Genomic DNA, 121896 nt, shown 5'->3' on the forward strand with positions numbered 1-121896 from the left:
TATTCCCTTGGTAAGAATTCACCTTATTTGTGCTTTAATATTGACTAATGAGATGACAATGGAGATTTCAGAGATTCCAAAGAATTGTGGGATTTGAGTAAGGAATGTTGATGCTTATCATGGTTAAGTATAAGAAGTAAGTTTTTGAGTCAAGTAAATGAAGAGTGCGAATAAGAATCATCATGCAGTTGAGTGAGTTCCCTGTTTTCAAACCTCTTTCATAGGTCTAACCTTATGTTTTGCTTGAGGACAAGCAAAGGCTAAGTCTAGGGAGTTGTTATATCATGGTTTTTGTGGTTTTTAACCATGATATAAGAAGTCTTTTAGAGTCTTTTGATATGTTTTTAGGTGGTTTGAGAGTCTTTACAGGTTTTATAGGATTTTGGCATGAAAAGAGCAAAATGGAGCAATTAGAGGGATTTTGGAGCAATTCAGCTAAGGAAGAGAACTTGGAGCCGATCAGAAGAGATGGTGTCAATCGACACCACACTTGGTGTCGGTCGACACCCCATTTAGCCGACTCAAGACCCAAGTTTTGGAAGATTTACAAAAGTTGCCCGAAGTTTTCCATAGTTGCATCATTAGTCCCTGGACGTGTTTTAGGACATATATATATAGTATTTTTAGGTTTGAGAAACTCTTAAGTTTTATTCTAGCAGTTTTTATTGTTTGAGAAATTTTGAGAGCTTTGGGAGAGAGAGATCTGAACTCCTTTGTAGAGAGAAGAATTTCTAAACTCTCTTTTTACTCTTTTAATATCTATTGCTTATTATTCAGAAAAGATGTTTTGTTCTTCATTGAATATGTCTGAGTAGTTTGCTTGTTAGGTTCAGGGTTTTTCACAGAGATTTTATGATTTATTAGATCTGTTTATGTAGGATTCATTATCTTTCTAGATCTTCATCATAGGTTGTTCCTCTTATTAATCCTTGATTGGCCATCTAGAATTAATAACCTAGGAAAATAAATTGATATGAAAATATAATTGATTTTCCTGATAAATCCTTTTGATGAGCAAAATTACTTCTTGCAAAGAGATTTGATTTAGTAATTTTGTGAACAATCTAAACTTGTTTTCAAAGCTGATTTTTAACCTAGAATTTTACAAAGAGATTTGGATTTTCTGGTTTTAAATTTAGATAATATTTGCAGTGAAAACTGATTTATTTTACACAAGAGTTTAGAGTTCTAGATATGATCTTAATTGCTTGAATCCTATTTAATTATTGATTTAATATTTTGTAATTTCCTGAGAAATTTCCTAGACCTAGCTTTTTGATCTTCTGAATTTACAACACTTTTATTTAATATTTTGCATTGCTTTTCTTAATTTAAATTAATTTGTTTAGCTTAATTATAAAACTCTATAATTTATTGTGTAGACTTGAGTCCTTGTGGAATTCGACCCCTAAGTACTGCAGTGATCTCTTAAATTGAGAGAGTAGCTCTAGGGTTTAATTTGAGCATATCAGTCTCAATTCTTCCCTCACAAACAAACGTTGTGATACAGACTTAGAGCCTGACACATCCTTGAGATCCAGCTCTTTTGATCTTTCTATACTCGCGACTTCCTCAAACCTTATCTTGTCTCGCTATGCTCGTTCCTCTTACCTTCATCCTCGATTCGCTTCATCTTAACTGCCGGATCTGACTCTTCTTCTTTGGTGAGCGATGGAAACGGTTATTGTTCCACCAGCACATCCTTTAACACCAACATCCTCAGATGTGCGAACATCGTTGTCTTCCAAAGAGAAAACTCTCCATATCCATCGAATTGTTCCACCTTTAGCTTTGTATTTGACACTTTCAAATCAAGTTGATTCAAACTAACAATCTTTGCTCTGCTACCACTTTTGTCAGATCTACGCCTTAGATTTAACTAAATCAACTCACAAATCACTCACTATCTCACTTGTTCATGTGTATGCGAGAACTTGAACGATATCAAATGAAACTAAAGCAAAAAGGACACGCGAGACTTTAACCAGTTCAGCTCCAAATCAGAGCTTATGTCTGGCAGGAGATTTACTCCATAATTCCCTAGATTGTGGTGGTTTCTTGATCGGACCTTATCGAGCTTCCAGATTATGTTACAATTACAAACTGAATTGAAAATATTACAAAGATAGAGAAGATATCAACGCTCTTATAGCTTCTTCTAAATTTCTTCTTTCTTCGCACATGACATCAACTTCACACGTGCGCGAGTCAATGACATAAGAGTCAAACCCTCTGTATCTCTCTGCGTATTCTCCACACTTAGTATAATCACATTATGGACAATTGGTCTTCACTAAAGCGTAAAGGAGATAAACTACGTCGTAGGTTCGCTGCTCCCATAGTAGGTGGACTACCAGTCAAAGCCAAGCAGTACCATTTTAAGATAGGTTAATTTATCAGAAAGTGATTTTTAGTACTGTGTGAATGAGGAAAAACCACAGATATACTAAGTGGTGATTTGTTAAGCCGTAAATGTTAGAATTGTAATTTTACTAATTACAAAATTGCAAGTATATAGTGAAACGACCCGATCCATTTTTTAATAATAATAATTAAATTAAATACTCCATAATATTTAATTACAATCCAAATAATAAGCCAATGTAACATCCGCGAACCTACTATGTGGTTTTGGGATGGGTCTCGCTGGACACCATCAATTGCTCGGTTTGGCTGGTTTGGTTTTAAATCATCGAATCAAAGTGTTTGGGTTTTGGGAAGCCTTAAACCGTGTTATTTAAGTGAAAAGTTGACGTGAGGGTTCAACAGCCACTCATTTGTCGTTTATAGAGAGAGAGAAACAGAGAAAAGTTTCCATGTGAGTTCCTGTGAGTTTTTAGAGAGTTTTGTGTCTTTTCTTGGGAGATCTTTCCTGAGGAGTGGTGATCTGAGGCTAGGAACGAGGGAGGGACTTGTTGTGGTATTGGATTGGTCGTTTTTTGTCAGAATCTTCCTTTGAAAGAGGTGAGTGCATGACCATGACTTATCTAAGCTTGAGATTCTCTGATTTGGTGTTCTATGAATTGCTTAATTAATTCCCTTGAATGTTTGTGTGCTTTTCATGTCTTCTATAGCTTGTTATCACTCTTGGGAATGCCTTGGAATCGTGTGAGATGTTTAGAGGCGGAAATCAGAGCTGGAGATCGAAGGAGATTGATGCTCAGCATCAGTGTCAGTCGACACCAATGCAAGGATGGCGCTGAAACCCTAAAAAGTGTCAGTCAACACTATGTGAAGGTGTTGGTCGACACAAACTAGGGTTTTCCGGAGATGTCGAGCAGGTGTCAATCGACACCAGTTGGATGTCGGTTGACACCAAGTGGCAAGTTTCGGTTGACACCTTCTAGTGTCGATCGACACCATCCTCAGCAGGCGGCTGATGCTTTGGCTCTGTTGTGTATTGCCTGGTTGTTGTTCGTTTGTTGATTGTGGCATGCGAAGATCTCATTGCTTGTGTGTATAGCCCAGTAAGTGGAAAGATTGCCTTACTAAGTATTTGTCATAATACTCATGCATCTCAATTGTTGTTTGCAGTGCTGGTAAAGGAAAAATGTGATCATGGAATCACGGCGATGAAGAGGATGATGTTCTAGTGGCTCGTTGATGTGTTGTATGGCTTCTACTAGGTTGCTAGAGTGGGTCATTAGAATGATATTAGTTTGCTGGTTTATTGGTTCTTGAAATTATTGGATTCATGGCTGTTGGTATTGGTTTATTCGTTTATTGATTTATTGATTTATTGGTTGTTGGATATTTTCTGGTTTAATATTGGTTATTTCCGCTGTTTGAATTGAATGTGGTTAGGTTGTTAGTGAGTATGAGATCACTAGTTAATTATTTTATTAAAAACAAAAAAATGGGTCGGATAGTTTCACCCAATAACAAATCAACATGCACAGCGGAAGACAAACCAAACCAATTCTAATTTAATATAAATATCATATCAATTATAACTAATAAAAACCATCAATCTAACATGCTTCAAACTAGGTTCCAACAAAAATAACATAACCAATAATAAAACTGAGACTCTAGATCATCCTTCTCTCTATCTCCATGATTCTACGCTACACATTACTTGCACCACAACCAAAATGAGATGCGTGAGTATTATTAGAAATACCCAATAAGGTGATCCTCCCATCTATGAGCTATACACAGAAGCAAATCAAGAGTACAACCACAAATAAAATATAGCAAACCAGCCATTAAAGAGAACACCCAATAACACATTCACCATACCTACACATCATCACACAAAACAAATCATACAAGCCAGTCGCTGAGATAAGCTCATGGTCACGCACTCACCTTAACAAAAGAGATTCTCAAAAATAACCAGAACTAGAAGAGAGGCTCTCCAATTGCCAGGAACAACCAAACTCGCTCCTGCAACCAATCACAACAACAAACTAACCATGAAACCAAACTGCCAAGAAAAACAGAAAACTACATTCTCAAAGAGAAAACCCTAAAACGAAAACCAACAGTTAAATATGTATTCCTCTGGTGGAAAGCTACCCCTAGACGTAACAAATCTCCCCAGAAAATCTCGTGCCAATCAGGTAACCGTTACAACCCCCGATGATGCCAGTTCGTGTATGAGAAAACATGTCCCACAAAACTGCCAATAACTCACGGATTTTAAACCCAAATTCACTTCTATAAAAAAAAAATTTACAAAAAAGGCTTAGATACAACTGCACCAAAAATCATTAACGTAGGAAACGATTTGAGTAGTCAAACCCTCCTTCTCCCAAACCGTGAAAGTTTTGTTTCCTTTCCTTCTCTCTAAAACAAAGCTTTATTGATCTCCTTCACACCAAATCGACCAGAGTTCTCTCTTTCTCTCTTTTTCTCAAAGAAAAACCAACGACAACAGCAACACCAAAGCAAAAGGAGAAGGAAACGTCACTTGATAAAGAATAGTGGTAAAGACTAGGTCTGATTTTATGATTTTTAACCTAGAATTTTACAAAGAGATTTGGATTTTTTAGTTTTAAATTTAGATATTATTTGCAGTGAGAACTGAATTATTTTACAAAAGTGTTTAGAGTTCTAGATCTGTTCTTAATTGCTTGAATCCTAATTAATTGATTGATTTAATATTTCATAATTTCCTAAGAAATTCCCTAGGCCTAGCTTTATGATCCCTTGAATTTACAACAGTTTTATTTTAATATTTTGCATTGCTTTTATTTTAATTCAAATTAATCTGTTTAGCTTAATTATAAAACTCTATAATTTATTGTGTAGTCTTGAGTCCTTGTGGAATTTGACCCCTAAGTACTGCAGTGATCTCTTAATTTGAGAGAGTAGCTCTAGGGATTAATTTGAGCATATCAAATTTTGGCGCCGTTGCCGGGGATCGAACCCGGGTCACCCGCGTGACAGGCGGGAATACTTACCACTATACTCCAAAATGATCCAAATTGCTCCATTTTGCTCCTTTCATGCCAAAATCCTAGAAAACCTGTAAAGACTCAAAAACATTCTAGAAAACAAATCAAAAGACACAAAAAGACTCTTTATATCATGGTTAAAAACCACAAAAACCATGATATATCAATTCCCCCAGACTTAGCCTGTAAAAGATGTTTGAAAACTGGAAACTCACTCAACTGCATGATGATTCTTATTCGCAGTCTTCATTTACCTGACTCAAGAACTTACTACTTATACTTAACCATGATAAGCATCAACATTCCTTACTCAAATCCCACAATCCTTTGGAATCTCTGAAATCTCCTTTGTCATCTCATTATATAAATTTAAGCAAATTTAGGCGAGTTCTTACCTTGGGTGTATTGATCAGTGGCATATGGACTCTTTTCAGGCCAAGACATTCTTCTTACATCTCCTTTCCTCTCCCTTTTCTCACTTCCAAAATTTTTAATCAAAGGTGTAAGCGAATACCAGGGTCATCGGTAATTTACCTATCCCTCGCTTCCAAGCTTTGTGTGATCATTTGACTCAAGAGTAGAATAATGAGGTCACATGTAATTTACCTACCTCTCTAAACTGATCAAAATCATCTCATCTTTTATCCCTTTTTTTCTGATCTTTCTCTTTTTTTTTAAAGCACTGAAGGGAAGAGAGAGGGGAGACATACTTTGAAAAATTGCACTGTCTCGTATGGCCCGAAAAAGAAGTCTAGTCCACTGATTTCCAACCCAAAAATAAGAGATTAAGTCCGGTTAAAATCCTGATAAAAGTTGAGACAACGTTAGATCAATCAGATATCCATTGAATAAGGGCTTTCAGGATTGTTGATACAGCTCATAGTCTTTCTAAGCTTCAGTTCTGAGATCAAGCATAAATAAATAATCATTAGAGTGTTAGCCAAATAAGAGAAATCATTAGTCAAGATCATAATTCCCAAAGACAAAAAGAAAAATTTTGAAAAATTTGAGTCAAACTTTATGGTTTTGACTGACACAACTGAAACTCAAAAATAAAAACATAGTTAGTAGATAACCTCCCCCAGACTTAAACAACACTGTCCCCAGTGCTATCAAGCCTAATATTGGGAAAAGAAAAAAAAAATATATGAATGAGTATTGAAAGTATGAACAAAAATAGGATTTACTCATCTGTGATGGTGGTGTCGACCGACACCACTAGTAGCATCGATCGACACTCTTTGCGTCTGCAGAGAGTCTGCCTAGAAATCCATAGTTAGTTGCTGTTAAATTTGGGTCCCTCTCAATCCTTGGATGTTAGCACTGCTAATAATCACTCAAACACAAGATTAAACGCTACAAAATAGATAGAAGTTCATAATTCAAGACTAATTCAAACTGACTCAAAGCAAGAATAAAAATGACTCAAGATGGAAAAGAAAAACCTATGAGTGGGTTGCCTCACACTAAGCGCTTGTTTTCAGCCATTAGCTTGACTTTGCTGAAGCTCAGGCATCCGGTGGATCAGAACGTGGCATTGAACGCTTCTGAGAGGAATGTCTCATCATCCAAGGTGGTGTATAAGCAGTAGATGAATGAGGTCTGCCAAGGATGTGAGGAACAGGACCAGGGCGGGAAATTGGGATAGGTTTGCTTCTTTTATGTCCTGCAAAATCATCAACAGAAGAAACAAGCGCTCTCCGATAATCTCGTTGTTTGGTTAACTGTAAAACAGTCTTTGTACCTTTGAAATTCTTATTGATGATAGGAGAAGGCTTGGGTGAAGAAGATACATACCTTGGCCTTACCTGAGAACTCTGAAGTGTGGAGGGAGAAGTCTTCTGTTTTGGAACAGGTTTATGACTTGCAGCATCAACTTTGGACAAGTGTTGTCTCGGTCGTGGAGGGGTGTCGATCGACACTGATGGAGTGTCGATCGACATTGAGTCTGATGCTCGTGATGCAGCAACTTCCTCAACAGAAAAAGTTTGTCCATCAATGGTAGGAGCTCTCCTCAGCTTATCCATCTCAAAATTCATACTCAATCCTTCCACATTTAGTGTTATATGTCCCTTCTGCACAGCAATGAAGGCACCAGCTGTAGCCAAGAAAGATCTTCCTAAGATGAGAGGATCTTTAGGCTCTGTATCATACTTCAGCACCACAAAGTCAGTGGGAATCATGAAGTTTCCAACCTTAACTGGAATGTCCTCTAAAACACCTTCAGGAATTCTTCCGGAGCGATCAACTAAGATAAGGGAAATCTGAGTTAGCTTGAATTATGTTATCCCAAGTCTGACAGCAACAGAATGTGGCATCAAGTTGATACTAGAGCCAAGATCACATAGTGAGTGAGCAAACCTTCCTGTAGAGATAGAGCAATCAAGTACAAAACTTCCAGGATCTGGTAACTTCTTAGCAGTCCTACACTAAATTGCTGCACTCAATTTCTCAGAGACTACCACTTCTTGCTTCCTCTCTTTCCTCCTTTGAACAGGCTGGTTCAACAGAATTGCACTAACATCTTTTGTAAGAAGTGCTCCTTCTTCAGGGCTCAAACCATTGGATACCATTCTCTTCACATACCGCTTAAAAGGTGGTGAAAGCTTTACTGCATCAATCAAAGGCATCTCAATCATTACCTTATCCATCATAGCCTTGCATCTAGCTTCCTCAAGCTCTTGCTTTAACCTCCTAGGCTTAAGAAAAGGAACCTTAGGTTTGTAAACCCTCTCAACTGCTGGAACATGAGATTTTGTAGTTTCAGCATCTGTCTGAGATGAGTGTCGACCGACACCCAGGTTGTGTCGATCGACACCATCATCTGAAACCGAGAGATTTGCCGATTTTTCTTCTTTTTCTGCAGAAGCAATTTCAACAGCATTTTCATCTCTAACAGATATGGCATTGCAAGCATGCTTGGGGTTTGACTCAGTTCTTGCTGGAAGATAACCCTCTTGCCTTTTAACAGACCAGCAGTCTTTGCAACTTGAATCTCCAGCTTCTTAATATGAACATTCAATGCATCAATCTTTCCATTCAGGTCAGTGTAGACATTGCCAATCTTCCCACTAAATGTCACTGTCAATTGCTCATGTCCTTGCAAAAGCTGCTCAAGCATGGCCTTCATTCTACTCTCAGAAGAATTCTTAGGAGGGGGAGACTGATAAGATAAGTTCCCATAGGTTCTTGTATAGCCATTGTTCTGTTGCTGCTTCTGGTCACCATTGTAAGGTCTGTTACCTTGCTGATTACCGAATCTTTGTCCCTGATACCCAGCTCCATACACATAGTTGACATTCTCCTCTGTATTCTCTGGCTCTGGCTCAAATGTCTCAACTTCAGCAGCAAATTGGACTGACTTCTTACCCATAAAAAGATTTTGTATTGAATCCAGCTTAGCATTAACAGAAGCTAGCAGGTTTGAATCAAACTCTCCATGCAGTCTCTTTCTTTCAGCATCAGCTATTTTAGTGATATTGCTAGAAGCCAAATTCTCAATCAAAACTTCAACATCTTCTGGAAATCTTGTCTTAAAGTTCCCATGACTTGTAGCATCCAAAGCTAACTGATACTTCCAGTCACACCCTCTAAAGAAGATACTCAACAGTTGTACCCTTGAAAAACCATGGTGTGGATAGTCCCTTTGATAAGCTTTGAATCTCACCCAAGCTGCCTTGAAAGCTTCATCATGTCCTTGCTTGAATGAAGAGATCTTGACTCTCAGCTCATCTGACATTGCATCATCATAGAAATGGTTGAGGAAAGCCACCTTGATATCATGCCAATTCGTCAAAGATCCAGCTGGCAACTGCTTCAACCACCGAGATGCCTCTCCTGCAAGTGAGTATAAGAAAAGCTTGCAGAATATGAAATCCTCAGTCACTCCATTAGCCTTGATACTGGTCACAAGATCCTCAAAGTTTTCAATGTGGTCCAAAGGCTTCTCATGGGGCAGGTTTGAGAAAGGTCTCTGCCCAACCAGTTGAAAGTAAGTAGGCTTCAGCTCAAAATCATTCCTCTGGAATGGTGGAGGAACAATAGCAGACCGGTTCTCATACACAAGATCAGTCCAGTTGTAGTCAGCAATGGTCCTGATAAAGTCCCGGTTTTGATCATGTCTTCGAACTGGGTTATGGACGTGGTTGGCAGCTCCACGTCCGTCTGCAGGAAGGGGGTGTCGATCGACACCCAGTTGGTGTCGATTGACACCGTCGACACCATCAGCTGGCTCGTCGACAACAGCAATTTCAGCAATCACATTGCCCTCAGCATCAATCTCTTGGCCCTGCTCATTGCGCAAGTGGCCCTCTTGATCCCTCAAAGCACCATCCTCATCTCGCATCAGAATGATTGAGTTAACCATCTTCAAAGATTTGGCTGCTTTTTGGTTCTCACGCTCAAGTTTTCCCAACTCTTGGTTTGAAAGATTCACAGTAGGATCAGTCTTGTCGCTCCTTGTGTGAGGTCTAGGAGGCATGCACCTGAAACACCAAAGAGAAGAAAAACAAAAACAAAAACGTGTAAGTAGAAAATAAAAATAAAAATTTAGACAAAATTAAAAACTCAAATCTAATGGTAGAACAAAGAGTCCCCGGCAACGGCGCCAAAATTTGATATGCTCAAATTAATCCCTAGAGCTACTCTCTCAAATTAAGAGATCACTGCAGTACTTAGGGGTCGAATTCCACAAGGACTCAAGACTACACAATAAATTATAGAGTTTTATAATTAAGCTAAACAGATTAATTTGAATTAAAATAAAAGCAATGCAAAATATTAAAATAAAACTGTTGTAAATTCAGGGGATCAAAAAGCTAGGCCTAGGAAACTTCTCAGGAAATTATGAAATATTAAATCAATCAATTAATTAGGATTCAAGCAATTAAAAACAGATCTAGAATTCTAAAAACTTTTGTAAAATAAATCAGTTCTCACTGCAAATATTATCTAAATTTAAAACCAGAAAATCCAAATCTCTTTGTAAAATTCTAGGTTAAAAATCAGCAATAAAATCAGTTTTAGATTGTTCACAAAATTATTAAATCAAATCTCTTTGCAAGAAATAATTTTGCTCATCAAAATGTTTTATCAGGAAAATCAATTATATTCTCATATCAACTTATTTTTCTATAGTATTAATTCTAGGTGATCAATCAAGAATTAATATGAAGAACAACCTAAGATGAAGATCTAGATAGATAATGAATCCTAAATAAACAGATCTAATAATTCATAAAAACCCTATAAAAAACCTTGAACCTAACAAGCTTACTACTCAGACATGTTTAATGAAGAACAAGACATGATTCTGAATAATAAGCAACTGAAATTAAAAGAATAAAGGGAGTTCAAGAAATTCTTCTCTACAAAGCAGATCTCTCTCTCCAAAGCCCTCAAAATCTCACAGGGTTGCAGAAAAATAAATCTTGCTAGAATAGAACTTAATGGTTGGGAAAACCTAAAAATACTATTTATATGTCCTAAAACACGTCAGAGACTTGTGTTGCAAATATGGAAACTTCGGGCAACTTTGTAAAACTTCCAAATTTGTGATTCTTCATCGGCTGAACATGGTGTCGATCGATGCTAAGGCAGTGTCGATCGACACTCCCTATCCGTTCTGACTCCAAGTTCGTTTCTTCTGAATTGATCCTCCAAAATGATCCAAATTGCTCCATTTTGCTCCTTTCATGCCAAAATCCTAGAAAACCTGTAAAAACTCAAAAACATCCTAGAAAACAAATCAAAAGACACTAAAAGACTCTTTATATCATGGTTAAAAACCACAAAAAAAAACATAATATATCATCTCTAAAACAAAGCTTTATTGATCTCCTTCACACCAAATCGACCAGAGTTCTCTCTTTCTCTTTTTTTCTCAAAGAAAAACCAACGACAACAGTAACACCAAAGCAAAAGGAGAAGGAAACGTCACTTGATAAAGAATAGGGTACTTAGTTTAATTAAATTAGCTAAACCATCCTTTTGATTTAATCAATAAATCGATCTGGTTAATAAACCAACAGTGATTAAACCAAATCTACTCTAATTCCTGATATAAAATTTAATATTTTATTATTTACTGGAATACGGGCGTTAAATATAATGACAACTGCAATAGTATTTTTGGAAGGGAATAAACCCACAAGAATCAATCAAATATACTATAAATAATGATGCTTCAAATATAGCTAGAATGCAAAAAGAGAATAGAATAAAAGATTGTAAATCAATAAGTGAAAGACATTAGATATAGAAAACCATCAGGGTTCATGACATTAAATGAACCAAATATATAGGTTGCATTAGAAACCGTTCTTGAACTCAAAACATGAATATTAAGGGCATCTCCAACCCACCTCTATATTTGCTTTTTAACTCTATTTTAGAGTAAAATCTACTCCAACCCATCTCTATTTCTACCTCTATAATAGAGATCTCTATTTTTTCTTCTATATATAGAGTTGAACTTTTTTATTTATAAAATGGTCCTTGAACTTTTAACACTTTTATATTTTTGATCAAAATAAATAAATTATATATTTAATGGTCCTTAAACTTTTAACATTTTTATTATTTTATATAAAGCAATGTATTTCTTTTAATAAATGTGATATTTAAATAATATTTATGAATGTTAAAAATTTAAATAATATCATAATTTTATGAAAATTTCACAAATACTAAAATAAATGGGGTACTTTTCAATTTTTATAAGTAAAAGGTATTAATAATAAAATAAAAAAAGAATCTCTACGGAATATTCTTTTTTAGAGGAAGAAATAGAGGTATCTATTGGAGCAAAAGTCACCTCTATTATAGAGTTCCTCTATTTTAGAGGTAAAAATAGGGAAAACCTTGGAGATGGTCTAAACCAACATACACATAATTGATTATCGAAGCACTGAATTGCCTAGAAACTAACCATTCGTTTGAATTTAAGAAAACAAGCAAGCATTAATGTTAAATTTGAAACTAACCATTCGTTTGAATTTAAGAAAACAAGCAAGCATTAATGTTAAATTTGGTTTTTTCACATAGTGTCTTAACTTCAGCTTTTGTTGGTCAAGGAGTTTTATAAAGCAATTCAACAACACTTTTAATGTATCAATATATTAAATCTAAGATCATAATCTTGGTGACCTATTTAGATTGAAAGAAAAGAATGTTATAAATGAGGAACCAAACTAATCAATCCAAATACTCCCTCTGTCTCACAAAGATTGAAGTTTAGGATTTTACACACATATTAAGACAGAGAGAATATATGATTTATTTTTCTAATACTTTTTCACTTTCCCACCTTCCCACTTTTACACTCCATACACTCTACAGCATCAGTAATCATTAAAACAAAAATTTATTAAAAATATTCAAAACATCAATCTTGTTGGGACAAAGAAATTTCTTTAAAACTTCAATCTTTGTGAGACAGAGGGAGTATAACCTAACAATCAATCAATTATGAAAAGTTCAACCCAATTGGAAGACTACTCCTCTTATCTGAAATGCATTAACAAGAAGCATTAAGTTGAGTTAAGAGGAGCAAAAAATATTGTTTTTGGTGTTTGCAAGAGCATCTCCGGTTCAAAAGGATATTGAACCCGGAGCACAAGGGAACCAGTGCCCGTGGACTATTATTATATATTACAAAAAAAATTATAAGTCTAGAATAGGATTTGTGGATTGAAATTCTTTTTATTTATTTTGTAATTTTTATTTAAACCAGCATATGTATGATTGTTTTAGTTGTTTTAAAAGTTTTTTTTTCTAATGAAATATTATGCTATGAAATCATGTGCTGAATATGATTTATGGAAATAACATCTATTTTGTAAGATTTATATGGTTATTATGAGTAATACACATAAAATCTATACTATCCCTAATTACCAAAAATCAAACAAATCTGTAAATTATTATACATCTAAATTGTGAATGTCATAATTTTACAACAAAAAATCAAATGTATATCTATTATATAGTCTACAGAAAAAAGTCACTTACTTCCGAAATAATATAGTAGGAAATTAGGGATTATTTTTCTGTTTTAAAAAATAACCAAAAATGTATTAGGTTATTAAAAAAATCTGTGTTTATTTTTTAAAGAAATTCTTATTAACATTACCAAATTACAGAAAATATAGAAATAATATAAATAAAAATGTATAAATACTAAAGAATAAAAAAAGAAATATTAAGCAAATGGTTATTGTGACATTTCAACCTCCAATGTTTTAATATATAAGACACGGCTTTTGAAATCATTTGGTCACTCTATGACAATTTAGCTATTATTTGATGGAGGTCTCTCTCTTCCTTCGCCTTAGTTATAACTTATAAATCATTATTGCTGTGATTGTTCATTATAAGTATTTTAAATCAATCGAGTAACTCGTGGTTTTTAGCTTATATATATATATATATATATATATACACTGTGGAAAAGCTATGGAATCTTGAAGTCGCGCGTTGGGCAATTTTAAAGTAAAAATGGTCGCTTTCTTCTGTCCAAATGAAAGTTAAATAATTTTATTTTATCGTATGATTCATCATCTATTTAACGCACAAAGGTATACTTGAAGGGTACGAGTTCATAGTTTCAAGGGTGCAACAAGATGAGTGATCTGTTGTGGATTACAGGACTGTGTGTTATAGCCTTAGTGGTTGTGAGGATTAGCCATTGGTGGTACCGATGGTCAAACCCTAAGTTCAACGGCAAGTTACCTCCGGGATCAATGGGTTTCCCGATCATCGGAGAGACATTCCACTTCTACAAGCCTCATGGATTCTACGAGATCTCACCTTTTTTCAAGAAGAGGATGTCAAAGTCAGATTTCAATCCCTCTCTCTCTCTCTCTCTCTCTCTCTCTCGGTCTCTATCTATATATATGTGTGATCTTGTATGTTTATATCCTTATTCATACGTTTGTGTGTTGCGTGAGTGTTTCAGGTACGGGCCTTTGTTTCGAACGAACATTCTAGGATTCAAAACCGTGGTTTCGACAGATAAAGATGTGAACATGGAGATTTTGCGGCAAGAGAACAAGTCTTTCAATTTAAGTTATCCGGATGGTTTAGTGAAGTCACTGGGAAAAGAGAGCATATTTTTCAAGACCGGGAACATTCACAAGCACATCAAACTAATAAGTATGCAGCTTGTGGGTTCGGAGAATTTGAAGCGGAATATATTAAAAGATATGGACCGCGTGACCCGCGAGCATCTCAGTTTGAAGGCTAGCCAAGGAAGATTCGATGTTAGGGATGCAGTTTTCAGTGTATATTATCTATCCTTTTTTTTTGTGTGTCTGACAAATTTCACTGACAATACAGTTAATGAAATTCTCACTAGCTCTTTAATCTGTTTTTAATCTTTGTAGATGATAACAGCTCACTTGACACCAAAAATGATAAGTAACCTCAAACCAGAGACTCAAGCAAAGCTTATGGATAATTTCAAGGCCTTCAGTTTCGATTGGTTTCGGCCATCTTTTACTCTAGAGGCCTTGAAGGGAATCTACAAAACTCTTCGGGTGAGACTTATTTTTTTTCTTATATTTACTGGGGACCTATCACAACACTAAACCCATGATTTCTATGATATTAATTATATACAGGCATGCCGAGATGGGATGAAGCTGTTAAACGAAGTTTACTCGAAGAGGAATGCGTCAACAGAAAAGCACGATGACTTCCTTAACACGGTGATGGAAGAGCTTGAGAAAGAAGGAAGCTTAGTGACCCAAGATGCGATTGTAAGTCTCATCTTTGTTCTTTCATGTGTCACTCAGGAGCTCACCGTTAAGACCATTTGTTTCGCTGTCAAATTCCTATCGGAAAACCCAAAAGTTCTCGCTGAACTGAAGGTAAATGTTTAGAGAAGCTAACCATGTGATGGTATTCTAGCAAATATGTATTTTTTATTTGCTAGACACAAACAAACAAGCTTATTTGTATGTATGTTGATATATAATATATATATATAATTGTAATTTGGCAGAGAGAGCACGAGGCGATCCTTGAAAGCAGAGAAGATAAAGAAGGTGGAGTTACTTGGGAAGAATACAGACACAAGATGACTTTCACCAACATGGTAACTAATTACTTGATCTTCTTTCGTCTAAGGCTTGTATAATATATTGTAAGGTTCACATGCTTCACCTTTTATTTACACTACTCTCTCTAGGTTATCAATGAGACGCTTCGATTAGCAAACATGGCTCCGGTTGTGTTTAGAAAGGCGGTAGAGGATGTGGAAATCAATGGTAAGTACTAGTACTGATCATGTGATATATCGTATACTACTATAATATTTATTTTTTTAAGTTGACTTTTTTTACGAATTTTTGTAACTACAGGATACACTATTCCAGCTGGTTGGGTAGTGTTGGTTGCAACTTCAGTGGTTCATTTTGATTCTGAAGTCTATGAAAACCCTTTCGAGTTTAATCCATGGAGATGGGAGGTATTGTATATTTTACTCGAAACGCCAAAATATTTAGTAGATGAACGAAGTTACTCTGGTTTATTATATTTTTATACGTGCATGATAAATTAAAAAAAAAAAAAAAAAAAACATATTATTGCTTTTACGTTTTATCATTCAACATAAATTTTGTTATAGTATGCATTCGGCGGAATAACATTTTCAAAACATAAAAACAAAAAAAAACTGCGTACGTATTTTTAGCTAATCTATTAATTGGATTTTGATGATGGTTATGGTGTGCAGGGGAAAGAGGTGCGGTCTGGGTCGAAAACATTCATGGTGTTTGGAGGAGGAGTTAGACAGTGCGTTGGTGCAGAATTTGCGAGACTTCAGATTTCAATTTTCCTCCACCATCTTATCACAACTTACGATTTCTCGTTGTTCAAAGGCTCTGAGGTGATTCGAGCGCCAGCTGTTTTCTTCCCCGAGGGCATTTCAATAAACATCTCCAAATGTTCCACATGACCTTATCGCAGACATCCTCTTACTATATAAATCTCCTTCGTTTCGTCTTTGTTTTTCCTAAACATTATAATATAATGCTCGCGATTTCAATATCTTCTACAAGCAAACTCTACAAATTAAATAACTTATATGAACTTTTAGTCCCGTGAGAATAATAATATCTTCTACAACTCTACAGCTTTTACCTTCTATGATATATTGATATTTACTGCGGTAATAATAATATAATCATACAATTTTTGTTTTCTATTTCTTTCAGCAAATCATAGCAGGAATTTTATCTTCTCCAACGATGTTTATATATATTACTGATCATGTTCATCTACTAGAAAAAAAAACTTAAGAAAGGATAAGTAAAGTTAATGAACAATACATTTTTAGAGAGTTTTTTCTCCTCTTAAAATGTTCACCTAAGAAACAAAAACATTTGTACAATATTGTGAATTGAAAATGGTCCATTAAATTATCTCTATTTATAAGTATTACATTTATACCAATAACTAATAGAAATTTAGATTAATTAAACAGCACAAAATAAGCAAAATTGAATATTGAAAATACTAAATGTTTGTGCCGAGCTATGTGGACAAAAAATACCTCTTATTTCATTGAGTGGCGTACCCAAAATGCTTTCCGTAATGCAGTTTGAAGCTTATAAATATTGGAGTTTGGGCTGCTCTTACTAATTAATCCGATGAGATTATAGCTGAGGCGTCCATACATTTTGGAGATTTCCTCGAAAAAGAAGAGGATGATTTTGTGAAAGTAACTCATGAATACTTAGTAGATATGTTGGGTTATAGTGTTTTCCTGCACAATGCTCGGAGCTGCCGAGCTGGTATGACCAGTTTCTAATGGTGAAATAAAGCATCATCGTCGTCTAAGAAACGTGTGTGGACCGGAGTGATACACAAACTTTCTACTGTATGTGGCTGTCTTTAGTATGAGTCAGTATGATTTTGTAGTTGCTATATATGCAATATTTTTTCCTATTTAACCAAATGTCTTGACTCGTAAAATCTACTCTCTTGGCTCTTATCCCAAAGAATCCGAAAGTTGCATATGCCACAATAAAGGAATATAGACCAATTGATTGATAAAATATGTTATACAAGGTGGTTTTAAAAATACTAACAACCCGGTTAAAGGTTATACTTATGGATTTGTGCAGGGAAGATTTGATACAAGCCTCGGAATCCACCAAAACAAGGCTCACGGACTCAAAGACTTAGAAGCTTAGACGGAAGCGATTTGGTGGAGAGTAACCGGTTTGATGTTGATTCCACAACACCAAGGGCTAGAGGATATGATCCAAGGGCTATTCCTCTGCAAGGATCATAAACTCTACACGAAACCTAAGTTGTTTGATTCCACAAACTACCTAGAACTCGCAAGAACAATGATTTGATTCAAAACACAAAGTGTTGAAGCAAACTAAAATTTCTTATTAATCAAAAGCGTGTGTTGAAAAGTAAAACGTGATAGAGCTTATATAGAGACTCAAGTACAACATCTATATGCTAAAATAAAGAAAGAAATCTCAACAATTAATGATAATTATGGTCTTTGAGAATTGAATCTCAATTGGTGGCAACTTGTCCTGTGGGAAGGTTGTTAAAGGGTGAGGGACCAGGGTTCGAGGAACGCCTGGCGCACCAATAACCTACTGGTGGATTTGGATATCCACAGTGATGGGTTAGGATCGATGCCCTGCAGGGCCAGCTTGGGGTCTGTTGGGCCAGCTAGCAGTGGGCTAGTAGGGTCCACAGACGGTCCGTTGGGGCAGCTAGCGGTGGGCTAGTGGGGTCCGCGGGACGGGTTGTCATATAAAAATCGATTTTTATTGTAACAACCCGTCCCGTGGACCCCACTAGCCCCCCGCTAGCTGCCCCAACGGACCGTCCGTGGACCCTGCTAGCCCCCCGCTAGCCGTCCCAACAGACCCCAAGCTGGCCCTGCAGGGCATCGATCCTAACCCATCACCGTGGAATGGAACTATTCATCCAAATCCACAGTAGGTTATTGGTGCGCCAGGCGTTCCTCGAACCCTGGTCCTCACCCTTTAACAACCTTCCCACAGGACAAGTTGCCACCAATTGATTATATCAGCCAAATCTGGAAAGTTGTGATGCACCTTGAGTCTTGATAACTTGGGGCCGAAGTTGTGGTTTCTTGGGACGTCTAGATACATTCTACGAAGCTTCTGGATGGTCTTGAGAATCTCACAAAGGCGCAACATTGAATAAGGAAAAAGCCGTTGTGTCATAAAGACAAACAGATCCAAATAAGGAAAGTTACACTTTAACTTGATCCGCCTAATCAAGTGAGGTGGGGTGCATCCTAAGATGTGTGGTGAAGTCTCCAAGTGATATTGAAGCTCTCCAGGACGCCAAGGGATGCTTTGGTTTGAGCCATTTATGGAAAGATACATTTTGAGTGATAATTGATTTGTAGAAAGGTTCCCTGAACAATGTCTTGAACTAGCACGAAACAAGGGTGGCTTTCTAGGAAGATATGTGGAAGGATGTTGTCTCATTAAAAACATTTCTAGGTAAACCCATTGGGAAAAACCCTAGATAAGGGAAAAAGAGTGCAACGGTCCTACTCCAACGATGTGATCTTCTGGCTCGTTGAATGTCCGCATCACTTCTAGTTCCAGCGGTCAGCTCCAAATTATGTTTGTTACTGATTCTTCCACATTTTGGAAGGATATGATAATTCTCCTTGACTGGTACAAGCTGGTTCTTTCCAAAAAGTACTTCAGGCAGTCTATCAGGACGTTCGTCAGGCTGTTCATCAAGCAGTCAGTCAAGTAGTACTTCAGCCACTGCTTCAGCCGGTGATTCAGCTCCCATCCTTACATCAAGATTGCTCTTGGAAAATGTCTTTTTGGCAACAAAACTTGTGAAAGATTATATATATCACAATGATTTCATAGCTCCTAGGAGTGCCATCAAGTTTGGCATATCGAAAGCTTCTGATACATGTTAATGGTCCTTTATCATCTCCATATTCAAGGCATTGGGATTTCCAGACTTAGGTGATATATTGCATATCCACTGCATTCTTCTCATTGGTAATTAATGGTGAGTTAAAAGGGGTTTTTGCAAGTAACAGAGGGATTCGACAAAGACTGCTCCATGTTCCCTTACTTGTTTGTTGTGGTACAAAATGTTTTATCTCGATTACTAAACCGTCCAGTTTAAATACTTTGCTGATGACATTTTAGTTTTCTCAGATAGTTTCTCTTCATCACTACGAGAAACAATTTATATTTTTGAAGAGCTATCTCTGATATCTTGCCTACACATCAATGCAAATAAATTAGAGTTGTATGTGGGAGGTCGAGATAACCAGCAGGAACTCATGGAAGCTGTGATTGCTCATGGCACTCCATTAGATAGTCACCAATATATCCCCAATTTGGGGCTACCATTTACTACAAAATCAATGGCGTCGCAAGATTACCCACCCCGCCCAAATTCATTTATAAGATATATATGTTCTCGTTATTTGCTCTCATGAACAAGTAAGTATTCATCTTATGGGGAGCGCTTGCACTTTATCTCCTGTGTCATACTGTTAGTGTAAAATATCCCACATCGAAAAGATGTGAAAGGGTTTAAGTAATATATAAAAGGTTAGAGCCTCCCCACTCATTGCCAATTGGTTTTGAGTTGGAAGCCCACAGTAAAGCCCAAATTTAATATGGTATCAGAGCAGGTTGATTGTTGGGCCATCCCGTGCATGTTGTTCCCACATATGCCCATGTTTCAGATGGTCATGCCTGAGCGTGAAGGGGGTGTTAGTGTAAAATATCCCACATCGGAAAGATGTGAGGGGATTTAAGTAATATATAAAAGTTTAGGGTCTCTCCACTCATTACCAATTGGTTTTAAGTTGGAAGCCCACAGTAAAGCCCAAATTTAATTTGGTATCAGAGCCTATACACGCTGGCCCGTTAACTATTTTGGCCCGGACAGAGGCCAGATCACCCCATTAATTGATGGCCCAAAGGAAGACCCAATTCCATCGAGATAGCTAAAAAAAAGAGAGCATTATCTCGAGTTGGAAGCCCACAGTAAAGACCGAATTATCCCACATCAGAAGAATTAATATTCTTTGGGCAATATATATAGTGTGAGGCAAACCTCCTCCCTTGAGCTAGCCTTTGGAAGTGAGTTAGGCAGCGATCTAATATGGTATCAGAGCCCGCTTCGCACATGCTCAACCCAATGCACAATCGGCCCAACCCAATAATTGGCCTGCCGATTCATGCCCGAATATACCGATATTAATGCCTAAAAGAACCATCATCTCGAGGGGGCGTATTAGGGATGCAATATCCCATATTGAAAGTTGAGTAGGATCTTAAGTGGTATATATAAGATATGGGCCTCTGTACTCATTTCCAATTGGTTTTTAGTTGGAATCCCATAGTAAAGCCCAAATTTAATACATACCAAGCATTTCAAAATTCTTTTATTCATTGTTTTGATTACCTACTAGATGTTTTGACAATATTGAAATTCGAGAGGTTATGTTGGACTTTTCCATGGCCGGACAACCCAAATACTCTAGTAGGAGATAAGGTAGTTTGGAATGGCATATGTAAACCAAAAGGAGAGGGGGGCCTTGGATTGAGACGGCTTTGTGATGTATCACGACTGTGCTGATCAACTAGTTTGGAGGGATTTTTCACGACACTCTTCTTAAACTTTTCTTTGTAATTATTTTTTTGTATATTGTAAAAAAAAAGTAAATTTCTTTTTTTGGTAATAGAATTTTTTTTGTAACATTTTTTTTTTTTGAATATTCACTTTTCTAAATAATTGGTAGTTCATTTTTTACAACCCCAACCATTTTAAAATATTATTTTTGTTACCTGCAATAATTATCCATATTAGAAGATATGTAATTAACCATATTCAACCAAATTTTAAGTTAGTTCAATCGGCAATTAAATCTTAAAATGATCTTAAATGATGTAAATACTATTTGTTTAAAAATTCTATTTATTTATCATATTTTAGCAAAGCATGGTTGTACATCTAGTATTTTTTACTTTGAACAATTTATTCCTTCTACGTGGCTAACAAGCTATTTGTATAATGACTTTCACAATTCATTAATATAAATCATTTTAGCTGAAGAAATATATATATATATATATATATATATATATTGTTAGATTATTAAGAGTTTAATTACGTTTAAAAATATTTAGTGGTTGTATTTATTTTTATAATATGTTTAAAGACAGTTCAAAAATCAGAGTGGACTATTGTGTTTGGTTTTATAATAATACAATTCAGAAATGAAATTTGACTATTTTCCTGCCATTTAGAGCATCTCCGTCAACACAATGTATTCAAACAAACAGTTCAATTTCACATTCCCAAACAGCTATCATCTGTCATCATAAAAATCTAATTTTGTTAACATTAATTCCAATTCGTAGAACCCTAACTTTTTTTCACATCCATAAAACTCTAATGTATGTCGATCTAGAACTGAAATTTTAAAAAAAAAATTACCAAAATTTTTCAATTGTTTCACCTCTCAGTTCTACGCTTGTTCTTCTCTGAAGCTTTTGTCATCGATCAATGGAGAGAGACGAGAGAGAATAACAAAACAAATAAATTAATTTAAAAAAAGTTTCTCCAAACCAATCAAAAATTGGCACACATAGGTTTCTAAATGAATCTAAAACATCTAAATTTAACTTATATTATATTTATTTTGTTTTATTATTAGCAAACTCCATCAAAGATATCATGTTAGGTGTACCATCAATATGATGTCTATATCTAATGTAGTGTAAAATGTTTTTTTTTAACGATTATTGAATAATTATGCATGTTAGGTGTACCATTATTTTAGGAAAATCCAAGATATCATATTCAATTCCCGATCTAGTCCAAGATTCCAAGTCAACTTGACGTCTTTAATTAATCATTCATATATGTACAATTATTTTTGGCAAATTTAATATTATCATATCTGACTCAATTTTAAGGAGATAAAGTAATCCATGCAATGAAACGGTAAATCTTACGCTAACAAAACATTATAAATACTATTTCTAATAAAATAATAGATCTCTAAAAAACCTCCACTTGCTATGGTGCACGTTGTTAATTCTCAAAATGTCATTTGAATACCTAATATTTAGTAAATATCATGATTAAATGGTTAATTTATGTTCACTATGTCATTTGAGGCTTGATGTTTAACCAAGAGACGATGTATGTTTATGGCCCATAAATACACTTCTAAAATTAGGGGTGATGATCGATTAGTTTAGATGGCGATTCTAGGGTTTGTCAGATTCTTATATAAGTTTGGAACTATACTTTCATTTTTAAGTTCTTTCTTAATGCATGTAGTTAGCTTCATGATCTAACTCTGATCACAAGTAATGTATGTTTCGCTACCCGCTTGCATATGTACTTGAACCTAGCTTAAGGGTGGGTCGTGTCATAAGAAGCATGTACCACTTACTTATAGAATCCTATGGACAAACTATTTCATAGTTGTATGCGTAAGGTGAGTGTTCTTTTGTGTTTTGTACGTAGTCCGAAACTTAGTACTAGTAAAAAAATTAACTGTAGGATCTCCTGAATAGATAGATCAGCAAACCTCTGTGATCTCCTTGAAATAGAACCTTTGTGAGTCCAAGTAATCAATCCTCTGTGATCCCCCTTTTCAACTTATTGTTGGTGAACAAAAAAACAAAAAAAAGTTTGAATTTATAGAGCAACTTTATTTACATAACCTTAGCATTTAAATGTTGCCTGAAATGCAAAACTATTTATATATTTGAAGGATTTTAACAGAATATATGTGTTGAATAAACTGTTTATAATAATGACACCCATTATACATTCCATGTATTCATCATTAATTTGCTACATTCACAAAGTTAAAAGTTAAAACCAATAAATTAATTTATATTTGCTGAAAACTGAGAAGATTCAATTTTCATATGATGTACTAGTAATCTGAATTTAGCTTGCAATGGGGATACTAAATTTTATTTACACGCTCTTACTTCCTCCAAGTTCTTGAAAAGGCAAAGGTACAGACTTGAAGGCTCTGTATTTCCCCACATTGTTCAGATGTTCATTCTCCAACCTGATTGCAAAAACAAAGATCACAAAAACATTATCTTCTGTTTCTTTTTTTATTCTTGGATCAAAGATATCTGAAATCAGGCTTTAATGCTAAAACCGAACCTAAAGAAGTTCCAAATACCGCGACGAACAATCTCTAAACATGCAACAACAGCAACCAAAGCTCTTTTATGCAAAAATGGTGCTTCTTTAATCCCAAGAACCGTCTGCATCCATGCCAGCCTCAGCACTACATTCACCGCCTTCATTTCAAATCCCAATCAAGCTGTTAGAAATCCCGCGAAAACGCTATAATTCAAACCTCAAAATAAGCATTTTATTTCTATTTGTTTTTTGGTTTACCATGACAATGAAGTATATGCTTTTGTAAGGAACTAAGAGTTTGTCACGAAGCCACGGGTTCTTGGAGTTGCGGTTCATGAGACCCCAATCCTTGAAAATGTCCCAATAAGTATTGAACAATGTGGCAATGGTCGACGTTGTTACAGCCACCGTTAGCCAGTATGTCCCTCTCTTCATCTCAAAAATTGTCCTAGCTGCGACTGCTAATATAGTCGACAGATACTTCAGCGCGTTAAGGCCGTGCGTTTTATCTTTCTCCTCCACCAACCTCCTTATAGACTACAAGAGAAAAACAAACAAAGTTTTACACATTTTGAAAGGGTCAAGCTTTGCAGGTAATTAACATTTCGAAGCAGCAGGATTCGCGGGTATAATGTTAAAATACGGATTTATAACGTTTTGGAACAGCAAGAGATGTGGGTTCGATGCTACATAAATTTAATTTTTTGAAATAGTATGTGAATCACAGAGTTGATGTAACGTAAAGATTCTTAACGTTTTGAAACAAAAAAGAGTTGCGGGTTTATAATTTAAAGTATGGATTTTTCTTCTAATCAGTACCTGAGCGAAGCGGAACCAGTAAGGAATGATGGCAACGACAAGGTAGAGTTCTTTGTAAATATCACTGTCATAGCATGTGTGTGTTCGTTTCTTGAAATCTCCACCCCATCCATAGTAGCAAACATAAAACAATAAGCTTCTGAATGTTTGGACCTGTGAAGAAACCAAAACCAAATTAATGTTCTTCTATAAAGGAAGCAAACAGATAGATCAACCAGATGCTAAAACTTACTATTCATTATAAAGCTAAAAAGATGAATAGAGTACCGAGGAAGTATGTGGTTCTGTGTTTCTCCCTCTTAGTTTTAGGCCTTAAACATTTCATTCCCTCTCTGTGATTTCCATTGGCGAAATGCTTAATAAACGTCGCTTCTACTCTCGACATGAGCCTCGAGACCTGAAAATGTAAACGATATTATATATAAGTCTGGTTTACAACATTAAAGGAAAAGAAGAGGTATGTATTATAACCTCATCGCAGCTACCCAAATACGAGTGATCCACTGTATTTAGATAAGGCTTTGATGCATTCCTTGAAGTAGTCTGCATAAACAATACACATATATCCCAAGTAAGAAGATATACATTAAAAAAAAAAAACAAGATTCTTAGTTAAAACTTTAAAAGATTACAAACCTTGTCATACTTCTTCAGTATCTTTGCAAACGCCAATTGATTCAAGAAGCTGCAAAGAAAGAAAAGATAAGAAAACAGAGTTTTCAAGAAACGTAAGGATCTTTAGATATTTTGTTTCTTACCAATAACTTTTTAAAAACCTAAGTTTCTGATAGAACTCAACAAAAGCACGGCTCATAAGCTCCTCTGCTCTCTTAAGCTCAGGTTTGCTAAAGGTTTGCTCACTAGGGAGGCCAAGGATCATCAATTTAAGAGTTGACAATGGAGTCTCAGGCTCGATCTTGAGCTTTATATGATCCAACATCTCTACTGGAGCAGGTTTAAACACTTTCTTATCCTCTGTCTCTTCCATTTCTTTTATCACATCCATTGGTGAAGTTGCTAAAATATCAAAAAACATTCACATTAACTATATCAGACAGCACCTTAAACGTTAGTTATTAACCATTCTTAAAACAAACCTGGAGTCCTCATTGTTGCATGAGGAGAAGAAGGAGCACTAGAGACGCTATTAATGTCAGGAGGGAGATGAACATTAGGATTCTCAACCTTAATCCTAAGAGCTATCAAAACATTTAACTGCCTACTAAGCTCATCAGCTTCCTCCATAACATTCTCAACTTTTTGCTTATAAAACCTCAAGACCTTGTTGAATTCACCGTCGAGCCGCCTGAAAAACTGAACCTCCATCTCTCCTCCTTCCTCAGCCGAGCTAAGAAACGTCGTGGTGTAGCTCGCTGACTCGTCTTCGTTGATCAAAATGACTTGTTCCTCGTCGTCGTCGAAGAGATGATAATGGTGATGGTTATGTCGTTTACTACTCAAAGGATTGTGAGGCTTGTGTGATTTTCTCGGAGAGCGAGAAGCTCGGTTCGTTAGACCGCTAAATGCGCGGTAAAGAGAGATTCTTCTCGATAACCCCGCGGAGCCTGTACCGCCTTCTTGGCCTTCGGCTTGGAGCGGTGCGGTTTCTCCCGAGGGTGGAGGTGGAGGAGGAGGATGAGGAGGACGTTTTTGTAAGCGAAAACGAAGGATCTGTTTGACGATTGATTTGAGAGAACGGTAATCCATGTAGGCTTCTCGCCATTCTTGGATCATCTGCGTCTCGAATTCTCTTCCAAACTTCATCTTTCTTGATCTGGCTGTTGTTGTTTTTTTCCCGGAAAGATTATTATTTTTGTTTTCCGGGAAAATCTAGCAAGAACGGGAAGAAAAAAAATCCTCTGTTTCTCTAATCTTTTTCATTTTTGGTTATGGATTTTTGTGTGTAAGAGCTGGATTCAAGTTTCTTTTTTTAAATCTGGTAATCAAAGACTATATACGTGTGTGTAGAAATAAGATTATAACGAGAAATGGGAGGAAAAAACAGAGTTATTGTTCCTTCCAAATACAAAACATCTCATGCAAATCCCTACTATTAATCGTAAAACATTGCCTGAAAAAAATCTTAGTTTTGTAAGAATTTACAATACAATGCCATTGCAATTATGACCAAATAATTTATTTGCGATAAGGATAAAAACGTCATTATATTGGCTCTGAAATCGGATAAACACGCGGATCCTTTTTACCCATTTATATGACCCGGTTTTAGCTTTTAATCTCAGCCGTTTCATTTTATTTTGAACATAACATATTAGCCGTCCATGTACAGAGAGTCTGAGACATGAAACCTAATTTTTTTTTTCCGCCTCTGCTCTCGATCTTAGTTTCCAGTACTAAAATTGAAAGAGTGATTCAAGAATTCCATAGAACTCTGGGAATTTGATTTGATGGTGCAAAGCAATCGTAAATCTAAGAACAGATTTGAAGCAGTTGGCGTATAAAAGATCTATCGGCTACAACAAGGTAATTCGGTTTCAACCTAAAACCAAATAAATTGTTCTCTATCTCTAATGCTTAAAACCAAATTTAATTGGAATTTTGTTTTTGAATCTTGATGTGTTTTGATTTTGGGTTCCTCTCTGGTCATCATCATGATTTTAAGATGATAAACTCATGCTCATAAATCATCATCTCTCCTGTCACGTAGTGTCCTCATCAACGTAGTGTCCTCATCAACGAGAGATTCAAAATTGATGCTCTCATGATTATTTTGCATCTTCTTTTATGTATGTACCCCAGAGATTCACAAAATGAATCTGGTAAGACCAAAGGCTTAGGAGATGACTCTCCTTGATGAGCAGCGGAAGCAGTGCGAGGCAAAAGTTTTCCCAGGTAATGCAAGATAAATATCTATCACATAGATAGATAGCCATTACCTCTTTTTTTTAATGGCGCTATCCATGCAGTTGAATGCAGAGATTGGAGAATTTGATGAAACCGTTGAAAGGGATTTATCACCGTTTTGTCCAAGAGCTAGAAGCGAACATTGAAGAACTCAATCAGAAAATATTAGGACTGAAGAATAAGCAGATGTCACTGCGAGCTACCTTTCAAAAAGAGTACACAGATGGATAACGAGGTAAGAAACAGCAGGATCTTGAGTTGAGAGCTCCTTCCTTAAACTTATTTGGGTTTTGTGATTTAGTTTATTTTTTTGAATTACCCATTTGTCAATCAGGCGATTTGCATATGCTTCAATCTGATAGGTGAAATCTGCTCCTGAGTCCTGACATGTGTATTTCTCTGTACAGATTTCCAAAGCAGAGCTTGATCTTTTGCAAACTGTCCAAGAAAATGCACACCTCCACTCACAAATTGTTCAATCTCCAGACAAATTTTGCAGGTATCTTAATGTTCTTACTAGCACTAGGACATACAGTAATTAGCTTTAGAGGTTCCTCCTCTCTTTCAAATCTTCCTAGCGGCTTTAAGATATTGGTATTCTTGGTGCCCTGCCGAGAGTATCAGTAAAGTTTTTAAGTACTGCAGAGGAAGTTTTGTTTATGAATTTACCCTTTTTCTTGGTACCTTTGCAAGATATTTTCACTCTGGGCCGTCAGTGACAGAAGCTATGGGGGATTGAGCTTCTCATCTCAAGATGTTGGCCCAGTTTTAGCTATATCAGGTGCATGTTATATTTACCTATGGATGGTCTGGTGGGTTTGGTCCAGAAAATTGTGAATGTTTGTTTGGAATTTTTCCAAAAATATTCTCCTTATTACATTATCTATTAAACCTTTTCAGGATCTCACTTTTTTCATGCATGGTTGGTATTGTTTTCGTGTATATAGTTCGTCAACTCTGTTTCTTTAGTTTGTTCTTCTCTCTATCCATATCCCCCTTGAATGTAACTCATGATTTGAGTTACTAACCTTTCAGGACTTGGGCTTCTGGTGTTCCAACTTTTGGTATACCCACCGTTAGCTAAGGCCCTCACACTCCTTGTGATTATACGTCTTTCTGCGGTAAATCTGGGGTTGAAGTTTCTCGATTTTTGAATGTTGCTCTTTGGTTTCTTATATCGAATCTCTAAGAGTAGGCTTGCTGGGCGGATGGCGTTTTAGATTTCAGCACCAAAACCAGACCCGTGGCGAAGATAAAGGCGATAAGGAAGGGGCTTTGGTACTACAACTCTTCACTCACTTTTGTTCAGATTTTCAGAAGCTGAATTTATGATCTGACTTAAAGCTGTTACTTTCTGTTGTTTTCTTTAGCTAAGGTGAGTTAGTTTACCATTGCACTGTTTTATTAGGAGATCGCAGAGATGTTTCTTTCAAAAGTTTTGAGTTTTTCTCTCATTTTTATTTCCTTGGGAGACTTCAAGAACCTTGGTCTCTTTTTGTTCTGAAATCTGAATTGATCAAGTATTATATAATACAGATTCATCAAAAGTGTTTGCATCGTATTTTAGTATCTAAAGTAAAATTCATTCCACTAACGGTACCTCTGTAACACACGATTAAAATGGAAGTCTGTATAAAAGTGGGAAAATCTCAAAATTTGTCGAATATAAACGTTAGGGGTTAAAAGTGGGATATGTCAAAAATGAAGGGGTCTATCTGTAATATTTAGTTACTTTCCCCAAAACATCAAAAACCTCTAAAACCCTCGAAGCCTCTCTCTTTAATCATAAGATTATATATAATTTTTTAAAATAAACTCTTAATATCATTGAAAATATAATAGAAAACATTGTATTTAAACGATTTTTAAAAAAGGTTTCGACTATGTGACATGTAAATGGAGAATGCATTTATTTTTTCTAAATTTTTTAGCCAAAATTTATTAATAACATTATTATATAGGTAATTATTTAAAAGAAAATAGTAATATGACATTAAATTTTATAACGGGATGAATTGAGAGGAGACAAAATGAGAAGGGAATGGACTGGACGAGATTAACAGCCCATAACAAAATTACTTTAACGTTTTCAACAAACACGGGCTGTGCTTAATTATTATTGATAGATTGCCTAAATGTTTCTATTTTCGAGTCGATGAAGATGATAATCATGTTTATTTTCGGTACGGATTGAAGTATTCTGCATATACACCAAAATATTGACAAAACACTGTAAAAGAGTGACCAACTAATTTTTATAAAAAATTATAATATTACACAATTAAAATTTTACGACCTAAAATAGTTTATTATTTGACTGAATATATGTTTTACCAATGTTTTTAAGTAATTTAATTTAGTATTTCCAAAAATCACTAAACAATTTCAATTGAAATCGAATCGGAATGAAAATCTTTAATCATAAGAAATTTTTTTATATATAAATAAACTCTTAACATCATTGGAAATATATTAATGTTGATGCACATAATTGTTTTTCATATCTGAACATGTAAATTAAATTATGATTAAAACTTCAGTCTATTTATGGTCCTACGATGAGAAATATTGGACGTAACACAGTTATGGGTAATTTCTATAATAGAAAATAGTGTACTTAAACGATTAAATAAAGCTTTAGTATATGACATGTAAAGAACTACTTTGAGATGGATAATTTGAGAATTTTGAGTATTTTTGAAAATATTTTGAGTGTTAAAAAAAATTCTAATGTATATTAACTATATAAATTAAACATACAAAGGAAGAATAAATGTATTTTATCTAATTTTTTTTAGCCAAAATTTATGAATTAAATTATTATATGGGTAATTATTTAAAAGAGAATAGGTTATGGGACATAAAATTTCTAACAGGATGGATTGGGACGGGTCGGGATGAGATTAGACTGGACGAGATTTAACACCTGTAACAAAGTTACTTTAACATTTTCAACTAACACGGGCTGTACTTGATTAGTATGGATGAACTGCAAAAAAAATGTATATTTTCTAGGTGTTGAAGATGATGTTCATGTTTATTTTTGGTACCGGTTATGGTATTCTACGTATACACCAAAATATTGACAACACCCTAAAAGAGTGGTAAAAAACAAGAAATTGGATCACACTTTCATTCTAATAGTCATTTGTTTGGAGAACATCTATCATTTGGATTTTATTTTAAATAACTCTTTTTATTAACCAAAGATCCAAAAAATATTAAATAATTTTAACTGAAATTGAATCAAAAGACGGAATGAAAATCTTTAGTCATAAGTTTTTTTTTTAAATAGACTCCTAATATCATCCGAAAGATATTATTGTTTATGCACATAATTTCATATCAGAACCTTTAAATTAAATTATGATTAAAATTTCAGTCTATTTATGGTATTACGATGAGAAATACTGGATGTGAGACAGAAATGGGTAATTTGTATAATAAAAAACAGTGTACTTAAACGATTTAAAAAAAAAAAAATAGTATGTGACATGTAAAGAACTACTTTGAGAATTTTAGGTATTTTAAAAAATATTTTGAGAGTCTTTAAAAATTATAATTTATAATAACTATATAAATTAAACATTCAAATGGAGAAGAAATGTATTTTGTCTAAATTTCTTAGCTAAAAATTATAATAACATTATTATATAGGTAATAAATTAAAATAGAATGGTTATAGGACATAAAATTTCTAATGGGATGGATTGGGACGGGACGGGACGGGATGAGATGGGACTGGACGAGATTTAACATCCCGTAACAAAATTACTTTAACATTTTCAACAAACATGGGCTGTGCTTGATTAGTATGGATGAACTGCAAAAAAAATGTATATTTTCCAGGTATTGAAGATGTTGATCATGTTTATTTTTGGTATTGTTTGTGGTATTCTACATATACACTAAAATATTGACAACACCGTAAAAGAATGGCCAACTAATTTTTATGGAAAATACTAATATTATATTTATGGTAGTAAGACAAGAAATAATATATATAAACTGAAACGGGTAAGTCGAATAATGAAAAGCAATAAAATGAACATTTTTTAGAAAGGAACATAAATTTTAGATAAAAGTACAAAATAGAAAAATATAGGTAGATAAATTTAAGTGTCAAGCTTTCACTAATTTGGATAAGGATTGACTATGCAACATGTAATTAACCACTTTGGAAGGAGTACTTAGAAAATTTTGGTATATTTGAAAACAAATATACAGTTTTTGAAATTATATTTTCAACTAACTAAAAAAATAATTAATGGAGAACTCTGGTATTCCGTCTAAATTTTTTACTCAATCTCTTTAAATAAATATTGTCTAACGAGTAATTACTTAACAGAAAAAAAAAACATAAGACAAAAAAATTATGATGGAAAACAGGATGAGACGAGACAGGATGAAACGAGATAAAACGGGACACCAGGGATAGGTTGAGACGGGACGTGTATCCTGTTCCAAACTAAATACGTCTAAGTTTAAATTTTATTAATTTACATGAAAATAGTGCACATGTGCTATAACGCCCAAGTTAATATAATTCTTAGTCATTTTACAAATTTAAAATTTATATTAAAATGTTTTTTCCGGTGCATTAGCACAGGTTACTAGAGAAATAGTGGATGTGCAATGGAAATGGGTAATTCGTATAATAGAAAAATTGCACTTATTTTCTTAAAAAAATTCACTATGTGACATATAAAGAACTAATACGAGATGGATATTTTGAAATTTTGGATATTTTTGAAAATATTCAAATGGACTTTATATATTTCGTGAAGTAATTCTCCACTTTGGAACGGGTAACTTCAAAATTTTAGAATTTTTTAAAATAGTTAGATAGTTTGTTATAATTGTAATTTTTTTGATAGTAAAAACTAACTAAATAAAAAAATTAAATATTCAAGAAGAATATGGGTATCCCATCTAAATTTCTTACCCAATTTCTATTAAAAATATTGCCTACCACGTAATTATGTAAAAGAGAACGATCATAATTATGACATCCCGGTTTGCGGAGAGGTTTAAAAAATTGATTTGGTCACCTATGTCACCAAAGTGCAGTTTTCTTTTCGGTCAAAGGTCATGAGAGAACTTTAGAATTAAGCATGTTTAAGCTGGAATAGTTTCCAGATGGGTGACTATCTGGAAAGTGATTGTCAGAACTGTGCGAGTGGAGACAAAACACATGGAAAGATCATGTGGTGATTTGTAGGGATGGTAAACAAATCTTTAAAGCCTCCTGGACGTAACAAATCGGTCGTCGGATATGGATGGGTCCACCGGCCGAGAATGGATGTGGGCCCACTAAGTGAGGTGGGCCTATGGATCGGGAATGGACATGGGTGGGTCCGCTAAGGTGATGATCAGAGCGTTACAGTAAGACAAAAAATTATGATGGATATGGAAGAGAGGAGATGGAACGAGACATGATAAAACGGGACAGAGACATGTTCCCCGTTCCTCTAGGTTATATAGTATATACGTGTAATAATCCAAAGTAAAACCAAACTTAAATTAGATATTTAAAATACTACAATTATATAAAAATATTTTGCCCGTGCTATAGCATGGGTTACTACCTAGTAATAGAAGAAAAGAAAAACATAACAGATGAAATAAAATCACTGCATGCTAAGGAAAAATATGAAAGGAATGTGCATGCTAAGGAAACAAATTAAAGTTCTTATTTAGGGCGTTATATACTAAAAGCCTTGTTGATGCATGTTATGGAGAAATATGAAAATGATAGATAAATTATATATTTTAGGCTTTTTAGCCTTACACAAAGCATTTTCAAAATATCCAAAATATCTGGAAGTTCTTAGTTATATTATATGTGTCAAAATTTAATCAAATTTAACTATTTTTAAATCAATATTGCGAATATCTTGAACCGTGCCAAAACTATCAGCAACAGTACCAAATCTAAACCAAAATTTTCAAATTTTCGAATGGATATTAGTCTCATCTACCCGAAATACTCGAAACTGAACGGATTTACTCGGAACTAAACGGAATACCCAAACTCCCATGTCTACCCCCAATATATTTTTAAAGTAAAATTTTTAAAAATCCAAATTGCAAAATTACGTTTCATTTTAACTTTTCGAATATCAGTAACTTTTTTATTCATTTATTGAGTGGTTCCTTAAATTTCATTACAGTATGTTGGGGTATATGGGTCGAACTAATTTTATTAACATATCTAAATTCACAAACAAAAATGTGAAATATTTTTGCATTACTAGTCTATTACACAAAATTCGTGGACGAGGTTTTTTTGTAACCATAAGTGTAAGTGGTAGTCCCTTTGACCTTTTTTAGCAAACTAAACTTAAACTTATCAGTTCCTTGTTACACGGAAGAAATTTAAGAAAATTTTGACAAAAACCAAAACAAGACTTCATAATATTTTATATTTTTTTCTAACAAATCCCAAATTTTCATTGTTGTTAAAAACTGGAAGATGGATTTGCTACCATCAAGATGTAAGATTCACATGACAACGACGTTAAAATGGATCATTACAATGATGACGTTGACGACGATGATGATGCGAAAAGGAGAATCAACGAGATTGGATATGGAATCAGGTATCCACAAATGTATCTCCGATGATATCAAATTTAATTACATGACGGTTGGAACTTATTCCATCGTCAATCCAAACGAAGGTCACCATCTTCCGCCTTCTCACAAACTCTTTGTCACTGTAAGCACTAACTATGAATCGAGAGGATTATAATCTATGATTCATTTGATGGAGAATCACGTTTGATGTATATAAAATATATGTATATCTAGGTGACGTCCCCAAAAGGGAAAACCCATCATCACGCAGAGAATGTAGAGTCCGGGAAGTTCGTGTTCACGGCAGATGAAACCGGGGATTACATGACATGTTTTGTTGCTCCAGGGTATAGACCTGTAGCAAAATTCGCGGTTGATTTCGAGTGGAAAAGTGGCGTAGAGGCTAAAGATTGGACCACCATTGCCAAAAGAGGCCAAATCAACGTAACATAACAATATACATGTGTTTAAAACATAACTATAGTTTCTTTGTGTATAACTTATTGTTGTTAAGTTTATAATATGTTAATCTCCAGATGCTGGAGGTTGAGGTGAGGAAGTTACTTGACGTGACAGAAACTATACATGAAGAAATGTTTCAGCTCCGAGAGAGGTACATAGACAAGTCTATAAATGACTAGTTTTTATTTTATTCCAATATATATGTAACATACCACTCAAACTGTTGCAAACTGGGTTGTGAGCTTGCATTTCGTTTGATGTAGACAATAGACTAGTGAGATTGTTGAGAATTTGGATTAACATGATGTAGTGATCATAAAAATGATAAATCAGTTTGTTGTGGTTTATAATGGGTAATGTGAAACTGTGACAGGGAGCGTGAAATGCAAGAGTTGAACCGATCAACGAATTCAAGAATGGCGGCACTAAGTATATTGTCGTTGGCGGTTACGTTGTCCGTCGCCGGTTTACAACTATGGCACCTCAAGTCATTCTTGGAAAGGAAAAAGCTCCTATGATCAAAACATGTTGTTGCTTCTGTTTTAAGTTTAAAAGATTTTGGTGATTTCGGTTTGGTTTCTTTTACTTACTAAACCAATTAATTTTTTTAATCTTGAATATTAAGAAACTGAAAAATTTTGCATTTTGTTTTGTTAGACTAGAGTCCACCAATCTTGAGGTCTTTTTTTCTGTTTGTTACATAATAGGCATGTGAAATTGATTTATTACAGTGTCTTTTAGTGTTAAAAAATTTAGGAGGATATAAAATAAATACAAACCTAGCAGAACAGATTTTCTGATGCAGTTTAAGATTTAATTCAATAAATGGTCATTCATCGTTTGAATGAAGAGATCTATAACCAAATAATGTTGAGATAAAACTTAAAAGATCCTATAAAGGATTCCGGTTTTTTCTGGCAGGTGGCGTCTGGTAGTCTTCCTGTAAAGGAACGGATTGCTCATCGCGGTGTACGGTGTGATGTTACGTGTCAACGGTGCGGCTCTACGGTGGAGTCTATTAATCACGCTCTTTTTGAGTGAGTACGCTCGCGTTTGGTTTGGGAGTTATCGCCGGTTCATTTTCCTTCGACTGGCTTTCCTTATCAATCAGTGTATTCAAATTTAGATTTCTTATATTCTAAGGCCTTATCAAGCTCCGGGGGTTCGGGTATTGGATATATGCTGCCTTGGATATTGTGAACAATTTGGAAAGATAGGAATAAAAAGGTTTTTCAAGGATTTGAGGTAGAGCCAATTGATATTATAAATCAGGCGTCAAACGATAAACTTCTGTGGGAGGAGGCCAAGTCCTTCTCTGTGAACTTCTTGACTCCCCAATCATCTCCGGAGGAAAGTGTTGTTTCTGATCGTTGTCAGGTTGATGGTTCATAGAAAGGTTCCGACCCTTTGGAGGGCTTAGGATGGTGGTATGGTAATCATGATGATAGGACGCTACTTATGGGAGCTTGCAGTCTTCGTTGTAGTCCCTCTTCCCTTCATTCGGAGTTTCACGCTTTGCTATGGGCTATGGAGTCTCTTCGGGCGGCGGAGATTGATTGTCAGAATTTTGAGTCAGATAGTGCCGAATTGGTGGCGATGGTGCAGGCTCCGGACGATTGGCCAGCTTTCTTGTATTTATTGGAAGATTTACATTCCCTCAGATCATCTTACTCCTCCTTCACCCTGACCCAGATTCCGAGGACGTCAAACGTCCGAGCAGACTGTCTTGCTCGCTGTTCTAGATCTTTAGCTTCTGAATTTTCCTTTGGAAACTCTTTTGTTCCAAATTGGGCTACCAACCTTGGAGTCACCTTTTAATTTATTTAAATGTTTGGTTGGAAAAAAAAAAAAAAAAAAAAAAAAAAAAAAAAAAAAAAAAAAAAAAAAAAAACTTAAAAGATCCAACTTTCTCCATTAATGCTGAAAAATTCCCCATGCAATCAAAACCGTTAAATGAATTTAAGCATAGCTCAGTAGGTGTTTTAGCTGACCACCCAAAATAAACTTGCACAAAAAGATATAAATACCGCGGGTCGGGCCTATTTATGCTCTGAATCATTGGTGTTGATGTCAGTCTCTTAGCAATTTTAAACACCATGGACAGATAAGGGCTGTTCCGGTAGATAACTTAACCCTAGACAGCCGAGTAAACTCGTTACTTTGCAGGTTAAAGGATCCTCTAGTAGGCCATATACGGGTCAGAAAGTGTACTAGGGGGATTCGTTAAACCAAACGACATCACTAGAAAAAAACACACTAAACATATTTCATATGACTTGTTGAGGACTTATCGACGTTAGCACAAATGCGAAGCAAAAGCAAAACAAGAATTAACATAAACGTAAAGAGAAGTGTGCTTAGGTTACTTATTTAGTCATAAGAATGCAATCCAAATTCAAGAATTCCTTTTAGTCATCGTATTCACGATGGCCGTGGTGCTTATCCTTCTTCTTCTTCTTGTCATCATCATAGTCCTTATGGTCCTTCTTCTTCTTCTTGTCATCATCATAATCATAGTGCTTCTTCTTCTTCTTATCATCATCATCATAAGAATGATCCTTCTTCTTCTTCTTCTCATCATCATCATGATAGTGCTTCTTCTTCTTCTTCTCATCATCATCATCATGATAGTTCTTCTTCTTCTTCTTCTCATCATCCTCATCACCACCATAGTCTTTCTTCTTCTTCTTCTTCTCATCATAATCATCATCATGATGGTCCTTCTTGTAATGCTCCTTCTCCTTCTTCTTCTTGAACTCATCATCCTCAGAGATATGACCATCTTTCTTCTTATCCTTCTTCTTCTCCTTCTCCTTCTTGCTCTTCTCATCATCATAATCCTTCCCACTCTGCACCAACATTTCAATAAACCATTTGTTTCAAACTCATCCAAACAAACCATTTTCACATACAATGAGATCTAGATGCAGAGTATAAATTCCAATTTCAATTTCACAAACTTACATGTTTTTTGTGACCTTCATCATCACCATCCTTGTGACCGCCGTGGCTAGGATTCATGTAACCGCTCTCAATCCTCCCACCATAGCCAGATCCATGCTCCGATTCAGTTTTCCGGCCATACTCAACCTCCGTTCTTCCTCCATATCCGGAATCAGGTTTCCGGCCATACTCAACCTCCGTTCTTCCGCCGTATCCAGAATTAGGTTTCCGGCCAAAATCAGATCCACCGGGTCCGGGTCGGGAGTAGCTACTGTACTCGGTCTTAAGAGCTTGGTCTTCATAAGCAGGAGGATCGTGGTTTAAGGAAAAATTAGGCCGCTGATACTCGAACGCGTCGCCGGCGCGAGACGAGAGAGGGTAACAAGTCTCGTCGGACGGCGGAATCGAACGGCCGTACGTTACGGTGATGTCGTAGCCTCCACTATACGGTGTCGGATCGTAATCTGCGAAATCGTCGACGTCATCGTCGTCGTTGGTGTAATACGGCATCGTTTTTTTGTAGAGTTCGTACTCACTCCTTCTCTTTGATTTTTTTTTTTTTTTTTTTTTTTTGATCTCTGAAACGAAGGTTATGAGTTTTTTTGGTTTCCTCTGTTTACATGGCGACTACTACGTAGGAAGAGTCAATGGATGCCACGTGGATATATCTTTATTTGTCTTAAGTAAAGTATCTTTTTTTATTGTCCTAAAAACACTGGTGCGATTGTGGTTAACAAACATTACATTATAGTTAAAATAAGATAATGGATGATTGGATGAAAAAGGGAAGCAATTAAATAAATGATAACTAGAATAATAAAAGAGAGAAAATGAAAAGGTTTTTATTGTTTGTAGTTGATAAAAATATTAATTGAGAGGATTTTAATATAAGGGTGTATATAACTTGTACTCAACTATTAATCAATTCAATTTTTTTTTTCTTTTGACAGTAAATTTTTGCTTGTTTTAATGAGCACAACTAGATTTTAGGTACACCACGTGCATATAATTTTTATTATTATTTATATTTTATATTGTATTTTTTTTTGTTAAATATTTGATGTTTTACAAATAGAGTAATAACTATATTTTTCAACCGTTTGTGTAGCTAAATGTTTATATTCATTGTTGAGAATATACTTCAAGACTATTTGTTTGTTATATTTAGTTTGTTTTGTTTAGTGTTTAAAATTTTATTTTGATTTGTAATTATTATAACAAAAAAAATAAGGGATCAAATACATAATAAATCATTTATACGCTATGATTAAGTCACATTTTTACTAATGATTTAACAATCTTAGTTAAATCAACTTAATTTTATATGTCAAATATTCTTATATTAATAGTGTTGACAAATAATAAAATGAAGATTTAACCTGTGTTATCACAAATTTAATGATAGTTTATTAATTCCAACATGTCGTCTTTATAACTCATCTATTATATAGTATTTTGAACTTTTTTAATTTTACATATACGTAATATTTTAAAATTTTATTAAGTTTCTATTTATTAATTATATTATTTAAATAAATGTGAATCAAAATTCTCCTTACATTAAGAATCAAAACTCACAGGTTTTTTAAAACAAAATAGGAATCAAATTGTTGTTTTCTTGGTTTGCAAAAGATTCATAGATAGAATATTTTCAATACACAATAGAAGTTGTAGTTAAATATATCATATTTTGTGTTTCCATATTGATTTTGCTGTAATTTTTTAGTTGGAATAGAATGTAAAATATTTAGGAAATAAAATATGAAGTAATGTTATTTTTGAAAACTTTTAAAGGGTTAATGTTGTAATTAAAATTTTAAATAATCAAAACTAAAAGGGCATAACACAAAATTTACTTAAAAAATGTTAATATAGATATTAAGTTATAGTCTACTAAATAACGTTGAGATCCATGTTGATTTACCGAACACAGTTGTTTAGTAATTATGATGTTCCACTATAAAATATTTTATTATAAAAATTTTGGCTTCTTAAGAATGGATAGAAGTAGAACTGAGTCAAATAATTTAGAGAAGAATTTTAATTTTTCAAATAATAGTTTTTAAGATACAAAGATTGTACATTAAGAAATTTTAAATTATGAATCGTAAGTTATTATTGTTTTTTTTGTAAGAGTTATTTTGATGTGTAGTTGTGCTTTTATGTTCTGATTTGGATTAGTTTTGAATTTCGTTCCATACATTCCAGTGAGCATCGGAAAAAAAAACAAAACCGATTATAATAAATTTTAACAATATAACGACTAACTAGATATTTACTCATGGTACACCGCGGTGCTATTTTTTTAATAAAAAATATAATTTTTTTTATAGATTAACTATATATAACTAATGCTTAATTTGTATTTTTTAAAGTGTACAACCTTATACATATAGATATATTAATTAGTATAAAAATTAGAAAGTATTTTGTTTGAGGTTTATTGTTTTATATTATAGTATAACATACAATTAGATAGTAGTGATTTATAGAAGGAATACACTGTGTATTTTTTTTTTGATTTACAGATAGTAGTAGTTTTATTATTTTAAATTTTTAAAATATATATACAGGATAATTTTGTATTATAGTTTTATATGTTTTATATATAAAGAATCAGTTAACTTTAGTATATATAGTTTTGTTGTGAAATGCAAATAAAAGTTGTTAACAGTTATTTGTTTGACATAAATTCTATATTGTTTTTATTTTAATAAACTTTGGTTATTAAAATGGATCCAAGATGTGTGTATATAATTTTGTTAGAAATGGAAAAATAGCTATTTGAACAAAGAAAAACTAATTCAGTATACTAATTACTTACAGACATATATTACGTAATTGACTTTTGTATTAAAGTAAACTAATATTGGTTTTTTTTCTGTTTTGTCTAGATCGACACAATTGTTTTTATCTAACAAAACAAATCTATCATCTTCTTCGGTTTTATTTCATCCTGTCCATTGCGACATATCCGCCCATCTTGATTTTTAGTCAATCGATTTTATCATCCTTATTTGTCATCTATACGAAAGAGTGTTTAAGTTTTCTGATGAAAAAATAATAGACATCATTATTAAGTATCGATTTTTGGCATATCTAGAATACGAAAGAGTGTTTTAAGTTTTCTGGTAAGTTTTGTGTAATTGTGATTGGTGATGTATAATCAGGGTTTAGGTGTACAGTATTTATATACTGATAATTTAGGTCGAGTAAACCTGTGCACTCAAAAAATATTCAATTAAGCAACTTAATGAGGAGAAATGAGGTGTAATCTGTTTTATTTTTGGAATATTCTTGGGATATAATATATTTAGCATTTAAATTTTATTTGTTTTGAACATATATATTAGGGAAAAATAATTGGATATTAATGCGTTGAGATCGAAAATCTTGGCCACGGATCCTCCTCCAAGATTGAAAATTAATTAATTTATTGATTAGACCGATTGTTTAGAAAATGACTGTATGAAGAAAATATTGTTTTGTAAAATAGGAAAGTTAATATTAATTTAATTAATTATAAACTTAATACTTAATGTTTAAGGGAGTGGTTCCGATTGTTTTGGAAATTTTATTAGGATAGAAAATCTTGTTTCCAATTCAAAACTCAAAATTAACTAATTAAATGAAAAATAAATTACTAATTAATGTCAATGGCATGTCCTGTAAATAAATATAAATTTTAGGATTTATTTCATAAATGTCTCCAAAAATGTATATATAGATAATATTGTGACAATAAATAAAAAATAAAGCATGTGTTCTTAGAAGTTAGTTTTTTCAGTGATACCAGCGGCATCATATATCTACAAAAGTTATAGTGAAAAAAAAAAAAAAAATCAGTGATCAAAACAGAGGAAAAGTCAATCATGTAAATAATGGTCGTTGAAAAGTATTGCGAGATACTCAAAAGAACATAACCGATGTAAATAGTTCAAAATTTGTACCTAATTTTCATGAAGTTGTTTTCTCAATGTAAACGCTTTTTTTGAGTCTTGGTTTACTCAGCCAAAGCCAATTGTTAACTCTATCATCAATTTTCTTAATTTGTTTATGAGCATTAGTACATGTTGGCTAATTAATTTTGTCATAAGAGCACCTTGAACGCAACCCCGACCCTCCTCCAAAGTTAACGCAAGATGCTTAGCGGTCATCCCCGACTTGTTAAGCTTATCAATGTTACCTGGACTGATAGTGTTGGACCAGGCAAAAACAGTGACTGAATGGAGACCTAAATAACTCATGGCTTTAACTGCGGTGTCAAGATTATCATAGATTTCTGTTAGTTGTATAGTATTTTCTGGAACAGAACAACTCCTTATATCCCAGAAGACCTAAAATAAAGATTATCAAAATGATGACAATAAAGAACTAATAAAATGGGAAGAAAAAAAGTAACTTGAGGAGAGAACAGACCAAAACTCCACTAACCAAAGACCAAAACTCCACTTGAAAATGGAATTTCACATCATCAATATTAATAAGCTTTAGTCATATCACTTTGTCAGTTGTGTTTTGCAAAACCAAAGAAATGAAAATTTAAATCTTATCTTTTTTTTTGATCAACTGGATTATATTAGATATATGGTCTGAAACACCAAGTGATTACAGACAAGCCATAACAGACTCCTTCACAAAAAACCTTCCCCCTAAAAACTATATGCTGAACTAGACTGGACTACACCATTTATATGAACATGGTTTGTCAAATTAGCATTTAATTACTATACCAAAAAATTCCTTCTAAGATAAACTAGACAGAGGATACAAATCTCTCATCTTCAAAAACATGATGCAGCCAATTAGGATACCCAGAAGCTACATAAGATTGAAACCTACTGATGTGACTGAAGGTCGCGGATGCAGGACGGTCGGAGGAAACGTCTTCGGACAGAACATGGCACACGAAACTTTCCTCGGACAAGCTTTGAGGTTTCGAATCTAGAGAAGATTCAAACGAGAGAAACGGAGAATAGCGAGATTCCAACGAGCCGTTTGTGAGAACGGTCGTGTAGCCTCTATCGGGTCGAACGGATGCGGTATGGACGGACGGATGCGGAAGCGACTAAGAGTGGTTGCGGTAAGATGCGATGGAGATTGCGAGATGGATCGAAGCGATGCAAGAGGAACTGGATTGATTGACGACACAAGAGGTTTGGCTCTCCTCTTGATACAGTCGCTAACAACGGCAAACCCGGTTTGAGGTTGTTAGGGTTCTTCCTTAGTACAATTCCGGATTGAACTAGAGAAAGGATGAGAGAAGATCAAAGAATCTCTCTTTGATAAATAGGTTTTTATTTCATTCAAGTCTAAGGAGAACAAAAAGCTAAGAGAGGGTTTAAATACTTAGGTTAAGAGAGGGCATAGGGACACGCGGATTCGTATTGATCCGCACATTTGTCCTTAGACGTGTTCTCCTTGTAAATGGAACATGTCGCCTCTTGTGACTTTCAACATAACACTCTCAACGGTCCAAAAGGAATATTCCCAAAGTTCGAAATTAAACCAAAAGATAAAAGGAAGAAGGATAACCGCCTTGGCCTTGACGCGGGAAGCGACTTAGCCTTAGGGCGTTGTGCACCAAGCTCAATGCCTTGTTAAAACCTTCTCAGGTAAACCCATTGGGAAAAACCCAAAGTAATGAAAAAGAGTACAAATCCTTGCTTAAGTGACTTTGTTGTCTTCACTCTTGGGTAAGAGTGAAGACCAAACGAACTGAACCTTCGAGGTCTTCATCGGTCGGTTAATGCTGGACGAATGATCGAACGAAGAGGTTGATCTGCTGCTCGGCCACCTTTGCGGAGCTCCTTGATCGAGTCGTGGCTCCGAGGAGGATTGCTGGTGCCTTGGCCGCGTTCGAGGTAGGCGTCTTGGCCGCGTCCGGTGCGTCTTGGTCAGGCGTCTCGGTCGCATCCAGCGTGTCTTGGTCGAGCTCTTGTCCTGCGATCACATCATTCCCTCCCTCTTGAAAAGGTTTTGTCCCCAAAACATCTCCGTCTTCACCTACATCAAACAGAACGAGGTCAGTGAAATTGAAAGAAGTTGATGTGGTATACTCACCTGGAAGTTCGAGTCGGTAGGCATTATCGTTGATCTTTTCAACGATTCTGAATGGTCTGTCTCCTCGGGGGCTGAGTTTATCCTTGCGCTTCTGCTGGAACCGTTCCGGCCTTAAGTGAAGCCACACCCAGTCGCCAGGCTTGAACAGCATCGGTTTGCGTCCACGTTACAAGAAGCGTGCGTACTGCTTATTTCTTCGCTCGAACCTCCTCGTGCAGCGTCTTGACTAGCTCTGCTCTTGTGGCTCCGTCTTGGTTCTCGGTCTCGTCCGGTGGTAGAGGAAGAAGGTCCAATGGCGTAAGTGGCTTGAAGCCATATGCGACTTTGAAAGGAGACTTCTTCGTAGACGAGTGCACCGCCTGATTGTATGCGAACTCGATAATGGGGATGCATTCGAGCCAGGAGCCCTTGTTACTTGCGATTGCTGTACGGAGTAAGGCGCCTATCGAACGGTTGACAACCTCCGTTTGGCTGTCGATCTGCGGGTGAGCAGCGGTGGAGTAGAGGAGCTTTGTTCCGAGTTTCCACCAAATGGTGCGCCAGAAGTGACCAAGGAACTTTGGGTCTCGGTCGGAGATGATAGTGCGCGGAACGCCATGGAGCCTGATCACTTGACTGAAGAACAAGTTCACCAGTTGCATGGCGTCATTGTTCTTGTTGCACGGTATGAAGTGTGCCATCTTGGAGAACCTGTCCACAACAACCATGATGCTATCTTTATACGCCAAGAGAGGTAGGCCGAGGATGAAATCCATTGACAAATCGATCCAGGGCGCTGAGGACACTGGCAAAGGCATGTAGAGGCCGTGAGGATGTGTTGTCGACTTGGAGGTGCAACACACGATGCAACGACCGCAATGCTTCTCCACCATACTACGCATTTTTGGCTAGTAGAAGTGCTCTCGAAGCACGGCCAATGTCTTAGTGATGCCGAAATGACCTGATAAGCCTCCGCTGTGGGCTTCTCGAACAAGCAACTCTCGGATAGAACCATTCGGTATACAGAGCCGTCGCCCTCTGAACAGAAACCCTTCATGAAGATAGAATTTGGTGTAAATTCCCTTCCCATGGTTCTGGAAACAGTCACCAAACTCAGCGTCTCCAGCGTATGCATCCTTGATGCTTTCAAAACCCAACACACGAGCGTCCATGGTGGTGATGAGAGCGTGCCTCCTTGACAAAGCATCGGCCACCATGTTTTCTTTCCCCTTCTTGTACTTGATGACGTAAGGGAATGACTCTACGAACTCCAACCACTTCGCGTGTCTCCTCTTCAAGTTGCTTTGGCCGCGAATATGCTTCAACATTTCGTGATCGGTGTGAATCACGAACTCTCTCGCCAACAAGTAATGTTGTCAAACCTCCATTGTGCGGACGAGGGCGTATAGTTCCTTGTCATAAGTCGGGTAGTTGAGCGCTGCACCACTCAGTTTCTCACTGAAATACGCCACGGGCTTGCCTCCTTGGGTAAGAACTGCTCCGATCCCAACTCCCGAAGCATCGCACTCGACCTCAAATGTTTTGTTGAAGTCAGGCAAGGTGAGCAAAGGGGCTTGCTTGAGGCATTTCTTGAGCTTGGTGAACACTCGGTCTTGCTCTTCTCCCCCACTTAAACTCTTGATTCTTCTTGATCACGGCGGTGAGGGGCGCGGAGATCGTACTGAAGTCCTTCACGAACCTCCGGTAAAAACTTGCGAGACCGTGGAACGATCAGACTTGCGTGATGCTTGTTGGCGTGGGCCACTCCTCTATCGTGCGTATCTTCTCTCCATCAACCTTAAGGCCCTGCGAACTTACAACAAAACCTAGAAATACTAGTTCATCAGCAGCAAAGACGCACTTTTTCAAGTTGGCGTAAAGTTTCAATTCGTGGAGAGTAAACAAGACAACTTCTAAGTGTTTGACATGATCGGACAGACTAGAACTATACACGAGGATGTCATCAAAGTAAAACACTACAAACTTATTGATGAATGCTGTTAAAACGTGGTTCATGAGACGCATAAATGTAGAAGGGGCGTTAGAAAGACCGAATGGCATTACCAACCATTCGTAAAAATCCTGTTTTGTTTTGAAGGCTGTCTTCCATTCATCGCCCTCCTTCATGCGAACTTGATTGGTAGCCACTCTTCAAGTCGATCTTTGAGAAGACGCTGGCGCCACTTAGTTCATCGACCATATCATCAAGCCTCGGGATGGGATGTTGGTACTTGATGGTGATGTTGTTGACGGCTCGACAGTCAACACACATGCGCCACGATCCATCCTTCTTAGGCACGAGCAAGACTGGTACGACACATGGGCTCAAACTCTCCCGGACGTATCCTTGTGACATAAGCTCCGCTACTTGGCACTCGAGCTCCTTCGCCTCCTCGGGGTTGACTCGGTAGGCTGGCCGGTTAGGAAGCTGTGCTCCCAGAACAAGATTGATCTGGTGTTCAATGCCTCTGATTGGTGGTAGACCTTCGGGGAGTTCATCAGGAAACACGTTGGCGAAGCGCCTAAGGACGTCGCGTATCACCTCCGGTAGGTCGTCTATCGATCCTTCAAGGCCTGTAAGCAACAAATCTCGAAAGACCATCAATAACACTTGGCCAGAGTCCCTAATGGACTTCCTAACATCACCATATTGAACTAAAAAGTTATTTTTATCATCTGAGTCCTTAGACAACTTTGCTTGCATTTCGTGCACTTGATTAGGGTTCAATGGCTTCAAACAAATGTGTTTATTGTCATGGACGAAGAAGTATTGGTTTGTGTGGCCGCAATGCGTGGTTCGCTTATCAAACTGCCATGGTCTCCCAAATAAGAGGTGGCTAGCGTGCATAGGCACCACGTCGCATAGGACTTGGTCCTTATACAGACCGACACTAAATGAGACCATGACCTATTCTTTGACGTGGATCACAGTCTTGTCATTTAACCATTTCAAACGATAAGGGCGAGGGTGGTTTGTGGTCTCAAGAGATAATTTCTTGACAAGACTAGAACTTGCAACATTTGTGCAAGATCCACCGTCTATAATCAAGCCGCTGATTTTACCACTTACAGTGCACCTAGTGTGGAAGATGTTATCGCGCTGGTTGGCGTCATCAACGGCTGCTACATTGGTGCTTAGGATGCGAAGAATCATCAGAAGCTCTTCGACGTCGGGCTCAGCTACGGCTTCTTCAAGTTCAGCCTCTCCTCGAACGTTCTCCTCGGTCGCCTCATCGTCGAACTCGATCTCGCCAGCTTCGGTAAGAATCATTGTGCATGCGTTCAGACACTCGCGGGCGTAGTGGCCTCTCCCTTGACACTTGAAGCAGACAATGTTGTGGCTCTGGACGTTGGTGGTGTTGCGTCTCGGATCTTGGCGTTCATTGTTGGTGGGTTCTCGTGGTTTGAACCTTGTATCAGCATTGGTCGCCTTCGGTTTCTCTTGGGACCGGTTTGATGGCGACGCGTTGGGAGACCAAGTCGAAGCTCCTTGAGTTCTGGTGCGAGTCACGGTGGCGTTCTTCTTCTTGATTTGATTCTCAATTTGCACCGAGAGATGCAACAACTCTTCAAAAGTTTGATAGGGCTGGCGTCCGACCTTGCGCGCAATGCGCTCTTGTAACCCGTCCAAGAACTGAGCCATGAGTGACTCTTCGAAGTCGTCGACTTGCAATCGGTTGCGCAAGTGCTCAAACTCCTCGAAGTACTCTTCTATGGGCGTGCGCTTTGAGTTAGCCTCCGGAACTTCCTCTAGAGCTCACGGTGGTAGAATGGAGGCACGTAGCGCCGTCGCATCTCGACCTTGAGGACTTCCCAAACGGTGATAGGTCGTTCTCAGTTGCGGTGCTGCTTAGATTCGAGGCGATCCCACCAGGTGAGGGCGTGATCGGTGAACTGAGCTACAGCGTATTGAACCTTGCTCAGCTCCGGGTAGGCGTGACACGAGTATAGATGCTCCATGCGGCTTTCCCATTCGAGGTAAGCTTTCGGGTCGGATTTACCAGTGAACGTCGGTGCGATCATCTTATGAGCTGGTTCATGGTGCCTTGGAGCTTCTTCGTATGGATCATCATGTCGGTGACGTCGTCTAGGCCGCGGTTCAAAGTCCTCATCGGACTGGTCGCTCGCCGGCTCTTTTTGTGGTCGCCTTGCGGGCAAAGGATCTTCACGGGGAGGGTTTAACAGTTTGATCCTTGTTAAACGCTTTGCGAGCTGTTCTATGCTGGTTCATAACGCGGCGAGGGTGACTCCTATCTCGGGTGGTGCTGGAGGTGGTTCTTTGGCCATCGTCCGTACGGTCTATGGTGACGTGTAGCTTCTCTATGCGTCTTGGGTTGAATTTAAACCTCGCAAGACAAAAGCAAAAATAACACAAACGCGTGAGAACCACACAATAGATTTTTATTTCGTCACCAAAAGATTGAGGACAGCTCACACAATTTAAACCTATGACCAAAACAAAAAGCAAAATCAAAAGTACTACACGACAAGAAATGCTTTATGGTCAAGAACAACAACGCGGAAACAAAATGAAATCCTAACTTTATCGATCTAAAAGTAACCACAAAAGAACACGGATGAACACTAAGACGAACAAGATGAACAATACGAATTAACAACACCAAACATGCACCAAATTAAACCAAATGACAAATCGGAACATGCGAGACAACATGATGCATACTAGACTATGAAACAACCTAAAGAACGAAACTTTAAACAAAAGAAAAGAGTTTTAGAACGAAACAACCTTGTAGGAGCTTTTGAAGCTCTGATACCAAGCTGATGTGACCGAAGGTCGCGGATGTGGGACGGTCGGAGGAAACGTCTTCGGACAGAACTTGGCACGCGAAACTTTCCTCGGACAACCTTTGAGGTTTTGAATCTAGAGAAGATTCAAACGAGAGAAATGGAGAATGGTAAAATTCCAACGAGCCGTTTGCGAGAACGGTCGTGTAGCCTCTGTCGGGTCGAACGGATGCGGTATGGACGGACAGATGCGGAAGCGACTAAGAGTGGTTGCGGTAAGATGCGATGGAGATTTCGAGATGGATCGAAGCGATGAAAGAGGAAGTGGATTGATTGACGACACAAGAGGTTTGGCTCTCCTCTTGATATGGTCGCTAACAACGGCAAACCCGGTTTAAGGTTGTTAGGGTTCTTCCTTAGAACAATCCTAGATTGAACTAGAGAAAGGATGAGACAAGATCAAAGAATCTCTCTTAGAGAAATAGTTTTTTATTTCATTCAAGTCTAAGGAGAACAAAGAGCTAAGAGAGGGTTTAAATACTTAGGTCAAGAGAGGGCTTAGGGACACGCAGATTCGTATTGATCCGCACATTTGTCCTTAGACGTGTTCTCCTTGTAAATGGAACACGTCGCGCTTGTGACTTTCAACATATAACACTCTCAATGGTCCAAAAGGAATATTCCCAAAGTTTGAAATTAAACCAAAAGATAAAAAGGAATAAGGATAACCGCTTTGGCCTTGACGCGGAAAGCGACTTAGCCTTAGGGCGTTGTGCACCAAGCTCAATGCCTCGTTAAAACCTTCTCCGGTAAACCCATTGGGAAAAACTCGAAGTAAGGAAAAAGAGTACAAATCCTTGCTTAAGTGACTTTGTTGTCTTCACTCTTGGGTAAGAGTGAAGACCAAACAAACTGAACCTGCAAGGTCGTCATCGGTCGATTGATGTTGGACGAATGATCGAACAAAGAGGTTGATCCGCTGCTTGGCCGCCTTTGCGGAGCTCCTTGATCAAGTCGTGGCTCCTGGGAGGATCGTTGGTGCCTTGGCCGCGTTCGAGGTAGGCGTCTTGGCCGCGTCCGGTGCGTCTTGGTCAGGCGTCTCGGTCGCGTCCAGCGTGTCTTGATCGAGCTCTTGTCCTGCGATCACATCACCTACAGTCACTTGTGACATTGCAAACGATGAGATGAGCTCCTCTATTAGTTTTAGCAGATTCTAATTTCAAACCCCATTCCACAAAACATTCCAACAAACCTTGAATTTCACCTGATTCATAAAGGACTGATGGCCAAGCTTTCGGTCTAAGTACACACTTTACAATAGTAATGTCCTCAAGAGTGTGGTGTCACAGTGATGAAGCGTCCATAATCAACTGCACAAAATAAATTCTTTTTTTTGAATAAAATGTTAAATTATATTCAAAATAAAAATAGCTTTTTTACATCCACTGTTTTGGTAGACATAAATAACTTAGAACAGTTGCAACAGAGTAGATAATATTCGAAAAAGAAGAAAATAGAATGTTGTGAGGAGAGTTTTAGCCACGAGTTGCCAGCCAAGCCTGGAGGCCATTCTCGTAGCTACCTTCTCCCTCTAACTGAATTGCCAAGAGTTTGTTGCGAATTTGTCTATCTATCCACCGGGTGAGGTTGATGGCTGATGCTGAGGGTCACCATGTCTCCGAGAATTCCGTTCCCTCCAAATAGAATGGATATAAATCTGGAAGACATATTTGGTTAAAAAACTGTGGAGATGGTCACGATGAGGTTCCGAAAGATAATCCATGAGCAGTGGCCATACTGTTGAAAACCGGGACTGGAATAGATCCTTGGCGAGAGACGTCCAGACCTCAGAAGCATAATTGCAGGTAAAAAACAGGTGGTCACGCGTCTCGTTTGGGCAAGAGCAAAACACACATGTCACTGGAGAGCCATTATTCCAGACCTGCACTCGATCCCCAGTTGCTAAACGATTTTGAACAGCTAGCCAAACACAAAAAATGTATTTCAGAGTTGCATTAGCAAACCAAACTCCCTTGTACCAAGCAACCTGGTTTGAAGTCTTCCTAATGTGGTTCCAAGTGTCTTTAGTAGAGAATGACGGTTTGAAAGTATCACCCTTGTTCTTCCAGAGGACAACATCGGCCTGTGTGGGTAATCGAGCCCGATATTGTGCTGCCAAAGTGTCTTCAATATTGTTAAGGACATCCACTCTATGACGTCTTTGTTTTCTTGTTCGCCAAGCGTCCCCGAGAGACATTGTTCTGCCAATTCCCATATCAATGACTCCGCGAGGTCCAGTCATATCCATCAAGGAGCCCTGTCCTGACCAGTTATCATACCAAAAGGACGTTGACTCCCCATTTCCCACCTCTGTTTTGCAGAAACTCTTTACCCGATCTCTATATTTAAGTAGTTTGCGCCAAATCCAAGAACCCAAATTTGTTCTTGTCGAGACCGACCAGTAAGTCTCCTGCTTCAGGAGGTTCATCCATGACCACTTAACCCACAAAGAATCACCATTCGATACAATCCTCTAGATAAAATTCAGACTGCAAACATCATTCATCACTTTTAAGGAACGCAAACCCAGTCCACCCTCCTCCTTTGGTTTACACACCGCTTCCCAAGAGACCTTTGCCTTATTGGATTTGAGAGCTGGTCCTGACCATAGAAATGCGGAACAAAGTTTTTCAATTTCTCTAAGACACGCTCGAGGCAAACGAAAGGCACTCATCCAAAAATTTGATAAACTCCAAAGAACAAGCCAATCAGATTTAGTCGACCAACAAAAGAGAGAAAACGTGTTGTCCAAGTTTCAATTCGGCGACGAATGTGGTCGAGGAGCGGTGCATAGTCCCCTGAAGTTAGCTGCTGTGTCACCAGATGAAGACCAAGATATCGCACGGGGAGGTGGCCCAATCCGAACTGATACCTCCCTAACACTTCCTGGCGAGTTTGTTCGGATACTCCAGCAGGAAATAGAATCGTTTTCTCCATACTGATTTGCAAGCTGGACCGCTGTGCAAAGCGATTCATAATGCGAACAATACTATCAACCAAGCGGATTTGACCATCTGTTAGGAGAGATCATCAGCAAAGCAGAGATGGGTTAAGCGTAAATTTTGCAGTGTGGGTGATAGCCAAATTACCTCATGCATGCAGCTTTGTCTAGCATCTTAGATAAAACATCATACAGATAATAAAGAGATAGGGAGACAAAGAACAGCCTTGCTGCAGTCCTCTAGCACTCCTAAAATACCCTGCCAGCTCCCCATTAACCTGAAAAGAGAAAGAGGCTATGGTGATACATAGCGATATCCAGTGAATGAATTATCTTGGGAAGTTCATAGCTGATAGAACATTTACAAGAAAAGACCATTGGACTGAATCAAAAGCCTTGGAGATATCAATCTTTATAGCACATCTGGTAGAGATAGTATCCTTGTGGTAATCCTTCACTAACTCCGTTGCCAATAAGACATTCTCAATAAGTAATATGTCCTTAACAAAGGCAGATTGATTTCCAGCAATAAACTTCGGTAGAATACGCTTCAACCTATTCGCAAGAATCTTAGATATCACTTTGTAAAGCACATTGCAACAAGAAATGGGTCTATAATCTTTCATCTCCTTAGCATCCAACTTCTTTGGAATCAGATCAAGGATAGTGGAATTAATGCCTTTAGGGAGAAAACCCTTGGCAAAAAAAGATTGAATGGCTGTGGTGAACTCTCTCCCAACAATATGCCAAGTGGCCTTATAAAACTCCGAAGTATAACCGTCCGGTCCCGGAGACTTATCCTTGGGCATAGCAAATAAGATCTTCTTTATCTCCTCCCTTGTGACCACCTTAGTAATAGTCTTTGCATCCTTCTCAGAGCAGCGAAAAGGTAAGAGCTCTTCTAGACTCTCTACCGACATCCCATCATAACTCTCCGGAATGTGTTGTAGGAAGTCTCTAAAAAAATTCTCTGATTCAAGTTTAATCTCATCTCTGTGTGACACTATTCTCCCATCAGTACAAGTAATCTCCTTTATTGAGTTCTTAGCCTTGCGCTTAGTAATTGCCCTATGAAAGACTTTGTTGTTTTTATCCCCCACTTTCAACCAATGAAGTTTGGATCGCTGCTTCAAAAACTTCTCCTCAATAGAAGCAACATGATCCCATCGGAGATAAGCCTCAATCTCCGCAGCCATGACCAGAGACAATGGAGCTTGTAAATTCGCTTCTTGCTTCCGACACAAATCCTCATAAGCCTCTTTCGCCCTCTTACACAGATCCCCCATCCTTTCCTTCGCAAGATTGCGAATATAAGGCTTTAACTGTTTTAGTTTTTTTGATAAACGAAAGAGAGACGAGGTGGGGAGAAAGTTAGCCTCTGTTTCAACCCAGTAATCACGAACCATTGGCTTAAAAGCCTCCAGATCAGCAAGAGCATTTACAAACTTAAAAGACCAGCGAGAATTCGTTGCTCCATCTGTAAACAACTGTAGCCGATTTCTTAAGTGATCAGAACACCCTCCAGCTTCAAATACATTGTAAGAGTGCGGAAAGGTATGAAGCCAATTATCATTGACCAGTACTCGGTCAAGCTTCTTCATAATCAGATCATCATGTCGCTTATTACACCAGGTGTATAAAGGACCATGAGAATCTAGGTCTGTGAGAGAGCAGTAATTCACCAATCCTCTAAAGTCCCGCATTCCTGAAGTCAGTGAAGGTGTATTCTCAACTCTAGAATGTTCTTCCAAGTCCAGCGTATCATTGAAATCACCCATTATTATCCAAGGTTTGTTTTTAAACAGTGGAGCATCATTATGATTCCTTCTGTCTTCCATTCGATTGGAGGCATAGATGAAAGAACAGAAAAATTCCTCCTGATCCTCCAATTTAATCGAGCATGTGATTAGTTGATTACTCTTGTACACTGGAGTGAGACAAACCGTGTCTCTCCAAATCATTCAAATTCTACCCAAACGATTGTGTTCATAATTTGTCAGCAGTGACCAATCATTGAATAACTTTTGACTAAGCCGTGTAACCTTTCCTTCTTTAACTCGTGTTTCAAGAAAACTCCCAAAGTGGAAGTTTCCTCCTTCAATCCACTTCTTTATTACGGAATGTTTGGATGACTTATTCAGACCTCGCACATTCCAAAAGAAGCCCGACATATTAATTATTCTTGAGAGGTTTTCTTCTGCTAAAGGTACTAGGAGGTTTATCCTTCGTAACCTGGACAAAAGACTCCGAACTTTGCTTGTTAAGACCTTTGACAGCACGTGGTGGAAGCTGGCGAAGCGAGGATTCCTCCTTGTTCAACCTCTGGTCCACCAAAAGAGTATCCTGCTCTATCTCGCCTTCCTCTGTTTCAGTATTGTCATATGGGATTCCCACTTTAGCTAAAGTGGACAAACTGGCTTCAGTACCAGAAGCCTCTGATGACTGCACTTCATTATCAGTTTCCGTTGTGTCTGCCAACGCAGCAAACCGAGATGGCGACACTACCAGGTCTTGAGATGGAGACGACCCCCGTGACCTTGGTTTCCGAGTCGGAGAAACAGTTTGCCAAGTACCCTCCTCAATCGTGTCTCTTGTTAGAGATTTCAAGCCACTAGTATCAACATCTTCCCCCACCAAGACCGGAGCGGACAGTGTAGGAGGAACTGACTTTTCGACTATAGCTCTCTCTACCTCGAGAACCGGCGTTACTACCTTGTCACGAGAAGGAAAACCCTCCTTGTGCTTACAATCTGTGTCCAGATGACCCCACTTGTTGCAGGCGCCACATTTGGAAGGTAAACAAGGGTAAGAGAATTCAATCTCTGCATCCACACCCAATCTAAATTTGAAATGATGCACCAGAGGGAGCTCCTTCATCATATCAACTTCGACAAAAACTTTTGCCTCTTCAAACTTTGAGCAGAGTTCTATGTTAGAATGTGAACGGACTGGTTTCCCCACCAAACTAGCAATAAAGTACAATCCTTCACGTGAATACATTTTATGCGGAATATTTTTGAGGGTAATCCATATTGGGATAACTTTGACCTCCTCTTCATTCTCCTCAACAATTGGAGGTCAACTGATGCATAATCAACTCTACACAAGAGATTCAACCAATGCGTAATCAACTCTACACAAGAGATTCAACCAATGCATGGTAAAACAAAATGTGTATTAACTTAAACAAAGCAACAATTAATATAGCTTAAACAACAACTAGCTCGTACATGGATCATAATGGTTTTCTAGAGAATCCAAGACTTTAGGTTTGCTGTTAATAAAAGTACTACGTCTTTCATCAGTGTCGAAATAATATTCATATATATTCTTTCATTGATAAATATATTTCTAAGGCAAACTTTGCTGTGCAAAAATTATTAATAAGATTTAATATGCATATATTCTTTCTTCTAAAACCGATTTTAGGAATCTTATAAAACACATAGAGACATAAATAAATAGAAAGATGTAAGACATAATACCTCTCTTTTTATTAATTCTCTTTGTTAAACTCTTTTTCTTATTGTTTTTTTCTCTTCTCTTTGTTTTTGTTTTTTTTTTCTATATATTGCTAATTTCTATTGTTCCACTTTTCCTTCTTAATTTGCATTTCTTTGTGATTCCTTTTTTTGCTTAATTTCTTTTGTAACTTGATATTTGTAAGTTAATATTTTTTTCTTTAGGTTTGTGTACTTGCACAGAAAATAAATCTATTCCAAGTTCCATAGAATTAATATTCAAGAAATATATTAAGATTAATATTCTTTTAAAGAAAGACACTCATAAAAGGAACAACAATTGTTCAAAAAGCCATATTTTAACATAAGAAATATAACATGAGATGGATGATAAGGATGATGATGATGATGATGATGATGATGATGATGATGATGATGATGATGATGATGATGATGATGATCAAACTATAGAAATTAGAGGTTTGTTAAGAACACAAGATTAAAAGTATATTTCACTTTATTAGCTTAAGAAAATCTCTCAAAACTTAAGCTCTCAATCTCTCTTTCTCTCAAACCTAATAAATTGTGTCACAACTCAACACATCCTTATATACTACTTTGCTAATCCTAATCCTAGTAGGAAGCACTCATATTTAGATATCTCCTAAATATACTTGATCATTATCTCTTGTAAATACAACTCTCCTAGGATTAGGACTAACTTCCAACTCAAGCTTCCTTCAAGCTTATCCCAACAATCTCCTCCTTAAGCTTGAAAGCTATTTCTGTCAAATCCTAAACTCCCATGAGTCTTCTCATTTCTCTGAACTTATTATTGTCTAAAGCTTTGGTGAGTATGTCTGCTCTTTGCTCAGTTCCTGGAACATGTTCCACTTCAATTTGGCCACTCTCAACCCTTTCTCTAATGAAGTGATAACGCCTATGTATATGTTTGCTCCTCCCATGGAAAACAGGGTTCTTGGTGAGAGCAATTGCCGATTGATTATCGATCCGGATAGTAACTTTCTCTTCTGCAGCTCCGGTGATCTCTACCATCAAATCCTGCAACCAAACAGCTTGCTTTGCTGCTTCAGTCCCAGCCATGAACTCTGCTTCACAGGAGGATAGAGTCACTACGTCCTATTTCTGCAAACACCAAGTGATAGGACCCTCTCCAAGATAAAATATATGTCCCGAGGTGCTCCTACCATCATCTGCATCAATGTTATGGCTACTGTCACTGTACCCTATTAGTCAAGGCACCTTCATTCTCCCATAGGATAATCCAAGAGTAGTAGTTCCACTTAGATATCTTAAAAACTGTTTCATAGCTGCTCCATGCGACTCCCTTGGACTCTGCATATATCGACTAAGAATTTCAACACAATAGGAAAAATCTGGTCTGGTATGCAACAAATATCGTAAACAACCAACATTCTTCCTATAATTAGTTGCATTGATTTCCTTCTCATTCTCTGCTTTCGACAATTTCAGCTCTGGTTCCATCGGTATAAGCACCGAATTGCATTTTGACATTCCTGTTTCCTCTAATATCCTCTGAGCGTAACGAGCTTGGCTTAATGTGATACCACCTTGATGTTGATCCACTTGCATACCAAGTTAGTAAGTCAGTCTTCCAAGGTCACTCATTTCAAATTTAGAAGACATCTCCTCCTTAAATTTGTTAATAACTACCAAGCTTGTTCATGAAATAAAAAGATCATCAACATAAACATCAATAATTAGAAGATCAGTGCCAATGTTTTTTCGATAGACAGAGGGCTCCTTCGAGCACTTAATGAACCGCAGCTCCTGAAGAATGTGATTCAACTTGTTATTTCAAGCTCTAGGCGCTTGTCTCAAACCATACAAAGCTTTGTTGAGCTTATACACCTTCCCTTCATTTCCTTTTTGATCAAATCCCCCAGGTTGAGAAACATACACAGTCTCCTTAATCTCACCGTGTAGAAAGACAGTTTTGACATCAAGATGGTGAATCTCCCAACCATTAGATGCCGCAAGATTTATGAGTAGCCTTATGGTTTCTATCCTAGCAACCGGAGCAAAGACTTCTTCAAAATCAACACCATATTTCTGAACATAACCTTTAGCAACTAGTCGAGCTTTATATTTATTGATACTGCCATCAGAATTTCTCTTCAACTTAAACACCCACTTTAGGCCAATTGGTTTTGCTCCTATAGGTAAGTCAACAAGATCCCATGTCCTGAGCTTCTCGATCGAGCCTATTTGCTCCTCACATGCCCGTGTCCACTCCTTAGACACTCTTGCTTCATCAAAATTTCTAGGCTCATTGTTGAGACTAAGCAAGAAAAATTCCCCTTCTTCTTCTGCAAGCAAGATATAGTCTTCTAGGTACTTAAGCTTAACACTCTGTCGTGTTGATCTCTGTAGCTCTGGAGCTGGTGATCCCGCAGAAGAATTTCCAATTTCTGCAGCAGTTTCGTGTGACTTGTGCTTTATATCTTCCTTCTGAGTTGCTTCAACCATGATCTCTGGATGTTCATCACCTGCAATCTCGCTTAAAGACTCTTCATCAATATCCTGATCTGCACTAGTATTTTCATCATATTCCCGAAGACCGTGCTTCCCGAAGACATTGAAACTAATCTTAAAACTCTCATTACCATTCTCTGTTTCGATATTTTTCAACCAATTCCATCCTTTTGATTCATCGAACACAACAGCACGGCTCACTATGATTCTGTTTGACAGAGGATCCAACAGTCGATATGCCTTAGAACTCGGTTCTGTTCTTAGATGAACAAGTACCCGTGTTCTGTCATCTAGCTTTTTCAGGTTTGGTTTCTCCATCTTGGCATAACCGATGCACCCAAAAATCTTAATGTGCTCAACAGTAGGTCTCTTCTCCCGGAAAAACTCATATGGTGTCACATCTTTCAAGGCTCTTGTTACTACTCTGTTTAGTAAGTAGGTAGAATGTCTTAGAGCTTCTCCCCAAAGATAGTTAGGCATATTCATATGTTTCAAGATACTTCTACTCATTTCCATCAGGGTCCTGTTGTGTCTCTCCACTACTCCATTCTGTTGTGTAGTGTATGGTGTAGTCAAGTGTCTCTTTATGCCAGCATTGTCACAGAAGGAATTAAACTCATTTGATACAAACTCTCCTACTCTGTCTATTTTGAAAGTTTGTATTTCTTCAGCAATTTATTTTTCAATCATAACCTTAAACTTCTGGAACTTATGAAACGCTTCTCCCTTCTCTTTTAGTAGCATAGTCCACATGTAGCGAGAGAAGTCATGAATGATCACAAAGACATATCTATTCCCAGCAGGTGTACTTGGTGTAATAGGACCACAAAGATCTCCATGTAGGAGCTCTAGCCTCTTCTTAGCTCTAAAACTGGTTGCTTGAGGAAACACACGTCTTCTTTGCTTGCCAAGCAGACACGAACTGCAAATTTATTTTACATGAGCAAGTTTTGGAGCTCCTAGAACCAATCCTTTTCCCAGCATTGATGTTAACTTGGCATAGTTGATATATCCCAGCCTCGCATGCCACCTACTTCACTAGCTTATCTCTGCAAGATTTAGACAAGTATTGTCCTACAACCCCATATGGACCTTGTACAACCAGTTTCTAGACTTCTCTGTCTTCACAAGTAAGTTCCCTTCTTCATCCTTCATAGTTAGATAATTTCCTCTAAACCGTATGTCAAGACCTGCTTCAGTGGCCTGACCAAGACTTATGATATTGCTTTTCAGGTCAGGAATGTAGTAAACGTCGGTCATTATTCTCAGTTTTCTGTTCTGATCAATAAAGGCGATGGTTCCCTTTCCTTTGATATCAATTCGCGAGTTGTCTCCAATGCGTGCTTTTCCGGTTACAGAACCATCAAGCTTGCTAAAATACCGCTTATCCCCAGTCATATGGTTACTCGCACCATTGTCGAGATACCATATGTTATCTCTAGTTGTACTTGTTTCAAACATACTTGGTACAACCAATTTCTCATTCAAGTAAACCAGTTCATGCAACAAGAGCTCGTCTGCATCCTCTGTATCTTTATTATTATTACTTTATTCTGTTTCTACAGCTTCAACAATAGATCTGGACATTGTGAAGCAAAGTGACCGGTTTGGTCACAACGAAAACATGTGATCTGTGAGAGGTTTCTATCTCTGTAGCGACCTCTGTAGAATGATCTACCTCTGCGGCCTCTTTCTCTGTAACTTCCAGTTTCACCATTGTAGTCTCGGTAATATTGATTTGTTTGTGACTTTGCATTAGCATACATCAATTTACGCTGGTCGTCTTGAGTATCCTCTTCCTCAAGGATACGCTCATCATAAGCTTTCAAACGTCCAACGATATCTTCAAAACTGATGGTATTCAAGTCTAAAACTTGTTCTAGAGAAGCGACTATGTGAATAAATTTCCTTCGAGGAAGACTGTTAAGAAACTTTTTAATAATCTTTGATTCCTCTATATTAACTCCTAAAGCGGCTGACTTAGATGAGATCGTAGCTAGTTTACCAGAAAAATCATAAAACAACCAGCCCCGTTTTTTTTAAAAATAAGTACAATACATAATTAAGCATCTCATACTACTTAATTAAACCACCCAAACCACAATTCCTCATTAAACCGATAACAACCAATATGCACAGCGAAAACATACCAACATACAGAACCAACACATCATCAATGCAATAACATTCCTAAGCATTCTATCCATCAACCTAGCATAACTCTATCCAAGGTTCCAACATAAACAATATAACCAAGTCCAACAACACACAACCGAGACCCTAGATCATCCTCCTCCTCATCGCCATGATTCCACACTACACAATACCTGCACCACAAACACAATGAGATGCGTGAGTATTACCAGAAATACCCAGTGAGACGATCCTCCCATCTACGAGCTATACACACAAGCAAATCAAGAGTACAACCACAAATAAAACATAACAAACCAGACATTGAACAGAACATCCAATAACACATTCATCACACCTACACAACTTCACACAAAACAAGTTATACAACCCAATCGCTTAGATAAGCTCATGGTCACGCACTCACCTTATCAAACTGATTATAACAATGAATATAACCAGTTGAGACTCTCCTAACGTCTGAAACAGCCCAGCAATTCCCTACAACAAGCCACACAACCAAAAACGACTTATAGCGAAACTGGACAGAAACATTAGAAAAGAACGGTCTTAAAGACGAAACCCTAAAATAAAAACCAACCGTTAACTATCAAATCCCTCCGGTGAAAAGCTAGTCCGAGACGTCACGAAGCATCCCACAAAATCTCGTGCCGATCAGAAACCAGACGAGACCACGATCTCAGTTATAATCCCCGATAGTTCCAACTCGCGTCTGAGAAAACGTGTCTCCCTAAACTGCACATAACTCATCGAGTTTAAATCCAAATCCACTTCTGTAAAAAGGAGAACGACGATGAAAGGCTTGAGAATAAAACTACCAAATTTCGTTACCTTTGACAACGATTTGATATATCGAAACTGTTTCTTCCCAAACCCTAACGATTCTGCTCCTTCTCCTTTAATCTCCTTCACACCACAATAGGCTCTCTCCTCTCTCTATATCTCTTTCTTCCTCTCAACACAAGTATTGAATAGCAGCCACGACCAAATAGAGAGAAAAGGCGTTCATATAATTATAAATACATCACTTAGGGTTTCCCAAAATTGGCTCTAAACCGGGTGAACTTAAACCAAACCGTGCAATTTCATGATTTCACATAAATTGATCGGTTCTTCCACTTTTCTTTGGGACACGGATGTTACAATTCTCCCCCTCTAACAAAAGATTCGTCCTCGAATCTGAGAACATTGTCCCTCCACCAAGGACCTCCGTGCAACCATCACTACGGCCCGCACATTCCCCGACCGGACTGAATACCGTCAGTAAAGGTTTTCCGTGCAACTGTCGCAACAGCCCGCACATCCATATGACCCAACGGTCCACATAACCCTGGCCCCACTAGTCAAGACAACCCAAAACACGAGATCAATCCCGACCTCCGAGGTCTACATCCAGTCACTACGCTCATAACCACGTTCTAGACATTGTTTGCTCTCTCACTCATACATTCTTAGGTCGCAACCTTCGAACTGCACCGCCTGCACTCTCAGACCGTCGTCCTCGAGCCATACCGTCTCACTCTCGGATCGTCACCCTCAAGATCTCGGTACTAGGGGAACTACTCATCCCCTCCGGGGAACTAATCATCCCCTATGAGAACTAATCATCTCCTCTGCCGCCCTCAGGGTCGCAACCCGTCAAGCCCGCGGTGCACCAGGGGAACTAATCATCCCCTCAGGAGAACTAATCATCTCCACAGGAGAACTAATCATCTCCTCTGGAGAACTAATCATCTCCACGTGAGCAAACAAGTCCTAACGTCAATAAGCATCTCCCGACGGGAACTACCTCATGTGATTCACGTAAAACATCGCAATGCTCTACCAATCACCATATTCTCTCACCAGAATATCACCACCACCATGACCACTCTTCAGGCCAACTCAAAACATCTCAACCATTTGGGTGTTTGCACACGCCCTTTCCATAAATAGACAAGTTCTAACTATTCATAGAACTTTCTATTTATTTGCAATCGCACTTTCCGTAAATAGGCAAGCTTTAACTATTCATAAAACTTCTCATTTTTAGAACCCGCACATTTCGTAGCACCCTGACATCACCAATCAAAAATCCATGAGAACTGATCATCTTATCTGTGACCACTCTTCAGGTCAACCTCTAAACATTCCCGCCACTCAAGGCATTCCACATCCCCTTTCCAAAAATAGTCAAGTCCTATCTATTCATAGAACTTTCTATTTATGGAAACTTCCCTTTTCTGGAACTTTTTATTTTTCCTTTGCAACGACACTTTCCATAAACAGCAAAGCTCTATCTCCCTAAACACTTTCCATATTTAGAAACTTTCTATTTATGGAAACTTCCCACTCCTAGAATCACATAATCCCTTAACCCATCCCTCGTCAAAATTTCATAAGAACTAATCATCTTATTAAATCTGCAATAAGGTCATCTCGGTCTGAGCAAAACCTGTTACCACACTCACAGAACCTGCTGGACCTCCAACAACACCAGTAAGCACATCGGCCACACAATGTCTCAGAAGACCGCCACAAACGGGCACACACTAACTCAAAATTCCGCCACAAAGGCCACACAAGCCCCTCCAAGGCACACACCGCTAAAAATTGACAAATTCTAACTTCCATAAAACTTTCCATTTTAAAACTTCCCTCTTTTGGAACTTTCCACTTATAGTAAATTCTATTTCGGGAAACTTCTCTCAACACCACCGCTTCACGAAAATTTCGGACTCCTAACACCACCTCATGTCCTCATCTTGTTAAATAGTGGCACTCCAGCCACTCTAGGCAAAGTAAGTCTCCAACTTAACTTCTTGGAAATCCCTTTCCAACACATCCACTTTCACAAATCACCGCCAACGGTATTTTCCGATACCGGCGTGATCCACCAATTTCCAACAACTTGTCAATAGCCAACTGCACCTCCCGTACAGAAGCTAAAAACACTACACAACTAACAACACATAAACAACTTACAGTGGAATCTCATTGAAGGCTCGAAGAGGATGATACTAGGACTCCATACCACATACAAATTGACTAACTACTCATAATCAATTCCATCACACATCATCATACATCAAACAATAGGAAGATAATTCAACCAATTAAATTCCTAAACCGCTCTAAACCATCCATTTAACCATCCTAAAACCATAAGGGCTCTGATACCAAAATAAAACAACCAGCCCCGTTTTTTTTTAAAATAAGTACAATACATAATTAAGCATCTCATACTATTTAATTAAACCACCCAAACCACAATTCCTCATTAAACTGATAACAACCAATATGCACAGCGAAAACATACCAACATACAAAACCAACACATCATCAATGCAATAACATTCCTAAGCATTCTATCCATCAACCTAGCATAACTCTATCCAAGGTTCCAACATAAACAATATAACCAAGTCCAACAACACACAACCGAGACCCTAGATCATCCTCCTCCTCATCGCCATGATTCCACACTACACAATATCTGCACCACAAACACAATGAGATGCGTGAGTATTACCAGAAATACCCAGTGAGACGATCCTCCCATCTACGAGCTATACACACAAGCAAATCAATAGTACAACCACAAATAAAACATAACAAACCAGACATTGAACAGAACATCCAATAACACATTCATCACACCTACACAACTTCACACAAAACAAGTTATACAACCCAATCGCTTAGATAAGCTCATGGTCACGCACTCACCTTATCAAACTGATTATAACAACGAATATAACCAGTTGAGACTCTCCTAACGTCTGAAACAGCCCAGCAATTCCCTACAACAAGCCACACAACCAAAAACGACTTATAGCGAAACTGGACAGAAACATTAGAAAAGAACAGTCTTAAATACGAAACCCTAAAATAAAAACCAACCGTTAACTATCAAATCCCTCTGGTGAAAAGCTAGTCCGAGACGTCACGAAGCATCCCACAAAATCTCGTGCCGATCAGAAACCAGACGAGACCACGATCTCAGTTATAATCCCCGATGGTTCCAACTCGCGGCTGAGAAAACGTGTCTCACGAAACTGCACATAACTCATCGAGTTTAAATCCAAATCCACTTCTGTAAAAAGGAAAACGACTAGGAAAGGCTTGAGAATAAAACTACCAAATTTCGTTACCTTTGACAACGATTTGATATATCGAAACTGTTTCTTCCCAAACCCTAACGATTCTGCTCCTTCTCCTTTAATCTCCTTCACACCACAATAGGCTCTCTCCTCTCTCTATATCTCTTTCTTCCTCTCAACACAAGTATTGAATAGCAGCCACGACCAAATAGAGAGAAAAGGCGTCCATATAATTATAAATACATCACTTAGGGTTTCCCAAAACTGGCTCTAAACCGGGTGAACTTAAACCAAACCGTGCAATTTCATGATTTCACATAAATTGATCGGTTCTTCCACTTTTCTTTGGGACACGGGTGTTACAAATCATCAATATTCCTTGATTCCTTCATCCTCAAACGCTCAAATTCCGCCATTAGGGTTTGAAGTCTGGCTTCTCGAACTCTCTCTGCTCCAACATGTCTTGAACGTATTGCTTCCCATACCTTCCTTGCTGTATCAAGTTCTCCAACTTGCAGTGTTAGACTTTCAGGTATTGACTGGAACAATAAGGCCATAGCTATATGGTTCTGTTCTGAATCAATTTTACCGGTTTCTGCTTCAATGGCGTCCCAAACTTTGTGTACTCTGAGGGCTATCCGCATCTTCATCGCCCAAACAGTGTAATTGGTTGATGTTAACATCGGACACACAATAGAGGGAGATCCTCCTCTTCCTTCTTTTAGTCGAGGTGTAGCTACGGTGATTTCAGACATGATTCCTTGACGAAGATTTAGGCTCTGATACCAAATATAGAATTTAGAGGTTTGTTAAGAACACAAGATTAAAAGTATATCTCACTTTATTAGTTTAAGAAAATCTCTCAAAACTTAAGCTCTCAATCTCTCTTCCTCTCAAACCTAATAAGTTGTGTCACAACTCAACACGTCCTTATATACTAATTTGCTAATCCTAATCCTAGTAGGAAACATTCATATTTAGATATCTCATAAATATACTTGATCATTATCTCTTGTAAACACAACTCTCCTAGGATTAGGACTAACTTCCAACTCAAGCTTCCTTCAAGCGTATCCCAACACAAACAAGTTGCATCGTGAGAGTGGATGAGGCTCTCGGAAGCTTCAACAAGTGCTCAAAGTGGTTGACATGCTAGATCGTCATCAAACACGAACTTCAACACCTGGACGAACTGCAAAAACAAATATAAAAGGACGTGACTATTGAGTTGAAGGGTCAATTAGGTTAGTATTCTTGCTTTATTATTTAAGAAAAAACATGTGCCTTTTGTAAGGACTAAATTAAGAACTTTACAGCTTAAAAAAGCACAAACTATTATCTATCTATATATACATTTTTCCCATCTTTTACCTATTAAATTGAAAGTTATTTGCATTTACATTGGGAGCTATAATCCTAATTTTGTATTCAAGAGCGACGCCTTCAAAATTTGTTGTTGTTCTTGAGTAGAAGAAATTGAGTAGTAGAAGCCAACAGGTATATCCTCCAACTCAGGATATAAGTTACAAACATTACAATTAAATTTGGCTAAGTTGTGTGACCCAATGCAGTACAATTTCTCTTCAGTCAAAAGTTACATTCGAAGACATGTACGGTAACCCAATCCTGTCTAATACGCTTTACAATCTTTTTGCTACGGTTGGACCGGTTTAAAACTACTTCCACGAACTGTGAGGTGAATTTACAAATAAGCAAAAATAAAGGGACGTATTACAAATAAAGAAAAATGATCGCTAGAAAAAAGACAGAACAGTACAGATGGGTGTGATCGAACAATACCGTCATTCATACCGACAACATATTAAACAAACCTCTGTTTAAGCATCTCCAATCTAAATTTTGTGCTTCAAATCGACGCAACTCTCTTCATCACCCACTGTTTCGAATTTTCCAGTTACTAAGGGGTTTTTATCAGTATGGCTACGACTCGAATGGTGAGGGTTGCGCAAGATGGTTCTGGCGATTACTGCTCTGTTCAAGACGCAATCGACTCGGTGCCTTTAGGTAACACTTGTAGGACTGTGATTCGTCTCTCACCCGGGATTTATCGGCAACCGGTTTACGTGCCCAAGAGGAAAAACTTCATTACCTTTGCCGGAATCTCACCGGAGATCACGGTTTTGACTTGGAACAATACGGCTACGAAGATCGAACATCACCAGGTACTCGTTGCTATATATCTGTACATATCTTGGTGTTTTGATACGGCTCTGATTTGGTTTGATTGTGTTGTTTTTTGGGCAGGCGTCTAGAGTCATTGGGACTGGTACGTTTGGGTGTGGGAGTGTTATTGTTGAAGGTGAAGACTTTATTGCTGAGAACATTACTTTTGAGAACTCTGCTCCTGAGGTATTCAAAATAAAGTCTCTTCCTTTTTACATTTTCAGATTAGAATCAACAGTTGGAGTATGGTTTAATGTTACAACTGATTAGGCTTTAAAAAATGATTACTTTTCTTATGCCGTTACACTTTAATTCGGCTTTAATCATTTCTTATGAAATGTTGTTTGTGTTAAAATTTTATACTAGTAATGGTTTATGAATATAGGGATCAGGACAAGCTGTGGCAATACGAGTCACTGCAGACCGCTGCGCCTTTTATAACTGTCGGTTTCTCGGCTGGCAGGTTTGTTCAGCTGTGTTTTTATTATATAGATTACATCAAATTGTTTGTGTAAGTGTATTGTGGCACTTTTGTCCGATATTGTCTTGCAAATAAAATACTGGAATCTATGTACTTGTGTAGTTTAGATGTGGCTTATAGCTGAATGCAAACTGGGAACTGCAGGATACGTTGTATTTACATCATGGGAAACAGTATTTGAAAGACTGCTACATCGAGGGAAGCGTGGATTTCATATTTGGAAACAGCACCGCACTTTTGGAACACTGCCATATCAACTGCAAATCGCAGGGTTTCATAACAGCACAAAGCCGGAAAACATCTCAGGAATCTACTGGTTATGTATTTTTAAGGTCTGGCTTCACAATGATTTTTACTCACCATCTCGTACAGCTTCTACATTTTTCCAAGGAAACTCAGCTTGTACAAACTTTTTGTTGGCAGATGTGTGATCACTGGAAATGGTCAGAACGGGTATGTGTATCTCGGAAGGCCATGGGGACCATTTGGGAGAGTGATCTTTGCATACACTTACATGGATGCCTGTGTGAGAAATGTAGGTTGGCATAACTGGGGAAACGCAGAGAATGAGAGAAGTGCTTGCTTTTATGAGTACAGGTACATTTCCTGACATCTCTTGACTGTAACAAGTTTTGCCGTAAATAAACAGTTTGTGATGATACTCTTTTGGATATAAAAACCTTAGGTGTTTTGGCCCCGGTAGCTGTTCATCTGGACGTGTTCAGTGGTCGAGAGAACTGATGGATGATGAAGCTGGACACTTTGTGCATCATAGTTTTGTTGATCCAGATCAGGACCGGCCTTGGTTATGCCTGAGAATGGGAGTGAAATTACCTTATTCGGCATAGAGTACTGAATAAATGTTGTAACTACTTCGGCGAGGCGTAGAATAACGAAGGATCATGTACAACCTACTGTGTACCAAGTACCAAAAACTTGGGATTACCTTTTGTCCAACTGAATAAGTTGCACTTAAAAATTAGATCTTCCATAGAATGTAAGATTTGATTCTACTCTTCAGTCTTCATGATTTCTTCTTGGCAAACATGTAATAGGCAACTAAACTAGGTATAGGTTTTGATTATTTTTTTGTGAAGTTATGAATGTGTCAAAATGGGCATTTGGTCTAGTGGTATGATTCTCGCTTAGGGTGCGAGAGGTCCCGAGTTCAATTATCGGAATGCCCCCTATTTTTACCAATTTCTATTTTTCACCACACTACGAACTGACAGTTTTTTCCCGATGAATCAACTTACCGGGTGGGGAATTTCAAATGTTAATAACTATCTCTTGATTTGATTTCAAAAATTTGTATGGGTTTGGTGAAGAACATAAAGCGAAAGATTACCGGAGCTTCCTCACCAGACAATTACATCATGTTCAATCAAATAACACAGAAGTAGACTCGAGTTCTAATTTCAATATTAGATTCTCGGAATCACCATCCACGAAATCGCAATCATAGTCAGAGTAACTCGAGAGAGAGAGAAAAACACTCTAGAGAAGGAAAAGAGACACGAGAACACAACACAGGTTGTTCAGTAAATAGATTTTGGCTGAGCTGGTGAAGAGAGAGAGGCTTCACCTGGTGAGTTTGAAGTATAAGATCAAGATAATGGCGAGGACAAGGACTGTGATAATCGCCCCGATAGTCCATTTGTTCCTATTCATCCTCCTCGTCATCGCTGTCAATATTTTCTTGCTCTTTCCCACGTTATCATCAACTGCATGAAGCGTTTCATGGGCTCGTAGGAGAGACTGTCTCTGGCCGTGCAAATCCTGAAGGATTGAAACACCAATCTCTTCAGTCTCCAACATTGTTCTCCTACTGTCTTTGACTCTGTCTGTGGATCGGCCTAAACGCTCTGTTGACATCATCAATCTTGATCTTTGATCAGCTGAAGCCTAACCCATTTGTTAATCAGTCAGAGAAATCAAAATATGTGTTAAAGAACACGATCAAGATTTGATGTATTGAAGAAATCTCTACGTACCGTCAATGTGTCAGCCCTACCAGCTTCTAGTAACTCATCTCGAGCAGTAGCGTTTAAGTTTCCAGATGTGATTCTCTTCACTTCAGTCTTGAAATTGTTAAGATCGGATTTGTATTCCCTTAATTTGACAAGAAGGCTGGATTTAACATTGGGTGGAAGGCTTCTTGCCTCAAGGTCCATTTTCTTAACCTGAAAATAACAAAGCGACCATCAATCACATTACGGGACTATGGTAAAAGTTTTATATCCCATTAGAGCTATGCAGATCACATACCAATGCTTCTGCTTCCTCAAGCCCAGATTTTATTTCAGATAGCTTCTGCTTCTTTTGTTCTGCAAATTAGTAAGTTGGTGAACAGAAGAGGCGTATAGAACAAAAGCAAACACCGTATTTTTACTTTACAATGCATGAAAGAAACAGAGAGTTGTACTTTGCATCTATTTACTGAAACCTATAGAGAAAAAATTCTGCAGTCTCACTAAAAGCATTTTCATAAGCTATATAACTTGGTTAAGAGAAGACTTATGATATATTCCGTATCCGTACTAATAACAAGTTTCTATTGGTGATCAAATAAACCACAACCTATGAAACTAAAGCAAGCACCATATTCTTTCCTTCCAATTCAAGACGGAAACAGAAACTTGTACAAGTTGGGAATCTAAAAGAAACTTCTACTTATTCATCGTCGTCGCATTCACAAGCTATATAGCGTGGTCATCTGAATATCCTCCTTTAAATTATTTTACCATAGTAAGGAATGAATTTGAAAAGATGTGAATATACACCTCCATATAGAAAAAGCTTGTGCACTCTCTCAAAAGCTAGATAACTAGGTTATCTGAGAGTCCAATCATTATTTAAATACACTCAGTTAAATTCGTTGTTTTTGGGGAAAACTATTGAGATAAATAAGAAAGTGAGGAAGGAGGAGACACTGTACTAGTTGAAGATCTAAAAGAAGCTTTGTATTCTTGATTCAAAGTCACATTCAGAAGCTACATAACTAGAATAAGATAAAATTGAATATACCTCCATCATCAAGGGCATTGGCTGAAGTACACTTCCTAGAGAGATTTGCAGAAATCTCACAGTATTGCCTCTCATATCTTTCGAACACTTGACTCATCGTTCCCAGGAAACACACTACTTGCTAAAAAAAAAAAAAAAACTCTGCAGAAAAATGCAACAAAAAGGTCCTAATGTAATTAAGGCGAAGATCTTCAAAAAACCAATACACCAGAAATTAATATCTCTAAAAACAACCTAATAGACCACCACCATGATATCTATCAATCTACATTTGAGCTAAAATCGTTACAAGTAACATCGAAATTGAAGCGATCACGAGAGAACATGGCCGGAGCAAAAGCGGATGGGTAAACAACACGAAATTGGGGGAATTAGATATATGGAGACTCCACAGGTTGAAGATAATTAGAAGAAAGAGGGAAGGAAAAAAACTAACGAACCTGAATCGATCTGCAGAGAAGAAGATGACGCCGGCGACAACGGAAGAACGTGGATGACGCGGAGATCCCACGAAGACAGACACAATTCTAGACAAAGGCTCTGGAAAAGGGATATCCTTTTTTTTTTTAAACACGAAAAAAGAAATATATTTAAAGGGATCTATTGGAATTGGATTATGAATTTTAGAAGAGTTTAGGTATTTTTTTTTTTTTTTTTAATTATTCAGTTAAAATTTTCCAAATTTCAGTTATTGAAAATGACATTTATATATTATTATTCAAAACAGTTTGTAAAAAATATGTGAAATCTACTGTTTTATTCAAAATATAACAAATTTTTAGAAAAATATTTTAAGAGATTTCAAATATATTTTTAATTGAATTAGAAAACTGTATGGGTAGAGCTAGAATTTGGAGAAATTTCATTCAAAATATGAAATAAGACTAGATTTGTACTTTAGACGGAAACATATGAAATAAGACGCAGAGTCTCTTATTGCATTTATAATCGATCAATCTAACCAATCTATCAATGTACAAGATTCTTTATCACTTTAGTATGACGAATGTGGAAAGCAAGAAATACTTTAGTCTTTTGATGGTGTTCGTGAAGTGGCTACAACAACAGTATTAAAAGCACTCTCGGAAACAAAAGAATTGATAAATACTTTCCTACCTATAGAAACATCTAGCGGCACAGTTCTAAATTCTGAAACTCCTTCATGGTCTCCACCTACTTTTCATATGTTTAAATGCAATTTTGATGCAGCTTATGATTTCAAACAGTCTTCAAACAACTGGAAGGTGGATAATCCGAAACAATTGTGGAGAAGCTATAGTCTGGGGAGCAGCAAAACTATCTCATTCAGAATCAACATTGGAAGAAGAGGCAAATGCCTTATTATCAGCTTTACAGTTAACTTGGATCTGAGGATATAGTTTGATAGTCTTTGAAGGCGACTGTGAGAATCTGATTAAATTAGTCAATGGTCGTAACCAAAAGCTTCACTCACTAATCTACTCCGAGACATACAGTTATGGTTTACAAAATTTCAATATGCTTCTTGTATTTTCACTAAGAAGAACTGTAATGCAGCTGTTGATTCTCTTGCAAAACTAGCTTGTCAAAATGTTGATTTCTATGTTGAGTCTGTATCAAAGCCACCCTCGCTTGTGGAAGTAATAACTCTGCTTAAATATATATAAATATCTTTGCGTAAAAAAGAGAGTAGATTTATACTCTTGCTAAGCACATATTAAACTTTATTTTACACATTATTTTGTGTGTTTTATTAGGTATCCATGCTTAGCACGAGATGAGTAGTTTTTCTTAAGTAAGGCCAAAATTCAAAAAAGTAACGATTGTGTTATATTTAAATGATTTGAATTATGTTAAATATTTGAAACCTTGTTAAATTTTAAATATTTTGTACATTCGGTAAAATTATTGGTTCAACTAAAAGCTAGAATAAATGGAAGAAAACTTTAAAATTTAAACACCTAATAAGTCAAGCTTTTTTCATTCAGATCTCGAATTACTTTGGTGATTTTTATAATAGACACTCAACCATTGCTCAAATCTTTTAACCTATATAGGATGTTGAACATTCTCTGTTTTTTTCATCGGTTGAGTAATATATTTCTGATTTTATTCTTTGTGTTCTTACTCTACTACTGCTTCTTTTCTGGTGGTTTTCTCCAGTGGTGATTGCATTGAAGAAGTTTCTGGAATCTGAAGTATTGTTGTGTCAGAATCATTCGCTAACCCAGAAAAGATGTCTTAAGTTACTAGTACGAGATATTTCTAAGATAACGTTGATGTTTATTTTTTTTTTCTAAAAATTGCAGCGAAGAACTAGATGATGGCGTATATACGAAGGGAGTTCCGAATCAGAGAGTGAGAATGAGAGTGTTGAGTAAAGTGACATATCCAACAGTGATGAGGATCTTAACAACTTAAAATGCTATGATGATGCATTGTACAATGATGTAATGAAGGAGGAACCACATTCTTCGTCAAGGTGCTTCTATGGCTCAGTAATTGTTGTGAGGATGTTGACACCAATGCTACAGAGTCATTCAAATCCACCATCACCAAAGCAAGTGTAACATCCACGAACCGGAATCCCGGTTTGGGAGGTGCATCGGTTTTCGCAAGACGACTCAAGTTAAACGTTCGTTTTGCTGTGTTTTGGTCTGGAAGAAGCCATTAGGTCGAGTATTTAAAGGGAACTCGACGTGTTTGGCCGCTTTTTGGTCGTTTTCCAAGAGAGAAAAGAAAAGAAAGAACCGTTCTTGAGAGAGTTTGGGATTTCATGCTTATTCCTGAGAGATCTTGCCTGTGGAGTGGAGATCTGTATTTGGGTTCGTGTTAGGAGCTTGATAGGGGTGTTATTCGTTGGTTTTAGGGTCAAAATCTTCTTTGGCAAAGGTGAGTGCATGAGCATGGCTTATCTAACCTTGAGATTTCTCTGATTTTCGTGTTTATGCGTTATGTGTTTGATTCCTTGGCTTGTTAGAATGTTTTTAGGGCACATGGAGCTTTGTGAGGCTTCCTTGTGGCATTGGATCGAGTTTGATGTGTTTAGGAACGAAGATCTGGCGAGAAGCTTCAGGGAAGACGATGCTTGGCATGTGCATCGATCAATGCACTAGGTGCGTCGGTCGATGCAGTGCGAGGATGGCGCGTTAAGACCTAGGAGCATCTGTCGATGCCATGTGCAGGTGTCGATCGATGAAATTAGGGATTTCGCAAAATGTCGAGCATGCATCAGTCGATGCAGTGTTGGTGTCGTTCGATGCAGTCGACTCTTGCATCGATCGATACAGGTGTTGTATCGGTCGATGCAAACCCAGTCAGTATCGGTCGATGCAGTGGTTTGGTGTCGGTCGATGCAGCTTCCTAGTTTGTTTGTTGATTGTTGTTTGATGGTTGGAGTTTCTCAATTGCTTGTGTGTATAGCCCAATAGATGGAGAATTGCCTCACTGAGTGTTTATGACAATACTCATGCATCTCAATTTGTGTTTGTGGTGTAGGTAAAGACAAAGCGCGATCTTGAATCAAGACGATGAACATGAGGATGTTCTAGTGTCTCGTTGATGTGTTCTGGCTTCTGCTAGGTTGCTAGAGTTGAGTCATTAGAATGTTGCTAGGTTGCTGGTTATTTGGTTTTTGACTCTGTTGGATTGAATCATTGGTTATTGGTTTATTGGTTATTGGTTATTGGGTTAATGGTATTGTTTGGTTATTTCTGCTGTTTGGTCTAATTGTGGTTAGGTAGTTAGTATGTATAGGATCACTAGTTTAATAAAAAAAAAAAAAAACGGGTCCGGTCGTTTTAGCAAGAGTGTAATAATTAATTCTTATGCTGGAAAGAATAAGGAAACAATGAATGACATAGATTTTGAGGAATAAGACTATAAGAGATTATTGAAACACCAATGGAGATTTTCAAGATATGCTTTGAAAATCCTTGCATTGAAGAAGAAAGATGCGGATATATGTACAGTATATCATTTTGCACATGGCATATTCGAGGTATATCTAGATGGAGGTGGTAATAGAGTTGAAATACACCAGATAGCTAGATGTTCATGTTCATGTTTTTTTTACAGATATGTGGGAAGAAAACTATGAGACAGTAGTCTAGCATAAGCTTCTAGGAATAAAACCAGAGATCTATTGATTTTTCAGAATACCGCAAAACTAGAATTTTAGAGATTTCCTTTCAGGACTTTCGCAAAAGCTTTTGGGTTTGTGAATACTCTTTACAATGGTTTATCTAAACCTCTTCAACATTTAAATGGTCGCGGTACAGTGAAAGTGAATTACCGATCTTAAAATTAATGCAAGCAATTACTCTATTTCTTTTCAATAACACAACTAATTTTTATATCATAAGTAAAACTAGGTAGTAACCCGTGCTACAGCACGGGACAAATATTTCAAATAAATTTTAAATTCGTAAAATGACTAATAATTATATTTACTTTAGAATGGGAATGCACGTCCCGTCCCGTCCCATCTCCACATGTTCCAACCCATCTTCTCTCGTCTCGTCTCGTCTCATCCCATCTTGTCTCGTCTCATCTCATATCGTCTCGTCTCGTCCCATATCCATCCAATTTTTTTTTGTCTTACGTTCGTTCTCTTTTAAATAATTATCCATTAGACAATGTTTATTAAAAGAGATTGGGTAAAAATTAGATGGGATACCAAATTTCTCGTTGAATATTTTTTTTGTTAGTTAGTTGAAACTATCCAAATAATTATAGTTTTAAAAAAGTATATAATTGTTTTCAAAAATACCAAATTTTCAAAGTGCTCGTTCCAAAGTGGTTAATTAACTGTCGCATAATAAATTCTTATCCAAATTAGTGAAAGCTTGACACTTGAATTTTTCTACCAGTATTTTTTTGATTTTGTACTTTTATCTAAAATTTCTTTCCTTTTTTTAAAAAAAATTGTTCAATATATTGATTTTCACTATTTGAATTACCTGTTTCAGTTTACATATACTATTTCTTGTCTTAATACCATAAATATACAGAAAATTTTCTCAAAATTTAATTATTATTTCTTTAAGTATATGTAGTAAATTAAATTAAATTAATTTAATTATTAGTTTTTGGCTAGATAGTAACCCGTGCTACAGCACGGGACACAATATTCAAGTGTTGACTAAGAATTATATTAATCCAGGTTTTGTAGCAAAGTTGTGTTGTTTTCATGTGATTACTTTTAAAATAAATCTAAACGTATTTACTTTGGAATGGGAAATACGTCCTTTCATGTCCCATCTCCTCACATCCCAACTCATCCCCTCTCGTCTCATCTCATCCCGTCTCGTCTAGTCCCGTCTCGTCCCGTATCAATCATAATTTTTCGTCTTATGTTCGTTCTTTTTTAAATTATTACTCGCTACATAATGTTTACTAAAAGAGATTGGGTAAAAAATAAAAATGGGATACCAGAGTTTTTCTTTGAATATTTTTTTATTTAGTTAGTTGAAATTATCAAAAAAATTATAATTTTCAAAAACTATATATCTGTTTTCAAAAATACCAAAATTTTAAAATTGCCTGTTCCAAAATAATTAGTTACATGTCGCATCCATATCAAAATTAGTGAAAACTTAACATTTGAATTTATATACTTATATTTTTTAATTTCCTATTTTTATCTAAAATTTATGACACTTTTTTTAAAAAAATTGTTCAATATATTGGTTCTCATTATGTGAATTACCCGTATCAGTTTACATATTATTTCTCGTCTTAATACCATAAATAGAATGGACCTTTTCTCAAAATTTAGTTATTATTTTTTAAAGTATATTCACTTAATTAGTAAATTAAATTACTTAAAAACACACTGGTAAAACATATATTCAGACAAATAATAAACCCTTTTAGGTTGTAAAATTTTAATTGTATAATATTAGAATTTTCCAAAAAAAATACTTGGCCACTCTTTTACGGTGTTTTGTCAATATTTTAGTGTATACGTAGAATATCGCTACTCATACCAAAAATAAACATGATCTTCATCTTCATCACGTGGAAAATATTAATTTTTTACAATCCATCCATAATAATCAAGCAAAGCCCGCTTTTGTTGAAAATATTAAAGTAATTTTTTAATGGGGTGTTAAATCTCGTCCAGTTCAGTCTCATCTCATCCCGTCTCGATCCATCCCGTTAGAAATTTTATGTCCAATAAATTTTTTCTTTTAAATAATTACATAGTAGGTAACATAAATTGTAAAGTTTAATGTTTGTTTTTAAATGGTTGAACAGTATAATTTTAATCTTAATAAAAATGCTTTAATAAATTTGGTTTTATACTTTAATTGACATATCTTATTATCATTTTAACATTGATATATTAAAATAAAAGATTTATATAGTTATTTGTTTAAATAATTGTAAGTTCAGTTTTAATGTATAAAAGTGATAAAATAATTAACCCGTTCTACAACAGTTTTCTATTAATGTTTTTAAAAATAATAATATCATAGAGATAAAACTTATTGTTGTCATATCTACAACTGAATTTTTCTTATTTTTTATTTCATATAGTTACGTGATATTTAATGATATACATGTATAATTTTTAAACTAATCAAAATATTTCTCATAGTTTACTTAGGAGTGTTAAATCCAAATATCATATTTCAATTTAATTTTAGTTGGATGATTGCATGTATATAACCTAGACGTATCTATTTTAAAATTGGAAACATGTCTTGTCTTGTCCAGTATCTTCTCGTCTTGTCCCATCCCGTCCCATCCCTTGTTGTCTTAATTTTTTGTATCCGGTAATATAATATGGTAATATACGGGTAAGAACTTTTGGTTGTAAATATATTTTGAAAAATTTTGTTTTAATAAATTTATTAATTTTAAGTTGTAAAACTTATTGATCATGGATTTGCTGGATTATATTTATAGATATATTTATTTGGTATAATATTTATAATACAAAATTTTTGGTGTCACTCTTTTTGACATCTGAAAAATTAGTGATCTGAAAATGAATTGTTAGAGAATCATACTTTTGTTTATTGACTCACTTGGTTGTTAATTTGTTATGCGAATATATATATTTATTTGCTTACGATAGATACATGAACTAAAATTTAATAAGTTAATTTGTTACTACAGAAAAATATTATTAATACCCAAGAGATAATAGGGGACAAATATTATTAGTGTTTATAGAACAAATGCACAGACACACTAAGCAGGAAGAAGATAAATTTATTGATAAATTTGCTTAATACATAGTTGACTAAATTTGATATATGATTGGAATGACCAAATTTTTGGCAGAAGTAACATCAAAGGCATCCGTCGCAATTACTATCGGGTGAACATTTGGTGTGACAAAGGTTGAAATAGTTATTTTCGCTCACGACTCACCTTAAATTTTTGGCTCCTCGACTCACACATCCCTGCTTCCACAGTGACAGCATACCTTAAAAATCATATAAACCATAATAATTTAATTTTTTTATATATTATTATAATTAGCAAAAACCTTGTCGACGTTGTTGACGTTTTTTGTTGTTGTGGTCTTCATCTTTATCACCTCTCGGTATATTAGGCTTTTTTATGAATTTTGTCTGCTTATGTTCAAGAGAAATACAAAGAAAAAATAAGAAAGATATAACCTAAACAAAAAAAACTACCAACATAGTTTTAAATAGGAAATGAAACTTAACTACGTTTATGCTTTTTGTTGTCACCTCGTTTGCAATATTTGTTAAAATGTTGGGTTGCTTAGTTAGTTTGTACTTGCCAAATAAAATACTAAAACCACATGCATTCATATAAGATCATTAGAGTTATGTTTCTGTCTAACTATGAAAACATTTGTATATATATGTTTCGATAATTGAAACCGAACCTTTCTAACTCATGGTGTTGGATATTATAATATGGTTGGACCTCGACAGCAACCATTTACCATTTACCAAGTTACCTGCAGACACACAATAACATATTATTAAAGATAATCCGGACAATGTAAAATCATGATTATGTGCTAATGGTTGAATGTCATAACATACAATAAAAAAAAAACTGATCTTACTCACCATTTTTTCACATTCGCATATAAGATCAACATCTGTAAATTGCTAATATGATATACGTTGAGTAGGAAGTAAATTGCGAATGTGAGCCGGTGATGGAAGAGTCAGGAATAGGAGAGTATATATAAATTTTTAAATAAGGAGTAGGTTTTCTAATTTTTTTCAATAATTTGCACACGCATTTAATCCAGTTTATCAAATTTGGAACTACTACCAAGTTAAGCGGGATTATGAAAATATATTTTGATAGGTAATTAATGAATTGATTGGATGCAAAGCTATACTACAACAGATTTCCCGAAATTTTAGAGGCATATGGAATCGAATATATATACTATTATAATTTGAGTAAATAGTCAACGTATATATATTGTTAGTTAAAGAATATCTTACGTATATGGAATGAAATCACTCATACGAATCAATCATGAAAATAGGATACGAATTTAATTTGAATAACAAATAAAAGAAAAATCTTATTTACTTTAAAACGTTAAAATATAGAAATTAAAAATGGGAAAGTCTGGAAATATTAGTAACAGCTTACTCAAAAATGCTTGAATCTGTTATGCCTGAAATTTCAGGAAGATAGCTAAATATGAATGATAAAACAACTAATCACGGAATCAGTTATATTCGGGATTTTGAAATTATATACATTCCTATATTTTTGTAAGAAACTCAGATATCAAGATCAAATTTAAAGGTAATATTATGGGAATATAGTAATTTAAATTATATTTGGAAGCATACATGGAAACTATAATATTCATGTTTTGGAAGCATATATGGCAAGTGCTATATTTGATCTGTGTAATCCGCTTATTTGTGGAAATAAGATTTTCTCACTAATTCTTAAAAAAATCATAGTGGGATTACTATTGGAAACAGCAAAAATTGCAGCTAAGGTGCATCGAACTTGGCACCTTCCGAAATATTAGAGCTTCATTGGACCAATATGCTATTAGAATTGTCTTAGCAAAATACACAATGTATTGCTTTTATTTATTATTTAGACGTAAAAAAACCATTTTAAAAGATCCGACCCGGGATCCGCGTGTTTATCCGTTTAGGATATGAACAAAATTTCGTTTTTACCCTTAATGAAGATATATTATTTCGTTATAACTCCAATGGCATACTCTTGTAATTTTTTACAAAACAAAGGTTTAGTCCATAAACTGTGTTTCAAAATAATAGTAGGGATATGATTTAAGGAAATACGACATGAAATTAACATATTCATGACATAACAATGAGTTACAAAACATTATTTAACATCGACACTTGCTTTAATAATATTTTTTACACTAACAAACATGATAAAGAATACCACAAAATTTTAGGATTTCGTAAACTTTCGGGGAAATGACGTATTTATTAAAAACTGGATTATTAATGAAATCACAAAAACATTGTTCTTGTGCTTTCATATTTCTTCACAGCACTTTGCTGTTGGTTTATCTCCGTAAAGTATCGCTGGTACACATTATGTGATCTCAATTTGGTTACAAGGTGGTTTCACCGAATTTTTGAACCCTTGTGATTTGATCGGCACTAGAAATGGCATGAGTACTACAGCAAATGTGATGCAAAGTAATTTTGTAAACTTCATGTTTTTGACTTTCTTCTCGAGTCCCTTCCAATGTTTTTCTTCTATATTAAAGAGTTTATTTAAGATTTTGATTTACTGTTTTTATTTATAATAAATTTATTATATATAGCCTAGGATCTGAAATTGTAACTGAAAAAGTGTTACATTGTGCAATGAATGTGTGGATTCCTTCTCATTATAATTATCTAATCAACAAAACTAATTCAAAGATAACAAACCGGAAAGCAAAACATATAATGTAAATTATTTTTTATTTCTATTAGAATATATTTTTTGGTTAAAATACAATATTACTTTATGTGAATATTTAATATGAAAAGGAGATATAATAAATATGATAATATTTCCACATTTCATAGATTTTTTTAATATAAACACTAAATTATAATATCTAAATATATATATATATATATATATTTTTTGGCAAATATTCATGACGGAAAGTATAGCCAAAAGGGCTGTAAAATAATATAATTAATTAAAATATCTAACTGTTATAAGATTGAAAAATAATTCCACGTCAAAGCTGAATTTTGAAACCATTTATTTAAAAATGATCAATAAACATAATATATTTTTAGTTTAAATCTTAAGATACCCTTAATATTATTATATTTGTGATTTTTTAAAAAATTGGTAATCTATAATAAAATTTATATCCCTTCAATTCATTATTACTATCCTACTATATTAATTGAGAATTACAAATATAAAACTAACCTTAAAAGTATACAAATTTACATTCAAATGCCATTAGAAATATCTAATAAAGATTAATTAATTAATTTAATAAAGATAATAAAATAAAAAATTGTTAATCATCTAATCAAATAAAATATGTTGAGCATATATAAAATATATACTAGAAGTTTTAAATAAAAAGTTTTAAATAATAATAAGTTTCCAAAAAAAAAATATTTTTTCTCTCTAATTAATTATAAACGAAATTACTAATTAATTTTTAAACTATATAAACTAATCATAATTTTAAAAAGGGAGAATTGCACCAACACCCACTTTAGGTGAAAGTTTTTGGATCTAGACATACTTTGTGATGCTAGTATACTTTTCCTTTACTTCTTACAATTTTTTATTATTTTTGTGACTATTTTACTTTTGATCATTTCTTTAGAAACAAACTAAAATCATAAAACTGGGAAGTGTCTTTAAAAATGGTAACAACAACACCTCTGCGACCGATCCGACTGGAGTTCAACTCCACTAAGTCGCGTTACCCCGCGTAGTAGGGATTGACTATGAATCGGATCTTATCGATTCAATGATAACAAAAAAAAAGCATAAAACAATAATTTCTCTCTCTCTCTTCATCGATTTTTCCATTTTCTTTTGGGAAAAATGTCAAAAAAATCATTAACTTTCAAATTTGGGAAGAAAGAAGCATGAACTTTTGAAATGTCATTTAAATCCCAAACTTTCAGTTGACTTTTCAATAAAATAACTAAGTTTTATTGATCCGGCCATTTGAGACATGACATTAAATATCCATCTATACTAGTATTTTTGCAGCAGTTTTTGCTCAAAAATACTTTTTGGAAAGTTTTTACATTTCAAGCGTTGACTTTAATATTAGTTACCAAAACTTCAAAATTAATTATAAGTAAGATTTAAAAAAATAAGGAAATCTCTCTACCTCATTCAAACATAAGGAAATTATCTTGAATTAATTATATGATTCCCTTTCATTTTTATTTGAATTTATATTTAAATTATCTTGAATTATTCTATAATACATTTAGTTAATAAAAATTGTGGCCCAATCAAATACCCCATCATAGTATAAGTTTTTCCTGCATATGATGTAATACTAAATTTTTAAAACGGACATATATTACTCAATAGATGAATAAAAATACGGGTACAATATCTCACATCGTCAAAAAAAATTGGGCAATGGTTTAAAGTCATACTATAAAAGAGGCCAAAATGATTCTGAATACAAATGAGTAGAAACCTTGATTCATCAGGCATTCAAACTTTAAAAACTTTTATTTGGTTTATTCCGGTTCTTTATTTTAAAGATTTTTAAAAGGTTAAATATGAAAAATATTTAAAACTTTTAAAGAGTTAAATATGATAAATATTATATTGTAGATACACAATAAATATTAAAAATTAAGATGATATAGTGTGAGTTAAAATATCTCGGGACGGGGTTATATAGCGGGATGGGTTTTATCGATATTTATATAAATTAAAAAATATCATTAATTCGGTGTTACATGGGTAAAACATCATTTCATTATTTTGTTGACGCTGTCAGTCAGAAAATCGATATATCTAATTAAATTGATTAAATAAATATTATGTTAAAAATAAATTATATTGCAGTATTATATGATTTATTTAACAATTATTATATAATTTTATCATATTTAACCAACAAATATAATTTATAATTTAAATATTTTAGTTATAAATAATTTTGCTCCGCGGGATACCGCGGATCCTAATCTAGTTAAAATAATAATAATGGAGTTAACTTCCGTTAACACTTAAACGACCGTCGTTTTTTTTAAAAAGAAAACTTAGACAAAATAAAAACAAATATGGGATTCGAACCGGTTCCCTAAAAGATGTTTTCCATGTAGCCATATCCAGTTAAGCTACATTGATTAATTGACAAATAGAGAAACGCATATATTTATATTGTTAATACAAAATCTTTAAACTAAAAGCACTAAACCATTTCTTCGATTTACGGATACGGTTAGCTGGTTCTCGGCAACATTGGAACTTACTCAATATCGTTCTCTTTTTCTCTCGTCTATATACATACATATATATTTATATATATACAGACGAGAGAAAAAGAAAACGAGAGTGGAGGGAAAGAGCAAAACAATGAAACACTTCTTATTGTTATTTATCTTCTCTTGTTACAATTTTTCTCACGTAGATAACCTCTATATATAGTGGGAAGGAAAACATGATGACTCGTACATTTGTTAAAGACACAAAGATACGTATACGAGTGTTGTTGACAAATGGTGATTAAGTGTTTCATCACAAAGACATGTATTGCATATAATAATAAGTGTCACTGAGGTGGAAGACACATGTAGTGATGGATAATCACATTTATTTTATAACACTCCCCCATGAGTATCCATTACTAATAATGAGTTATGCACTGCCTCATTAAAAACTTTGTCACGGAAAACCCCTTTCGGATAAAAACCATAACGAGGAAAAAATAGTACAGTGACATAAACTCCCCCTGCAACAGAGAGTCATATTCTCTTCATAAGTTTTCTAGATGACTCATATCAATCATTCTCTTGATTCTTCTGATCTAGTCGATATATGACAAAGATTTTGAAAAGAGATAGGCCTTCCCCATTGACATTTTCCTTTAAGGTTGATATTCTGCGTGTTATTTACTGCCTCGTTAAAAACCTTGTCATGGAAAAATCCAGCAGGATAAAAACCATGATAAGGGAAAAATGAGAGCAGTCACGCGAATCATCATATTCTCCCCCTGGAAGTATCATCTTCAAAAGATGCATTTTGATCTCTGAAGATGCATTCTGAATGAGGTAGTCGGAAGCACCTTTATAAATAACTCTGCTACATTGTTACTTGAGTTGATGGACTGGCTATCAACTTTTTTGTCCTTCTTGAATTCTTGAGTGTAGGAGAAAAATTTTGGAGGAACATGTTTTCTCTTGTCGCCCTTGGTGTAACTTCCTGTAAATTGGGCAACATATCCAACGATGTCTTCAAACAATGTTGCTATAGTTACTATCTTGCTTGCTTCTTGCATATCTTCGGGCATAAATCTGAGCCATTACAAATTCTTGACATGCTTCATGAACCATAATAATTTTGGTATGCTTGAACAAGCGACGACCAAAGTCTGTCACTAAACTCCACGAAGTCGTTGATTTGTGATACATCTTTATATGTAACGATACAAATCTTCCATCTGCAAAACCAACTAAACCAAACTCAAGGGTTCCAAAATATAATAATCCCAAGTTAATCATACCTTTGCAATAGCAGATATGTTTTAACTCATATCAAAATCTACTCATAGGGAATGAGTCATATGCTGCAAAGAGATTAATAGTAAATGCTATGTACAATTCATAAAATATATAAATGCTCGTCAGCAATTTAGTATGGTCTTTCATGACCATGTATGTAGCCTACTTTGATGATGTTTAAATAATCATGTTTACGAGTTCTCGAGAACATAATTATGACATCATATATCTTTCGGAGTAAGCTCTTCAAGCATTCTGTGAGGCGTATTCCAAGTCATTCATATAGCATCTTTGTTTGATAATATAGGGTATTTTAACAAAACATGGCGTGACACACCATTTTGTTATATATCATTATACCCTTCTGATGCTTGGACCAATAGTCCAAAAATTACTAGTCTTTCATACGAGTTTAATATAGACTTAATTACCTCTTTATTGGCCAATATATATCTCTATACGCTCACAAGCAGAGATTTATGATCCTCATTAATCACATTGCGCGATAAAACATTTTTATTGTCGACATGTATGTCTTTGGTTCCATATTTCCCGTAATGACATGGTTAATCAAGATCTCTTTAATCATTATATAAATGATTTTATTCAAATACCTTATTTCGTTATTAACCATGTCAATCCGTTTTTCTGCTCCTCTTTTGAGAGTATAAACCTCTTTTTAATTTGCTCATTTTTTCGAGGATTTTATTTATCTTAGGAACCAAAGTAGTCTATCACATTTCTTATGTGTCATAGACTTAGTATATCATCCGTCAGAGATATATTTTTATTGGAGCATTTCTAGCTAGGATGTGAGATTTCTTGGAACTACAAGTTCATATTCATTTATGCGAGGCTCAATATGAAATTCCATCCATCAGCTTTTTGCATTTGATTTGCAATATATTTTTTGAATAGTGATCTATTGAACTTTTAAACTTTCAAGTTCATATTCATTATATTTATTTGTTCAATGATCTCAAACTATTCGATGATTCTCCCACAATGATCGAGAAGTTTATCATCTAACATGATGATATGAAAATCTTGCAATAAGCACATCTCTCATAAGATGGCTTTCACAATATTAGAGCGGAGACTCATCTCCCGCATCTATATATCTCATCCTCCATGGATGATATTTTTATGCGGTGTGGGGGAGCATTTTAAAATATATATCACACACCCATAAGATTCAAAATGAAAAATATTTGATCGCCACCCATGAATACATAACATGGGAGAAATCTTTCTTTAGAAATTGTTGGCCTCATATATAATATTGACTACATGCAAAACTGCATGTTCCATGTTTTGACATGGAGATTAAATCACCATGAACCGTTTTGCAATCTCTTGGGGTTGGGCTGCGAACGATTCATTACATCTCATTTCAAGATGAACATCACGTATGTTCCACTTTATCAAATTCAACATATATATGTGATAAACTATAGGATATGATTTCACCAAAAGTTATATCGTTCTGGGGTGTCAAACTCACCAAATTTTATCACTTATGTCGATGTGGGATTCTTTTAATTCTCTCCCTTGAGATGATAACTCTTGGAGTTCATTCATCTCGTACTGAATCCTACTTTAGGATCAACAAGATAACAAATTCGTTCATGTGTATTATCTTAGATCCTTATAAAAATGTCAGACTAGTATCATCCCCTCTCAATATGATGACTTTCAAGTCCATTCACTTTTGACCAAATCTAATGTTTTAGATCTGTTATATTGGGGGTCTAATTTAAGGGAGTATAAAGAAATCTACATCATATATATACAATGAGCTTGTTAATCGAAAAGGATGGTGAACGGGCCAACATTATATGATTCTGGAGACATAGTCTACCACATAATTAAGGAGGAGGTATACAACCATCGACTTCATAAATAATAAATTTAAATAAACTAACAGAAATTCATAAACGACTTCATAAAACAACTTTTGTTTCTCTAAACAAAATCTACTGGGATGGCTTGACCGATAACACAATGCTTGAAGCATTAGGTAAATTCATATTTACTATCATTTTGCCTTTTTTTTTTATGATGTAATCATAGACATGCGTATCTCCAATATGGTCAAACTTGTGATACCATATTTATTTATAGCCTCAACATAATAATCTATTTCTTTTTATATAATATATTATGATTATTTTTTCCTTACATTTTAAGATAAATTTTGTTATATTTTTGATAAATTTATTATATTTAATATTATCTATTTATTTATTTATTGTTATATTGTTGATAAATTGTAATAGTACCCACATGATCATGTTCATATGGATTCAGAGCCGGCCCAAGTTAATTGGATGCCTAAAGCGGAAAAATATTTATTCACCATTAAACATAGTTAATTTTTTTATTGAAAAACATGCATTTGGAGGGTTCGAACTCAGCAACCTTGTATGTAAATGAAGGTGCTGACCACTGTACCACAACAACTTTTTGAAAAATGATGCCCATAAATTCTACTATATTATATGCTGCCTAAAGATTTTGCTTTACCTGCTTTAGCTATGGAGCAGTCCTGTATGGATTTGATGTGTTGTTGTACTTAAACCATTGTAACACCCATGAACCAGATTTTGGGTTTTAGGTAAAGTTGTCGATCAACACCTTATGCGAACAGGTTAATCAGTTCGATTTTAATTATCTGGTTTGCATGGTTGGTTAAGAGAAACCCTAAGACTCGAGTTTTAAGGAGATAACCCGACTTCCCAAGTCTTTTAGCCGCTTTTGACACGTTCCAAAGAGAAAAAGAGAAGAGAGAGAGTTTTCCAGTGAGTGTTCTTGAGTTTTCTGGAGATCCTTGTCTTTGTTGGTGAGTTTTCTTCCTGGAGAGTGTGGATCTAAAGCTAGGGACATGTGGGGAAGGTTGCTGTGGTGCTAGCTTCGTCGTTTGGGTTTAGATATCCCTGTTTTGCAAAAGTGAGTGCATGACCATGGTTTATCTAAGCTAAGATCTCTGTTTCTGTGACTTTGTGTGATGTGTGATTGATTTCTTTGGGTGTTTCTGTGTTTTTCGTGACCTTTATGGCTTTGATTTACTTCTAGGAATGCTTGGGACGCATGAAAAGTGTTTGGAGGCAAGATTTGGAGCTTCTGATCGTAGAGAATCGATGCTCAGCATTATTGGGCGACACCAGGAAGGCTTTGGCGAGTGTTGGACGACACCATGTAGGAAAACCTAAGACTCGAGTAAGTTGTGGCTTTGGTGAGCAATGGAGATGTGGGCTCATCTTGTATTAGCTTCAAGTCGGTTTTGGCTTTGCATAAGGAGAGATCTACGAATCCGGCGATAAAGCCACCGAAAACCGACCACTGAAGCTAATACAAGACGAGCCCAGATCTCCATTGCTCACCAAAGCCACAACCAACCAGAGAAAGAAAAAGACGCTTGAAGAGGCACAAAACCCAGATCCGCCAAAAGAACTACTTGGTCGATGCTTTCCTCAAGCAATCGAACCAAGATGCCTCCCATGGCCACCCACAAGCACCTCTCTAATGCCATGTGCCTGACTATCACTGGATCTACCAACTAGAGCATATCGGAGAGAAGGACTGCTGCTACTTCCAGAGAAAGACACGACGACGAGAAGGCCACTAAGAAAGAAAGAAGAAAGAGAGGGAGCCCTCTGTGGTGCCAGTAGGGCGAACCGGAGAGGCAAGCAGCGGCTTAGATCTAGGGTTATTTTTAAGAAAGAAGGAGGAGCGACTAGATACAAAAATTATTTTCTCTTAAGAAAATTTTATTAGTATTTTTTATATAATCATCATAAGTTACAATGATATAAGAAACATTACAGGGAATTAATATGATCCATGACATAATAATACAATTTCTATCATCATCATCGTTATTACATAATTTTTGTAGTCACCAGTAGTCACATAATAATTAATATCTTGAACTTCCACAAGAAGGATAAGGAATACCACAAAATCCTAAAGCAGCGTGAGCTTGCGGGGAGGTGACTAATTGCTTGAAAGCTGGGTTTTTAATGAAATCACAAAAACATGGTTGTTGTGCTTTTAGTTTCCTGCAGCACTCTGCTGACGGTGGAGTTCCAACAATTATTGTTGGTACACATCCTGTGATCTCAATTTCAGTGCAAGGCGGTTTCACGGAATTTTCAACCATAGATGATTTAATCGTGGCTAGAGATGACATGAGGACCACAACAAATGTGATGCATACTAGTGTTGTAAACTTCATTGTCTTCTTCTTTTCAGTAATTCCAATACTTTTTCTGTGTTTAAAGAGTGTACTTGGGATGTTTAGTTTATGTTTTTAGTAGTCAATTTGTAAATATATATATAGATGAGGAGGATCTGAAATGTGAGAGTGTGAATTGAATGTGTGAATTATGAGTATATTTCTAGTCAACAAAATAAATTAGAAAACATCAAAATAGATAAGCAATACCATATAATGTGAGTCAATTTGGATTTTTACTATAATAGTCTTTTTTGGGCTTAAATTTAGAATATTACCAAAAATAAAATTTTCTTTGGTGCATTCTTTCAAAATTCTTACCCTCTATTTACCCGTTTAAACTCAAGGAGTATGAATTTGGATCCCATTTGTTCAAGATGTTTCTAAGCAGATGAAACCATAGATCACATTCTCTTCTATTGTCCACAAGACAAACAAATATGGGAACATTCTAATATACCAATTAATCTGTTACTCTCTACGTCTTTTAATAGTGAACAATTCATTACCACCTTCTTGGAAATGCAATATACAGACGGTCTTCCTCCAAACACACAAATGATACCTTTCTCGCTACTTTGACATATTTGGAAGTCTCGAAACAATTATATATTCAATACTATTCGAGAAAAACCAATAAATGTTGTTCAGCGTGCAAAAGGAGACGTCGTGGATTGGCACAATCATAATCCTCATACAAGCCATCAACGATCTCAAATACACCAACACCCATGTACCTATTAGCAAAGACCGACACATCAATATTGAAATGTAATTATGATGCAGCTTATGATCATCACACTACACAAGCAAAAAGAGGCTGGGGTTCATTGATTCTTGGAACTGCATTATCTCAACTTGATGCTGAAGCAAAATCACTTTTAGCGGCCATACAACAAACATGGATAAGAGGAATTACCTCTGTTTGCTTTGAAGGAGACTTCTGAAGTATTAACAAAAATCTTAAACAATCAACACATTGATATTACAGTGAAGAATATTATTCGAGATATCATAAGCTGGGCCAACAAGTTTCATGAAATTCTGTCTGTTTTCACAAAGAGATGTTTGTTTTCAAGTGGGAACCGCATGATTTTCACTTGCCATATAAGGGTTTTAAGAATGCAAGGAAGAGGTCCGTCTGATTCGTGACGATGTGGATCAATGCGAGCGAGTATTGATATACAGTAGAAGGTACCTAAATAAATATATTGTTAACTGAAAAGGAAATCAGAACTCCATGACAGTAGATTTTAGTCGTTGATGGTCGTCAAATGGCCAACTGTAGTAAACTTACAACATTTTATTTTTCTTGTTTTTTTTTTTGGTGTAAATGTTAAGAATAGTAAACAACATATACCAAAAGGAGGTAGTGTTAGTAAGGACATGGCAGTGAGCCTAACTTGTTTCATCCCATAGTGATGGGATCATCTACCCTACGCTCTCTAGTCATTTGATGTTCTAACAAATTCAAAAATCGTTTATATTTTCATGAACGTATATTTGTATCACGCTGTAAATATTCTTTGTACCAAGGTTCTCAATCTGAAATCCTTTGTACCAAGGTTCTCAATCTATTACTAAAATGCGACATCAACAAAAGAAAAGTATATATCTCCATCATTAACAGAGAACATATCTAAGAAGACATCAAGTAATTTACATGACGAATCCTATCCAGGAAAAAAGAAGCAAGCAAACACAATAAGAAAGGTGGTCTTCTCCGGAAGCATACACATCTAAAAGTTTCTGAATGCTTACTGAGGCAACTCAAGATCAGGTCTCCGATCAAATGCATCACTAGTAGAATCATCTGGAAATGCGTCTGGATATGTAGCAAGAATCTTACTTTTGATGCTCCTAAAAGACAAGAAAAGGACTCATGAGCCACATACGAAGAATCTAAATGCTCTTAATTCAGAACTAACTGTAAAACGGATACAGCATCAGAAGAAGAAAGGGGAGCATACCTTAGTTTCAAGAAAATGTAATCGAGGTCTGCTTTCATTGATTTCAAAAGACGGGTGTTTCTAGCGAACTCCAACGATACATCAGCAAAGCAATTCTCTGCAAAGTCATTGTAGTGTGCAAGAACCGCATTGCTATCTTGTAGCCTCCCTAATCTACCAAAATTTGCACACAAGGATTCATCAATAACCATCATCACACAACATACTGAGTTCTTCATATAAACCAACTCAACAGAGAATTTAAAAAAAAAAAAAAAAAGATTATTCAAACATACATGAGATGCTGCAAATGTCTGAGTGAATTGAGATCTTCTGTCTTGACAAGAGTTTTAAATTCTTCAGATACTTCTTGTGAAGCTGCTCTTATGGACTCTTCCATCTCTTTAGTAACCTTTTAATTAGACAAGAGCAAAATTAATTACATTAGGTAATCAGTAATTAATATCTCTAATCAGCAGACAGACACAGAACTGAACAAGAGATTCCAAATTGCTCAATACATGCCTAACCAAACATTTCACAGATTGCATCAAAATTGTTTACAAAATCGAGTTTCTCTTATCACAGAGATTCAAAGTCTCAAGGAACCAAATCGAAATCATAGATCTCAAACGAATTCGAAAACTGTTCAACTCACAGAATCGGCTCTCACTTTTGTTGTACCCCAACGGACGATTATAGCTAGACTTCGAGATCCGGGGTTCAATCGGACTTCAACATTTTCGATTATCGAAGCTTTTTATTTTAACTGTTTTCTACGATTTGGTGTAGTGAGTGATGGGCCTCGTGATGGGCTAATGAGTCTGGTGCTGGGCTGGCTTTAAAATTTGTTAATATTTATGGTTTAACTATAATAAATCTTCCTCATATTTATGGTTATGTATGCTTGTAACAAGATAAATTTTTTATTTCACCATAAAGAAAAAAAGACTAGAACATAATAATAATCCTAGTCATTACATATTAATTATTTTTCTAGATATAGTGAGGTTTTCAACAAATAGGAAAAGGAATATTACAAGCTTTGTAGGTTTTGCGAGCATTTGGAGAATTAAAAAGAGCTTGTGACCACTCGCCTTTTATGAATTCACATAAACACGGTTTGTATTCTACCATTACTTGACAGCAATGTGCGACTGGTTGGATTAAAGGATTGGTTAAGGGTAGTAAACATGGTACAATAACATTCATTACAACGCATATCAGTTTCTCTTCGATCGGATTCGGACCTTCAACTATTGTGGTGGCTCTGATCAACGTTGGAGACAGTTGGATTACTATCACCAGTACGAGCATTACCAATGTTGTAAACTTCATGTCTTGCAATTTTCTTTTTTTTTTTTTTTGTAAGAATATTGAGACTTGTTTCGGTTTTTTTAATTGCTGGCAAAACTGATTATATATAGATGGAAACGTAAATGCATATCATGTTTATGGGTGGCAATGTGGCATGCGTTGATTCTGTATAATAATTTATAAGATTACCTAAATAACTAGAAAATCAAAAGAATTAAATTGCTTTGGCACTCTATGGCCCTGATTGGTACAAGATTTTTAACATTTAAAAAAAAATTAAAGTCTTGGATATCATTTATTTGCCAATCATACTTTTTGACTTTTAACCTTTTTAAAGCTTTGTAAGTCACTTTTATTTTTTCCTTCTTTGTTTTCTCAGATTTTTTAAAATGTCAAAACCAGGCTTTAAAATTGAACAAATATAAAACTTTACTTTTTTCTCTCCAATTATACTTTAAAACTCTCCAAAAGTTTATATATAAATTTTTCATAAATTATTTTTACACATTAATTATTCTTATTTTTTCTCCTTTTTTAAGATCTATTTCAATAATTATTATTTTTATTTTCATCATCATCATTAATATCATCATTTTAATATATTTTAATAATAAAAGTAACAACTTCAGTTTTAAAGTGTTTGTTACCAATCAAATTCTAACAGTTAAAATTTCTACAGTCAAAGCATCTACATCCAAATTCTCTACAACTAAAATTTTAAAGTTAAAATCTTTACAGTTACCAATCGGGGCCTATATATAGTCAAATAACGTTTAATGCACATGATCTGATTTATGGAAATTCACTTTAAGATGTTATCTATAGGTTTAAATATGTTGTGCAAAAAGGATTTAAATGTTTCCGAGAATATAAATAAATTGATATATATATTTGATATTTGATTTTTAGTCTTTGGGATATTTTCTTTTGTACGTAATTTTAGAGGTATTTATGAAATAAATTATATATCCCTAAATCTTAAGGGAATTATTTAAAATGTCTCTTTTCATACTAGTTTCTAAATAAAATTATCCAAAATGCTTCCAAAGTTTTAAATATACTCAAATAAGTGTGTAACCTTATAAAAGCACACACAAACTATCTTTATAAGTGAACTTTTCTTTTATAAATATCCTATAAATACTGTGTAACTACTTTCTAAAAACCTTATAAAACATTGTAAAACCTTCTAAATTACATTGTAATTTTTTATAAGAACTTAATAAGACTTTGCAAAAACTTTGATCGATTCTCCAACTAACAGTTATCATCATTCAAGAGGTACATTCTAAATCTTATTGAAATTTATAAATTTTTCATAGATCGAGACTCCAAGTAGCAGTTTTTCATCAAGAAGTACCTTTTAAACCTTATAAAACTTTATAAACTCTTAAGATTTAATTAATGATATTTTTGAAAATAGACAGCTAAAAGGACTATTTTTGAAAAGAGAGAACTCAAAATAGCATTTTTAAAAAATTATCCTAAAACTCGAAAGCTTAGGTCTATTTGCTTCGAAACTTGGATTTTCTGCCAATTATTGAACAAGAATAATGGGTTTTATTCTTTTCATGTACATTAAAATCTACTCCCTCTGTTTCAAAATTATAAGTTTTTTTTTGGCTAAAAGCACAAAGATTAAAAAAACAATAAACATTGTATCATTTAACCAAATTCAACCGGTAGAAAAAAAATACTGCAGAATTTAAATAGTCAAAAATTATTAAATTAATATAAAAAGTATATAAGAACTTTTAAAAAATCTTATAAAATAGAATAAAAACAAAAAGCCTAAAAGATCTTATATATTAGAACAGAGGGAGTAATAGATATCCTGTCCAACAATCATCACATGTCTCAGACCTATTTGCTCCTTTTGCAAGAAGCGCTGTCCATACAAAGTAGCTAGCTCTCCAACTTTCTGGATCAATATCCTGTTCCACTTCTTTTATTGATGCTAAGGAGTTAAGTTGGATGGCCGAATTTTGTGAAATGGAGTTCTGATGCACATATATACAATGTTTTTAAGTCATGTTATGACATGTATAATGTGTCTGATATAAAATTGGCATCACAGGGGGAATAAGACTGTTAGTATAAAACTGTTAATATAAAATTGGGAACAATAGTGTGTATATATATATATATATATGCAAGTTAGGAAAATATGAAATTGTAAGCATGACGTAGATGAAGCCTTAAACAGCTAAGTTATGTACACATGATCAAACCTTAAAAAACCATCAAAAAGAGGAAATGATAGTTACTATTACAGTAGAGTTTAACTTAGAATCCAGGTATATAAAAGTAACCCGGCAAAGTAAACACTGCACCCACATATTATATTGTGTTCTCTCTACTATTACAAACCATTAAACATGAAAGAAAAAAAAATGTCCGAACAAATGGTTAAAAGCTTCAGATCACACGGAGCTCTGTCAGAAAGGCAGCGCATAGATCCAGGAAGAGAAACTGAGGACCATTAACTCTCTGGATATCCAGCAAGTACTTCTCTTCGCGAGCTTTGTATAGCTGTTTCAAAATCAAAAGCGAACTCAGAAAAGTGTAAAATATGTGACCACTGTTGTTTGAAAACAGTTAGTTCAAGTTTTAAGGATAGTTTTAGTGTCTGTCCTAGCTGGTTTAGTTTTGCTGAACCACTAGGAAAACAACCAAGTAACCTAAATACTATTGGGATATAACAACAGCTCGATTCTAAGAACTTAAAACCTTTGAACGGTTCATATTCCTTTAACAAACCGAACTGGGCTGTTGTTTTTCTTTCTCCTACGAATCTTGTAGTTACCTGAAGTTCAAATTTGATGACAGTGGGTGAACTCATGGCACAGTCATCCTCAATGATGCTGGATTCATCTCTGAAGTGCAGCTGATTGTTGACCATAGTATTCTGACCATCAGCAGAACCAGGAACCCATCGACATTTCATGTTGTAGTGCCCAATCTTCTTCCAACACACATTGAGTTCTTGAAGAGCTTTCAAAACTTCGTTCATGATTTCACGAGGATGCGCATGGGACTGTTCAAAATAGTATGGTAACAGATTGATTATCGATTTGGGTATGTAGAGGTAAAGAGTACTCATTCAAAACAAGATAACAAATTTTAAGATACCAAATTTCCAAATAACTTGATGTGTCTGGCAAGACGAAACATATAACTAAGGGGGGTGTATTCAACTTGATATTTTAAGTGATTTGTGTAAAAGTTACAAATCCTATGTTATTCAATCATGAATTTTAAAAACTCTCCTGAAATCTACTGTTATTGAACTGATGATTTAAAAATCTACTTTAAAATCCACTGTTATTCAAAACAGTTTGTGGATTTGGATTTTAATAAGTTTTAGGGATTCTGGAGGATTTGAGAGGATTTGTTTAGTTAAAAATACAGAAATCCAAATCTCATGGTTTTAGGTGGGATTTGAAAGAAATTTCCTATAAATCATATCAACTTCCCTAAAATCTATAGAAATTCCAAATTTACTAAATCCCATCAAATCCTCAAAATCATTGGATTTCATTCAACAAGTTTATGATGAGGAACAAACCTGAAGTCCAAGAGCCCATTTCCGGTCAACTGGGACCTGTGATCTTGCTCCCAACCCATAGTGGTCCACCTGTGCAGGAACCCAGTGGCCTACAGGTGAAGCAGCCGCTTCAGGTGTGCGCATAGGATTCGAACCACTGTCCTAGATGAGTCAAGTTGAAAAGGTGAAAATATTAGTAGAAAGCCACAGCAAGACCTTGGGGTTGACCAGCTGACTATATCATGTCATAAAAGAGTTAGGCTTTCTGTGGCCCTTTCAAGATTTAAATGTTTGAAAGCTATCCACTGGGAGAAAAGAGAAACACGTACTGTTGTCTCCTGAAACTCGGATTCAAGATAGCCACTTGGGACACGGAACCGGTTGTCCAATAACAGATAGTATGTAACAGTGGCCTGAGACAAGTAGGAAGTGGCATTTCAGTGACTACTGGAAACTAGTTTAATGGAACAAAAGATTACAGAATAGAAACTACATACATCGTTTTGTATTCTGTTGCGAAGAGATTCCATGACCTGGTTTCTGTCAAATCCCAAGTTAAGCACTTCTTGAATTATCTCCTCATTGATCTGGAAAATAAAGGAGAAGTTGTTACTATTACCGCAAGTGACTCTTTTAATTTCTAAATGGCGCTAAAACCAACCTTTTTAGCCTGCTCTACTGTATCTGGTGGAGAAACAGCAAGATAACGAGGAAGATGAGTCTGGAACCAACGGTGTTGACGGATCTCAGGAATGGTGATTCGTTTCACTGGGTCAACTATAAGCATCCTTGGGATCAGGTCTCTAGCCTCAGATGATAAATGGCTTGGAAGAGTGTAAATCCCACCCTAAAGAGAAATTAACACCTTGGATTAGTTGCTTCACATAAATATGAATCCAATTGAGAAGGGTCTTTGAGCTGAATCAAAGTAAAATGTACAATACCTTTATTTTCTTGAAAAGGTTGGGAATGTTTTCATCATCAAATGGAAGAGTACCACACAACAGAGCATACAATATGACTCCGCAACTCCATACATCTACTTCAGGTCCAGCATATAATTTACCTGATATAACCTGCAACAAGTAGTAAGAAGAGGTGATTCAGATCAAAAGAAAGCGAAAGGAGACATAGGTAATAAAGAGCTCGGTAACTCTACTAAGATGAATACCTCGGGAGCAGCGTAGTTGGGGCTTCCACAGCTTGTCTTTAGAAAGTGACCATCCCGCATGACATTACTAAGACCAAAGTCTGCAATCTTAATGTTGCACCTCGAATCCAGTAGTAAATTCTCAGGCTTCAGGTCTCTGTGGACAACCATATTACGATGGCAATACTCAACACCAGATATTATCTGCTCAGATACAAGTCAAAAGCTATCAACACTCAAAACTCATAGAAGACAATGTTACGCTACAAACACACTGGTTGTAGTAAGAGAAAACAAACCTGCTGGAAAAAGTTGCGAGCCTCATCCTCTTGTAATCTGCCTTTTTCTACAATATAATCAAAGAGTTCTCCGGACTTGACATACTCCATCACAACATAAATGTCACTTGGTGTCTCAATCACCTCATATTGCCGAATGATATGAGGATGCATAAACAATCTGAGAATTTTGATCTCCCTTCTCACTGTAAAAGAAGAAATATACATACATTAAGATAAAACGAAACAGATCAAACCGTTTAAAACCTCAAATATACATATCCTCTCTCATGCAATAGGAAGAGATATTAAATTATCAAAGGCAAAACTCATTTTGTTAAAGAAACCTCTCAAGCTACAACAACCTAACAGTACATTTTGTATACCTTTCTCTTCCATTTCCATGTTCTTGATCTTACGGCGATTGAGGATTTTAATAGCAACCTTGTGGCCAGTGACAACATGCTCAGCTATTTTCACCTTCCCAAAAGATCCAATTCCAAGAGTTTTACCAAGCTTGTAATTCGGTAAAATCGATTCCACTCCATTATTGCCAAATCTATTCGATGAATGATCCATTTCCTGCCCCACAAATTCCAACATAATAAAAAGCTAGTATTAAGAAGCTCAATTTCATTTCATCAAAACTAATTAATCTAAACCAAAACTGTAAGCTTGTAACAACAACATACACCGACATAAACTACTAGTAATGGTCAGGTGGTTTTACTCTGAAACCAAACCACAGACTTACAAAGCAAACACAAAATCAAAGGTAATTATTTGAGAATTAGCAGACCAATTTTGGGTTTAGAAGACGAAATTGATAAACTTTTAACAAACCCCAGAAAAAAAGTCAATTTACCTAAAAAAGCTTCTTAATTTCGCAAACCCTCTTCGAGCAGATCCCAGAATCAAAAAGCCCAGAGAACTTATTGAAACAAAGGGCGAAGCAATAGGGCAGAAACAAGAGGAGAATCTGATTTATAGAGAGAGAGAAGAGAGAGAGAGGGGAATCGTGGAGTAATTAATAATCAGAAGAAGAAGAAGTTCTTGGGGAACTCAGATTCCAAGTCGTATGTGACGCAGAGCTGAGTCAGGTACTTTGGTCCTTGATGGGGTGATCTCAGAGTAAAATTGGTAATGACGAAGAATCAAGAACCCAGATTAAACATTTATTGCAATTGCAAAAGCCCTTTAATTAGGGCCATTTCTGTTTTTCTTTGGAAAAAAATTAGTTTTCTGTTTTTTTCTTTTTGTTTTTTAGGTTTTTTTGATAATTTTCTAAGAGCATCTTGCAGCCCATATCACCAATTTTTTAATTCAAAACTAAGAAATTCTATTTTGGAATTGGGTTTTACTCCAATCCTACTTCATTTTTAAGTAAAAAGTAAAAATATCCAAATTGTAGTGTAAAATGAAATTAGAGGTTTCCAAATATAGAGAAAAAAAATAGAAATCTCTATTTTGGAGATGAAATTAGAGATGAATCAGAGTAAAATTGACTTCAAACTCTATTCTGAAGATGGAAATAGAGATGAGTTAGAGATGGTCTAATACATCAAACAAGAATTACATGAATAAATTATTTGATAATACCATATTTTTAGTTTTTACTATTTTTGAATATTTTGTATTCAAAATAAAATTAATAACATAAAAGAGACATTAAAACGAATAGAACTAATAAAAATTAGGGAGATTCTCGAAAATAGCACCAAAATAAGTTTTTTCCAAACTTAGCACAACATCTTTAAAATTCCAAAAATAGCATCAATTAATATTTTAAAATTAAACCCTAAATTCAAAATACTAAACCATACCCCTTAGAACTATACCCTAAATGTGAAATTGAGAACCCAAACATAAAAAAAAAAAAAAAAAAAAAAAAATCTAAAAATTAATTTAAATATTTTAATGTGTGAAATAGTGCTATTTTTGGAAATTTAGGAATGTGTGCTATAGTTGTCTATAAAACTTGTTTTAATGCTATTTTAGGGTATTTCTCTAAAAGTTATAGGATATAAGTAAATAAAAATATATCGATGTAAAATATATATATCAGTAAAACAAAAATTATATAAATAAACTTTCAAAAAATGAAAAAAATTGATTAAAAGACATAGAAATGAATACTTTTTATCTTGTTATAGAAACATAGAAATGAATAGTTTCTATAAAAATAGACGAAAAAATCTTAAGTTATAGGTTTTCACGCTATTTCTCAATATGTGAACTCTATAAATTACGAAAAAATCTTAAGTTATGGGTTTTCGTGCTATTTCTATACGTGAGAATATACGACACCTAAAAAGATCAAAGAAACCTATAAGGCAAAAAGTACAGAAAAAAAACATCAAAAGTGAATTGAGAGTAGCTCGCCGAATACGCTATCCGATGACTAGACCTTAAACACGCCTAGAATCATTTGAGTTCGGCCTCAACCACCTTTATAAGGGTTCTACGAGCATCTTTCTCTCCCTTATAATTCGCCGAGTTTTAGCTAAGTCACGACTTGTTTATAATAGAGATTCATCATTAACTGCCTTGAGATCATCCACAATATATTTGTTAGAGTCGAGCATCAACAACTCATTCGTATGTGAAACATAAAATTAAGTCTCTTAGAAGGTGTTAATTAACTGAGTTGTGTCGCTTTTATTTTTTGTCTTTTATTATAGATTTTGGTCAAAACTTGTGAATTGTGTTATGCTGTTTTAAAGGCAAAATTCATATGGGTTACTTACTGCCGGCAAGAAAGAAAGATGGCTTGACTCCCTACTAGGTATAAAAAAAAGAATAGTGGTTTACCATAATCCACCGAAGTAGTTCACTGATAAGATTCATCAAGCATACTATCGCAAGAATAAGTCAAAGGCCACGTCAGCTGAGGAGTCAACGGAGCTTAAGTGATGGAAGACTCGAGAAGAAAGAGGGGGTTTGCGGTTAGACTTGTTTAGAGTATATTAGCTGTTGCAACGGCACTGTGAAGGGATTATGTTAATTCTGGGTTTGTGATTCTCTTGCGATGTGCTAGAGATCTTGAGTGATGTGCTCAAGAGTGATCTATGTTGATCACACTCTCTCAGTTTAACATTCCGTTATTCGTTTGTATCTCTCACTCTCTATTACATTTCTCAGAGCAAATCAATACAAGTATTATTCAGTTTCATTGTTAGATTTATCTAGAATCTATCATTCACGCAGACGGAGCATATTCACCCTCGCCTCTCATCCACTTCCGAATCCATCCGAAATAGCACGCTATAAAGACGGCCACGAAAACGAAGGCAAGAACTATTGCAACTTTGATCCAAGGCATAACATCACTCAAATCGTCCATTACAACACAACGATTTTGTTTAGTAAAATAGCACAATGTATCTTCAACTTTTGTTTATGGTCGTTTGTTTTTCGTGTTTAGTAAATTAGGTTTATATATACATTCGTTCTTCTATATATATATAAGTGCAATTTACATTCATCTGCAAAATATAAAGAAGATAGTTAACATTTACATTTTTCTTCTAGAGTTTTTACTTTTTTTATACAACTTTAGATATTGGTACTTAGGTTACTTACATGTTTTTTCCTTTCTTATGTCACCCACAAGGCCACAAATATCATCGTTATGAACTCAACTTCTTTCTCTCTTCTTCATTGTCTTAAACGACACATCTTTTGATAACAAATGAGACTCAACAAAACATAACAATCTATGCATCTCTCTATAATGCAAACTTTTTTGATCTGTCAGAACTCAACTAGAGGAGATTCTACTGAGTAGATTCATGAAACAGCTGAAGAGTGAAGAGTCAAAGTCTAGTACTTTATGGATTACAATTCCCTAAAACTTTTCTATGCACAATATTCTTTACTTCTCCAGTTACTTGAGTTCAGTAAGAGGGAATGGCTGCGAAGCGATACCCTTCAGCTCCTCTCCATGAATAGTACGCAATCCTGGTCTCGTAGAAACCTGTAGCCACAATTTTTGAAATGTGTCAAGGCCATGGAAAATCACTGGTTTATACTCACAGCTTACATGGGTAAAGAGAACAAACTTAAGAGACGATGATTTTCAACAAACAAAGAACACAATCTGTGTCTCTCTAGTTGATCCTAACCCAATCAATCTCCACATCAAACAACAGATTCCACAAGGCTTTCAAAATCAACCATCATGCATTAATCATTAACCAAAGAAGAGAAGATAGTTTCAACAGACAAAGAAGACAAGCAGAGTCTGTCTACTTGATCCAACTCACTCAGTTTTCACATCAAACAACAAATTACATAAGGGGTTTCGACTCAAACATCATGCACTCAGAGCTGGCAACAAACAAAGAAGACAATCTGTGTCTCTACTTGATTCTAACTCACTCCAACTCCACATTAAACAACAGACTCCACAAGGGCTTGCAAACCAAACAACAAGAGGAACTCAATAAGCGAAATTTGAATTTATAAACTCTTACCAGGGAGGAAAGTAAGGATCCCAAGAACAAGAAGAGCATAACCTTGAGAACTATCTCCTTCCATGTGACCAGTGAAGATGAAAAACGACAAAAGAAGAAGCAAACAACCAAGGAACAGAAGGAACACAGCTAATGCTATAGATTTCCACGGCACTCTATCAAAAGCTTTCGGTGTATAATCGAAACGAGGATCGAAGTCTCTCCTTCTACCAACACCATTTCCATAATCTTCATCATCTTCATCTCCTGGAAGCTCAGCATACCTTACATTTCTCCTCGACGCCATTTACTAAAATCAACACAGATCATTATCATTAACCATTTTAAGAAACTCCAAATACCACAGAGCCAAATCCTAAAAACTCAATTCCGCACATATGAATCATAAAACACCATAAACTCGCATCTGAATCTAAAAGGCCTAATAAAAAAAAGTCTAACTGAGATCAATCAAGAACCAAAATTCCCCACGCGAAATCAACACAGATCACCATCATTAACCATTTTAAGAAACTCCAACGAACACAGAACAAAATCATTGAAAACTCAATTCCACCATAATTTCGCATCTGAATCTATAATTCTAACCAAAACAAAGTCTAACTAAGATCAATCAAGAACCAAAATTCCCCACGCGAAATCAAACTGACTCCAAAATTAATCGACGGTAAGATTGATACAACCATGAAGGAGAGATACGGCGTGCCGTGAAACTCACCGGAGTATTGGTTACTTCGCCGGGAAGATAAATATTGAACTAAGGATTCAGATCTACTTTGACGAAGGAGTTTGCAGATATGTTCTTCACTTCTTCTTCTTCTTCTTCTTCTTCTTCTTCGTCTCTATCGTAACGACGCGTTTTGCGAGTAAAACAACAAGTTGTTTCTTAATTTACGCATTAAACCCTAATACTTTTATTAAATTATATATTTTACCCTATATTTATTTGTTATCAATTTTGAAACCTTAATCTTCCCAATCAAAGAGGAAAGCAGTTTTCATCAATGTCCTAATTGAAGTTCATCATTCCCAATTCGAATCAATTTTCGTAATAATCTGAGCTGAATTTACACAAAAAGATTTTATACCGACATCATTTACTCAAATTTTGTGGACTCTTAGCTCAAATTACCAACATCTATTTTTTTTTTCAACCATTGGACCACAGCAGACTGCCTATTAGCCAAATCCCTAAATTCATAGGAAACGGGATTTGATCCCTAATATGATGGTGTCTTGTGTATTAAGAACTTATTATTGACCACAACACTAAGTCAATGACATCTATTATGAATGGTAGTCCATGATAAATCAGTTTCAATGAATGTTTTTGAAGTTTATTTCGATAGGTTTGGTTGCTATAGAATTTATCATTTTGAGTCATCCAATTAACATCAGCGTAATTCAACAAATTTTTTTCTAAGATTACTCTTCTTTTTTTTTGGCTAGTGAACACTTTTTTTTCTTGTCAATGTTCTTATGAATATTGTGTTACAATTTGTAAATTTTTAAAGTTATGTTTTATGTTTTTCCTTCGGTCCTTAAAGACATCCATCATCTGAATCAAAACATATTGGGCTTGTTCGTTTGGCTGCCGCAGGTACCTGCGGCTGCGGCATACGCAGGTATGGTTGTTCGTTTACTTGCCGCAGGTACCTGCGTCATGACGCTGCGGCAAATGCTGCGACCTGCGTCTAATATTTTTAAACGTTGTTTCAATTCAGCGGTTAAAAACATAAATGCAGCTGCTGCTGCTGCCGCTGCCGCCAGCGTCAACCAAACGAACAAACCCATTGAATGGAAAAGATCTTTCATTTTTCAAGCAAACCAGTGAAGAATGTTTACATTTTTCTATGTATTTTGCTTTGTTTTTTTATATATGTGCTTGTTCATCCATTATATGTAATTAGTATTTGTTAGTGGAGATGTGTGTGCTTATTATTTCTTATATCTTGACTCGATAAGTTACCAATTACCATCCTACTCCACTGCATAATCGTCTTCATGCTTTATCATACTTGATATATTTGTATATTTATTAATTGGCATTTTCATTTTTGCTTATTGCATGTTTAGTTTGATATTGTCATCCTAACTTATGATTTGACCTTTCACCTTTGAGTGAACATCAATGTTCTAGTTAATCAAGCTTAAGCGCCTATTAAAAAATTATCTCTTATAGTTAAAGTCAAAATAAATTGTTTTATATAAAAAAGGCACACTTAAATATACTAAAAACAATCGTTACTATTAATTGAAAGGAAAAAAGCTCCTTATTTTTATTTTTTTAGTATAATTTTTTATCACTCTGAAACTAAACTAAGACTCTGATTGGTAACGGTTGTTACTTTTAGTTGTAGAAATTTTAACTTTAAAATTTTAGCTGTAAAAAATTTGGCTAGATATTTTGACTGTGGAAACTTTACCTGTTAAAATCTGATTGTTTACCAACAACTTTTAAAGCTGTAGCTGTTATTTTTTATGATTATTATTATTAAATAGTAATAATGAAATATATATTATGTCATAAATTAATTTATATCGCACTTTAATGACAAAATAAATTTTATTAATGATAAATTAAAAGTTTGAAAATATCATGATTAATTTATAATTTTTGATTGATTATTCTGGCAAATATCAATAGTGTTTTTAATTGTTTTGAATGTTTTTTTTCTACTGAGTAGTTATATGAGCAGTCAAAAATCCATTAACCACTAAACAATGCATTATTTGAATGTTATTCTATTATTAATGATGAATTTCAAAAACTCTTTTACAGTATTATAGTGATGACTAGATTATGACCCGCGGTGTAGCGCAGGATAAGTTTTTTTTTTGTTTTTTTGTTAATGTACTATTTTAATACTAGTTTTGCTAATGTACTCTTTTAGTGATTTTGTATATAACTTGTGGTATACCGCACAATAATTTTTGTTTAATATAATCTTAATTAAATCAGTTTGATTCGACATATTTTATATTGGTGTTGTTAAAATAGTAAAATAAGGATTTAACCCGTATTGAAGTATAATATTAATGATATTTTATTTTTTAGTACTATCAATTCAATCATGTATTGTCATATTAATGCAGAGTGATATTACGACACGAACTCCGGATATCAATGGATTCTCGAAGAACAAGTCGCAGCTTTGAGTTCTATTATCTTTGTATCAATGGATCAAAGAGTAAGAGAATTCGAAGACTTGGAACAAGAGAAACTTCTCTTTTATTAAAATTCTTAAAACAGCTCTCGTTCACGTTACAAGAAAAAGAGTACTTATATGCCTCCGCAAACACAAAACCCTCGTCGGAACTTGTCGAGCAAGCAACAACTACACCGACTTAAAAGAAACCCAATAATAAATAATAAAGCCCAACAAAACTAATGAAAATAATTATAGAGTAAAGTCCACTTAAAGAATAAGAAGATGTCGCTACATCACATATAAGCCGTCATGTATATAACTCGTTTGTGTTATTTTGAAAATTTAATATTTTTAAATATTCATAATTATAAACTTTTTATTAAGTTTAGATATATCAGTTACAAATTATAAACTTCTTAAAATTCTATAATTTACTATATACGGTAAATTTACTATATATGTATGTCGAACACACACTTTTTATATTAATTGAGTAATATATGTTTGTTTGAAGAAATTCAAATTACAATATATGCAGGAAAAAAGTACACATTTTTATTAACATTATGTATTATATGATGATTCACTATATTAAAATTTTAAAATAATAAAAAAGATGATAGGAGAATATTTTTTTTTAATATGGAATAAATCTTCTAAATATCTGTATTAATTATAGAACTAGGATATATCCCGTGCTTAAAGCACGGGTCAACATTTAAAAAAAAAATATAATATAATAATAAAAATTATTGTTTTTTAAAAAAATTATTTTGTTTGAGATAAGATTTATTTTTAGTTGTTATGTAAATCTTTTAGTCTATTTGAATACTAATTATTTCAAAATATTATAGTATTTTATTTTTGACGTATTATTACAGTTTTATATTGTTTATTTGTTGTATTTGCATCATTTTTTATGAAATATAAAATATTAATTTTAATATTATAATTGTGAGCAAATAAAAATTATTAATTTATTATCTATATAAATTTAGTTTTACCAACCCGCCAATGTGGAAATTAAACACACATTTTTATACATTGAGTAATATATCTTCGTTTTAAAAAACTCAAATCACAACATATGCAGAAAAAATATGCATTTTATTTATTATAAGTATTATATGAAAATTCCAAAACAATTGTAAATAAAATAAAATAAAGATGATAGGAGAATCATAATTTGAAATCTTAACAAAATCTTCAAATATAGTTATTAAAAATAATAGTATTGTATACTTGGATATAAAATTTTAGTTTTTAAAATGCTGATTGGTTTATATAATTTTTTTAAAAATAATTAGTAATTTCGTCCATAATTTATTAGAGATAGAAAATATTTTTTTATAGATTTTTTAATATTTGATCTGTGAGTGTTTTTTATTTTTAATTAATTATATTTATTTAAATTAGTTAATTAAACTTAATTAATTTTTTTAATGGCAATTGAATGTAATTTTTTACACATTTTAAGGTTAGTTTCATATTTGTACTTCTCAATTAATATAGTAGGATATTATATATAATTTAATTCTGTAATAATTTAAGGTGAATCATCATATAATAATTTAATTCTGTTTGATTATAAGGATAGTAGAGAGAACTAACTAAACGTGTTTGGATATGAATATAAGGATTAAATGATATTTAATGATAAATATATCCACAAATATATTTTTAAGTAAAAAGTGCTGCAAAAATATTAATATAGATGATGAGATAAGAAAATTTATCATTGAAATGGATTTTAAAAGAAAAAGAAAAAATAAGAATAATTAATTTATAAAAATAAAATATGTAAAAAGTATATATATATTTTTGGAGAGCTTTTTAATATAAAAGAGAGAAAAAAAATTCGCTTTAAGAAAAATGAAAAATCAAGAAAGAGAAAAAGAAAATGTAGTTTTTAAAGCTTGAAAAATATTAAAAATAAAAAAAGTGTGATTGACATAAAAAAAAAAGAATAGCTGTCAAGGCTTTTAAACTCTTGAAACTGTACTAGCAATCAAGAGTAAAAGCTGAAATGAATTCAAACACAAACCATTGAAACCAAACCAAAATGCATTAAACCGAAAATCTTCCTTATGTATGAAGAAACGAAAAACCCCAAACCGACAAATTATTCCCAGATACCTCAGCTATTTATTGTGGAGACTCTGATTACTATCATCTGCTATATAAGATTACTAGTATTAGACCCGTACTTTGTACGGGAAAAATATAGCTTCAAAGATTAATATGAGAAAAATCTAAACCTAGCCTGAAAAAATCACACAACATATAACTTGATACCTTATACAGAAGACTAATCCTCTAATCACTTTTCCATCTCCACGGCTACACCATTGTGCATGTATGGATGAAGCGGGTAATCGTCCACCTTCAAGAGATAAACATAATAAGATGAGATGAGAAAGATAGTTATAGCTAGAAACGTACCTAGAGTCAAAGACATAGTATAGCAAAGTCAAATCTATATATATATTTAATCGTTACACATATATTATACGAAAAATATTGTAGTACAAATGACAATAGTCAAATTTATATTACCATGATCAGATATTTCAAGTAAACATTTGAATAACATACAGAATTGATTACTTTACCAAAGTCACTAACTCTCGTTAGTTTTCATTCTTGTATCGCTTGCCATATGAAAAATAAGTTTGCGTGAGTTTGCTACCACACAAAAGTTTGAGCTTTTCCTAGTTGCTTCAGATTGCTTACGATGTCGTCTTCATTCTATACCTTGATATGAGGTAACAATCCATGATATCTTCTATGAAAATTTGAAAGGGCTGAGTGAGGATCAATTATTGATTCAAGAAGAGAAGACAATTATGAAAATAAGTTGGGTGAAGCTTTTGAACAAAAAAAAAAGGTGGGGCGGAAAGAAGAACAACAAAGATGGCCTCGGTGATTTATTGGATTTTTTATGGTTCTGTAATATTTGAATGATTTTAGACTAAAATTTTTAGTCAACTTAAGTTAAGAAAATTTAGGTTTTTTTTTTTTTTTTTTCTTTTTGCTTTTTGAATTTATAATTTTGTTGTATTATTTTAAAATTATTTTTAATATAAAACAAAATCTATGTGGCAGATTTTTATTTGATAGGTGACTTGTGCTTTATATGATAAAGGATAAGCTGTAATTAGGAAACTATCATCTTTAGTTCTTTACTAACTTAGTAATTAGTCAATTAATCTTCCTTTTTATTTTTATTTTTATTTTGTTGGTGTTATCGGTGTCTCTGACCCGGATCCGATATTTTCGGGTAATCTAAAAATTTCACTTTTAATCTTCTTCCTGGGTTCTTCTTCGTCTTCTCCCTTTTTGGTTTCTCGGGAAGATTCTTCCCTTTTCTCTCTCTCTCTCTCTCTCTCTCTCTCTCAGACAACAACAAAAAAAATCAGAAAAACAAAAAAAGGGAATTGCCCTTTATCATGCTTCCTCGTTTCAGGTACAATTAGATTCATCGATTTTGATCTCTTTATAGGCTAAAGATTCGTGTTTAGATTCTCTACATTGTTGTTGATCATTCATGATCCTTGTTTTTACCATCTCGTTCGGATCTGTTCTGATTCATCAACGGATCGATCTATGATCTTAGCAGATTCGTAAAGTTTAAGTCTTTTTCTTTCTTTCTAAGCGATGTAATGTAATGTAATGCATGCGGTATGTTGTTTTGTTAGTGTTGTCCTGATTGTTATTTGAATAAAGTTTTTTTTTTTTTTTTTTCTCCATTTGATTCAACGCTTTTTTCTTGATCGATGTTGACGTTTTCAACTCATATTTTATTTATGTTTAAAAATGTTCTTATATGAAAGCTGAAAGTGATTGAATTTTACCAATTAGTGTATTGCCATGAACATATCTAAAAGCTCGTGCAGGGGCATACACAATACAATGTTAGGCTTGCAGCAATCACTTTGGCTCATATTAGATTTCTCAGTTTAGCATAGTTTAATAATTTGATGTGTTGTTGTTACATGTTTCTTGTGCCCCACTAAGTCATTTATTTGATTTTGTCTTGTGACACTTTTTGAGCTGGCTACATTATTTTATAATTTTGAGAGATCTTTGTACTGACTTGGTTGTTGATTCTTCAACACTGGATATACCTGTACATAAAGAAAAAAACAAGATTCAGGGCACTGACTTGGTCCCAATGTTAGTAATAAGACAGAAAGAAACAACTAGTTTCTGTATGTTGCAGATTTGTTCAAAGATATTGGTCTTTTAGTTGAGTTTTCTTCTTTTTTCACCCATTTCATTTTTGCTCTGAACAGGATCTAAATAATATTATAGAAAAATGGGTGGATGTGTGTCAACCCATTCGAGAGCCATTAGGCCTCGGAGGAAAGGTCGTCGCAGATCTTCAAAACACTTTTCTAAAGTGTCTGATATTGTTCCTCATGCAAATGTAAGAAGGCCCAGTGACGTTGGGAGTCGAGTTTCTTTTGGTGAGTCTTTCTCTCCCGGCTAACTTAATCGTCCACTGGTTGATCAAAATTTATGCATAATCATATTCTACTGTCATAGATTTTTACATGTAGAATATGTTATGTTGCAGCTCTCTCGCAAGATGATGCATGGTTTGACTCTGTCAGTGTTCTTGATTCGGATGAGGATGAGGACTTCATCAGCCTACCTGAAGGTAAATGTCAATCTACATTGTTTTCAGTATTGATGGAGGAGCAGTTTTGGAAAATGTCATATGGATCTGTATATCTTTTACCATCTCTCTCCTGCAGAAAACGCACCATCAGCACCACCATCAGTGGGGGGTGCGACGGGTAATATCCCAAATGGTCAGGTAGTTCAATTCGAATCTTCGTCGTGCATTGTGGATGGGAAAGGAAAGTATGAAGAATACCATGAGACTTACTTGAAGATAGATGGGAGTAAGACCGAGAAGTTTGTGACCAAAGGGATGTACAAGGATCCTAGTGGTCTCTCTGTTCTCACTGGAAACAACAAGAAGAAAAATTTAATGGATCATGCAAGCTTTAAAGGCTTGAAGGAACAGAAACGGAACTCTCAAGAGAAAACCCTGAGAACCAGCCTGAGCCGATTGATGCCGACAGTTAGTTTTAATGACAAGACTCTAAACTCACCCACATCTCAGAAACGAAAATCCGCTGTTTATCGGCTTTCATTCAAGAGGAGATCGTGCGATGGTGAGGAAGTTACTGAGCATCGTAAGTTGTTGTACCGTCCGAAAGCGGGTTTCACTGTTCCTTCGTCTGCCAAGGAGAAGCAGTCCAGCGGTAGTTGGTGCGAGATACCGCCTTCAACTTTTAAACTCCGTGGAGAAACCTATTTCAAGTACACCTTTCAACACACTGTTTCATGTATCTTTTACTAGAAACTGCTTTGTCTGTAACTATTGAAGAATGATGCTTGCAGAGACAAGAAGAAATCCCCCGCTCCAAATCAGTGTCCGTACACTCCTATTGGTGTTGACTTGTTTGTCTGTCCAAGGAAGATTGATCATATCGCTCAACACATCGAGCTTCCAAACATCAAATCCGAGGCAAAGCTCCCAGCTCTTCTCATTGTCAACATTCAGGTAACAACCACCCAACATTAACATCTTTACTTAACTTCATATGAAGTGTATAGATAGCGTTTGGTATATCCATATGTGTAAATGATCCTGACCTTTGTGACTCACTGGCAGTTACCAACTTATCCTGCTGCAATGTTCCTTGGAGACAGTGATGGGGAAGGCATGAGCATTGTACTCTACTTTAAATTACGAGATAATTACGAAAAAGAAACCTCTCAACAATATCAGGAGAGCATCAAGGTAGCTTATAAAGCCATTCCTTTTTACATTTCTCACATTCCCGTGATTGATCTGAATGCTTACCAGGTTCTTTTTGTTTTTGGTTTTTGAAAAAACAGAAACTTGTCAATGATGAGATGGAGAAGGTAAAAGGGTTTGCTAAAGACAGCAATGTTGCTTTCCGTGAAAGGCTTAAGATAGTTGCTGGACTTGTTAACCCTGAAGATCTAGCTCTAAGCTCGACAGAGAAGAAGCTTGTTCAGGCTTACAATGAAAAACCTGTCCTCTCTCGTCCGCAACACAACTTCTTTAAGGTTCTAACAACATCACTAACTCTTAAACTCGAAAAGAAATTGTCTTTAGCGCCTCATTAACGATTGCTTTTACCTTCACTGCAGGGTCCAAACTACTTTGAGATTGATTTGGATGTGCATCGATTCAGCTACATATCGAGGAAAGGACTTGAAGCATTCAGAGATCGATTGAAAAACGGAACTCTTGATCTCGGGTTAACCATCCAGGTATAACTTGATACAAATACTATGTAAACCATGATCATTTGTTCTCGAAGAAGTGTGAGTAGATAAAAGATTAAAACTTTCATTCTTACAAATTGGAAACATGAAACAGGCTCAAAAGCCAGAGGAGTTGCCGGAACAAGTGTTATGCTGTATGAGGCTAAGCAAGATTGACTTCGTTGACCATGGTCAGATCCCTATGCTTTTAATCCCGGAGGATGGGGAAACTCAAGTGTAAAAAACCTCATCATCTATCCTCCTCAACCTTTGGATGAATAAACCAAACTGGAAGATAAAAAGCATACCAAAAAATTTCCATCTCTGACATTATTAATCAAAAATGTTGTATATTTTATATATTATGTACATCTATCTATCTAAATATATATATATTTTATTATAACTTATATAACGGTCATAAAATGCAAAAACTCATGAAGTCATCTTCTTGAGTTTGCCCTTTGTTGTAACTTTTCACTTTGTTGTTACCTCAACTTATGTTATGTGTTATTTTATGAAATGTGCCGAAATTTCTATTGTGCCCATATATTCAGTTTGATATAAAATTCTTTACAGCTTTTTTAAACTGGCCTATACTGTATTCCTCTATAAGATTTAAATTGTATTTGGGTCAAAATTGAAAGAAGAAATAAATATAGGGATCAAAGTATAAAAAGAAAAAAGAAGAAGAGGGCAAACTCAAGATGATAGATGACATGTATATAAAGAGTAAGAACCCTAGAAGAGAGAAGCAAAGTGAGTGCCTGAGGCCGAGCGCTTCCCTCTTTAGTGAGGGGTGGCGTGGTATACCACGAGAAGGGATTTATTTTGTGGCGCACCCTGTTTTGGGTGCGTAGGCGCATATCAACTCAATCTTAGGGGGCCTTCCTCTTGCTTTGCTGTTTCCTTTAAGCCTTAGGCTGTCAAAGCTAGAGTTGTTTCTGCCCTACATTTTTGTGTTTTTTTGAGTTCTTGGATCTTGTAGATTTGTTTTCTTCTGTTCATGTTATTATTAGTCTTTTGAAGTTTATGATTAGTTAGATTCTTTCATAGATAGTCCAAATTTAATTGGAAACAAGTTCTCAGATTGTTGTCTGGATCTACGATTTGGTCTCATAGTTCCGTAGACAATAAGGGATCAGAATAATCGGACAACAAATTCATGTATTTTCAAGTTATGTTTCTGTGTTTTGTTGTTGTTTCTGGTCAGTTTTGTGTTTACCGGTTTGCCGTTCGGACCACTCATCTGCAGATTTCACAATCTTAACTGTAAATCAGGTCTTACAATTGTGTATTTCACCTGTTCGTGTTACTGTTTTGATATTGATCATTGCAGTCCGTATAAATATCTAGTGAAGAAGATATTAATGTATAACAAGAACATAACAAACAATTTTAAAACGGTAAAGAATCACATATAGTTGTTATCACTGTAGATTAATCCACATTATTGATCTAATTAATCAGAAAACACAGTAATCTCTGGTCATTACAGTTCAAGCCATCTCAAAAAAAATTGACAATAGTTGTGGACCTTGCTGTTGGACGTACATAAAACAAAAGGAAGATGAAACGAGTAGATGGAACCCACGAGTCGAGCATGTAACCATAAAAGTTGTAGAGACAAATCAAGTTTTGTTGTGATGTGGATTGTTGACAAGCTAGCCCCTGAAGAGGAGAATAATTGAAACTTTTGTTGAAGGTGGATTAGTTAGCCTGTCCTAAGTTGTAGTTTACATGTCTCTCAGCAAAACTCAATTTGTCAACCAAAGTGAAATGATGTGAGCTAAAAAAAAAAGTATATTTGCAACATTACATAGATATTTAGTACAGTAACATGAATGATATCATAGGTCTGGCTCTCACATTTTCATCTCGGAAAAATAAGTTGATGAGACAGCCAAACCCTCATGGTCATATGTGCGGACTAGTCTCTGTCTTGAGGTGGGCGATTCAAGCCAGCAGAATTCTAAGTGAAAAGACTTTAACTCAGCAACACTCTTTGCTACGTCGCAAGGACATCCCATGTACATACCTCCTGGTAACAGAGTCATTTGGTATCCTTCCGCGAATGTAACTACGTTTTTAGTCAGTTCCCCGTCCCAGTGTACGTTAGTTGTCACTTTTTTCGCATCCGATGTCGACGAGATATCCTGATTAACATCATCAAAACTTGTGAAGGTCAATAACATCTCATCTAATATAAACAAAGGATGATAAAAGGCTATGTTGGAGTGTAGAACAATATTGTATACCTGGACCACATGACCTTTGTCATTCATTTCAAGAACAGCAACAATATCGGCTTCAGATAGTGTTGCTCCATAGACACCACTTCGTTTAGTTACTGAACGACCTTTCCAAGTACCAAGAAATGGGGTAATCCGATCTGCATCCTCCTGCAACAAAAGGAGAACATATACTGATCATGAAAGGACTCTATTGTGCTTTATGTGCTGGATCGATAACAAATCTGTCAACAAATTTACCTGAGAGTTATCGAGGACTGGATGAGTGAGATTATTTAGCCCTCTTTCCTCGAGGAAAACAATAAGCATTTCAAGAACACCTTTGGGATCCATGATGTGAAATGCTCTAGCCCTTCTATCCATCTTTGTAGAATACAAGCAGTTTTCACATACTAAAGCAGGACGCCGAGATGGAAGTTTAAGATTTCTGAAATTACAAGTTTATTATTACAGTCTACACTCATGCTTCATGGAGAGTATAAAATGTTTCTATAGAAGAAGGGAACCAATAGGCGTGAGAAACTAACCTTGGTGATTCTTCTCCAGTGTCATCTTCCCCGAGAACGCCTTGTCTTAACGTTGTATCCAACATTCCAGCGGTTTGATACCTCAGTGCAAACGCTCTCTCCTTGGGGAAAAATCCAATCTGCAGACTACTGATGATGGATATCAAGATAGTCCTCAAATCCTCAAGATAGAGACAAACCATATACTGATACTAAGTATCTAGATTGAGAGATCACAGAATTTTCTCACCTGCTGATATTTGTCCACGGTAAACATATTGGTTTCTTTAATTTTGTATTCTACCCATTCCGCTTCCTCCTCGTCCTCTTCGGAAACTGAAGTAGCTGATGTAGGCTGCTTTATATATAACCTAAACAATACAAACACAAGACAAGTTAGGAACTGATTGTGCAGAGCGAAAACCATTGTCTCTAGGATACTATAATATACAAGAAAGAAACTTCAGAGTTGCTCCAAATTCAGAGAAATAATATCATAGATCATCAACATATATGGATAAACTTTGTGTGAACATACAATTTCTTAGACACCATTTAAAATTCAGAAACTTTCTATAGTACAAACACAATGCAGATTAGAAAAATTATTTCTTAACTGTAAAAACCCCAGACAAAAGTATACAAGTAAAAACTTCATAATTGATCCAAATTCATAGAATAACACCATGTAACATCAAACATATATGTATTAACTTTGTGAGGACATATACAATTCCTAAGATATCATTAGAATTTCAGACCCTTTCTTCCATTCTATTGAGTCCAAAGATGATTGAATCCTTAAAATTACAAACCTTTCATATAAATCCATCAAAACAACTTCTTACCATCAAAGCATAAAACTACGAATCAATCAAATTTGCTCTAAATTCATAAAATAACTACTCAGACCATTAAAAGTTCAGAACTTTATATAGTTTCAAAGTTAAAATTCCCCTCCAAATCGATTCCAATGATAATTGAATCCCTAAATTACGGACCTTTCATGTCCATCAAACTCAGATAATTAATTAAGAAGGAAGCAAAAGAGTAATCAATCATACGATTGGTTAAGGCTAAGGAGCTCATCTTCTCCATAAGAACTAGCTGAAAGACGCGTATCAATCTTATGCAACAAGGTACCATTACCATCAAATTGCTGCAAAACCAAAAAAAAAAAAAAAAAAAAAGACAAGAGCTCTTGTAACATATAATCTAACGAAAAAAGTTCAAAACTTTAGAATCAACGCATTAGGGTTTTTGTGGATTGTTTACATGAAAGGAGCCAGTCCATTTTCCGACATTGAGATCGACAAAACCGCGTAAATTGTCAATGCTCATTGCTCCTTCGTTGGTTCTCTTGTCATCTTCTTGAACCGCCATGGACGTGATGAGTACGGTTCTTGTTCCATAGGCTGAGCGGAGAATTGGTGGGGAACGAGTGGGTCTGAGGGATTTGGTTAGTGGAGCAAAAGGAAGTGAGCAAGTGAAGGAAGCTGTAGCCATTGGAGGACCTCTCTGACTCTGAGTGAGTGATTCGGTTTTGTGAATTTATCTTATCAACAAAATGACACTTACAATTACAATAGTAGAGTTGGTAATATAACCGAACCGAACCAAATTTAAACCGAGGACCTCTGAGTCAGTGATTCAGTTTTGTGAATTTGTTGTCTTGGCAACAAATGACATCTATCAGTAGTAGAACTGGTAATAATAATTTCCTTCATTTTTTTTTTGTCAACTGATATTATAAAACTTGGAAGGATACATGGTGACTTACAACCTAGCCGGCGGAAAGCAAGAATATCCCCTGAGTCTAACGCCCAAAAGAGAGAAACTAAGCCGGCGAACAAACAGAAGTTTCCGGAGACATAAAACGAAACCAAGGTAAAAATTACAAAGTAGAAAAATTTAACCCAAAACAGAGGATGAACCCTTAAAATAGAGAAATAGGCAACAAGGCATAAACCCTTACACGATACACTAGTCTTAGGATGCAAGAAGAAACTCTTCTCCTCAAACACTTGGAAGAGAACTACCAAGGATGCCCACGGCCAATCCCAAGCTAAGATCAACCACCTCCTATCATGAAGAGAACCAATCTCTTGTAGCAGAACCAAAGACTTCATAATCCGGCAAGCAAAGACTCGAAACACTTCTGAATGCGACGATGACGACAACAGCATCCAGAATCATCTGTGTAGAAGCCTTACAAAAAGCAGTCAGATCTCACCAGATCTGCAAAGCAAGGAAAAGGAGCGCAGCCTAACCTCTCGATACAACCGAACTCAAAAGAGCACGAAGATGGAACGAAGAAGCTATCAACCACAACGAACAAACAACCCAGAAAAGAGTCCACTGCATACAACTAAGACTAGCATAACTTCTAAACAAACCAAAGCCTAAACTTAGAAAGGAAACAACCTTAAGGGAATCAAAGGCTGGAAAAGTAGACCAAGGGTGCTGGACCAACAATGGCTGGGCGGATAAAACACAATCACAACCAAATAACATAAGCGGCTTCAAAACAAAGAGAAACACATGAACGGAAGCAAACGAAGGGAAGGGTCAAGATGATATATTATTTTTCAAGTCGTACCTTGGAACTACTAGCTCCGGAATTAAAACCATCAACTTGCAACCACAAAACCCCACACTGACTGCTCCTACCGCAATGACAAAACCCAAGATCGAGACTCAAACCAAACCACAAGACTTCCCAATCAAGGGCCAAACTTCAACCACATCTACAACACTACACACCTAACCCTAGCTAAATGGTACATGATAAACATGGGGAAGTCAGCTTACTCAACCAGGAGACAACAAGAACCCATGGCCACAGATCCGAGAAGCTTCACCTAAGAGATCAGGACATCGACGAATCTGACAAAGGCAAAAGAAGCTTCTCCTGAAACCACCGGGAGAGGACTAACAAACGCTCATACCGTTGAGCAAACCTCACTGTGAAGACCTTCTCATTTGCTGAGCATACTAACCACTCCATCAATCCACCAGATCTAACTGCGGCGACACAAAAAGAAGCAAAAACAAACTAAAAACAGGGCATCGGGGCCCTCTCACAGCTACGGCGAGGAGCACCGGTCACCGGAGAGGGCAAACTGAGATTTGATATTTTAGGCGACGGCTAGGGCGAACTTGGGGGGGGGGGGGGGGGTGAGGGAGAGAGAAAAGGTCTTTTTATTTTGAATTTCCTTCATTTATTTAAAAGCAATAATTATACAAAAGCAACTAGATTTTAACCCGCGGTACACCGCAAACATATAATTTTTATGATAATTTATATTTTATGTTGTATCTGTTTGTTAAATATTGGATGTTTTGTAAATAGAGGAATAACTAAAATTTTGGTTGCTGTGCGGCTAAATATTTAAATTATTTTTTTAACCCGCAATATATTTCATGATCATTTGTTTGTTATATTTAGATTATTTTGTTTAGTGTTTGAGATTCTATTTTGATTTCTAAATATTATAACAAAAAATAAGGGGTCGAAATACATAATCAGTAATTTATATGTTGGGATTAAGTCACATTTTCCTAATGATTTAATTATTTTATACAATCTTAGTTAATCAACTTGATTTTATGTCAAATATTTTAATATCAAAAGTGTTGATAAATAATTAAATGAGGATTTAACCTTTGTTAACACAAATTTAATAATTTTTTATTAATTCCAACATGTCCTCTTTATAACTCATATACTATATAACTTTTAGACTTTTTTAATTTTACATATTCGTAATAATTAAAACTTTTATTAAGTTTATATATATATATATATATATATGTTAATTATAATATTTAAATAAATGTCACTCGAAGTTTTTTTTACGTTAAGAATCAAATCTCACAGGTTTTGGAAAACAAAATGGGAATCAAATTGTTGTTTTATTTGTTTGCAAAGGATTCAGATATAGAATATCTTCAAAACATAACAGAATGTGTGGTTAAATATATGATAGTTTCTATTTCCATATTGATTGCTGTTATTTTTTTAGTTGAAATGAAATGTAAAATATTTAGGAAACAAAATCTGGAGAAGTGTTAGTTTTGGAAATTTTTTAGGGGTTAATGTTGCAAATAACTTTTTAAATAAACAAAACAAAAAAGGCATAACACAAAATGTACTTAAAAATGGTAAAATAGATAATTAAATCCAACCTAATAATTAAATCTTATATAATAAAGTAAGGTTTCTTTTTTTGACATGCTATAAGAACTTGCCATTTGGTACTCTTTTTTTGGGACATGTGTAATTTTTTTCTTAACTAGGTAGTAACCCGTGCTATAGCACGGGCAAAATATTTTTATAAAATTGTATTATTTTAAATATCTAATTTAAGTTTGGTTTTACTTTGGGTTATTACACATATATAACCTAGAGGAATGGGAAACACGTCCCTGTTCCGTTTTATTATGTCTCTGTCCCGTTTTATCATGTCCCGTTCCATCTCCTCTCGTCCTATATCCATCAGAATTTTTTTGTCTTATTGTAACGCTCTGATCATCACCTTGCTTAGTAGGTCCACCATGTCCACTCCTGATCCATAGGCCCACCTTGCTTAGTGGGCTACATCTATTCCCGGCCAGTGGGTTCATCCATATCCGTCAGTCGATTTGTTACGTCCATGAGGCTTTAAAAATTTGTTTACCATCACTACAAATCACCATCTTTCCATGTGTTTTGTCTCTACTCGCACAGTTCCGGATGCTCACCCATCCTGAAACTACTCCAGCTCAAACATGCTTAACTCTAGAGTTCTCTCAGGACCTTTGGCCGAAAATAAATCTGCACTTTGGTGACCTAGATGACCAAATCAATCTTTTAAACCTCTCCGCAAACTGGGATGTCACAATTATGATCGTTCTCTTTTAAATAATTACTTGGTAGGTAATATTTTTAATAGAGATTGGGTAAGAAATTTAGACAGGATATCCATATTCTTCTTGAATATTTAATTTTTCATTTAGTTAGTTTTTACTATCCAAAAAATTACAATTTTAACAAACTGACTGTTTCCTAAAATAATACTAAAATTTTGAATTTACCCGTTCCAAAATAGAGAATTACTTCACGAAATATATAAAGTCTCCATTTGAATAGTTAATTTATATTGTTAGTGGAAATTATACTTCTCAAAAAATTTCGAAATATTTTCAAAAATATCCAAAATTCTCAAAATATCCATCTCATATTAGTTCTTTATATGTCACATAGTGAATTTTTTTAAGAAAATCGTTTAAGTGCAATCTTTTCTATTATATGAATTACTCATTTCCATTGCACATCCACTATTTTTCATTGTAATACCTTAAATATCCTGGACTTAGTCTTAATTTCATTTACATAATACATCAAATTTTTTAGTATTATATGTTTTTTGTTTAATAGCACACAAAAAAAAGGTTTTTCTTTATTAGGTGATTACAATAATGATTTCTCATGAAATGCAATTTGTTGTATATTGGCTTTCAACAAAGACAGTGATGATGAATCAAAAAGTTTTTAATCATGGACTGCTGATTGTGGAATAATAAGAGACTTATTTGTCATTTTTTTATGTGGTCATCAGATATAACCAAAAATAGTTTGAGAACCGAAAGTAACCAAGAACAATAATAATTAAACACCAACAACATTATTCATCAACATGCACTTGATCATGAAGCCAAGATGGCCCACCAAGTGCTAAATATGACTAAAATCTATCATTTCTCGTGACACTATTCGAGATAACAATCGTCACTTTATTCGCCGGAACAGCCACTTTATGAAAGTCTTTACAATTGAAGCCATCCAGCCACCTTATTCTCATATTTATTTATAGTTTTGTTTTTTATTTCTTTCAAATTTTTGATAAACATTAATAACATGATGTCGTTGTTTTTTTTAATTTAAACTCTTTCATATAAATTAATTTAGTATTAAATTTTCTCATATAAATTTTAAATTTCAAAAAATGAGTTAGAATCTTATTATTTTAAATATATAAAACTATTTGTACAATATTGATAATAAATCTAAATATTAGATTTCAATTTGGTTTTAGTTTGAATTATTGTTCATATATAATCCAAACGTATCTACTTTGTAATAGGAAACATTTCCCATCCCATTCCATCCCATCTCGTGCCATCCTGTCCCGTCTTGTCTTTCTCTCTTTATCCATCATAATTTTTTTATCCTATGATCGTTCTCTTTCAATAATTACTCATTAAGCAATGTTTATTTATATGTATTTGGTAAGAAATTTAGACATGATACTCAAATTCTCCATTGTATATTTAATTTTTAGTTAGGTAGTAAAATTATCCAAAACCAAATTTTTCTAATCAAAAACATCTAATTATTTTGATTAGAACTATATTAGCTGTAGAATTACGGGAAGTAACATAAAATTAAGATCCCAAGACAATAAAAGAAAAGATTTTGGACATGCCTTAACTTTTATAAAAAGAACAGATCAAAATCTAGGAAAATGCATATAACGAAAACACATAGCCTGACAATGTAAATCTAATTTATCTTTTGATAAGCACAATGATAAAATTCTCACAAAAGGCTCAAATCAGCTATAATTGTTTGGTTTGTTGTTTCTGAGCAAGAACATGGCATTCTTTAAGCTAAAAAGTGTCTAGAGTGGACATAGACTTTGTTAGTAAATTCTCAGCTTCAGCAGCTACTTTAAGATTCAGAGGAAGATGAAGAGCGGAAGATAAAACTGTTCCTAGATTAACTCTCCACTGGTCAAACGAATTGATACTCCACACAAAGCCTTGAACTGCAATTCTGTGTTCATCGATTGCCACCAACTGAAAACAAAACATATACAAAATGTCAGCTTTTTAAGACTTTTTATCTCAATTTTAATACCTGAAATAGTGGCAGACCTGACCAACATAGTAAGCAGTCAATTCTGAAAGTAGAAGGCTAAGAGAAGATCGATCGCCAAAGAAGGTCTGTGGAAAGATACCAACAGTTATACACATTATTATACGTAAATTTTAACATCAATCAGCACCATATTTACTTTGTGGGGAATGGGGAATGAGATGTCATTAACTCTTATTAGAGATTCACTTAAGTTAGTATCTATAGTAGTCATATATGTTCATATACTTGAGCCCATAATGTAGACAAAAACATGTAACACAGATAAACAAATTATGCAAATTAATTCACTAAACATGTAGACAAAAACATGTAACTCAGATAAACAAATTATGCAAATTATTTCACTAAAATCTGCAGTCTATAACTTCGACAAACCAAACCTACAACTTAGAGAATAAAAATCTGCAAATTAATTAATCAAAACCAGCAACTTAGACAACAAAAAGAAACCCAAGAAACTATAGAACATATTTAAAAAAAACTGGTTCAAGAACCGAAACAACAAAAAGAAATCAAACTCATAAAAACTGAACACAAAACATTTCAAATACTTCAGCATATAATTTTTTGAACTAACCTTACCCATTCATCTTGTTAGATGCTTCAAACGTGTCACTATCATTAGAGCCTATGAATTGTTGCAAATTCTTTTTGTTATTATATTCAACCTATTCTGAAAAATTGGAAACCATAAATAGATTTAGCGACACATAAGAAGCTCAGCTCTGCTTTTAGTATAATACATAAGACAGAGAGTTGTTGTGACTTGTAAGAAGAAAAAGGCTTACTGTTCCCAACACGTCACTCAAATCAATGCAAATTCACAACAACAAAAAAAAATAGACAGCTTATAAAGCAAACCATTCCATTTATCTTTTATATGAATTTAGCATATGATATATATAGAAATAGAAGAGGTTTTTTTATAAAAAAAAGAAACATCATAGCAAAGTCTAACCTGATGTTGAAATGAATGCGTAAGAAGTGCCCATCAGTGCTCTTATTATCAACTATAAGAGATGTGGATGGTGTTGACTTCCAAAAACATACTCAGCTCCTGAAAAGATAAAAGATGATATTTTGTTACTACTTCATCAAACAAAAGAAAAGATCGAGAGACATCAGATAAGAGCAATTAACAAAATCGGCAAATTAAACATTTCTTGTCAGCTCTAGTTATTTTAGAAACACACGTCATACCCATTTCATCTTGGCCTAGCGAATCAGTTGGTAGATCCATAGTGTGTTCTTAAGAAGATGGCTTCTCATGGTCACATATAAATAAATCCTAGATGGTTAATCGTATCAATCAGACTGAAGAATTTTTTTTTTACAAATAACAGGCTATGGAAGAACAAATTAGATTTACCTTCTAATTTACAAACCCAGAAGAGAGATCATCATGTGATGATTATGTTGAACATCATCTTCTCAAAACTCTAACCCGCTATCTTCCTTTACATCCACTGGAGTAAAAAGAGAGAGAGAGAGAGAGAGAGAGAGAGAGAGAGAGAGAGACGTACCTTCATACGACCAAGGATTCTAACAACAATGTCAACACCTGTCTTTAATTGTACTCTTGACCTATTGTATAGCTATCGCCTCCAAATCAACATATCCGAAACTGAGTTCTTAAAACGTATGCTTTTCCTATTCAAACGAACAAAGCATCAAATATAGTGAGAATGTGGGGGGGAATATCTTAAGTGATTATAATGATAACTATTGATTTGATTAATCTTTCCAAGACTAACAAACTTAAAGAAATTCACATCACTAACTGAATTTCATCATCAATAGATCCAAAACTCACCACTGATTCCAAACTTCATCAAAAACATTAGTAGAAGACCCGCTTTTCGTTTGGGATAACATTAAGGCAATTAGATTACACTTACCACGTGATGAGAATCAGGTCCGTAAGCTATCTTTAAGTTCAGCCAAGCCAAAAGATAGATTCGTTTGGCTATCTGCAAAGCTTTTACCCAACAATCCAAATACAAATAATAATTGTTGTTGGTTGATGCTGCTTGGTCCGAATCCTGTTTCATCTCTGCAGCTTCGTCGGCAAAAGAAAAAGAAAATTTTGCAAAAGGACTTGGAGACGGCGACAAAGAGCATAGAGAGAGAAACAACTTCTTTTTAGGTCTTTTAAATTGACGGATAAGATCAAAATGAATCAACGGTCACGATTAAATAAAAGGATCCGAAATAATATAAACGGGTCGTTTTAGATCCGCGTCTTTATCCGTGTAGAGGGGCCAGGAAATTTCCTTTGTACCCTTTTTTAAAATCGAAAATTTGGTCATAATTGCAATGGCATTGTATTGTAAATTCTTACAAAACTAAGGTTTTTTTCAGGCAACGTTTTTCTTTTAATAGTAGGGATATTTTCAGTGTTTTTTTTTCAATTGACTTCATATAGATACACATTATCTTATTTATATTTATATTTATATTTTAGACAAAAAAATAATTTAAAATTATACATTATAAGATGTTTAATTTATCGGAAAGTGTCTTTAGTCAAGTGGTTACAACATCATCTTTGTAATCGATCCCACCGGGGTTCGACTCCACTTAGCCATGTTATCCCAGGTGTTCAATTTATCCTTTAACTTGTGTAACATATTGTCCAATAATGATTTTCTCTTTTTGAACTATTGTGAAGTGACTTTAATGTAGTGTCCAATGGTAAGTCCTTAATGCATAAGGTACCACCACATCAGGGATCAAGTCCCGCTTCCTACGAATGTTGGGATTTGGCTAATGAGCCGCCTTGTTGTGACCCAATGGTTGGCAAAAAAAACAAACAAACTATACTATTAAATATATATATATATATATAATTAATTAGTTAGAGAGAAATAACTAAATTATGTCTTTTAAAGAAATAAATGAATATATATATATATACATATATTTATAATTTGTTTTGCTTGAAATTCCTATCATATATTTATAGTTATAGTAACTATTCATATTTTTTTTAAATAATACATGTATTTATTTATGAACCTTCTCACATATTCTATTAAATTTCTTATTCTATCACATATTTTGTAATACTCATATTAATTTGATTAGGTTTAAATTCCTATCATATATTTATAGTTATATTAAATAAAAAGATTATACTTAAAACAGCATAATAAGTGTATTTTTGATGTACTTTCTCACATATTTTAGTAAA

At 35.2% G+C, this 121896-nt stretch overlaps 12 protein-coding genes, 3 long non-coding RNA genes, 2 other non-coding genes and 1 pseudogene across 43 annotated transcripts; 7 read left to right on the plus strand and 11 right to left on the minus strand.

The window, feature by feature from the left end:
• The first annotated feature begins 9025 nt into the window (after positions 1-9025).
• Positions 9026-9132, plus strand: LOC147937938 (small nucleolar RNA R71). The gene has a single exon (XR_015567655.1). It is a non-coding gene; the product is annotated as a small nucleolar RNA R71 (small nucleolar RNA).
• Positions 9133-13675: 4543 nt separating this feature from the next.
• On the plus strand, positions 13676-16529 carry LOC104710755 (cytochrome P450 708A2). Of its 2 annotated transcripts, none has more exons than XM_087464080.1 (9): positions 13676-13892; positions 13991-14235; positions 14359-14683; positions 14786-14938; positions 15023-15271; positions 15406-15498; positions 15592-15670; positions 15764-15870; positions 16138-16529. In XM_087464080.1, exons 2-9 carry the CDS (start codon positions 14024-14026, stop codon positions 16357-16359), a joined length of 1440 nt encoding a protein of 479 aa, XP_087320206.1. In that variant the 5' UTR covers positions 13676-13892; positions 13991-14023; the 3' UTR covers positions 16360-16529. The 2 variants fall into 2 exon arrangements, with proteins under 2 accessions (XP_087320206.1, XP_087320207.1); XM_087464081.1 differs by having other exon boundaries at positions 13680-13901.
• A 6776-nt stretch (positions 16530-23305) lies between these two features.
• On the minus strand, positions 23306-26292 carry LOC147937939 (phosphate transporter PHO1 homolog 9-like). Its single transcript, XM_087465365.1, has 9 exons — positions 25496-26292; positions 25157-25415; positions 25035-25083; positions 24870-24941; positions 24646-24795; positions 24399-24551; positions 23838-24116; positions 23598-23737; positions 23306-23496 (listed from the first exon to the last, which is right to left on the minus strand). Exons 1-9 carry the CDS (start codon positions 26160-26162, stop codon positions 23400-23402), a joined length of 1866 nt encoding a protein of 621 aa, XP_087321491.1. The 5' UTR covers positions 26163-26292; the 3' UTR covers positions 23306-23399.
• Positions 26293-26662: 370 nt separating this feature from the next.
• On the plus strand, positions 26663-28810 carry LOC104710757 (uncharacterized). 4 transcript variants are annotated; one of them, XR_015565416.1, is made up of 7 exons: positions 26663-26882; positions 27159-27251; positions 27326-27498; positions 27671-27762; positions 27957-28044; positions 28299-28384; positions 28484-28810. It is a non-coding gene; the product is annotated as an uncharacterized LOC104710757 (long non-coding RNA). The 4 variants fall into 4 exon arrangements; XR_015565415.1 differs by lacking the exon at positions 28484-28810 and having other exon boundaries at positions 28299-28440; XR_015565418.1 differs by lacking the exon at positions 27957-28044 and having other exon boundaries at positions 26690-26882; positions 28484-28717.
• A 4878-nt stretch (positions 28811-33688) lies between these two features.
• On the plus strand, positions 33689-34947 carry LOC104710758 (transmembrane emp24 domain-containing protein p24delta11). Its single transcript, XM_010427407.2, has 4 exons — positions 33689-33984; positions 34077-34286; positions 34379-34455; positions 34678-34947. The coding sequence occupies exons 1-4, from the start codon at positions 33739-33741 to the stop codon at positions 34820-34822; spliced, it is 678 nt and encodes a 225-aa protein (XP_010425709.1). The 5' UTR covers positions 33689-33738; the 3' UTR covers positions 34823-34947.
• A 1599-nt stretch (positions 34948-36546) lies between these two features.
• LOC104710759 (uncharacterized) lies at positions 36547-37894 on the minus strand. Its single transcript, XM_010427408.2, has 2 exons — positions 37269-37894; positions 36547-37153 (listed from the first exon to the last, which is right to left on the minus strand). Exons 1-2 carry the CDS (start codon positions 37755-37757, stop codon positions 36713-36715), a joined length of 930 nt encoding a protein of 309 aa, XP_010425710.1. The 5' UTR covers positions 37758-37894; the 3' UTR covers positions 36547-36712.
• A 7505-nt stretch (positions 37895-45399) lies between these two features.
• LOC104715125 (uncharacterized) lies at positions 45400-46194 on the minus strand. The gene has a single exon (XM_010432567.1). It carries the CDS (start codon positions 46192-46194, stop codon positions 45400-45402), a length of 795 nt encoding a protein of 264 aa, XP_010430869.1.
• Positions 46195-62877: 16683 nt separating this feature from the next.
• LOC147937940 (uncharacterized) lies at positions 62878-63459 on the minus strand. The gene is made up of 3 exons (XR_015565810.1): positions 63305-63459; positions 63054-63208; positions 62878-62953 (listed from the first exon to the last, which is right to left on the minus strand). It is a non-coding gene; the product is annotated as an uncharacterized LOC147937940 (long non-coding RNA).
• A 1529-nt stretch (positions 63460-64988) lies between these two features.
• Positions 64989-66897, plus strand: LOC104710760 (pectinesterase 31). 2 transcript variants are annotated; one of them, XM_010427409.3, is made up of 6 exons: positions 64989-65436; positions 65519-65623; positions 65823-65900; positions 66063-66250; positions 66342-66515; positions 66604-66897. In XM_010427409.3, the coding sequence occupies exons 1-6, from the start codon at positions 65191-65193 to the stop codon at positions 66764-66766; spliced, it is 954 nt and encodes a 317-aa protein (XP_010425711.1). In that variant the 5' UTR covers positions 64989-65190; the 3' UTR covers positions 66767-66897. The 2 variants fall into 2 exon arrangements, with proteins under 2 accessions (XP_010425711.1, XP_087322580.1); XM_087466454.1 differs by having other exon boundaries at positions 65018-65436; positions 66026-66250.
• A 136-nt stretch (positions 66898-67033) lies between these two features.
• On the plus strand, positions 67034-67105 carry TRNAP-AGG (transfer RNA proline (anticodon AGG)). The gene has a single exon. It is a non-coding gene; the product is annotated as a tRNA-Pro (tRNA).
• A 147-nt stretch (positions 67106-67252) lies between these two features.
• Positions 67253-69550, minus strand: LOC104710761 (vesicle transport v-SNARE 13). Of its 4 annotated transcripts, XM_087466455.1 has the most exons (6): positions 69386-69508; positions 69180-69221; positions 68946-69086; positions 68187-68245; positions 67913-68101; positions 67253-67823 (listed from the first exon to the last, which is right to left on the minus strand). In XM_087466455.1, exons 3-6 carry the CDS (start codon positions 69040-69042, stop codon positions 67500-67502), a joined length of 669 nt encoding a protein of 222 aa, XP_087322581.1. In that variant the 5' UTR covers positions 69043-69086; positions 69180-69221; positions 69386-69508; the 3' UTR covers positions 67253-67499. The 4 variants fall into 4 exon arrangements, with proteins under 4 accessions (XP_087322581.1, XP_010425712.1, XP_010425713.1 ...); XM_010427410.3 differs by lacking the exon at positions 69180-69221 and having other exon boundaries at positions 69386-69550; XM_010427411.3 differs by lacking the exon at positions 69180-69221 and having other exon boundaries at positions 68946-69066; positions 69386-69506.
• An 18835-nt stretch (positions 69551-88385) lies between these two features.
• LOC104710762 (kxDL motif-containing protein LO9-177-like) lies at positions 88386-89624 on the minus strand. Of its 2 annotated transcripts, none has more exons than XM_010427414.3 (4): positions 89466-89624; positions 89089-89204; positions 88814-88966; positions 88386-88703 (listed from the first exon to the last, which is right to left on the minus strand). In XM_010427414.3, the coding sequence occupies exons 2-4, from the start codon at positions 89190-89192 to the stop codon at positions 88601-88603; spliced, it is 360 nt and encodes a 119-aa protein (XP_010425716.1). In that variant the 5' UTR covers positions 89193-89204; positions 89466-89624; the 3' UTR covers positions 88386-88600. The 2 variants fall into 2 exon arrangements, with proteins under 2 accessions (XP_010425716.1, XP_010425715.1); XM_010427413.2 differs by having other exon boundaries at positions 89451-89586.
• Positions 89625-89696: 72 nt separating this feature from the next.
• On the minus strand, positions 89697-90226 carry LOC104710763 (non-specific lipid-transfer protein 2 pseudogene; annotated as a pseudogene). The gene has a single exon (XR_015567219.1). The product of XR_015567219.1 is annotated as a non-specific lipid-transfer protein 2 pseudogene (transcript).
• A 2131-nt stretch (positions 90227-92357) lies between these two features.
• LOC104710764 (SNF1-related protein kinase catalytic subunit alpha KIN11) lies at positions 92358-96415 on the minus strand. The gene is made up of 11 exons (XM_010427416.2): positions 95950-96415; positions 95471-95666; positions 95106-95290; positions 94828-95010; positions 94601-94732; positions 94318-94503; positions 94154-94243; positions 93986-94069; positions 93678-93818; positions 92916-93146; positions 92358-92641 (listed from the first exon to the last, which is right to left on the minus strand). Exons 2-11 carry the CDS (start codon positions 95661-95663, stop codon positions 92528-92530), a joined length of 1539 nt encoding a protein of 512 aa, XP_010425718.1. The 5' UTR covers positions 95664-95666; positions 95950-96415; the 3' UTR covers positions 92358-92527.
• Positions 96416-98713: 2298 nt separating this feature from the next.
• On the minus strand, positions 98714-101604 carry LOC104710765 (uncharacterized). Its single transcript, XM_010427417.2, has 3 exons — positions 100278-101604; positions 99560-99848; positions 98714-99060 (listed from the first exon to the last, which is right to left on the minus strand). The coding sequence occupies exons 2-3, from the start codon at positions 99843-99845 to the stop codon at positions 98981-98983; spliced, it is 366 nt and encodes a 121-aa protein (XP_010425719.1). The 5' UTR covers positions 99846-99848; positions 100278-101604; the 3' UTR covers positions 98714-98980.
• Positions 101605-105878: 4274 nt separating this feature from the next.
• Positions 105879-109556, plus strand: LOC104710766 (uncharacterized). The gene is made up of 9 exons (XM_010427418.3): positions 105879-106177; positions 107007-107180; positions 107291-107374; positions 107472-108045; positions 108127-108289; positions 108401-108529; positions 108628-108822; positions 108907-109029; positions 109139-109556. The coding sequence occupies exons 2-9, from the start codon at positions 107030-107032 to the stop codon at positions 109262-109264; spliced, it is 1545 nt and encodes a 514-aa protein (XP_010425720.1). The 5' UTR covers positions 105879-106177; positions 107007-107029; the 3' UTR covers positions 109265-109556.
• A 1228-nt stretch (positions 109557-110784) lies between these two features.
• LOC104710767 (uncharacterized) lies at positions 110785-113360 on the minus strand. 3 transcript variants are annotated; one of them, XM_087466456.1, is made up of 7 exons: positions 113057-113360; positions 112846-112940; positions 112032-112152; positions 111803-111921; positions 111516-111702; positions 111282-111425; positions 110785-111179 (listed from the first exon to the last, which is right to left on the minus strand). In XM_087466456.1, exons 1-7 carry the CDS (start codon positions 113285-113287, stop codon positions 110889-110891), a joined length of 1188 nt encoding a protein of 395 aa, XP_087322582.1. In that variant the 5' UTR covers positions 113288-113360; the 3' UTR covers positions 110785-110888. The 3 variants fall into 3 exon arrangements, with proteins under 3 accessions (XP_087322582.1, XP_087322585.1, XP_087322583.1); XM_087466459.1 differs by having other exon boundaries at positions 111803-111931; positions 113057-113357; XM_087466457.1 differs by having other exon boundaries at positions 111803-111928; positions 113057-113356.
• A 4952-nt stretch (positions 113361-118312) lies between these two features.
• LOC104710768 (glucose-6-phosphate isomerase, cytosolic 2B) lies at positions 118313-120893 on the minus strand. 15 transcript variants are annotated; one of them, XR_755068.3, is made up of 7 exons: positions 120602-120893; positions 120073-120353; positions 119904-119991; positions 119662-119760; positions 119286-119376; positions 118700-118768; positions 118313-118621 (listed from the first exon to the last, which is right to left on the minus strand). It is a non-coding gene; the product is annotated as a glucose-6-phosphate isomerase, cytosolic 2B (long non-coding RNA). The 15 variants fall into 15 exon arrangements; XR_015566817.1 differs by having other exon boundaries at positions 118705-118768; positions 120602-120868; XR_755067.3 differs by having other exon boundaries at positions 119281-119376; positions 120602-120868.
• Positions 120894-121896: the final 1003 nt, after the last annotated feature.

This window comes from Camelina sativa, chromosome 9, assembly GCF_030686135.1.
Source record: "Camelina sativa cultivar CO46 ecotype springtype chromosome 9, ASM3068613v1".
In the NCBI taxonomy this organism is placed as follows: domain Eukaryota; kingdom Viridiplantae; phylum Streptophyta; class Magnoliopsida; order Brassicales; family Brassicaceae; genus Camelina; species Camelina sativa.

What these genes read in the sequence shown, in the direction of transcription:
- LOC104710766 (XM_010427418.3), top strand. Translation starts at nt 107,030, where the DNA reads ATGGGTGGATGTGTGTCAACCCATTCGAGAGCCATTAGGCCTCGGAGG. An exon ending in CGTGGAGAAACCTATTTCAA is followed by an intron (nt 108,046 to 108,126) that starts GTACACCTTTCA and finishes TGATGCTTGCAG; the next exon opens with AGACAAGAAGAAATCCCCCG. An exon ending in ATCTCGGGTTAACCATCCAG is followed by an intron (nt 109,030 to 109,138) that starts GTATAACTTGAT and finishes AACATGAAACAG; the next exon opens with GCTCAAAAGCCAGAGGAGTT.
- LOC104710760 (XM_010427409.3), top strand. Translation starts at nt 65,191, where the DNA reads ATGGCTACGACTCGAATGGTGAGGGTTGCGCAAGATGGTTCTGGCGAT. An exon ending in TTGAGAACTCTGCTCCTGAG is followed by an intron (nt 65,624 to 65,822) that starts GTATTCAAAATA and finishes TTATGAATATAG; the next exon opens with GGATCAGGACAAGCTGTGGC. An exon ending in ACTGGTTATGTATTTTTAAG is followed by an intron (nt 66,251 to 66,341) that starts GTCTGGCTTCAC and finishes TTTTGTTGGCAG; the next exon opens with ATGTGTGATCACTGGAAATG.
- LOC104710758 (XM_010427407.2), top strand. Translation starts at nt 33,739, where the DNA reads ATGGATTTGCTACCATCAAGATGTAAGATTCACATGACAACGACGTTA. An exon ending in CTCACAAACTCTTTGTCACT is followed by an intron (nt 33,985 to 34,076) that starts GTAAGCACTAAC and finishes ATGTATATCTAG; the next exon opens with GTGACGTCCCCAAAAGGGAA. An exon ending in ATGTTTCAGCTCCGAGAGAG is followed by an intron (nt 34,456 to 34,677) that starts GTACATAGACAA and finishes AAACTGTGACAG; the next exon opens with GGAGCGTGAAATGCAAGAGT.
- LOC104710759 (XM_010427408.2), bottom strand. Translation starts at nt 37,757, where the DNA reads ATGCCGTATTACACCAACGACGACGATGACGTCGACGATTTCGCAGAT. An exon ending in ATGAAGGTCACAAAAAACAT is followed by an intron (nt 37,154 to 37,268) that starts GTAAGTTTGTGA and finishes ATGTTGGTGCAG; the next exon opens with AGTGGGAAGGATTATGATGA.
- LOC104710755 (XM_087464080.1), top strand. Translation starts at nt 14,024, where the DNA reads ATGAGTGATCTGTTGTGGATTACAGGACTGTGTGTTATAGCCTTAGTG. An exon ending in TTCAAGAAGAGGATGTCAAA is followed by an intron (nt 14,236 to 14,358) that starts GTCAGATTTCAA and finishes TGAGTGTTTCAG; the next exon opens with GTACGGGCCTTTGTTTCGAA. An exon ending in AGAGGATGTGGAAATCAATG is followed by an intron (nt 15,671 to 15,763) that starts GTAAGTACTAGT and finishes TTGTAACTACAG; the next exon opens with GATACACTATTCCAGCTGGT.
- LOC104715125 (XM_010432567.1), bottom strand. Translation starts at nt 46,194, where the DNA reads ATGGTCTCATTTAGTGTCGGTCTGTATAAGGACCAAGTCCTATGCGAC.
- LOC104710762 (XM_010427414.3), bottom strand. Translation starts at nt 89,192, where the DNA reads ATGGAAGAGTCCATAAGAGCAGCTTCACAAGAAGTATCTGAAGAATTT. An exon ending in AGACATTTGCAGCATCTCAT is followed by an intron (nt 88,967 to 89,088) that starts GTATGTTTGAAT and finishes AAATTTTGGTAG; the next exon opens with ATTAGGGAGGCTACAAGATA. An exon ending in TACATTTTCTTGAAACTAAG is followed by an intron (nt 88,704 to 88,813) that starts GTATGCTCCCCT and finishes CTTGTCTTTTAG; the next exon opens with GAGCATCAAAAGTAAGATTC.
- LOC104710767 (XM_087466456.1), bottom strand. Translation starts at nt 113,287, where the DNA reads ATGGCTACAGCTTCCTTCACTTGCTCACTTCCTTTTGCTCCACTAACC. An exon ending in ACTGGAGAAGAATCACCAAG is followed by an intron (nt 111,703 to 111,802) that starts GTTAGTTTCTCA and finishes TTGTAATTTCAG; the next exon opens with AAATCTTAAACTTCCATCTC. An exon ending in CAGTCCTCGATAACTCTCAG is followed by an intron (nt 111,426 to 111,515) that starts GTAAATTTGTTG and finishes CTTTTGTTGCAG; the next exon opens with GAGGATGCAGATCGGATTAC.
- LOC104710764 (XM_010427416.2), bottom strand. Translation starts at nt 95,663, where the DNA reads ATGGATCATTCATCGAATAGATTTGGCAATAATGGAGTGGAATCGATT. An exon ending in CCAACTACGCTGCTCCCGAG is followed by an intron (nt 94,733 to 94,827) that starts GTATTCATCTTA and finishes TACTTGTTGCAG; the next exon opens with GTTATATCAGGTAAATTATA. An exon ending in GCAACAGAATACAAAACGAT is followed by an intron (nt 94,070 to 94,153) that starts GTATGTAGTTTC and finishes TACTTGTCTCAG; the next exon opens with GCCACTGTTACATACTATCT.
- LOC147937939 (XM_087465365.1), bottom strand. Translation starts at nt 26,162, where the DNA reads ATGAAGTTTGGAAGAGAATTCGAGACGCAGATGATCCAAGAATGGCGA. An exon ending in TGCAACAATGAGGACTCCAG is followed by an intron (nt 25,416 to 25,495) that starts GTTTGTTTTAAG and finishes TTGATATTTTAG; the next exon opens with CAACTTCACCAATGGATGTG. An exon ending in GGTATTTGGAACTTCTTTAG is followed by an intron (nt 23,497 to 23,597) that starts GTTCGGTTTTAG and finishes TTTTGCAATCAG; the next exon opens with GTTGGAGAATGAACATCTGA.
- LOC104710765 (XM_010427417.2), bottom strand. Translation starts at nt 99,845, where the DNA reads ATGGCGTCGAGGAGAAATGTAAGGTATGCTGAGCTTCCAGGAGATGAA. An exon ending in GATCCTTACTTTCCTCCCTG is followed by an intron (nt 99,061 to 99,559) that starts GTAAGAGTTTAT and finishes TTGTGGCTACAG; the next exon opens with GTTTCTACGAGACCAGGATT.
- LOC104710761 (XM_010427410.3), bottom strand. Translation starts at nt 69,042, where the DNA reads ATGAGTCAAGTGTTCGAAAGATATGAGAGGCAATACTGTGAGATTTCT. An exon ending in CAATGCCCTTGATGATGGAG is followed by an intron (nt 68,246 to 68,945) that starts GTATATTCAATT and finishes ACTAATTTGCAG; the next exon opens with AACAAAAGAAGCAGAAGCTA. An exon ending in GTAGGGCTGACACATTGACG is followed by an intron (nt 67,824 to 67,912) that starts GTACGTAGAGAT and finishes CAAATGGGTTAG; the next exon opens with GCTTCAGCTGATCAAAGATC.